This window comes from Alexandromys fortis, unplaced genomic scaffold (genome assembly GCF_014885135.2).
Source record: "Alexandromys fortis isolate MF-2015 unplaced genomic scaffold, M_Fortis_MF-2015_v1.1 scaffold_77, whole genome shotgun sequence".
Lineage (NCBI taxonomy): Eukaryota > Metazoa > Chordata > Mammalia > Rodentia > Cricetidae > Alexandromys > Alexandromys fortis.
Window position 1 is genome coordinate 2529040 of NW_026067967.1, and position 144179 is coordinate 2673218.

Consider the following 144179-nt stretch of genomic DNA (forward strand, 5'->3'; position numbering starts at 1 on the left):
CTTCACGATGTGTACTTCAGAAGAAACAACGGAAAGCTCTCAAGCTACCAGAGTGAAAAGCGTCACGGGGGCCCAGGGAGGAAGCTCAGTGGAGCGCTGGCTTTGCAGGCAGAGGTGAGTTCAGTGCCCGATACTGCCAAAAGCGTCATTCGGGAACTGCCCTTGCCTTCTGGAGGTATCATCCCTTCAACTTTAGAACTTCTAAAACACATCTACAATGTTTTTTTCTAACCACCCCCAATTCTCAGCAGTTTACACTGTAGTTTTGTTACGTGGCTCCTTTACAAACCGGTAAAGTCACCGGGTCGCTGAACTCACGGGTCAACGCCACCCATTCAATGCCTTGTTCGTTTGTGGTCCAAACCCTCTAGTCTGTCACTGTGTGGAAGGGTTAGCAGACGAGAAGATGACAGGCCTCTTGGGGATGTCATGGCCCAGTGAGAGGCTGGGCTGCCTTTGGTATTGTCTTTAGCAACAACAGCCAGCAGCACAAAATGCCCACAGGGCAAGCTACTGAAGTGGGTGTTTAAGCCACATTATTCTATTCCCACATTTAGGATAGGTCTGGGGTGGGGGGGATTGAAATCCACATGAACTTGGTGGATTTCACATACATTTCAGTTCTCAGAATAACACGTGCTTACATTCTGCCCCTCCAGATTTGGGGAATGGAGACCATACGGCATCGGCTTTAGCCCCTGGCTCAGAACTTACTTCCGTTAGCCCAGAAGTTAAAAAGCTTTGAAGACGTTAAGAAGGCACAGGCAGAGTTTGAAAACACACATCTCCGAGGCTGGCTAAGACTGGGAACCTCTGGCTACAGAACGTTTTTAGGTTCTAGTTTGCACTCCGTACCTCAAGGATTGGCTTTCCGTCACAGCTGAGATAACGGACCTTTAACAACCATTGGATTTTCTGTTCAAACTGTTCAGCTGTCTTTTTTTTTTTTTTTTTTTTTCCGAGACAGGGTTTCTCTGTGGCTTTGGAGCCTGTCCTGGAACTAGCTCTTGTAGACCAGGCTGTTCTTGAACTCACAGAGATTCGCCTGCCTCTGCCTCCCGAGTGCTGGGATTAAAGGCGTGTGCCACCACCGCCCGGCCTGTTCAGCTGTCTTGACAGTGTGTTCCTGCGGTGACACACAGACCAGCGGGGGCACAAGCTAGTCTCTGGTGACAATGGCTGTCCACACTGTTAGCAAGGGTGCCGTAGCGGGAGCCAATCAATCCACCATCACTGCCCTGGTGGACCTAAGAGGCTCCACTCTGGACCTGCTCACCTGGAAATGCTCCATCTTCGAACACTGCGGCAGTTCGGGGTACAGGGAAGCTAGAGTCTTTCCGGAGCAATAAAGGCCTACCTGTTCACAGTCTGCTGGTCCTACTGGGTTTCAGGAGAGCGCAACACAACGGCTCTCTGTATCTTTCTTGGAATAAACAGGCATTTGCATTAAAAGCAAGGAAGCCTGTCCTTAAGCAACAGAGACTTTCTAAATATTAGTGACTAACTGGATTAAATGCTTCCATTTCCCACTCCTATGCCGTGTAAGGCTCAAATTCCCAAAAAGTCTTTTTTTTTCTTACTGTGGCTTTTTCAGTTAGCTAAACTTTAGGTTATTGTGTTCTATGATATTAAAAGTGCTTTTAAAAAAATCAAGATACAAAAAAAAAAACCCACCTTCAAACAGAGGCGGTTTCAGATATTCTGAACACCAAGCAAGTTTTAGAGTAAGTGCAGATCCAGACATCTGCAGACTTGGTGTCCAGCTCCGTCAGCATTTCCCTCGTCCTGCAGTCAGCCTGCCGACCTCGCCTTGTGGGTCAGCGCTGTCTCTTTGTATAGTCTCAGCTATAAAAATGTGCTAGCCCTTGCAACATTTCCCTCCTAAGGGGAAAGGAAACCACCTAGGCTAGATCTCCCTCTGCAAGGCTGAGCCTCTCTCAAGACTCCCAAGTGGGGAGGGAGAGGGCCACAGACGCTTCTGAGCTCCTAGGGCAAATGGAGAATTAACTTGGTATCTACAATACTCCCCCAAAGTTAAACTTTTACACCAGGCATTTCCTCCTGGTCACTTTTTTAAAGTGTTAATTTTAATACTACTTGTATAAAAATGTCATGTGAAAGCGATGTAGATCTGATACTATCTGGTGAAAAGATACACATTTTTGATACATTGTCTACCATTCATCTGGCCTAAAACTGTTACTTGTTTACTTCCCTTTTAAGCTTCTATAATTTTTTTCACTAAAATGTTTTAATGCTAACACTAATATTTTATTTAGAAAGAAAATGGGAATTATAGAATGGGATATGGTTTGAAGACACTGATCAAAAAAACTTCACAAAGTGGACAATTATTTTGATACAAATGGTATGACTGACTAGCAGGAGCTAACTGCATTCAAGTCTACCCTATACCTTGTTTTAGCTGGGGAAAGCAGAGAGGAGGAGGGAGAGACAGGTACAGAGGGATTAAGGACCATGGAACAAAACACAAATAAAAATACATAGAGAACAATCCCGTGGGGAGCAGATCTCCATAGGACCAGCCAAGTTTCACATATGAGAAAAGCAACTCTATTCTGTTTGACTCATTGTTTTCTGGTGAAGACAACCAAAATAAATGCAAATATAGAGGCTAAAATGGTATCCAGAAAGGCCAGTTGCATAACGGAATGTGGTCCCAGTCACTTACTGAAGAGAAAAAAAAAAAACCCTCAAAGGCCTGAAGTACACATTAAAAGGTATTCTCCTTGAGAAAGCACCTCTGGGTAACCCAGACTGCCACCTTGCGCATATTGGATGTGCAGATCTGTTTTAATAGCTCGTTTTGTTCCCAATACTGGACATCACACCCAGGGCCTAGCGTATGCTACGGAGCTCTCTACCACTGAGCTTATCTCCAGCCCCAAAGTGTTATTTTTAGTTATTTTTATTCATCTATTTATTTTACATCCCGGCCTCAGCCTCACCCCCGTCACCCCCACCCCCAATCTCCACCACAAGTCTACTTGAAAGTTCACTAAGATACGCTATTAGGGTTGGCGCTAAACAGTAGAGCCCTTGCCTATCAGGTACGAGGCTCTGAGTTCCATTCCCAGCCCTGGAGATTTTAAAGACAACCCAAATGCTGCCTCAGGACCTCAGGGACTCAGGCTGCATGGGAGCAGTGCAATCAGGGGATCAGGGCTCTGCTTTGGAAGTGTTCACAGGACTATTGTTAATGGTGCAGAAGAGCTGAATGGACGTCCTGAAGTCTGCACTTGAAGATTCAAGAAACGCTAACATCAGCAAACATCAAGTATGCTTACGCAGGCACTTTGCCCTCGTTGACTTCATGATGCAATCCCGAGGTAGGGGCCACAACTAACCTCGTTCTGCAGAGGGAGAAAGGCTGAAGTTTAGCAACTTGCCTGAAGTTGCTTCCAGACTGACTCGAGACCCCATGCTATGCAGCATTCCTGCAAGAAACTTTATCATGTGCCAGGCTTCTACTTAGTAACTCATTAAAAACGCAGCACTCCTATGAGGAAGGCTCGGTTATGCATAATTTACAGACTAAGAAGCTGAGGTCTAAGGTCCTCAGTCTGAGGTTACTAGGTCCAAATGGACTTAATCTATTAGCAGTGCTGAGTCCACTGTAACCGGCACACCAAGAAGTTGGTTCTCTCAGGAGAGAGGTTCTCTGAAGTGCAAGAGAATGTTCTTTATGATGCAAGGATCTCTCCCAACTGTCCTGTAGGCTCGTCTTCCAGATTCTATTGGCTTTCCTTCCATACATCCCATCTCCTCTCCAGGCAACACTGTGCCTGTCTCCCCTTAGGTCTTGCAGCTTCTTGCCTTTGGACCAGCTCTCAACCTGAGATTTGTTCATTCCTCAGGCTGCCACAGTGGTCTCCTAACTGGCTTATCTATTTCTTCTTTTCTCTCTGTTTTCTAATCTCACTTCAGCGACCAATACTTTTAACAAAAATCTTACAGCAATTTCTAGTCCCCCCTCTCCCCCGCCCCAGTTCAGAAAAAAAAAAAAAAAAAAAAACAGAAAGAAACCCAAGCCTCTCAGCATGCATAAATCCTGGTCTATTCAGACCTCAGCATCTTCTGAGCTCCTCCAGCCTACTTAGGGTGCTCTGGCCTTCCTACTGACAACCTTGCTGCTCATCTGAGGAGTGGAGCACAAACCCCTTCAGGCGTCTGCTGCCTCCTGCTTGTGTGTGGGGGAGAACTGCTCCCCTCAACTCATTGTCTCCCGGGTGCTTGCCACCCCGCCCAAACTGCGCCGCGCTCAGCTGGTAGAGCAGTCGTTCACTGAGCGACTTCTCAAGCTCTCGTCGCTTCCTACGCTAACTACTGCACACAAAGCAAAACCCATTTTTTATCAATTTCTGAGATAGCTTTCCAGTTTCCACTGCCTCTTACAATGAATGAAGTAGAGTTCCCTCCTTGGAATAATAAAATTTAACAGGCAAAACAGAAACACAAAGAAGCGGATCATCTCAAACTCTATTAAGAGTTAGGGAATGGTTAACCTAAGCAGAATATCCCAGAACTGAGAGCTGATATCAAAGCTAAATATGGCCAAGATTAAACTTTTAATAAGCAGTATCTCACAGACCCATGGGGAGGGGGCTAAACCTAACCAAACACCTGAACCACTTTCTTAGGAAGCTACTACCTTCAGGAAAGAAATTATCAAGCAAAAATACTTTCGTTATTTGATTTTCATCTTTGTTCTTTGTGGGGTTGTTTCTTATTTTGTTTTGAAAGTGAGAGAAAGAACAAAGCTGGGTGCAAGATGGGTGGCTAAGTGTTGGGAGCAGTGAGACCGCAGATCCTGAATTTCTTGTAATCCCCTGATCTGAGTGCCTTACAGCTGCTCTGAGCACGAGACCTTCAGGAGTTCCTGATGGCAGAAGAGTGGTTTCTGGTGGGTTTGGCTGGGGCGTGGCTATCCCTATATAATCTGCCCCTGAACACAATTCTTGGGGAATTCAAGGATGACCCGTGTCTCTGTCTCTCTGTCTGTGTATTTTAACCTCCAGCCCCCTTGCCCAAAGCTCACAAACTGGGTAATAGCACACAAAGCACAGACATGGGGGTGCGGTGCGCAACAGCTAAGGAAATGGGAAGGATCTGGGAGGAGCTGAAGAAAGAGAAAATCATAACCAAAAAATTGTATGGGGCTGGAGAGATGGCTCAGCTGTTCAGAGCACTGGCTGCTCTTCCAGAAGCCCCACGTTCAATTCCCAGCACCCACATGGCAGCTCACAACTGTCTGTAATGCAGCTCAAAGTGATTTGACTCCCTCATACAGACATGTATGCAGGCAAAACACCAATGCACATAAAACAAAAATAAATCACTTAAAATTAATTGAAAACTGATTAAAAAACTTTTAAATTATGTGTATGTTTGTCTGTTGTCAGTAAGTATACATGAATGTTAAAAAAAAGAACACTATCTAAAAATATATGAGTAAGTAAAAAAAACTTGGTATCAAGAAAACAACTTAATTTAAAAACGGGGTACAGATCTAAACAGAATTCTCAAAAGAGTAAACTCAAATGGCTGAGAAACAAATGTTCAACGTCCTTAGCAATCAGGGAAATGCAAATCAAAACAAGTTTGAGAATCCATCTTACGCCTGCCAGAATGGCTAAGATTAATAACACAAGTTGACAGCTCCTGTTGGTGAGGATGTGGAGCAAGGAGAACACTCACCCACTGATAACTGGGAGTGCAATCTTGTACAACTACTATGGAAATCAGTGTGTGGTTCCTCAAGGAGATGGGAATCGATCTCCCTCATGATCCAGCTATACCACTCTTTGACATACAAAGGACGTCTCATCTTGTTACAGAGACACCTGCTCAACTATGTCCACCAATGTTCTATTCATAATAGTCAGAAATTGGAAACAGCGTAGATGTTTCTCAACAGAAGAATGGGCAAAGAAAAAGCAGTATTTACACAACGGAATACCACTCAGCTGTTAAGCAAAAATATATATAATAAAAATAAAAACCAAATCACGAAACTCTCAGGAAAATGGGTAGAACCAGAAAGAAAAATTATCTGAGTTGAGGTAAGAAAGACAAATATGGCATATAGTCATTTATGTGTGGATATTTGCTGTTAATGACTACCAAGCTGCAATCCACAGAAGCACAGAGGGTAGAGAGGGAGGTGGGGGGGGCACGAGGGTGTGGCAGATAGAGCTCTCTAGGAAAGGGAAATAAAGGTTATGGATGATGGGAAAGGCTGGAATGGGAGGATCAAGTAAAGGGGAGGAAAACGAGGGGCAAGAGAGGGAATATGGGGGAGAGACAACTAAAATTAAGGGTTTTCTAAGGGGTACTGAGGAAACCTAATACAGTAGAAGCCTCCTAAAATACATACACATAAAAAGGCAATCTAAATGAAGTCACCAAATAATGGGATATAGAGTCCCAACTGACCATCTCTTGTCACCAATGAAACTTACAGTACTGGGACTGGGTCACATCTAATTGAGTTGGCCAAAAGGGTCCCATAAGGACCCCTCAAACAATACAGAGCGCTGCCAAGACTTTAGCTTGCTTTCCACAACAGATGGCAAGGCCCCACTGCTAAAGACAACACCTACAAAGCTCACTGACATTGGAGAGGTCCAGTTGGTGCCTACATAGAGCCTTCACCCCACAATCTACTGTCCTTGTAGGGTAAAATAGGAAGGCATCTGCACACTGCCAAAGGAGAAGGGTAAACACCAACCCAGCCACAAACCTTTGGATCTACAACAGTGCCCTGCCTGCAAGATTTGCTAGGGCAATGGTGACACAAAGCTTATGGGAGTAACCGACCAATATCTGTTATTTAAGACCAAGAACCTGAGACCAGACATTCTGCTACATTCATACATCAATACCTTGTTCAGCCATGATCAGAGCTTATTCCTGCAGCACATGGAAACAAAAAGAGACCCACAGCCAGACACTAGCAGTGAGAGAGACCTTGGAACACTCAGTCCTAAAACTTGGTGTCTTTATTAAATCCCTCCCCTCAGGGGTTAGGGAACCCTGCAGAAAATGATGCAGTGTAAGACCCAGAGAGGACGGAGGACACCAAGATAGTCCCTCCCTCCAAAGCAACAGGCTCAACACTCATGAACTCCGAGAGACTGAGGCAGCATGCACAAGGCCTGAACACTCTTCTGCAGCAGGTGGGGCACTAGTGCTGAAGGACATGGACACGTGTCCCCATCTCGAACACAGAGGCAATCTCTAATTGATAATCACCTGCAGACGAAAGCGTAGTTTCCCCCCAGGGCATCTCGCTGCAGGAAGAGCAGATGGACAACAGAAAACTCATGGCATCTTTGGCTGTCTCATCTCACAATGCTGGGTCAGGGATTTTTCTGTTTATTTAACCTTACTGGTTTGTATTTTATTTTTTTATTTTTACCCCACAAGTCTGGGATTGCAGAAGAATATTTGAACAAGTTGATCTATTCTGTTACTTGTCCCTTCTCATGGACTCTTTCCCTTCTGTTTTTGTAATTCTGACGCTTGTTTTATGTTTTATTATTATACTATTATCTCTTAGAAGCCTGGTTGTTTTCTAAGGAGAAGCAGAAACAGAGTAGATCAGGTAGGAGGGGAGATGGGAGGAACTAGGGGTAAAGGGAAAACAAAATAAAGATTTATTATGGGGGGGATTACAACTATTTTCAATAAAAGGAAAAAATGAAAAAAATTAAAGATTAAAATGTGGATGATGAGTGAAGGTCTGCTTCTGCTGGTTGAATAATAAACTATTTTGCTTGCTTAAGGATGCTGGGCTGATGTGGGATTCCCCTCTGCAGGCTATGAAGATTTCATTGCCATTGGTTATCAAAGAAGCTGTTTTGGCCAATGGCTTAGTAAAGCCAGGCAAAAAATCCAAACAGAGATATAGAGAGAAAGTAGGTGGAGTCAAAGAGATGCTATGTAGCTGTGGAAGGAGAATGCCGACAGCCAGAACCTTACCAATAGGCCACAGCCTCGTGATGATTTACAGATTAATAGAAATGGGTTAATTTAAGATGTAAGAGTTAGGTAGAAACATGCCTAAGCTATTTGTCAGACAGCATTGTAGTTAATATAGTTTCGGGTCTGAGCGGGCAGGAAACGAATTAGCAGCCTCCATCAAAATAAGGATGTGTTACGGGGGTGGGGACACACACATACAAAAGAAAAAAATCTAAAAAAATGTGGGTGAATGAGTGGAGTGGAAGGTCTGCTTCTCTGTTGGTTAAATAATAAACAATCTTGCTTGCTTAAGGATGCTGGACCAGTGTTCTCATGTGTGGTGAAGACCAAACGTTCTTGAAGGGAAAACAAAGTATGTATTTCCTTCCCTTTGGTTGGTCTGGATAACAAGAAAATAACTCAGGTCTAGAATGGAAGCAGAACAACCTGCCACAACTTCCCACCATAGTCTCTATATGCTGGGCCACTTAACACACATAAGTGTACTATACATGAGGTCTTTAGAGACCATCTATAAGCCATAAACTGATATATCCTATGGTCATCCTATCCTCTAAAATAATACTTATGTGCTATAATATACAATGTAATTCAAAACAAGTCCCTACCCCAACTACTGCCTGTGGACTATTTCTTTTGAGTAAATTTCCAAAAGTGGAATTAGTATTCTTGAATTTTGTGACAACTCGAGCTGATGTTTATCCAAAATGGCGGTGGTAGCCTTGGGAGTCTGTGTGGGAGAGCTGTGAATTTCCTACCAACTAGGAAGGAGACAGAGCAGGATGTTCTAGCAAGAGGGCGGCCTTCTAAAAAGAAGGGTGTAACTGTGACAAATGAATGTGGTGTGTCTACATTAACTCTGTGGGAAAGGCGACAGCCCTGAGAAGATTTCTTGGCTCTTTCATAAGACCAAAAATGGTAAGGCATAATAAATAGCAGGTGTGTTCCTCTCTATACTTGTTTACTTAAGCTAACCGTAAACATCACCTCATTTGCTTGCGTTAATAAAAACAAGGGGCTGGAGAGATGGCCCAGAGGTTAAGAGCATCAGCTGCTTTTCCATAGGATTCTGGTTCGACTCTTGGCACCCACATGGCAGCACACAACTGTCCTTAACTACAATTCCAGGGGATCCGAAGCCTTCTTGTGGATTCTGCAGGCAATGCATACATACATACATACATACATACATACACACACACACACACACACACACACACACACACACACAAGGAAAACACCCATATGCATAAAATAATAAAAAATATGAAGGGGGCTGGAGAGATGACCCCACAGATAAGAATACAGCACTGGCTGTTCTTCCAGAAGACCTGGGTTCCATTCTTAACACCCACAGGGTGGCTCACAACCACCTGTAATCTCATTTCCTGGGGAACTGATGTCCTCTTTTGGCTTTTGTGGGCACCAGGTATGCATGTGGCAGATACACAGACTACTTGCAGGTAAAATAACCACACACACACAAAGAAGAAAGTACCCTAGGAGGAAGTTTCCAGTTTTTGACAATATGTTCATTCTTATACAGTACAAAAGCTATAGCTGTGTTCTATGAAGTTGAAGATTAGCAATATAATTTAAGGCCTAGATACAAAATCTCACAGTCAGTGGTTAAAAGGTGTCTTTCACACAATCAGAAGCATAAAGCAAATTTAGAAAATAATTTGGAACGGGTCTATCTGCCCTCCACAACGACTACCAACTTGCTAACTAGGCATTAAAATGTGTGAGGAATGCACAGATGTTAAAGTTGTTTAAATACTTGGCCCCCAATTGGTGGTAATGTTAGGCAAGAATTAGGATGTGTGACCTTGCTGGAGGTGCATCACTGAGGTTTCAAAACATGCTATTCCCAGTTAGGGCTCGCACTCTGCCTCCTGCTTGTGGGTCAAAATAGTTCTCGGCTACTTCTCCAGCATCATGCCTGCCTGTGGCCATGCTCCCCACCATGACAGTCTAGGCCTCTAACGCTCTGAACTCCCTTCGGGAAGTTGGCCTCACTGTGGTGTCTTATCACACACAAAAACGCAGCTAGGAGAGCCGACGTGCTTTCCTCCTTGTACTGTGATGAAAGCTGCATTCTCAGGTACAGGAGGCCAGAGCAGCCAAAAGTCTAGACCGAGGAATATGATTCCCATTTCAGTTTGGAATAATGACAGCAGCAAGCGAATGGACCGTGCTGCTAATTACTTGACTCTTCCACCTGCTAATTTAATACCCTGGGCATGTTAATTTTCTTATTTTCCATCCATAAAATGGACTGAATGTAATTTTTATGCAGCAGAGTCCAAAAATATTTCAACAATAGAATAGAGGTGGTTATAGTGCACACACATGCAGAAACACATTCAGACTAATGTCAGGAAAGAGCTAAGTCGCATTCCTAAAATACCAAAGTACCCAGAGAGAAATCAAAACTTACTATTTTAAGGACTCTAACTTAAAATACAATTTCCCAGTTTATATGGAAACATTTTAATAATAGTGAAATCTGAAAATCAGTCATTATTAATGAGGCACACTGGCTAAAGACTATGATTTTTGCAACCACAGAAAACCTTTGACAGTACAAAGCTTTTAATCTCTCTGATGAGCTCTGACTACTGGATATTACTCACTATGCTGAATAATACAAGCATCTTAGCATACATAATCTTAACTCGCCCTCCTGGAGGCATCAGATCAGAAAGGAAAGGGAACTTATAATAAGCAGTTGAGTTTCTAAGTGAGTCCAGATAGTAATAAGAATTCAAACATAATTCTTTTTGGATGTTTAAATAAAACAAACTTTACATTTTATTAAACCAGCAGATATAACCACTTAGATATAATTTTATTAGCAAAAAATGATGATATTGATAATAAAAAATGAAAGGAAAAAGGAGAATGCACCTCAAACCAGAATACCATAACATGTTTTGTGGAAGCTGCATTTTATTTGAAAATCCACCCATTTGCTAACATACATTTTAATATTGTAAACAAAAATAGAATCTGCAGAGACAATGCAACAAGTATGCTTAACTCATGTACAGAATTGCTTTCCTACAATGAACTGTCCTTCTTAAGGCCCCTCTCCACCCAAGCGTTAGGATGTATGTACAGAAAGCACCGATCAACAGTGCATTTTAATTCTTCATTAACTAAACTCTTGGCTAGACACTGAATTTAAAGATACTATCTCCCCTTATTTAAAAGGTACATGATCATAACATGGCACAAGCCAAATAAAAAGTTCAAGGATTTTTGTCCCCTCCCTTTCCCCATAACATCTCCTAAAGTTTACTGAAAAGAAGGAAAGTCTTGAAGTGAAAGCAATTCCTCACATTCATTTTGGAAAGGCCCTACTGTCCAATGGAATAGAATGACATGCCAAGCACGAAGCAGTATAGATCCTTCCCAATGCACTAATGCTGAATTTTAAATGTAGTGCTTTTCCTAGTCAGTGAACTGTTCCCTTGCAAAATCCTAGGCACAGAATTGACTATAAGGATTAATGCATTTATAATGCTTCCCTAAATCCCATAGAGACTGAGAATTCTTAAGAGATTCAGACCCATGGTTTTGCCTTAAAATATTTAGTGCTCTGTATGTCAGCTGAAAAGCATTCTGAATCAGATTCATTCTTGTGGACAAAAATCAAACATACTGTGAACGTCCATACTCATTTTTTTAAGGAGGTTTGATATAATATTAATGTTATGTAAAATTGATAATCATAAATAAATACAAATACTTAAGGAATGTCTACTGCAAACTGAATATAATTTTTTTTTAAAAAAAAGCTCACTTCAATTATGGTTTCTGTATTTGTGAGGACTGGAGGAAAGAAATATAATGCATAATTAAAAATTATGATTTTGATCCCCACTGAGTCCTGTTGAATTATGGTAAAGGACACAACTCTTTTCTCCAGGCAGCTTTTCCAAACACACACTCCACACTTTCCAAGTACGGGCTTTTCTTGGTTGGTTACTGATTATGGGTATTAATAGGAGTTGAAAGAACTGAAGTGTTAGTCACCAGAAAGACAGATCTTAGTCTTAAATCATGGCAATTCTTGGCTTTATAAACGATATTGACAAGGCTCTCCTAGAAACTAGTCCCATCCCTGCTGTGGGCCTTCATGGGTTACTGGAGCGCTCTAATGGAGGAAGAGTTTCAGAGACAGCAGTTTGGATTTTGCTGGAAGTAAGGAGTTGCCACCTCGAACTTGTGTTCATGGAATAATTCCATTCTCCTCCGTGTAGTTACATAAACTGTATCTGGAAAAAAAAAGCCATGGTCTAAGTTAATTCACTGTATTACAGGAAAAATCACAGATAAAAACACTTTCTGCCTTCACCATTCAACCAGCCTAAAAATGTTCTTAACATGCTCATCACAGACCCTGATGACACAGAAAGTCTCACCACCTTCCTGTGTCCCAGTACTCAATCCATGAACCATACTGTAGGGACTCCTAATTAACTATTTAAAAGCAGGAAGGAGTGGAGGCTAGGGGAGAAAACCAATGAACTATTTTTCCTTAAGTTAAAAATATTTATCCATAAGCACAAATGCCCTATGTAACTCATTTGGGAAAGCAAAATATAAAATACTTTTAAAATACATATAATTAGAGAATAAAAGGCAGTGTTGTTTGTACTGATTCAATTATTTACTAATATAACTAAGACCCTGAAGCATCTATAAAGAAACACGTTTCAGTCAGGAGTCACTATTCACCCATTCCTCTTCAACTGCCTATGCACAGCTAAGACTGAGGTAGATGTGCCAGCCAAATAAAACCATCAACTGCTAAAGACCTAGACAGGAAATGTGAACTGGGGCTAGAGCATCAGCAACAACAATTAACTGTCTTCTAGAAGATATAGGTGGGGGGATCATATACACAGATCCTTGTATTCAAAACCTAAGTATTCGTTTGCCCTTAAATAAAAAACAAGCTATAGCCGGGAGGCAGAAGCAGATGATCTCTGTGAGTTTGATGCCAGCGTGGTCTACAGAGTTCCAGGACAGTCAGCATTACACAGAGAGACTGTCTCAAAAAACCAAAACCAAAAAACCCAAACCAAACCCAAGGGGGAAAAAAAAATTGTATTTTTAGGTTACTATCAAGGAACACATAAAGTGAAACTCTCTGATGAAATTATACAAATGTATTTTTATCATTAGCCATAGCTGTTACACTGAAACTAAAGCTATTCCTCACCAAGACTTAATGCACTGTGTACAACTGGGGCATTCTCTACAATTCTCTTAGGATGGACTCAAACACATCTGTAAGGGTGATATGTGATTCCAGCCATCAGCTGTGAATAGTGGATGCTTCTTTGTTAAGATGTCCCTTGACCTCACACATCCAGTACGTCAAGCTATGTTCCAAAGGCAGTTTCTTTTGTCCTATCTCAAACTAGTTTTATTCTTCACTTAAAGAACAGAAGAGGAGGAGACAGTTGAGGCCCAGAGGGAATGCAGGCTCCTTTAAATAAACAAAGAAGAAGAAGGGTGCACTGTGTTCAGTGCTGGCAATCTTTGTTTCCACGCCCCCATCTCCCCCACACGCAGCAATACCTAAGTGACTTATAAGAAGTCCTCCAGAGAAAGCTCTGCAAAGGGGTCCTTTCCTGCAGCTCTGTGAGGACTGTGCCTGGAGGGGCTGGATGCTGCCGACAGCTGGGGGAAAGAAGACAGAGACAGGGGAGAAAAAGATCTCAGAATGACAGAACATGAGAGTAGAAAGTGTAATGAAGGAAGAGGTGGTTTTTGCTTTGTCACCTTTAATAAATTAAAGGCAGCCTTTGTAGAAAATGGGATTATTTAAAATGCTATTGCATGTCAAGTTAAAAGATATCCAATGGCATGTGTTTTCCAGAAAACAAATGTGCACCTCTGAAACATAAAATGAAAGTCTTTATCCATAAAAGCTGGTTATCAGTCAAGACTTCTAGTGTAGGGGGAGAAAGGGAGTGGGGAGTATAGGAGATAGGATGCATAATTGTGTTTAAAAAAATAGCCTTCCTATGTCCAGACATATGTCCACAGTGGTCCAAACTGACCTCAGTTCAGACTCCATGTTTCCAGATGCAATTATCATTTGCTGCCTTCTTCCCGCAGGTCTCTCTGTTCTTACACAAGGCTTACCTCCTGCTTTTCTATCTGGACACCCTGAAGCCGGTGTACACCCTGAGGGAACTAAGCCCAGACTCTCTGAATAGAGGGTCAGGAAGGTCTCTGCTTGTTTCCAGTCCAAGTTCATCTGATTTTCAGAATTTGCCCCATCTTTTAATTTGAAAATAAAGTTGACCACTGCACCAAGTATCTTTACTCCCAAAGAAAAGACAATTTTTCTGAGTAATTAAGAGGTTATTGTGTGTGTGTTTGTGCCCACCCATATGTGCACTCCCAAGAGTTTCACCAAGCTTATTTGTGAGTATTTAAAACCCAACAAAACTATTTTAGTTTGGAAGAAATTTCTGTTTCTCCTTTGCTACAGGATCACAGAGTCTGCATGCACAGGACCATTATGAGAAGAACTGGTTTTAGGGACATTAAGAATTAAAACTGATTAAGTAAAATAACTTCCATTCATATTTCCAACACTTAAATTATATAAAGAATTGTAAATCACACCAAAAAAACCTCTTTGCTGGTTTAAAAATTATTTCATCTCTTTTTAAGTTTTGCTTTTATGTTTGCTTCTTTGTTTTTGTCTTAAGGAAAAGCACCATAAAGAATGATTGGCCAATGAGTTTTAGGAAATAGTACCTCACCAGTATAAGCAATTTGACATTTAGGGCACTATAACCAGCTTACAAATTTGAAAATCATCTTTTGTTATTTTGATCATCAAGATTTTTCCAACCCATACACGACGTTAGAAATACACATTCAAAGGCAGAGAGAAGAGATGGTGGGAAGAATAATGGACTTGCCCGTGCTGCTACAGATGGGAGGACTGGGCAACAGGTTTGTCCCGACTAGAGCTCTCAATATCGGCCACTCCAACGGCAAAGTAAAGTGAACCCTAACCGGAAAGATGCCCCCATGAATGGATGCCTATCCAGAAGAAAATGATTTCAAATACCCATTAGTCACTGGGATGAAAGGGCAAACATTCATACTTACTTCCACTCTTAACTTCACCTAGATTTTCCTTTTCATTTCAAGTTAAAAACAACACACTCCACTGCACACTGAATCTAAATGCTAACTCTATGAGAGCCCCACACTAAAATGTCTCTTTACAACAGGTTTTCATGAAGGCAGCAGTTTGAAGACCTGATAGCACCAGGAGAAAATGTCCCTGAAGAATGTAAAAGAGACGCCACCATTCTCAACGTAAGCATGCTAGCAGGAATCAGAGTTTTACAGACAATGTTGAAAGAGTTCAGTTTACCTTGGGGAAAACACCCTCCAGGCTTTAAAAGTGTAAGACATGCACTGATAAGTCTTATGTATATACTTAGTAACATTAAATATTTGAGGCCACCAATGATTCAGTGTCTATTTCTACACACTAAGCTTCTTAGCACGCTCCCCCAGAAGCAGGCTAACCCACATCCTAGAGTGGTCTGGCTGCAACATCACTCCAGGGCCTTGGACATCCAAGTGGCCACAAGCGCCTACTCCTATCCCCATCACTAAAGAAAGCACAGATAAAGCCTTCACTGGCGGTAAAGTAGTCAGACACAGGGGGACAAGGAAGGACAAGAACAGGACATGCTGCCCACATTACTGCTCAGGAAAAGCAGAAAGAAGAAAAGGGATGGTGGGCAAGGACACTCCAGGGGGTTAAGACGCAGTAGGACTTTAAGTTTGAAGAAGTCGCCCATGATAGAGTGCTGACTCTTTTTTATTTATCATTCTTTGAGTAAATTAAATCTATTTTAAAGATGCCAAGGAAAACAAACTAGAATAAGAAGTTAATAAACTGGAGGAAAGGAATTATTAAAAACTCAACTTGTCAGAATTCACCACAAAATCCAATTTACAAGCTGGCATAAAATAATACCACTATGGAAATATATAACAAACAAAATTACAACAGAAAATGCCCTGGTGCATTTTTCCAAATAGCATTCTCTATCCTGGAGTCCCAGTGCTGAAGTTAGTACAGCCACAAGTCAATTCATATCCAAGTGCATCTATTTCATAACGAAAAGACATCTTACTGCTCCAACACAAGCATACTTAAGTCCTCTTTTCATTTATAAAAAAAAATTGAAGTATCGCAAAGAGCAGCATATAAAATAGAAATACTAAGATTTCCAAGTAAGTGATGATGATGACAACTGAGATCCCTCTACCGCTCTAACTAATCTTGAAAAATACATGGTGGTGAGATGGCTCAGTAGGTAAAACCATTGCTGCCGAGTCTGAGACCCATGTTTGTCCCCAGAATGCATATAAAGTGGAGAGAACCAATACCACAGGCTGTCTGTCCACAAGGTTATCCTCTGACCTCCATATACCTGACACCAGCACACACTCCATTCCTATGCACAAATACATACAATACATTTTAGTAAAAACATAAGCCAAAATGAAAAAACAATCTTAACAACTTGCTTTTACAGGCACTTGCTTCAGGGCTGGAGAGATGGCTCAGTGGTTAGGAGCATTGCCTGCTCTTCCAAAGGTCCTGAGTTCAATTCCCGGCAACCACACAGTAGCTCACAACCACCTGTAATGAGATCTGGTGCCCTCTTCTGGTGTGCCGGCATACACACAGACAGAATATTGTATACATAATAAATAAATATTTAAAAAAAAAACAAACACTTGCTTCAAAGTGGAGCTATTTGGCTTTCTTTCCTTTCTTGGTTATAGAATGCATAGTAGAGAAAGAGTAGTGAAATCATAAATCAACAAAAGACAAAGAAATATTTTAAAATATATTTCAAAGCCGGGCAATGGTGGCGCACGTCTTTAGTCCCAGCACTCGGGAGGCAGAGGCAGGCGGATCTCTGTGAGTTCGAGACCAGCCTGGTCTACAGAGCTAGTGCCAGGACAGGCTCCAAAGCCACAGAGAAACCCTGTCTCAAAAAACCAAATATATATATTTCAAAATATACTTTAAATATATACTTCAAGAAGCTGTTAGGATAAAAACGGCTGCTTCATCATGCTAATTTACTATCAAAGAAAAAACTGCAGGTTAGAATAACAATGTAACAGCAAGCTTGGAGAGCCAGGCTCCTAACAGACTTCTGAGAGGTTTGGGGGCTGAGGGGCTGGGCTGTAAACTCAGCTACTCACTCAGAGTCACACAAGGATCCTAATGTCCAGGCCAGTCTGGGACACACAGTGACAGAAAGAGAGCCTGGGTTCAACCTCCAGCACCACAGAAAGTTAATGAGAACAAAATATCTAAGAGATGAACAGCTTCATACCTAAAGTTCTTAGGGAAAATCTGGGCTCGGTGCCACTGACCTGTAATCAAAGGTAGAGGCAGGAAGATCAGAAGTTCAAAGGCCAAACATGGGTACAAAATGAACTCTAGGCCAGAGCAGGGCAGGCTACTGTGAGACACCCCTTCTCGAAAACAAACAAAAGCAAAAATAGATAGATATAACTAAGAAAACAACTTCCTCCCAGCTTTCCATTGAATTCTCCAGTCACTACAAAGACTGCATAGTGTCAATGAGATAGACCCACTCTGACTTTGCTATAAAACAAAGACAAGAACTTAAAAGAAAACTGGGTGTAGTTTCTTGGCTTTAAATGACTCACCAGAGATTTATAGAAAGATTAACTGAACTGAATTCTGGCTCATTCATAAAATGGGGTTCGGAATACCTAACCCCAATAACACTTTGCACAGATGTTTATGGTTATCATAAAGGTGTATACTGCCTGACATACATCAGTAATTCAAACATTGCTAGCACCTACATCAAACATTCACCTGCACTGATGCAAGGCTCCCATCAAGAGCCCTGTATCTGTATAGCTCTGGGCGCTCTGCTAAGTCTGCAGCACTTCTCTCGCTCAGAGAAGCTCACGCTATGACTCTTCATTAACTCACCTTTAGCTTCCTCAGAGAGGCAACATTATTTTAGCTCTCTTGTTTAGTGATTAGCAGTGACTTATATATTATGACCATTCTAAAATGTATTAAAATGTTGTCACTCTGTATAAGATGACCTCCAAATTCAGATAAAAGGAAATTAGAATTCTAATTTTAAAATTCACCAACTCAAATTTTTAATTTTAACATCTAATATGTTTACTAATATAGAAATATATTGATCCAACCTATAGAATTATGAAGGGTATGTGCTTGTTACTATTTGGATGTATGATACCTCTCTCACATATCACACACACACACCAAACAAATACAGAAAACAAACAAACAAAAAACCCCATGGGAATGTGAAGGGCAGAGACCATTAACATACCTAAGTCAAACCCATTCCTATAATAATAAACCCACTGTCGTATAACATCATTCGTCTAGCTCATAAAGTTGAAGCCTCCAAAACCTCTTAAAGAGTTCCACACTGTGATAATAACTACATCCATTCCCTCTGTCTCCTCATCCCTCCCTTCCTTTCATAGTGCCAGAGATAAAACCCAGGCAGAGCTTGTAAGTGCTAGGGAAGTGTCCCACTGAGCTGTATCCTTATATAATATAGCAATGGGTTCATTATTGTAGGAATGGGTTTGCCTTACGCTGTGTGTTCACAATCTCTACCCCTCCACTATGTTGCCAAAAAGTTCTAGCTATAGCTGGCACCTTGACAACTCAAACAGATTTCTATTCGCTGTATGCACATTATTCAACCTGTGTGTTCTGCTCAGTAACATTAATAAAACACATTCCCTTACAGTTGATAAGAATATTTAGAGACGACAGTACTACTCCAGGATTCCAGAGATACCAGCCTTGAAGCTTAGTCTCAGTAACAGTAAATTGTTTCAGGGTATTCAGAGCACACAGCCAGATCACTAACGGCATATCCAATCCATCTGAGTGGGGATATAAATATACAGTGTTGCACGCCATTAGTTTTCTACTAAAGATAACCCCACTTCTTGGTTGTTTCAATGAGCAACAAGTAGCAGGGAAAGGTTTTCCTCTAGAGGAAGCCATATGAGGACAGCTTCATTTCAGACTCCAGCCTCCGAAAGTGCTGCTGTCCTGAGCCGTGAAGCCTGCCATACTTCATTACGGCTGCCCTTGGAAGCTAACAGACTAATGCACATCTTGCAGGCTCCGAGGCTGCTACTTTTTCAGTTCTTAAATTTAAAATTCTATTTATGTCATCTCAAATCTATCAAGATACTTAACTTAGAGGAAGAACTTTAAACGAAAATACTGGAGCTGGAAGTGGTTCAATGGTTAAAAGCACTGGCTGCTCTCTTCCAGGACTAATATTTTATGACTAACTGGTATATAATAAGGGCTCTACAGAAGCAACTTTTCATTTATGGTACTAAATCTAATTCCCAAAACAATTTCTCTCATGGTCCTGCATAAGAGTAAAATGACAAAGATAAATGAACACAAAGTACTACTGGAAGTCCATATGGCTTTCTTCACAAAGATACAGCTGACCAAATCAGCTGAGAACCATTCAATATCCAAGATTAGTACATCAAGACACAAGTGAATGAATGAAAGAATGAATGATGCACAACGCCTAAAAGCAAAGTGTCATTGCTTCCTTTCAGACACTTAACTGATGTCAGACTTGTGTAGTAGACCATCTACTGCAAACGACAACAAGAACCCATAAACCATTTTACTCCTTTTTTTAGTCATATCCTCCCTTAAGCAAAACGAGCAGTACTCAAAAAAGCAGTCTTTATAAATAAAGTTATAAAACTTTAATAATATTGTTTTTAAAAGTTAAGTGCCCCTTCAATTTTGTGCCTAAACAAAGGTTGAGCCAACACAAGTTCCTCATAAAGAAGTGGTAAGAGAGCAAGCACAACAACCTTTGCCACCATCAAAAAGCTTCAACAACCTCTAAAACCATTATTATGCAAATACTCACTAAAGAGCTATTTCCTACCACAGCAACTACCACAGGTCTTCCTGCTTAAGTGACATAATACCTACACACAGCAAACAATTTACAAACTACTGGTCAGCTGTGAGCATTCTAATTTATATAAAACATCAGTAAAATGTATTTCAAGTACCAAAGGATATAATTAAAAGATTTAGGAACAAACATAGAGAAAAAAAATAAAACCATGAGGATTCAGCGTTTTCCACATAAACACCGGAAAAATGTAAATGTTAGCACAAAACAAAGATTGCCACACACCTCTTGAAGTACAGTGGTGATAACCTCTAAAAGGTACGGAATGATGAACATGAACCAAAGGAAGGGAGTGGAACTTGGCTGGGATGCAGCTCAGTAGCAGAGCTTATGTTCAGCATATGTGAGGACATGGATCAATGATTTTAATACCTAAAAGGGATTAAATATGAAATGGTCTCCTATCCATCACTGTCTATCAAATAGACTCGACACATCTTTATAACAATGTTGATCCTAATAAGTCTACTAATAAGTATGTGTATTAGAAAAGGAATACAAGCTAACTATCAAATACTCTGCTTTCAATAAGCTTCAAAATTACAGTTTACCAACCTTCTGACACTGGAAGCCATTTAGGAAATCAAAGAGTACATTAACAATTCTATGCAGTGAGCAGAGCCACACATAAGGATAAGCTACCCTTCACTTCATAAGGTACTTATCTCATAGCTTCGCAATAATAGAATCCAGACTGCTCTAATGTGTCCCCAACTCCTCCCCGAAAAGATAAAATTAAGAAGACACTTAGAGTAATCGTCAGGAACAGGGAGGGCATTAGAAGCATTTATAAATGCTTCTAAGTATCTCCTTTAAAGAGTCTAACTTAGCACAGCCTTGCCAGGGATTCTTCCCTACTTTTTTGGTTTGCTTTAGTGACAAAAAGTTACTTAGTGCAAAAAAAAAAAAAGTAACAGACAATTTTTCTGTAGGCTTTCTAAGAGTCTGCAAACATCCCAAGAGCAACACATACAGCAAATCCCAAGCCATCAACTATAGGCTGATATTCTGTGGCAATGGGTTTGAGGGTCTAAATGTCAAGAATCACAAAGAAACAAGCTTCCTCAGCTTTGGAAGCTTCATTCCAAGCATGAAGTTATAGGAAGTTCTCACCTACAATACTTGTAATTTACTCGCAACTTTCTTACAGTTAATCAATATTCTAAAAAGTTCTTGCATTAGGCAGCTATAAAGCAAGTAATATCCATGACAAAAGGGAAGGTCTGATTAGTGTTACAGAGCCCTTCCAAATCAACACACACAACAGTTATGCGCATCATTAATACCTGTGCTCCTGATACAGGGCCAAAGGGGTTTGGTGGTCTCATGACAGGCTGGCTGTATATTAAGGTTGGTTGTGTCATTACAGGCACACTTCCCATCTGAGGAGGCTGAAAAAATAGGATAATATTAAGTTAAGAAATGCTGGGTCACATATTCACTACTGTGGAAGAAGTAAACAAGAGGACTAGTTGGAATAAAAGATGAACGCTACCTCTCTGCTTTGACTGCATGCAAGGAAGACCGATATCTACAAATTTCTGAGCACTTTCATATAGCCTTAAAATATACCAAATAAAGCCTAACCTTTTCTATCCAATGGATTTGCCAAACTTAAGCTTTATTGTAATATAACAAAGAAATATTCTGACAGAAAAGACGAAACGAGAAGAGGAAGGGAGGAGATGGTTGAGGAAAAAGCTTCAAGTACCCAGATTTCTCTAGATCTATATACAGAGAAAACTGTAGGCTCTATATCTAAATATTAATATACTTCAGAGCATGCCGACTGCCTTTGCATATCAAATCAAGTTTTATGCCATATGCAAGTGATCATAAATAATGACTAACTTTCTGTGTGTGTGCATACGTGCAGGTGTGCGCACATGTTCATGTATGTATAGGTACAAGTACACACGTGGAGGCCAGAGGTTAACCTCATGTCACTAAGGGTAACAGAATATAGATTATGAGGATGGTAAATGATTCAAAGACTGGTTTTGTACCACAACAATCACTGTCAGTGCACACTAATCTACTGTATTAAGTGGTATCATTTCACTAATCATACCAAAATAGCTTAGAGTAAACACTAACATCTAAGTGAGTTTGCAATGAAAGGCAACATGCACAGCAAAGCTACAAGGTTGAAAATAAGTGGTCAATACTGGATACACTAATCAACAATACCTATTTTACAACAACCATTCTTAAAACATTCTTATGAATCGTTGTTAGGTTCTTGATCTAGTAGCATATACAGGGCACTTAAAAAACAACTAAGGTTGTAATAAACTACTATAAATAAACTAATGTTAGGGATAAATTACTCTATTGTCCAAAACTTTATTTAAAAACATACTTACAATCCCATATCCCATCATGCCTGTTGGTGTGGTAGCAGGATAGGCCATTACAGGGGGTGCCTGATATGGCAAAAGAGAAAGTAAATAAGGAAATGTTAGTTCCTGAATGTCACGAGTTTAAAGGATTGTCAGATTTCTATTTAAGACAAATTGCTAAGACAGCTATGATTATGTAACACTTGTGATTACTGGAACTTGTCAATTAATACTCAATGAGAAATAAAATCTCAAAATTAGCAGAAAAGTGGAACTATTAGGGAAAAAACCACTTAAACGTAGACTCAACAGTAGTCTAAGCTCACAGCATCCTTTCAAAGACCTTTCCACAGAGCACTTGCCTGCTCTGTTTGAGACCCTGGATTCTATCCCCAGCTTCATCAAGATAAGCAAACAAATGGAAAAGTCGCCAGGTATTTAAAAATATCCAGAATTTTAAGTCTATCATTCTTATAAAAATTGGGTTCCAGAACAGCTAGGGCTACATACCCTGTCTCAAAAAATAAAATAAACAAACAGTAACATTAAAATGTTTATCAAGAAAAAGATAATATGAATGGGTTTTTGGTGTATTTCTTTAGTACTGGAAGTAAAAAAATCATAAAGATTCCACATCAATTAGTATCTTGATGTTCAAAAAATTAGTTTCCAAGGATCTTGCTCATGGTTGTCAAAACCACAGGAAGATTTCAAAGTGCCTCTGAGTGACTCTCCCTAGAACCACAACTTTCATGTAGGTAGCTGTATGCTAGCTTTCCAATTTATCCTAAAACTTTCAATTACATAGAAGGAATTCAAGTTCTAAGTACGTATTAAATGAGATCTTCTTGTTCTACTTTAACTGATGATTTGTAAACATACAATCTAGAAACAAATTGTTTTAGATATGGCTGTCTTAACAATATTCCCTGCATACCTCTCTCATAAAAGACTAAAACTGAGCACAGGTGAAAGACCAATAACACGGTTAAAACATAAAATTATACAGCAATTTGAACATATGCATGAAGTTAAATGAAGCATAACTTTAAAAATAACACTAACAAGTGAAGTTTAGTATTTAGGTGAGCATGTAGGGTATATTGGTCTCTCCGCACTTCAAAACCAAAATCTATAAGAGCAGTAAGACAAACTGCCAAGTACAGCAGAAGCCTGTAAGATTACATGCAATTGTTATTTCAAACATTACACAATCAACATTTCCCTTCATTCAGAAGTCATCAAGTGCATGGTGGCAGCACAGACACACACAGACACCCAGCCATCTGGCAGCAAATGGCAGAATATTAAGCAAGAAAGAAAAATTGGTATTTCCCATGCCACCATCAGAATCAATTCTGCAACACACCCATGAAAAATCAGTAGATGCTAGGAAGAATTTCTGGCACACTGAAAATCTGATGTGAAAACAAGGACTAGCTGGAAGGTTATGAGAGTCTGCTGCAGCGGTGGTTAATAGCATGCCAATTTATTGCCAAAAAAAAAAGGGGGGGGGGGAAGAAGAAGAAGGGCTAGGTTTTGGTCACTTACGTATTGTGGAAAATGCATGCCATTCTGCTGTTCCCCAGGGAGAACAATTACATAATGCAATAACACTGGATTAGAGCAAGTACTTACACAACAAAATACACAGAGAGCATTTTAGTTTACATGTACAATCACTACCTAAAATTCCGGGTATCTATATATCTAAAAAGAACATCTATTATCAAACACTATCAAGGTTGACAAGGAAAACACATTTAGCTACCTCCCTATATAGACACAATGGTTCAGTACTTACAAATGTTATTAAAACATAAAATATATCAGTGATGCCTGAACAAAAAATTCAAGTGCATCCTCAAATAGGATGACGTCATTAATCTACCATCAGGGTGGGGGTTACCAATGAAAACAGCTTGCGGTATAACAAATATTTTAACAAAATAAGTGAATTTGCCTGAAATATTAAAAATTAAAAACCTTGACAGTGTTTAAAGAATTAATTAAAAGGTTAGAAATGTAAAGAAAAACCATAAGCAGCAGTTTACTCTTAGTGAATCACATCACAGGCCTCACATGTTAGCCATCAAAAAAAAAAAAAAAAAAACCAAACTATAAAATACACACAAATATCTTAAGAGATGACACACACTACAATATACGACACACTGCTATACTGTCAACTTACATACAAATGGCAGAGGGCTGGGTGTTTATTACATTCTGTAAGTCAATATTGGGTAAATGCTAGCCTAGCTTTCAGTATCTCATAAAGATTAATAATGACAACATTAAATACGCAAACAGTACTGTGCTTTGATATTAGCTGTTGTGCTCACAGCGCTGCACACACCCATCTGCAGCCATGAAGCCACTGAACTAACACTCCTACCAGTTCTAGTCACTGAGGCATGTTATAATGGAAAACGCTGGATTCACAATCAAGTTCAATTAAAATCAGCTTTAAGTGCTTTCCATTTGGAGATTTTAAAAAGCACAGACAACATTGTACTTCCAAGTGATATATGTACTCCAACTCTCTCTCGAGAGAACACTACACTCTTAGGATACACTTACTGTAAGTCATGTTCATATGCTTGTGTTTGTATGTAAAACCTAGACTATGAAGCAGACATGGTATTAGACACCTCTAACTCCAGCACTTGGAAAGCCGTGGAGAAGAATGGGGCATATGAAGCTGATCTGAACACTTAGTAAATTCAGAGACAGTCTGGGTTCTATAACAAAACTTTCCATACTCACACCTGCCTCCTTGAAAAACAACAAAATAAAATGAAGTTAAACTCAAATATTTTCATTTTATAAAGTCTAAAGCTATTAATGATTTAACCTAGCCTACAGTTTTAACACATAAGCAATCCAAGGTAAACAAGGCGATGTCCTACAAGGGACTTAATGACAAGAAAGCTGCTATATTAAGCACAATGGTTCTAACAGCAATTAGGGAGGCTATAAGATATAGCACCTAAGTAATCAAAACCCTGCCTTCATACCACTCAAAGAAAAACCGTATTTCAAATGTTTCAACAGAAAGGGAATGAATTTCTCAGGCAGAGGGAGAGGAGACGTGGTAGATTAAGATAAAACAGGCCAAACACAGGAAAATAGCCACAAGCTATTCTGGGCCTACTATGTCTTATAGTAATTAAAAACATCAATAGAGCCTCTTTTATACTAGGTGCTACATAACCAGCAAACACTGTTTTCTGTTAGCGAACTTTATAATATCCAAGTTCAATATTCACAGCACTTCCCAAGTTATTCATGCACATGTACAGAGGCATAAAATACTGAATTACACCACCGTTCATTCCCCAGTAATACGGAATAAACTAGATGTTCTGCTTCCAAGTGTTGGGATTATAGGCCATATACCAGTATGTCTGGCTTAGAATGAGGCTTTATATATGATGTGAAATTGGTTCAGTGTTCGTTCACTAATTCATTGATCAGGGTAAATTCAATCGAATATTAAATGGCTACAAATAATGACAATCAACTACATAAACTATATAAAACTAACAAAATCCAAGAAAACAATGTTTACCCACGGTGAGGTTCAAAGGATGTACGGACTTTAGACCCTAGACAATAAATAATAAATTTAGAGTGACAAAACAGTGTGTCCTGCCTGTAGCTTTGAGGCCACATGCTAAGAATGAATCCCATTACTTAAGAACTTTGTACTGCTGCTGTATGTTTTAGGAATTGTGCATATACTCTTGTCTATAACGTGTGAGAAAACACTAGCTCCTATCACAACCACACACTACTTATTAAAACAATGTCTAGCCTGGAATAATCTTTAAATACATGTTAGGTATTAAAATGTGCCCGACAAAGATAGTCAACCAGCCTTAAAGAAAAAAAAAATGAAGTAATAATCTTTCCATTTATGTCTATCAAATTAATTTTTGTTACACACTGTAGTTAAATATCCATGTATTAGGATCAGAAGCTTCTCCAACTCACCATTGTTGCAGCATTCCAAGCAGTTGTCGGTGCAACCTTTGGTTGCCAGTTAGATCCTCCTGTCAACTTCTTTTCACCTGGTTGACTCCAACTTACATCACTTTAAATAAACACAGACACACAATGTTTCTATATGGACACACTGAACATTAAAAGCACCAAACTGACATCTCTATACACACTTCTGAAGTGAAAAATCCTATCACCTTCTACATGGTATTTAAATAATATGAATAAGATACTCACTTCTTAGTGGTTCCATTTCCAATGCCAAGATCTGGGAGAAGAGAAAAGGATTTAAGAACTAGAATCATTTTACTAAACAAGCTCAAGGGTGAATGAAGAATAGAAGGACTACTTACTGCCCACAAGGTTGGCTAGAGATGAGTCCAAGTCATCAGACACTAACTTGTTTGGTGGAAGTTTGGCAATAGGAAGACTCTGGTTCTGAGAGGCCACTGTTGGTTTGAGGAGTCCACCTAGTTCATCAAAGCCTTAAAGTTACAAACAGACGAAATGGGACGTGTAAGGAACTTCACCAGCTGCAGCTTTCTAAGGACTTCTCTCCCCTTTCTGCTGGTTTACTCACGGCAAGTTTTCCCAGAACACGGGAAATGCCCTCACGTGGAGAGAGGAGAAATCTGCCATCTTCAAGCAAACTTTAACAGAAATAATTAGTGTAATCTAATGACAAAATTATATCGAGGTTAAAGGGAATGATTTTAAAAAACAGTTATAAAAGGGAGGGAGAAAGGATGTAAATCTCTCCCTATCCCAGCAAAAATTTTCTGAACACTCAAACCTAAAGTCCCTTTTATGTTGAGAAAGAATATTTTTAAGCGTCTTTTATACTGGAGCTGAAGAAATGGCTGAAAAGTTAGTAGTAAGGTTCAGAGCAAGTGCCCTTACCACTGGGCTATCTCATAGGCCCAAGAAGGCATATCTTAAAGAACTTTTCACTTCTCATACTTGGGAATATAAAAACCTAAATCAGGGACTGGGGGGATGGCTCAGTGATTAAGAACACTGGCTGCTCTTCCAGAGGACCTAGGCTTAATTCTCAGCACCTACGTGGTGGCGCTCATAACTGCCTGTAACTCCAGTTCTAAAGGATCAAATGCCCTCTTCTGGTCTCTAAGTGAGCCTTCAGGCACATGGTGCATACAGAGACAAGCAGGCAAAAAACCCTACAAATAAATAAAAATTATTAATTTTAAATAATTAAGAGACTCTAAACTATATCCAAGAAAACTATGTAATTATATAATTCACCTAAAAACAAAAATAAAACTCTATAAAGGTTCTTCACCAAGGGTTAAAAGGTAAAAAATCCAACAAAGTCAGCCCACTTCGGGACTCAGCAGCATGACTGATCCAGGAATACTAGAGCCTAAAAACAGGAAGTCACCAAGGATGGTGATTTCCAAAATAAAAAACTTATTAGTTTCCAATTTCCTTTTCCTAGACAAGCCAAATTCAAAAAAAGAGTCAAATGAACCCTCAAATACAGAGTTATAAGCCTAAATTAAAGGCACATGAAATAATTCCATACGCATATGCTTGCTTCATATTTTTATGGATAACTAATTATACATTATACAACTAAAAACACTTCAATATATTTTAAAGTTAAAATTTAGTTGTTAAGTGAAGTCAATGATTATGTTCTTGGAATAAAATTAGAACATTAAAGTTTTATAGGGAATGGTATAAACTTCACAATAATCTGAAGCATAAAGCACTGGCCACATCCTAGAGTCTTACAGTCTTGACGACAAATCAGCCCTGCAGTCACAACCTTTAACACACTCAGCTTTCTTACACATACGCTATCTAAACATGATAGGGTGAAGACACACTCGTCTTTAGTTTCAGAAACAATCTCATACTGTAATATGCTCATTGTTCATTTCAGTTAAATAAAAATTATGATAACTGAAAAGTTACAGCACTTGACACACCAGAAACTGTTTTCTCTAATTGTGCTGTGGGCCAAAAAAACAAAAACAACAACAACAAAAACAAAAAACAAAAAAACTTTCCCAAACTCTAAAACGCTACCAAGAAAATTATTCTTTGAAGTTCCCATCAAGTAAGTGTTTGGGGAAGAAGATCAATTTACTCCAATCTATAAATGCTAAAAGCAGTATGTTTCCTATGAAGACTATGCATTAACAACACTAGCATATTTGGAATCAGCAAAAATAAAACAAAAAAAATATTTTCCTTACCTCCAGAATCCACCGTAACATTTGTAGATTTATTTCCAAACACAGACTCAAAGTCAACATTAAGGCCAGTTGAAGGGTGTGGCTGTGCAACTGGAGAGGGGCTGAATCCTAAGAAAAAGCAAAATGCAAAACGCTCAGCTTTCTACCAACTATATTAATAGTTAAATACAGTAACCATATATTAATAATGGTAATAAAATGGGGAAAGCAATACATTCCTTAAACAAAAAAGCTAGTTTTTGAAGATAAATTTTTTTCTCCAATATATCACACTTTTGAGACTAGTACCACACTGTAGTCCAAGTGATTCTCCTGCCTCAGCCCCCAAGTATTAAGATTATAGGTGTGAGCCATCATACCCAGCTACATTTCCATCACCCACTAAGGAACAAAGAAGGAGCAACATGCATCGGATTATAGGTTTACTTCAGTCCAGAAGGGAAACCTTTGTTTGTCTTTTATATTAATTTTGCATCTGATAATATTTTTTCCGAGACAGAGTTTCTCTGCAGCTTTGGACCTTGTCCTGAAACTCTATAGATCAGGCTGGCCTTGAACTCACAGAGGATCTGCCTGTCTCTGCCTCCTGAGTGTTGGGATTAAAAGTGTGTCCCACCACTGCCCAGCTCTGATGATTTCTTAAAACCTAAATTCATCTAGAACACAAAGGTCCTGCCTATGACCTTCTGTATCCTGTATCTCTCTCACCTACCTTTTTTTCCTACTTTATCTCAAAAGTTACACTTTAAAAAAATTGTTATTACATGTATTTATTAGTGTCTGCCTGTGTGTGTGTGTGTGTGTGTGTGTGTGTGTGTGTGTGTGTGTGTGTATATGAATGTGGGCATGCATTGTCACAGTGTATGTGTGGAAGTCGAGACAACTTCTGAGAGTTAGTTCTTTCCTAACAGAAAAATATTCCAACTGGAATTAAAGGCTTTGTGCCACCAATGCCTGGCCCAAATATCTTTAAACACAGACCAGCAACATAGTTCAGTGAGTAAATGCATCAAGCTTTAGTTCAATTCCCAGGACCCACAGGGTAGAAGGAGAAAACCAACTGCAATGAGTTGTCCTCAGACTTCTACATTTGAGCTGTGCTGTGCTCGCACACAGATACATGTCCACACTCATACACACTCATTAGAGGACTAAAGTCCAGGGCCAACCACTCCTGGGTTGTAGGTATACTTTTAATGACAATTTAAATGAAGGGAATCAAGTAGTGTGCATAAACACACAAAATTAGCTGGACTCTCAAAGTAGTGCACTAGCCAAAAACACATTCGCTGGGCTGGAGGGATAATTGAGTAGTAGTCAAGAGTATTTGCAGCTCTTCCAAACAACCAGAGTTCCCAGCACCCATACCAAGTGGCTCACTGCTGCCTGTAACTCCAGCTCAAGGATATCCAATGACCTCTTCTGGCTTTCAAGGGCACTCATATATACACGACATACAGTTGTACACACAGATACATACACATGAATTAAAAAAAAAAAAAAAAAGACAGCCGGGCAGTATGGGTGCACTCCTTTAAACCCAACACTCAGGAGGCAGAAGCAGTCAAAGTTTGGGTCCAGTATGGGCTACAAATCAAGTATGAGGACAAGTTCCAAAGCTACACAGAGAAACCCTGTCTTGAAAAAGAAAGAGAGAGAGAGAGAACCAAAGGAAAACAGCTGCTTTACATTATACAAGTCAGTAATATAATAATAAACTCTCATGAAGATGTCGAAGTCATGAGTATAGACTAGAGCATAATAGGCATCTATTTACAAAATCATGATGTGCTTAAAAAAAGACGGGGAGGAACACATCCTCAAAAGCAAGCAAGGGCTGGGATATGGCTAAGTAGGAGAGCTTGCTGAGAGTGCCCAAGCTCCTAGTTTCATCTCTAGTATCAATGGGGGCAGGGGGCAGGGTGGGAAGTGGGTCTATTTATTCCTAACAGGTTTATAAAAATTCAGCCAGGTGTGGTAGGATATGCTTTTAATACCAGTACTAGGGAGGAAAGCAGATCTCTTTGAGTTCAAGGACAGTTTGGTCTATATATTGAGTTTTCCAGGACAGCCAGGGCTACACAGTGAGAGCCTGTCTTGTACATGGGGGGAAAAAATCCCTCCTGTACAAATAAATCAATAAAGTAAGTAAACGGTAACAGAAGGTTCGTGATGTATAAGTGTACTATTAGGTTCTGTCTGGGTTTCAAAATAAAAATCCTAATAAGGCACAAGAACAAGGGACTCAAGACGAAAGGGAAAGGAAGGAATGGGGATAGAGGTATTCAACTTAAAGCTTACTAAAATGCAATTTTTGAAAGAACACAAGGCTGAGTACTCCATTAAAAAGATTAACAAAAGCCAGTATATCAACTTAATAAAGAACAACAAAAAAAAAACCTCTTTCAACTCTTTTCAGCCAATTCTAACCTATCTTTGAATACCTAACTTTACAGATAAAGAAGAGGCCTACACAAAGATTCTAGCTATTTCTCCCCCCAGCAAATTTAGAATATGCTGTAAAACATTATTTTCTGTAACTCATGTAAAATTTTGACTTTTAATATTGCAATGGCAGGTTAGTTAAGTCGCTGTTTTCATTTATTAGCTAAAATGGAATACGTACTTTTCATTTTTCCCTTTGTCTTCAGACAAGTGATGAAGTAAAAGACTAATGAAGGGGACTGAGGAAATGAACAACTTAAGGCGACATGAACTTATAATATGCAACAGCTTTAATGATAAGAATGACAACGGGTCTCCTTCCAGTGTACAAAGATAAAAAACCTAAGTATACATGCAAATTTAGATGTTACTTTAAAATCAACTCTCTGAACTAGTAAACAGGATAGGACACAAGACACCAGTAGCTGGAGTGTCACACTACAGCCGACAATGAAACCAAGAACACTCAGAATTAAAGGGAATCTGTTTTCTGAAATCTGTATTAAATACACCGAGGAGTATTTCAGCAATCAATTTAAGAATCTTAACTACACACATTATCACTCCAGTATTTTAAAATTTGATGTTGAAATCCAAAGTAATTATTGTAGCACTATAAAAGTAATTAGCACATAAGTTAAAAACTTAGTATAAACATGAATTGGGAAGAAAAGGTTAAATGGTACTTTACCAACAAACATTTCATGAGTAGGTGTCCTAGTAGTAAAAGTGGATACATCTGAAGAAATGGGAAGGTGAACATCACCACTACTTTTTGTGAGGAAAGGATTTAAGCTTGGAATGGCATCATCAACAGCATCTAGAGTAGCAGAGAAAGGATCTGTGCGTCCAAGTGAATTACAGCAAAATGAAGAAAGGAAGCAAATAAATTAGTATTGTGATTAGTTGAAAGATGCAAAGTGAAAAGTAGTAGTTATATTATTATTAATTTTACTCACAAACACATTTCATCACTAACATGAAAGAATTGCATTTACCATACAGAAACCCTTAGGGGAACTGTCACCATTAACTACTGCAGCAGACCATTACAGTTAAACTTGCTTCTCCCACATTAGAAGCCAATAGTCATACAGTTAAATAAGAGACCAAGCACAAAATATTCCCATACCACTCACCTTACACCTGCTCTGGCTGAGTGTACTGGTTTTGATGGCACAACTACTCTGCTTACTCAAATCATTGAAATACATATTTGGTAAAGGTACAGCATGAGTAAATATGCAGAAGAAAAGTCATTTCAAATTAAGGTAAGAAACTGATTCTAATATTTGTAAAATTCCTGTTTAGGTTCAACAGCCCAGAACTATTAAAGCGAAGAAAAAATTTAAGGAGAGAGAGGGACCTGCTGACAGAGATGACTGTCCCGCTGTCTGGGAACAACTCTAAAAGTCCTGAAGTGGTTTCCTACAGGGTAACAAATGTTCCCACCATAAAACTAACAGGCTTTTTTCTCCTTCAGTTTTGTATCTAAAGTTACTCTTGAATTACATTTTTCCTGTTCTTATGCCTCACTCAAGTCAGCTGTTCTAGTGAGGAAAGCCCCTCAAGACTGAAAGGTTTAACTAAAGGAGAAAAGAAAAAAACATAAAGGATAGCAAACATACAGCATCATACTTTTATTTGTAATAACTAATATCAAGATGATTCTACACGTTTAATCACCAGCCTCTTCCAGTTTTACGACTACATAAATGAACAATAACCTAACAATAGCCAATACTCTAAGGACCAGCTAGCTCACACTGACAGGCACACTTCCTTTACTCAATCAATTCAAGGCAAACATTCAATAATCCTAAATGTAACTACTTAAAAACTGGAAAATCACAAGAAAATAACAAATTAATGGGTTTAATTAAAGCATCTTTAAAAAAATTTAATTCTTTATTGTAAGTAATGTCCTAGGAAGCAGAGAGACTTCAACCAGCAACTGATGGAAGCAGATGCAGTTCCACAGGCAAATATTAGGCAGATATTGTCATTGTTCAAGTTACTGTATATGATATACTCAAAAGGAATTTAATAGTTTCATTACTTTGCAATGCTGAATATACTAACCTATAATTTGAGTCTGTTTAGAAAAACAGCTTTCCAGCTTCTTTATTTAAAATAAAGAAGGGCTGGCAAGATGGCTCAGCACATAAAGGCACTCGCCATCAAGCCTGCCAACCTGGGATCTACATGATGGAAAAGAAAACTGACTCCCAAAAGTTAGCATCTGCCTTCTGCACTCATGCACGCGTGCGCGCATACACACACATATCAATCTCAATGAGCAAATACAATTGGTGGGGGGGGGTCCTTCTGTCTACCTGTTACCTTTATTGGTTAATGGATAAAGAAGCTGCCTTGGCCTATAGCATGGGAGGAGGAAGGCAGAGTTAGATAGATGCTATGGATCTGCCACCAGAGTCAGACAAGCCGAAACTTTGCCGGTAAGCCACTGCCACACAGCAATACACAGATTAATAGAAATGGGTTAAATTAATATGTAAGAGTCAGCCATTAAGAAGCTAGAGCTAATGGGCCAAGCAGAGATTTAATTAATACAGTTTCTGTGTGATTATTTTGGGTCTAAGCTAGCCAGGTGGCCAGGAACCAAACAAGCAACCTCCTTACTATATATAACATTAAAATAAAATTAAGAGAAAATTAACATCTCGCTGTAGGAGAGACTCTGTGCTTATATCTCTTTAGTTCTATGTGGAAATGGAATGTTATGGAAATGTCCCCTTCCTGCACCAGCTAGTCTGTTCTCTCTTTTCCCCTGGTCTTACCTTCCACTCATGGAAGCAGGACTTACAGGAAACGAGTAATTATTAAAAAAAGAAAAAAACAAGCCAGAAGGTGAAGGCACATGCCTTTAATCCCAGCACTGGGGAGGCAGAGGAGGCGGATCTCTGTAAGTTCGAGGTCAATCTGGTCTACAGAACAAGTTCCAGAACAGGCTCCAAAGTTATACAGAAGAAACCCTACCTAAAAAAATGGTAGAACAAAAAGGCTAATTAACCATTAAAACATTAAAAATAAAGAGAAGAATTCAAAATTATTTAATGGTCTTGCTAATAATGCTAACATTTTAAAAATATGCTTATTTTCTATTTTATATGTGTATATATACACTAGCTGCATGTAAGTATATATGTGCATGCCTGGTGCCAGTAGAGGCCAGAAAAGGCTATCAGATTTCTGGAAATGGAATTACAGTCATTTGTGAGATGACATATGAACCCCAGTAGAACAGCAAGTGGTTTTAACTCCGACCCATCTCTCCAGCACCTGAGAGTTAGGAGTGGTGAGGCGTGCTTTTAGCACAGGATTAGAGGGTGGTGGAGACAGGAGGTACCTATGAGCTTGAGACCAGCCTGATCTACTTTATTCCAGGATAGCCAGGACAAAATAGAGACCTTCCCCCCGCCCCACCCCAAGCCCCAAAAAGTACAACTGAGATTAAATAGAAAATACAAAAATGTATCAAAAAATTCATGGACTGTTAGGACACCTTGTACTCTATTTTTATTTTAGTTAAGATTTTAATGTGTTTATCCCTGTGACTGGGTATGTGCATGGGAGTATATAAGGAGGCTAGAGCTATGAGACCTCCACAAGTTGTGGTCTGCCCAACACGGTGCTGGGAATAGAACTAGGTCCTCTACAAGAACAATATACACTCTTAATCACTGAGCTATTTCCCCAGCACCAAGTAACTCGGTTCTTAACCTTTAATTTGCTGTCTTGTTTAATTCTAAAATAATTCTAATATATTTATTAAATTACCTTTCTTTAGAAATTACTCTCAAATCTCAAGATTTTGCTAAATTAAACTAACCTTAATGCTTACACAAAACTAGTCTATAACCAAATTTTCTACAACCTACACTGAAGAGAAAATGTCCCCTTATTCAACAGAGTGTTTCTTATACTAACTTATTTACATCTACGTATAACAAGACGTACTCGAGAAAATGTCCCCTTATTCAACAGAGTGTTTCTTATACTAACTTATTTACATCTACATATAACAAGATGTACTCGAGGGCTGGGTGTGGTGGTTTCATCCCTACTATCTTAACACTTGGAGGCTGAGGCAGAGGGATTGAGACCAGCCTGGGCTACAGCGTGAGATGTAAGCTGGACCAAGGTGGATGGAGATAACTACCTCCACCAAGTCATTCTCCCTCCTCCACATGTGCACTGTGGTACACATGCTACTGCCCCAAACAATCACCAATGCTCTCCTAGTTAATGGTAGATAACCCTCGCCTTCACAGAGTTTAGATTCTAATATATTAAACAGTGTCTTAGGGCTGTTGATATAGCTCAATGCCAGATCATCTGTCTAGTGTGGGCAAGCCCTAGGTTCAACATTCAGTCCTACACCACAAAAAGTGAGGGGGGGCAGGCATTGGAGGGGAAGTGGAGGAGAAGTAAGAATGGATTAAAAAGAAGCATAGAAACTGTATTTTTAATTCAAATGATTAAATATGAAAATCTTACATGCTGTAAAATTTAATACCTCCAAATGTTACATGAAAGCCAATACAAATTAATATTTTATAATTTTCTACTTAGCATCAGTCTTCCTAAAAAAATCTTTTTCTTTCTAATAATTTTGATGACTATTTATAGAATAATATGCATACAAACACACACACACACACACACATACAAGACCATCCCATGGAGATGACCTGCAAAGCAGGCACCTCACTGAGCTGTGAGACACAAATAGTCACCACTTTGCTTTCAAGATGATGGAACTAAAAACCTACTCAAGGGCAGCAAACATTGCTATTATTTTACAAGTCTAAGTTAAAGAAACATTTAAAACACAATTAATTAATTTAATTTAATATAATTAATTAGAAAGGACAAGAATTACCATGAGATACCTGGTCACAACATACTTCGCTGGCTGATAACACAATCTGAATTTATTAAAACTTTACCATCTAGATACACAAAAGGATTTTACCCACCACAAAATGTTTTTCTACACCAAAAGTAGTAATTACTGTATATTTAAAATTCACAATGAAGGGCTGATCTTATACTTTAAAAAGTGGTCATTCTTCTTATATTTTACTTCATCCTCCCTAAACCTTGTTTCATAATTAGCTATGAATTCTAATACTTCATACATAATAAACTGTCTTTAGGAGATAAAAATTAGTCTATTGCCATCTTAGTATTTCTCAAGTTCCCACATAGCAAGTACAATCAAAACCTCTGCTACTTAATGGAGAGGCAGAAGCCTACACAGCATTTACACAGACTGAAAGCTTACCTCCCCATGTGCTTGCTACCTGAGGAGCGGCTGACATGGCATGGACAGAGGGATGAAAGGTCGGCTGCTGCAGGTCAAGCAGGTCATTTGGCAGCTTAGATATGCTAGGAAAAATATTGTAGAAACTAGTTTTATTTCTATATGAACTCTGCTAAATTAGTTGGTCTTCTCTACTCCACCCCCATAAAAATTAAAAGTGAAAAGCTTCAATGCAAACCTCAGAAGAACAATAATTCTGTAAAGGTAACAGCTGCACGCTTCCATTTAACATAATTATACAGAGGTCCAGAAAAATACTTGAACATGATGTGTTAAGTTTCTATCGAATTTGAGTAACAATGCCTTTTCTGGAAAGACTCAATGACTTTCCTAAGAAAACACCCATTCCCTTGTAGCATATTCCAATTAAACATTAGTAATTTAGCCACATTCCATTTCCTAAACATGTAAATATATCCATGTCACTTTATATTTAGGCAGTATACCACTGCATTGCTATTACACCTTTCGTATTCATTTGTGATTACAATATCATAAAGCAAACTCACAGCATCTGGAAAGCATGCATTTGAAGACACTTAGACTGAGTATTCAGAGACAGCCTTTGTCCCCGTTGTACCTGTTAGAAGAACTAGGGGTAGAAAACATGTCGATGGCTGGTGCAGTCATTACACCCCCTGCTGAGGTGGACACCGGAGAGGCTGCAGTTGTTAGAGAGGTGTGCGGTTTCTTCGCAAGTTCTTTTAGACGCTGCTCCTGTTGAGAAAGCAACTTAGTATAAGGAACCTAAAACTAAACCTGCTGGTACAGAAGCTGAAAAACAACAACAACAAACCATTTCCTAATTCTGCTTTAACAGCTGCAGGGTACCCCTGACTTTTCACCAAGCATTCTATGTGACGAGAAATGAAACTGAGTTTCAGCCTGAAGGATTGCTACACAGGTAAAAACTTAGGTCTGGCTAGAGGTTTATTTACATAATGATCCCTCTACTTGTTCTTCACAAGAGAAAGCCCATACTTACCTTTAGTGCTTTTAAACGAGCCTGTTCTTCCTCTAGTGCTGCCTGCTTTTCCCTTTCATCCACTTTGGTCAGAGATAGGCCAGTGCTTGCCAAAGAAGAGACTGCATTGGAAAGTGTTGTAGCCCTGGGATAAGAGAATAAAAGTAAACAATTCATATCTAGAACATAAAACGAAGTGGCCCTGCTTTTGACAAACTAAAATAACAAGTTTATAGACTTAAAGCTAGTACTTCGGATGGAATCTTCTAACCAGCAACCTAGAAAATTCCAACCATTTTAACACTGTTCACTGATTTGCAAATTCACAGCTTCTAGAATTAAGTGCCCAACTCAAGAAAAAATTTACAACACGGGAACACATTGCCTCTCTGAAGATAAGAAAGCAATAGGAAAGAGACTTCACGTTCCTAGGAGTCCTCACAGAAAGACAGCATCAACGATGATTCAGTGTCCCCGAGACAGCTCCTACACTATCAAAACCCTGGCTTTCGACAGTTCTACAAGAAGAGCAGAGCTTGAGCACCAGAGTAAATCGTGCATGTCCAGGCCTGTTTCCCACAACAGCACTCCCAAAAGCGACTCCTGGGGCTGTCAGGTTCCTGAGAAGGAATACTAGGTTCAATTCAGTCATGAGTCTGTGTGGCACCTCCTTTCTATGTGCTTGCTGACCACACAGACCGCCAGGGTTTTCTTCTCAAACCTATTGCACATACACATTCATTACCTCTCACTAGCCATATCCTTTCCCCTTCATAGATCTATTCATACTAGATACCATGAACCAACATTAAATTCTAGGATAAAGAACTACACTTGGCCTCAATTACTCTTCCTTTTCCCACAATGCACATACTACTAATTGCTGTTGTAAAGCCATAAGGTGGCAAAAGCTAATCCAATTGATGTAAAGTCAGTATCGTACATGAGTTAATGAGAAGGCAATGGATGAGTCACATAATTATGACAAAAATAAGCCAATGATGTCATGATAAATATCTAAGAGAAACTGGTATACCTAAACCATGTGCGTAATTTTTTTATTTCTTCCCTATAACCAAATAGTCTCTAACATCTTGATGATTATAGTACTTCTAAAAGTCTACTATAAAAATCAAAATCTTGCACAAAATATTATTTAAAAAAATCACTAGTGGATTTTTCCCTTTGGAATTGGGGGGCTGATGGGGGCTGGAAGGGGAGGAGCATTTCAGGCTGACCTTACTCACCACAGAGAACAAGCTAAACTCACACTTGCCTTCTTCCTGCCTCAGCTTTCCAAGTTCTGGGATTATAGGTAAGAGGCACTGTACCTAACACTGCTTAAATTATTAATAAAAAGGGGAGAAATCAGCAAAATATAAACTAAAAACCAAAAAGAACCAAAGAAAAAGTCTCACTATATATTTTATATATTCTTTTAAATAAAAAGGTAAAATCTTCCTAAGAAAACGAGATAATTATTCAAGCAATTACTACACCTGACTAAAAAAAATCATTAGTAGATCATTATGAGATAATTTCTATTATTTTTAATTTACAAGGTAAACTGGGAAATTAGCTCAAGACTTGACTTGATTAAAATAGAACCTGACAACAATCAATTCAATCCCATCAAATGTATAAAAAATGAAATAAGATGTCAGACATCCCAGGCCTGAATCCTAGTATTACTACTGCATCTACAAGGGGGATAGTATAGGAGCTGAGCAAAATTAATACAAAATTATCTTTTGATTTTGAAGCATGATATTTATGGCGAGTTTTAATACTGAAACCACAATTCTGAACAAAGCCTCACTGTCATCACCTTCAAATATGTCAACACTCACTGACAGCAGGAAGTAAATACATTAACCCCTAGGGAGTCCTCTAATTAAACATAATCTTCTAGATAACCAAGTCAGGATAGAAAAACCATACAATGAGGACCTTGAGCTGGTTTCATCTATTCCTTCAAAAAAAAAAAAATGTACCTGCTTGCAGCTGTGGAATCTTTGATTTTCTTCCCTTCCAAAGAAGCTAAATGTTGCTCTAAAGCATCAAGAAGACTGCTGGGAGCCTGAAATTACACAAATATTAGGAATTCATAACTATTACAACATTTTATAAATTGATTTATCAAATGTCATCTAACATGAGAACAACAAAAATAAATATATACCTCATGTATTAATTACTGGTAGCATTTTTAGCTGCCAAAAATAAATTATAATCTTTTATTGTTGTTGTTATTATTATTACTATTGGAACATAAACTACTTGAAATTACTAATAAGCATCACCAAAAGTGTAAAATCAAAAGATAAACATCAAACCTAAGAATCGTGTAAGAACCCAAGATTTTTAAATATTTAATATATGTAAAATTTTAGCAAAAACAGTATTAAGAATGAAGCACACACGTATTTTAATATACATATAAAAGAATGAGTTCCAGGGCTGGAAGGTGATTCTTCAGCAGTGGGTAAAGACACTTGCTGCCAAGCCTGACAACCATAGCTCAACTTCTGGATTCACACAGTGGAAATATGAGAACAGACTTCTAAATGTAGTCCTTACTTCCACACATGTGTGTTGGCATGTTTGCCTACAGTCACAAATGCTACACACATAAAATTACACACACACTAGGTGGGGTGGGGGTGGTGGTCGGGGTCAGATAAGGCTCAGCAATTAAAAGCACTTGCTGCTCTTTCCAGAGGACCTTAAGTTAGTTTCCCAGCACTCATGCAGGATGGCTTACAATCAACTTTAACCTCAACTCCAGGGGATCCAATGCCCTTTTCTGGCCTCCCTGGGCACCTACACACACATGGCATACACTCACATAGACACATGAATAAAACAAAAAAAATTTAAAAAGAAAAAATAAAAATAGCAAATGACCCAGCTGGAAAACTCCTGGTCATTTATTCTAAGGGTTCTAAACCAACATACCAGAGATACTTGAACATTCTTAACTGCTCACAATAACTATGATATGGCACCAGACTAGATGCTGCTCATCAATGCATGAAGGGGTAAATAAAAATGTAGTGGAAATACACAGTGAATTTTTATTCACTGTAGTGAAATGACATCATAACACTGTCAGAAAAATGGATGGAAGCCAAACCACCAAGTTAAAGAAGCCAGACTCAGAAAAGACAATACTGTTTTCTGCCGTATGTGGAATCTAGATTACAAAAGTTTATGTATATTTAGAAATTGTGTATGTATGTCTTAAAAACTAAATAATTCCCTCCTGAAGGGAGAAGGGAATGTGAGAAGAGCCACAAGGCCCCTCCCTTGGGCAAAATGACTAGTGTAAGTGAATCTGCCTGCAGGCTGGGTAGGAAACGCCACAGGTGCAGTTTTCACGGGTCACCCATTACCCATGCTCGGGTGGGCGTTTCCACTGTGCAGCTGTTACAGTAAAGCAGTGGACAGACAGGTCCACCATAATAAGAAATGAGTTCATCATTCATTGCATGTGTAATAAGGTTAAAGAACTCTCCAGAAATACAGTAAAATGTTAAAAAGCGTAAGGAAAAACCATACTCCTCATGAGAGAAATGAACCCTTCTCTTGGCACTGCAGTGCACATGACAGTGGATTGATGTTTTAACAATCTACTCACCTGGGACAGATCTGGAATATCTCCTCTGTCAATTCCAACTTGCTGCAAGAAACAAAATGCTGTATTTAACACGTGGAATTATAGCAATATGAACATCACCTCTTCAACATGCCTTACAGAAGCACTGGGAGAAATGAGAATGACTATCAACAGTTCTCTGGGACATAAAAAAGAAGCACATCTAAAAACACCAACTTTCCTTAAATTTTCTTTTTTCATTAAAAAAAAATGCTTCACAGAAAATCCTTTCAGAACCTATTATTTGGGAGCCAGTGAGACGGCTAAGCAGAGAGGCACTTGTTGCAAAGCCGACAACCTGAGTCATCGCTGCAATCACATGGCAGAAGAACTGACTTCCACGAGTTGTCCTCTGACCTCAACACAAATGCCATGGCACTCAAGTGCCTACACACATAAATAAAATAGTTTTTAAAAGTCTGTTTATTGTGGTACTCAGATTTCTCATGAATGTCAAGTGATATTTAACCAGGACGTAACTCTCTCCACAAAACCTCACTGTATTTTCAAGGGGTTCAGGCATTAAATAATTACCAGCATAAACAACTGCAACAAAACAAAACAAAAAAACTTCCTTCCTATTTAGTTAGGACTCAAATTAGAAATCTGTATTTCTCCCCTGACTATGTCTTATTTTCTAATAATACTCTTTTTCTCAACTTTCAAGAGTCTCAGAATAAAATCACTAGAAAATCTAATCCAATCCTATTTAGATATTAATAGGTCATCACTCAGACTTGGACAACGGTTCCCTTGGAATGCATTCCAAGGGATTACTGTTGCCTTTAAGAACTGAAGTTTCCTAATGACACTGCAAGCCCAAAGACAGTCTCATGGCAACACTATGCAACAGAATCTCTCATCTTAGATCACACGTACAGACAATGCATTCCACTTGTGTCAACATGCAACTTGGACATAAGGAAGGGCTTTTTTTTTTTTTTAATGTATGGCAGTAACCGTAACTAGCAAAACAAAAATGCAAGAGACCAGAAAGGGAAGTCAACAAACTAAAACTGACTTGCAAACTTTACTGGAATCATAGCAAAAACCCTGCCTCTTCAGTTTAATATGCAGCTGGTACAAGGGACTAGGGGCAGAGGTCAGATTTCTCCCTGAAAGACCTGTCTGAATCAAAGTAAGTGCCTACAGGCATCATAAAAAAAAAGGTCACCTCATTTGTTAAAGAATAAAGTATCATGCCAGGCGGTGGTGGTAGCACACATCTTTAATTCCAGCACTAATGAAGCAGAGGCAGGTGGATCTCTGCTCTACAGAGAGAGTTCCAAGAGAGCCAGGGCTACAAAGAAACTCTGACTTTTGGAAGAAAAAAAGGAAAGAATAAAATATCACAAGGGTAATAGTGCCTAGAGCCACTAACTTGGTAATTAATGTAAGTAATCAAAATATTCTAAAGAAGGGGCATTTCTGGCAGTGATGGGTAAGAGGGTAAAAAGAGGGGGAAATCTTTATGCGTTGTCTCTGCTAGAATAAAAAAGGATGCCTGTAAACACTAGAACTGCCTTCTGTGTCAACTTCATAATAATTATTGAGAGAGTTATAAAATTAGATTATCATATAACCTTCTCATACTCAGTAATTAACTATTCAAAATTCACTTATGTAGGAGAACAAAAACACTGAATTACGTGACTCAATTGCAGGCCTGTGTGGAGGAAAAAGAACTTAGGCAGACACTGGGCATTTTCTACCACCTTAACACAGTAAGCCTTCAAAAATAAATGGTTACTTCTAAACACAGACATCACTGCCACAAGTGTATGTATTTGTAGAGATGTATACAATGTAAAAGTAGATTAACTTTTCAATATCCCACATAAATTAAATATACAGCATGTGCATTATTAAATATGTCACATTAATATTGTTCAACAGAATTCAAAAGTACATATTACTACTATTAGATATAGATAGAATAAACAAGAATATTTAAATATTTCTTTCATTTGGATGACAATTTCGTCAAAATCCATACATATAAATAAAAGACAGCTTACCTCTGCAACCTTCAGAAACTCTGAGATTCTTGTCATTCTAGTCAGGAACTTCTTATAGATGTCAAGACCTTCTTTGCACTGGTTCTTTTTCATATCAAAATATTTTTCTGCCCAAAGAAGTAACAAAAATACTCTTAGTTAAAGTTTACTTAAACAGGAAAAAGATTAGGCCGTGTCTCCAGAAAGATCCTAATACTCTCAAAGGACTTACCCTACAACAAATGTAGGGCTACATTACCTTGAGCAATGCACTAGGAGGGTTAGGACGTCAGCAATTGAGAACTGACTGGAGTGTACTCCCATGACTATTTGTTCACAGGACTGCTATGGGATATTTATGTGTAAACACATGTTATTCCACTTAAAACACTAAAATCTGTTTCAAAATACTTTACTAATAACATACCAATACTAACATTCTAGGATGGCAACTTCACCCAATGTCACTTCAAAAGCTCCCTTAAATTTCATCTGTACACAGCAGTAAGAGCTTCACATTTACCAATCATGAAGTCGATGACGATGACTTCCACAGCTTTGTATGAAAAATAAGTATAATTTACCTGTCCTCTTGGATTAAATCACCCCTCCTTATATTAATGTTGTCCTAGTCTATGGAAACCACATTTCAATAAACTTTCAAAGGGTCGGGGGCATACAAAATAAAAATACTTGGCATCTGATACTTAATACCTTCATTTTCTACTCCATTAAAACCTCAATTTAAAAAATAAAAGAGGGGCTGAAGAAGTAGTTCAGAGGTTAAAAGCATTTGCTGTCTCTTAACAGAATTCTGTCCCTGCCACCCACGTCAACCGGCTCACAACTAACTGTGTGCAACTCTAGCTCCAGGGGATCCATCTAGCCTCCACAAGCACCTGAACACACAGGTGTTGCACACACATAGAGATTAATAGACATTAACAATTAATAATGCATTGCTAATAATAATATATAGTGTTAATTATAAATAATAGTATTTAATTTTAATACCTGCATATTAATGGATTTTTATATTAATGGAAACAAAAGTATCGATTAACAAAAAATATTTAAAAGGTACCTTTCTATGCAAAATTAACTATTTCAAATACATCTCGCTATGTAAGAAAACATCATAAATTTCTAAAACACCCCAAAGTAAAAAGTAACCCATGTTGCCCGGCTTAAAAATAATTATTAATTTCAAATTTAAGTTTAGGGACTAGGGATACAACCCAGAAATAAAACATAATTTATTAACATCCAAGAAACCCTGGAATTAATCCCCAGTACACATGCATGTGCCTCAAATTTAGGATAAAATATATATACACATATTAGTTTTACAAGGTTCATTGTAGAATAAATATTAAGGCAATATACTTTTTCTGAAACAAAGAACTAAGAGGTGTTTCCATTTAAGTACACATAACATAAAATGTATTATCATGCCTAACCTAACTTTACAGATTTAAGTATTTCTAAAAATAAATGAAACAGTCCAAAAAATTACAACTATATTAAAAAAAGTTTAACTAATAGCTGAATATTCTGGTTATAAAAATGAGAATTTAGGTCTGGAGAGATGGCTCAGAAGCTAAGAACACTGATTGTTCTTCCAGAGGTACTGAGTTCAATTCCCAGCAACCACATGGTGGCTCACAACCATCTGTGATGAAATCTGGTACTCTCTTCTGGTGTGCAGGTATACATGCAGGCAGAATGCTGTATACATAATAAATAAATAAATAAATGAATGAATGAATGAATGAATGAATGAACAGATCTTAAAAAAAAAGAGAATTTACCTACTTGTGTGGCTATACATGTAAATGATTATGTTCAGGAATAAATCTTTTCTCCAAATACATATTTGACATGTGTCAAAATGGACTTCACAACAGCATAAGCAACTATAGTATTACTAGTTCACAAAGTTATCTAAGATATCGCAGTACTTACCCAATAAATTAATGATTCCTTCATTATATGCTGCAAAGAGTCTAATGGCATCTTTGAACAGGAGCATGAAGGCAGCATTTATTACCCCATTTGTGAGTTCATTACTATTAACCTAGGGGAAATGGAAAATAAGATCAGCTTATCTCATATTTTAAATGACACTAACAAAATGGATTTTTTATTACTAGTAAGACAATAAATTAAAACACGTCAGCTTATTAGAAAGAGTGTATTTTGCCTAGGATATACATTACACATAAGTTTTCCAACACATGATTGTGAGAAATCAGAATTATAGGCAAATATTGTAAAACTCTAAGAAAAAAATAAGAAAAAAAAACAAACAGCAAAGAGCAACTTCTGAACATTCATTGTAGTTTAGAATTTACTTAGAGTGAAAAGGCCATTTACCTCAACTCTTGAAATCACTCACCTACATCTCAAGCCTCTTATATAACTTTATTATAACACTAGAGGTTTACAAAGCGTGCACTAAAAACCTATGAGAAGAGCAAGTAAAATTTTCTATACAATAAAGTATAACACAGACTCTAAAACAAGTAAATAATTTCATAAAAACACCAAACTATGTACTAAGTGAAACATACGTGGTTGGACCTTCTGAGTCTCTATATAAACCAAAATAATGTTCTCTAAACAGCAGTTTCCTATGTCTTCGAGCAAGAGCTTTTCTTCCTTTTTATGAAAGGAAAGATTTTAGGCTCTGGGAATTATGTTCTCTTCTGCAACTAACCCAGCACTATAGAAAACCAGCAAAAGCAGTATGCAAACCAATCAAGAACCTGCCTATGGGTCACTAGTGCTATTGTGAACACTGAAATTTTAATTTCATAAAATTTTTAAATGTCACAAAACAAAACCTTTTCAAATATATAAAAATGATAAAATCATTCTCAAGTCACTAGTTAGTTATTATAGCGTGACACTTTCTAGTCTATGAAACAAACACATGAGTAGTTTGCTGAACATTTCCTTTAGTCAACACTCACTACCCAAATAACATCATTTAAAACTTACAGGGAACCTTGTCTCGAAAAAAAAAAAAAAACAAAAAAACAAAAAAACAGCCGGGCGGTGGTGGCGCACGCCTTTCATCTCAGCACTAGGGAGGCAGAGGCAGGCGGATCTCTGTGAGTTCGAGACCAGCCTGGTCTACAAGAGCGAGTTCCAGGACAGGCTCCAGAGCTACAGAGAAACCCTGTCTTGAAAAACAAAAACAAACAAACAAAAAAAAAACCAAAACCAAAAACAAAACAAAAAAAAACCTTATAGGGAATAAAATGCAAGTCATAGCAATCTATCATAAATGAAATTTGAATCTCCTCTTATTTCTAAGTAGCTGTCATGCTGTAAGTCCTACCAAACAAAAGGGAAATATTGAAAAGGTTGTGCACGTTTTTTAAATCTACAGTTCCTGTGAAGAATTTTAAGAAAGCACTTTACCCATCACTTGTTTTAATCTGTATGAACTAAAATTCTAGCACCAAAGAAAGCCCTAACCACTAGCCAAACATTATTACAACATAGTAAAAAATTATGAAGACTTGGGGATAAAGTTATGATTATCTAATTTTTAGTAATTTTGAATTACAAAAGCATATCAACTTACATTAAAATCAAGAAGTGCATCCATTTGGTTCTGGATGATTGGTACAGTTTTTAAGAGTTTTTCCGTGTTCATTGTTCTCATAACTCCATCAGCCCTATTAAGAAAATAAACCAAAATAATTCATCATTAAATCTCCCATTTGCCTCTATTTAAATAACAAAACTGTGATGAAATATCATATATTTTTAAGTTATTACTGAACTCTGTATCTCAAGTAAGGATTATATAAAAAGAAATGTAAAACCAACAGCCGGAAACTAGTGCTACCAGCTGTATATGTACAGAGATGGCTCAGTAGTTAAGTGCACAGGTTGATCTTCCAGGGGCCTAGGTTCTGTCCTTAGCACCCACATAGCAGCTCACAACCATACATAGTCCCAGATCTAGGTGATCCAAACCCCTTTTCTGGTCTCTGTGGGCATTAGAAAAAAAGAAAAAATATTGTACACACATACAAACAGGCAAAATATCCATTCAGATAAAATACTATTTTAAATGAAAGTGAAGGTTTACATTATACAGCCAGGTAGACTGTATAGTTATCACAAGAAATGGCAGGAACCTCAGTCATCATTACATGTAAAGGCAGATTTATACTTCTTTAAAAGCAAAAGAAAACTACTGCCAGAACCCACTAAACAATTAAGTGCTACAGAGTCATGAGTTAATTCTATCTAATTGATTCATAGCCAGGTTTGTAATGTCAGTTCATAAATAGACAGGACAGGAGTATCACAACCTCCAGGGCAGTCTGTTGCAGAAGAACTTCAAACCTCTGGCATCTGGCAGCTGGTGAAGTGAGTTTAAAGCACATTTCTAGATTTCTAATTCTCAGGACCCGAGTTCCAACCCTAGAGACTCGGGTGTAAGCCCAGGACCAACTCCTAACAGCTGTCTTCTGACCTCCACACACACCAGGGCACATATGTTTAACAGTATTCACACAACAGTGAGAATAGGTGAAATTATGGAGAAAGGATTCTGATCATGTAACTCAGCAGTAGACTGCTTGCCTAGCACGTACCAGCTCCTAAAGAGAATCCCCAATACCAGGGAGGGAAGGAGCATTGTTTAGGAGTCAAACATCAAAGTCTTTTCAAAGAAAATTACAAAGAAGTCAGTTCTACAAAAGTATTTTTTATCAAGTCACTCTAATCAAAGCCCTACTAGGAATAATGTCAACAACTTACAAAACGCAAAAGTTTAATGAAACAAACACTGGACTGCCTCAGCCAGCTGTTGATCAGTTTCATCCTGGTTAGTTTCACTAATGTACCTATCAAATGCTTGGTACTGTTTTCTCTTAGGTACCACACTGATTAGTAGCAGTTGCTGGAATCTGAGAGAACACAATTCCTGTTTGTAGGTTGTTCTTATAACTATCACACTCTTCCCAGAAACCGTAACTTTTATTTATTCCCTTCTTGCTGACGTCATCTTTTAACTTTCTGGACATTTCTCCATCACAGATACCTTAAATTTTGTCTCAGACTTCTTGGTTTAACATCTAAATGAACAACCAATACAACTCTTTATCTCAAAGTCTCTTTTACAGCAGCCTGCGGTACTCACATCATTCCAACCCCTGGCTCCCAAATGGAAAGGACTCAACTGATACTGCATTTTATGACACTAACTGGAACCTCACAACTCCTCTGACCAAACAGCACTACTGCAAACATTCTCTTGCTAATACTTCATTTTCTTCCACCTTTCTCCCTTGCAGTCAGTCACTCTGCAAATTCATGACCTTGGATGAACAAATAATTCATTACTATCCATACTTGAAGGCGGGGGATGGTGGCGCACGCCTTTAATCCCAGCACTTGGGAGGCAGAGGCAGGAGGATCTCTGGGAGTTCGAGACCAGCCTGGTCTACAAGAGCTAGTTCCAGGAAGTAACTATCCATACGTGACCACATAAGAAGCCACACAAGGGATGCAGTCGATGGCATGACAGCCTAGCGTGCATAATAAACTCATCAGTTTTTAAAAATCACACCACTGGCCAAGCTGGAAGACACATAAATTCATGATTATCAACTTCACAAAGATAGGAAAGATTTCCACCAATCCTTATAGTCTAATTAGAGAACTCCAAAGTATCTTCAAACTTCCCTCTACTTGTGTCTTAGCTACCACCTGAAACTCTCAGCTCATTAACTCTCAAAATGTCTCATTCAGGAACAGTCACATGGAAAACAGTTTATTGAACAGGGTGCAGGGAGTAAGAAATCAGACTCCTAGGAACCTTTTATTACAATCTTCTACAACGTGTCTAAACATGTAACATAAAAATCTGCACAAGTTAGAGTTTGGTAAAATAATCCACCTCTCGACTCAAACCGGTTATAAAAAAAAGACTTGATTTCACCATTTAATATCTTGCACATGCCTACATTTTTCTTAAGATTTCTACTTTAGGCCAGGTTGTGGTAGCACATACATTTAACGCAAGCACTTGGGAGGCAGAGGCAGGTGGATCTCCAAGTTCAAGGGCCAGCCTGGTCTACAGACTAAGTTCCAGGACAGCTAGAGCTACACAGAAAATCTGTATACAAAGTAAGTACAAAAACAAACAAAATTCTACTTTACTTAAATTGTCTATAATTTCAAGAACAAGCTGAAGCACACAGCAGCCATTCAGATCTCTCAGACGTGGAAACTGCAGGCATTTTAGCTGGGAAAGGATTCACCAGAAATTTCTGTGGGCATCACACTCACTGTTCCTTTAAATGCTCAATCACATTACAAGAACAGCTGCTCACTTATGTTCATAGCAGCATTATTTGTCATAGCCAGAATATGGAAACAACCTAGATGCTCCTCAATTGAAGAATGGATAAGAAAATGTGGTACATTTTCACAACGGAGTACTAGTTAGCTGTTAAAAACAATGACATCGGGGCTGGAGAGATGGCTCAGTGGTTAGGAGCATTGCCTGCTCTTCCAAAGGTCCTGAGTTTGATTTCCAGCAACCACATGGTGGCTCACAACCATCTGTAATGAGGTCTGGTGCCCTCTTCTGGCCTGCAGGCATACACACAGACAGAACATTGTATACATAATAAATAAATAAATAAATAAATAAATAAATAAATAAATAAATAAATAAATAAACAAACAAACAAAAACAATGACATCATGAAATTTGAAGGCAAATGGATAAACTAGAAAAAAAAATCATCCTGAGTGAGGTAACCCAGACCCAGAAAGACAAACATGGTACGTACTCACTCATAAGTGGATATTAGATATAAAGTAAATGATAGCCATGCTACAATCCACAGACCAGAGAGGCTAGATAACAAGAGGGCCCAAGGGGGTATGCGTGGATCTCCCAGGGAAGGTGAAATAGAAGCGATCTCGTGGGTGGTCTGGGTGGGGGCAGATAGAGATGAAAACATGAAAATCAGGTGGGGTGAATGGAGGGTAGGATATTGAAAGAGATGACCAGAAAAGGGGGGGGGGGATTTTCAGGGTCATATAGAAACCTGGAGCAAAGGAAACTCCCAGCAGTCTACAAGGATGACCCAGCTAAGACATCCTAATCTGGCCTTCTGTGACCAGGCAGTACTTCCAGTGGAGGGACTGGAACGCTGGCCTAGCCACACACCTTTGACCTACATTCTGTTTGCCTAAATAAGTGTGGAGGTGTTAAGCATGGCATGGAGATTGTGGGAGTAAGCAACCAATGACTGGTCCAGCCTCAGACCCATACCATGATAGTGACCCTACACCTGTCACGGCCTGGAGTGTCAGGACCCAGAGGCTGGATGACCCAGAGACCTAAGATAGAACTAAACATGATTGGAGGAGAAAAAAAGAAAAAAAAAGCAAAAGAAAAAGTCAACATAATGATGACTAAAGATACTCTACAATACTTTCAGATCGGTGACTACCCCAGCTGTCACCAGAGTCTTAATCCATCACCTAATGGAAACAGACAGAGATCCATAGTCATGCATTGGGCTGAACTCAGGAATCCTGCTGAAGACAGGGAGGAAGAATTGTACCAGCCAGGGTTGGTCAAGAACATCACAAGGGAACCCACAGAAACAACTAACCTGGCCTCTTAGGGGCTCAGAGACTAAACTGACAACCAGAGAGCCTGCATGAGAACAACATAGGCCTCCACATATGTGTGACAATTGTGTGGTTTGGTCTATTTATGGGACTCATAGCTGTGGGAGCAGGGACTGTCCCTAACGCTTTGGCTGGTTCTTGGAACTAGTCCTCATACGGGGTTGCCTTGGCCAGCCTTGATACAAGTGGACAAGCTTGTTAAGCCATGCTCTGTTGATACCCCTTCCTGAACAGAAGAAACTGAGGAGGAGTCGATTGGGGGAGGGATGGGGGGGTGAGAGGAGAAAAGGGAGGGGAAACTTCATTAGAATGTAAAATGAATAAATACATTTAAAAAAAAAAATCTACGGCGGCTCTTTCCTGAGCTCCCATGATACAGCCTAAGGGGAAAAGCTGCCTATATATAAAATACTACTAGACATCAAAGTACTGGTCACACTATTCATGTCATAGTTCTTATACTTAGATGATCAGTACTCAGAATGCAGAAAAATTAAACTCAACTTTTACATGCATGTTGTCTCAGAACATAAAAATTCAATCCTAAGCACACATGTAAGGGTAGAAAAAAGATCCAATTTCATAAAGTTATCTTCTGACCTCCACATATGTACCATGGCATACACGGCTCCCACCCCACCATGCACACATGATAAATAATTTTTGGGGAAAAAAAATGTAAGTGGACACGGTAAGTCCTGGCCTGAGAGCTGCAGTCACTCCCAAAGCTATCTTCCCCCAAGTGACTTATAGCAGCATGTTCCCAGCGGCAGGGCCTAGGATCCAAAGGGCCTGCAGTCCTCAGCCCTAGGATCCAGAAATGAGTTTTCCTGTGACACAAGGACCCTTGGCCTTCTGCCTAGCTTTGCCTAGATTTTGGTTTAAGACGCAGAGCTGAGCAATCCCAGCCCAAGTGCTTAAACTACATCAGGGAGTTTCATCATGAGTTGCCATGGGAGCACAGCAGCCAGGGTGCTCTTTACCACTTCTTCAGACCTAAGGGTCAAGAACTGATGAGCAGCTGGGTTATGCACCTTTGGAACATTTAAGACCATTGGAACAGTCATACAATGCAAATGGTATCTGCTGCATCCATCTAAATCCTTGTACTATGACAACGCTATTTCTCCCTCCCCCAAACACCCCCCAGTGCGGGTTAGGGATAGGGTTAGGGGTAAGAGTAAGGAAAACTGATTTCCCCGCCTCTCTCCTCAATCACTGGATTACAGGCATATGCTATCACAACCAGCTATATATGGTAAAGGAAAGAACAAACAGAAAGATACCCTATGTTTATTAGAAACTAAACATACTACAGGTGGTGAGACTGCCCAGACAGACCGGCACATTTAGTGACCCCTACTTCTAAAAGCCTGGCTGCAAGCAAGGCCAGGCAGGACACAGGAGGCAGAAGCAGACAGATTTCTTGAGAATTCAAAACCAGACAGGGAAACATGAGGCCCTATCTCTAACCAAAAGAACTAATTAAAATTCTTGACTGATTTTTTTTTATACCAAAACTGACGTACTAATCCTAAAATTCCCATGGAATCACAAGGCAACCAGAAAAACTGAACATAATCAATTGAGTGGGTGGGGAACAGGGATGGGGCTGGGGAAAGAAACTACAAGAAATAAAATCACACAGTAGGGTTATGGCAGATAATCTTGTAAACATACTAAAATTGGTTATAAAATTTAAAAGGATGAATTTTTAATCATGAGAACTCTAACTCAATAAAGTTGTTAAAAAGATAAATAGAACTTTAAAAAATCCTACTACAGAAAGTATATAGCATTCCTCCAAAGAAAAATAAAGTTTAGCTATAGACCTGGGCAAAGTTCTGTAATTCACATTGTATAATTCCTGTTTTATGGTATTTGATATTTGAATTAGAGATAAAAACATAACTCACCCTCTTTTCACTTTTGTGAAATCGAATGCAACTTGTCTGTATGAAACTGCCTTTTCATTTAGATACCTACTATACCGCCTAATAAATGTAGACATATCATAGCCTGCAAAACAAAGTTTTCGTGAATGATTAAAATCTAAAGTTTACTAAAACAACTTTATTATTCAACAGCACAATATGTTATCCTAACTATATTCAGTGATACAAATTAAGTAATACTAAGTTTCATACTAAATTCTTTAGAATTTTTAGACTCAGATGTATCATATAAGGATTTAAATTTTTTTCCTTTACAATTTCACTAAAAATATATCTATTTTGTTTCATTTGGCCCACACGCCTATTCTTTACTTTTCACGAGTTAGAAAAATGTTTTCTTTCACAATTTAAGAATCTCAGAACTCAAATTTAACACTTTTAACACTCAGCAGAACCATAATTCCATCCTTCAAATCAAATGAAGGTTCTGTTTTTATACTTGTGAAGTCTTTAGCTGTGTATTATTTAGGAAAAGTGTAACACACATGTACCAACCATGTAAGAAGTATGAGAAGCATTGTCCAATAAAAAGGACAGTTATATGTATGATGAAGGCGCAACCAGTTTTATGTATAGTTTCAAAAAAACCTTGCTAATTCATATAAATCACTCTAACACTGCTTCATCATAATCAGCAACATAAAGCTTTACCAGTATATTTTTTTAAGATACTAGAAACCTTGTATTTTAGCAACTGTCTAAGTCAAAGGTCTATAATTTTTGCTTCTCAATGAAAAATAGGTCAGTTTCTTTTAACTTGGCTTGTTCAGATTTAATTTGACTTGATATCTGCTTTACAAAAGACAATAATAACCACACACATATGATTTGATTTCGATGTGACACCTACCAATCTGCAAGTGTTTAGTGACTGCTTACTAAAAAGTCAGAACAAAACAGACAAGGAAGAAAAATGGAATTACTGCTGCCGCTTGCTCGGCTCAGACCTGCTAATATACTTTATAAAACATCTTGGGTTTTTGGTCCATGTTGCTCCGTTCCATCCCCTTACCTATTATTCTTCCTTATCTTGAGAGGGAAATACCTCTTGCTCTTCAAACCTCAACTGATCTTATTGCTAAAATCTTTATAGAATATATATTTGTTTGTTTTGGTTTGTCAAAACAGGATTTCTCTGTGTAGCCCTGGCTGTCCTGTAACTCACTCTGTAGATCGGGCTGTCCTCAAATTAAAGAAAATCACTTTTCTCTGCCTCTCAAGTGCTGGAATTAAAGGTGTGTGCCCGAACCACCTAGCTAGAATATAAGTCTTTAAAATATATATAAGTGTGTGTGTGTGCGTTTGCACGTGTTCTGGTCACTCCATGCATATGGAGGCCAAAAGACAACGTGCAGAACTCTGTTCATTCTTTCCACCATGTGGATCTGGGGATCAGGTTTGGCAACAAGCACCCTTACCTACTGGGCCATCTCACCAAGAATATAAACAACTAATCTACCTCCTCACAAAAAGAATAAACATCTAAAAATCTAACTTTACATAATTTCTGGACCTTGAGAGAAGCCTATATGGTTAAGAGGCCCAGTTGCTCTTCTAGAGAACCAAAGTTCAATTCCTAGCACCCACACAACAGCTGACAATCATCTATAATTCTAGATTCAAGGGATTCAATGCCCTTATCCAGCCTCTGCAGGCACTGCAAACATTGGCAGAGAGACATACATGCAGATAAAACACCCACACACATAAAATAAAAATACAAGCTAGAAATAGTAAAACGAAATAAATTTATTTCATTTTCATCTCAAGGAAATGAAAATTAGTAACTAATGAGACAAAAACCAACGGGATGTATGTATACTCTATAGTCGTTGCAGCTTTTTCCCTCCTACAGACTTAAAGTAAAAGTTAACTAAGAGCTAAGAAACATCAATAAAAAAAATCTCCAAGAAAAGCTGGATGTGGTGGGCTATATCTATAATCCCAGCACTTGAGAGGTTGAAGCAAAGGACTTCCAAGAAGTTCAGGTCAGCCTGAACTACTGAGACCCTGTCTCAAAACACAAACAAACAAACAAACAAACAAAAAAACAAAACAAAAGTGAAAACCAAAGCAACAAAAGTGAAGGGAGAAGACAGCAAACAAGCAGTTTCTATCTTCCCTGAAAGGGGTGCCCCATTTTACTACACCATCAGTCTGTTCTATCTTTTTTTATTTTTAAAAATATTTTTAATATTACAAAATGGGGGTATTGCTGATTACTCCCCCATGTCCCTCTTATTAAAACAAATTGAACGAGGGGCTGAAGAAATGGCTCAGAGGTTAGGATCTCTTGCTACTCCTACAGAAGCTCAGAGGGCAGCACTCACAATCACCTCCAACTCCAGTTCCATGGGATCTGATGCCCTCTGTCTTCTTTCAACTTCTGAGGGAACCCACATGTGTGTGCATATATACACATAACATAAATAATTTTCTTTTAAAATTAAATAATACTAATGAAATTCTGTTACCACTGGGTCTTATGCACTTAACTTATATTCCAGAATTACTGGATGCATATTCATTTTAAGCAATATTTCTTTCCATCCATGCTAAGTCATACTCCATTTAGCAAAAGGAAACAAGCATCAAACTAAATACACTAAATTTTTCTTATTTTGCACTGTAAGAACCATAGTCTAGGCTCTCATTAACTTGATACTAGGATGGAGCAATGCCTAGAACAGTCTCAATGGCTTAAAAAAAAAATTCAGTGTATTCTGATCCAGCTTGACCTTCGGCTGTTTCCTTGTAACATACTTGCTTCTCCCCTACAAAAATCCTTTCCTAGTTCTCTACTACATTATAAAATTTAAGCCCATCAAAGTCTTCTGTTTGGTTTTGGTTTGAATAGCTTCTTGAGGGCTGTTTACCACTACGCATGTTCTCTAAGGTGTCACGCATACTCATTTTTCCTATCAATCTTAAATATTTCACATCATCTGTACAAGTGTACTTAGATTAAGAAATCTCTTCCACTTCTCAAAGCCCTAAACAGGTCTCACATTCTCTGAAGATCATATTTCCCAGACTGAAACTCACTGTTAATATTCCCAAATAGGTTAGCAATCCTTTATGCGGCCTTCCCAGCTCTGGCAGTCTAGACTATGAATATCCAGTTCTAGACAACAGACCCCATTAAGACAGAATGGACAGAGGTGGCAATTTAAAGTGATCAGACTCCAAGAGAAGCAAAGGGAACTGTTAGAGACGAACAGGAGGCATCAGGTGGGAGTGTTCAACTCACACTCTGCACATGTGTAAAAGTGCTGTTACATAGCACAGTAACAAATATTTAAATATATACAATGAAAACCCTTTTAAAGATAAATAAAAAAGGAACAACCATGCTATCAATGTCAATTAACACTATATTCAATTTTGTCCCTATAATGTACAATGTCAACCATATTTCTTGTGATAAAACAAATCCAAAAAGCAGCAGTAACATTTAAGGTAACTAGTTAGTGTGCCTGGCATTATCCTAAGCACTTTAGGGTTGGTTATTAACTAGGCTTACTGAGCAGTGACTATCCTTATTTGTAATTTTATGGACAACAACACAGAGGTAAAGGAAACTTGGTCAAGTCCATGTACTCTAAGTGCTACAGCACAGGCAGTGCAGCTCCAGAGCCCATGTTTGCAACGCCCCCGCCCCGTGCTGCTCTCAGAGACTCAAGTGTTAACTATGACAACAACCTTAATACCAAATTAGAAGACATTCACTCAAGTGTGATCTGAAGCATCAATAAGTTAATATAGTTGACTGCTGCAATAATCATTATTTGGGGTTACTCGGGTTTCTAGAAAACAAAAAAAGTCTTTACCTTGCAATCCACTTTTATCCAAAAAATTGCTTAAGTTAAACAATGTGTTCCTTGAAGCCAAATACTGTATGAAACGCTGGAAAACAAACAATTATAAAAAATTATAGTGCTGCCATCTTACAAACTTTGAATTTGCAAGTAGAAGGAAAGAGATGGTTAATATATTAAGTGAGCTTATTTCAATTTCCCATCCTCACTCTCATTAGTTACCAAACATAAAAACATAATTTTCATTAGTACATTTATTACCAACCATCTAATGACCACAACTACAATACTAAAGACAAAATAATTGAATGAATTAAGTACTACAATCAATAATTCTGTCTTCGCTATAGCATAGTAGTACACAGATAAGTATAACCAGATCATATCTGTACTTTAACTCATTTATTCTGTTTTTGTATGACATGTCAAAGCACATATATGGAGGTCAGAGGACAACTTTTGTGGGTCAGTTTCATCCTCCATCATGCAAGTTCTAGAGAACAAAAACTTAGATACTTGCTTCACCTACTGAACTGTCTCACCAGCCCTCCTAAATATGTTTATTATTATCTCTCTCTCTTTTTTTAAGGCAGAGCCTCAGAAGTTATTTCACACAGTTTCATTGTAAGCATTGGATTCTGGGGATCCAAACTCAGGTCTCCAACTTTGCACAATAAACACTTCACTAACTGAGCTACCTCTCCAACTCCACTATCTAGATTTTTGGTTACCCCAATTTTTGTGATTTTTTAAAAAAGAAAATATTCTTAAACACACAAGAGAATGTTAAAGGTTACTTCTTATCCACTGACTAGGTTAAACACATTAAAATACTCATTTCAGAGCTTATGATACAATCACAACATCGCAGACTCCATTGAAAACAGCTCTATAATCTCATTTCCTCCTTCCCTCATTAAAAGTGACTACTCTGTTAAAGCAGGCATAGCTTCTGACAATTTCTGCATGCAAACACTGATGCAAGTTTGTACTCTCTCTGAGATTTACAGCTATGTGCACTGCACTCCTCAGACTCCTGAGCCTAAGGAAATAGGATGATGAATCTGAGACAAGCCCTGGCTACAACAGAAAAGTTCTATATCCTGCAATGTCAAATATCTACCCAAAACTTGAGTTATTTTTAAACAATTTCTCTTCCTCATTTGTTGTGTGTTCATGATAGTGTGGGGTGAGGTGGGAGGTAGGTGAGAATGCACAGTGCACATGTTGGAGGCTGCAGGAGGACGGTTTGCAGGGCAGGGTCCCTCCATCCAGCATGTGCATACCATGTACTGACTTAGACTGTCAAGCTTGAAACTTTCACCTGCTGAGCTACCTTACTAGCCCCATTCTTTATGTAAATATTAAAAAGCATGTTTACTCAATATGCAAACTTACTTTTTAATAAATGATAGTTTTATATAAAATTGTTTTAAAATATATTTCTTATTATCAGCAAATAGATTTATATACCTGATTTCTTTTACATTTTTTTATACTTTGTATGTGTGTACCCATACACAATCCAACCCTTGTAGGGGTAAGAAGACAACTTTGTGCAGTTATTCTCTCCTCCTAAAATGTGAGACCTGGGGATATAGTTCAGGTGCCAACCTTGGTAGCAAGTGCCTTTACCCACTAAGCCATTCTACAGACCCTGTTCACATATTTTATATACCCATATACCTGAGATGACATAAAACTCTCTTGGGCAAAAAGGAACCATGAGTGGAAGAGTTTAAGAAGCCTTTGCTAATTCTACTTATTTATTATGGTATTTCCAGAACACTAACAAGAAATGTAAAGTAGATAGAAATGACTTGTTCAAGCCATTTAGCTATTATATGGAAAAAAGGGATGGGAGGTCCTAGTAATCCCATGTCAAGACCCTATGACACAGAATCAACCTTTAAAGATCTTCTGAGAGTCTTGGTTTCTCCACTTCACACTAGTGGGAATTGGGACAGCTCATTCCTTGTTTCTATTTTAGCTGCTTGGTATGGAACAGCCATGACGTCTACCTACCAGCCAATAGTAGATCTCTTCTACTTGTAAACAAATGTTGAAACATTATATCCTTCCCTATTAAGAGCTACCATTCTACAGTATTCTAATCACCACAGCATAAAGGAATCCTACGTACACCTCACAGAATACAGAGTTGCCAGTAGATAAACCTGAGTTGAGAATAAAAGAAAGAGAGAAGGGGCAGAGGAGAGATTGGGGGAAGCAAAGCAAGGCAACTCCCTTAGCTGCTCTAGGGAAGTACAAAGTACAGCTATGTGCTATCTTTCTCCTGTCTGTTAGCCAACTGTTAGAAACAGCAGTCAACTTTCTATCTTGCTTTTAGCAACGTTAGTCTGCATACTACTGCCTCATCTGAAACTACACTCATAGAACATTACAACATCTGAATATACTACCATAAATTACTACATCTAAAACCTAACACATACTTTTCTGCCTCTTTCCTGGAATTATAGTTGGCTGTATTTGTAGCTCCTGAATTCTGCAGAATAAATACCTCTAAGCAAACACACATGTTAAAAGTAGAAACTATTATTGTAGTTGAGACTAAGATGTTTTGAGTTACATTTAAGTAGCATACCCAAACACTTCAACTGGATCTATGAACTGGCTGGAATGGGTTCAGAAGCAACTGGGTAACATATGCCCTTAACAGTTGCTGCGTTATTGACTAGTACACATTTTAGGCACCACCACAGAATGCCATTTTTAAAAACTACAAACAAATCTCCGTATGGTGCTATAATATGAATACCCCAAGAAAACTGAGGGAAAAAAGTTAATTTTACAGGCAGTGGTTGTGCACTCCTTTAATCCCAGCGCACTCAGGAGGCAAAGGGAGACAGGGCTCTTTGAGTTCAAAGCCGGCCTGGTCTTGAAAAAACCTGTTTCAAAAAAGGGGGGTGGGGTGGGATGGGGGATGGGCTGGCTAGAGAGATGGCTCAGTGGTTCTGTTCTTCCTAAGGATTCAGGTTCAATTTCCAGTACCCACATGGCAGCTCACGACTCTCTGTTACTATATAGTTCTAGGGGATTTGACACCCTCACACAGGCAAATCACCAATGCACATAACAGAAAGATAAATACATTATTAAAAAAATAAAAAAGTGAAATATAAAACTATTTGATGATGACAAACAATACGGAATATGGTGATACTTATAACAAGTAGAACACAGAAACAAGTCAAATACAGTTTTGTATCCAAAGTATGATTATTGCTATAAGAACCACGAGGGAATAAAAAAAACGTGCCAGGAGTTAAGATTTGTTGGAATAATGTAGCTGCACTGGTATCTGTCACAGAAGAGGAGAGTTTCTCCTGACCCAGAAGCCTAAGATGGTAGTAAAATGAGAGGTGACAGAAAACCGTGAGGCTCAGTAATCAAACAAGACAAAAACGTCTTTCTCATCCTTGAGAAGCATCTTTTCTTTCCAAATTACTCAGCAATATAGATCTATCTAGTTTAATTCAATCATTCCACAGCAGCTTAATTAAACACTACGTCACAATAAGTAGAACAGCTGAGAAGCCCAAACAAGGTTAAGAACCAAAGACTGATAGGCTATCATGGAAAACAAGACGATCCTTTCCAGACAGAAAGCCCATCAAGGTCTCTCTGCAGGTCTTACTGGTTTACCCTTCTGAGCAGCAAAGGCACCAGGAACTTCTAAGATGAAGACATTCTTTACCAGTCCCTCTCAGCAAAATGTCATGTTAGTAGTCAACAGCATAACCCTCCACTAAACAAAATATTCCCAAAGACAACCAAATGCAGTCAAACAGCAAATCAATGGATGATAATAATAATAAAAATCAAGCAGATATAGACATATAGTTTATAACTGAAGACTAGAAAGACCAGTGCTGTTTACAGAACGTAGTGCTCAGAATTACCTCTGCTTCTCCATTTCATTACTAAAGCCCTGTATGCTCTGACCTATGCTCTACTTTCTAGTTTATTTCATTACTGTTCTTTAAAATGCGGAATCTAACGTCTTTATTTTTGGCCATATGACTTGCTCTTTTTATCTACATTCAGCTGCAGTAGTCACCATCTAAGTTTTAATGAGCAAAGCAAGTTAAATAATCAGTAATCACATCAATATACATGGTTTTTGATATACTTATCAAGTTTTCCTGGGCTGGAGATGTCTCAGCATGTAACTGTAGATGCCCTGCAAGCCTGATGACTTGAGTCTGACCCTGGAGACCCAACCTCCACACAATAACACAGTACTTTTAAAAGTGGTTCTTACCTCGTTTCCATACACCATCAAATGATGAGTTGTAATGAGTGACTTGAAGACCACCACCCAACTACTGTTAGTAGTTCTTTCAAACAAACTGTCTGCCAACTGTGGGATGTTCACATTCATCTCATTTGTACACTGAATTAAATCTGTAATAATAATAAAAAAAAGGTTAATCTCTAGTTTTAATTTACAGATTTCCATAATAGTTTGGACAAACTGTTAAAATTCTTTCAGGAGAGTTGGCAAGATACCTCAGCAGGTAAGGTCATTTGTTACTAAGTCTGATGACACAAGTTCAAAACTCAGGACCCAAAGGGCATGAGGAAGCTGGAACAAACACATACATACACATACACACACACACACACACACACTCATTTTCATATGCATGCACACTTGCTCATATACACAATGTAAATTAATTGACAATAAATAAATGTAATTAAGTTAAAAACCTCCTCAGGCAGAGTTAGAGAGCAGTACTGGTTAGCTTTACATAAATGATCAGTGTCGGAGTATTAAGCCAGTTCCCCTGAGTTCTACTCAGTGCCAAGTGGTTTATTCATCTCAAAAGGAATTGCTTAGGAGCCCTAAGAAGTCGTAGCTACCTTACTATCTATAACTTTCAAAGTTAAATTCTGATTATATTTATCCCTTTGGAGTAAAATCTGTAAGCTTTCCTTTAAAAAAAAAAACTTTCAAAAGAAACCCTGTATAGACACTGAGCAGGAAGACGGCTGGTCATCTGTACAAGTGTCTGCTCTATGGTCCCCTCTGTTCTAGTAGGGAAGGAGCAGAGAGACAATGTCTGTGACAGAGCAAATCTTAGTTTATGCGAACTATGGCTCATTCTTGTTCCCTCAATCCTACTGAGTTAACTCAGACAGCCATTCTTATCAGCTAGCTAATTCTGACAAACGAAACTGAAAAGATTCAAGTTTCCAAATTAAAAAGGATTATTACTGCTAAAGTTCCAATTTTATTTTTACTTTATGTATTTACTTATTTGAGGCAGGACCTCTCTACCCATCTAATTATTTATTTATTTGTTTTTTGAGGCAGGGTCTCTATGTAGCCCTGGAATCCAGGAATTACGTAGATCAGGCCTGGCCTCCAGCTCACAGAGAACTCGCCTGCCTAGGTGCTGAGATCAGGCATGTGCTACCACATCTGGCCTAATCTGATTCACTTCAAGCACAAAGGCATTATTATAAAATAGTCTAGCACACAACTGCTTGATTACCAAAATAGAATTCTTACTAGACCTCAAAGTTTTACCTGCAGTCTGCTTTAAAATTTTTAGTGGCAAATTCAATATAGGAAATCCCAACTATGATCCATTCTATAGAATAGAAAGGTAGAGTCAGATATGATTTGTTTTACCTTTAAAATGTGTATCATATATGATGTACAAATATGTCAACTATTATAATAAGGTTGTTGTAACGATCCATGACTGGATTAGTAACCTGTTCACTTTAACTGTTCAGTTGAAAATGACTAAATGGGAATTCAGATGACCTAGCTTGGCCTTGGCTGCTTGCAAGAAATGACAATGTAACCAAGAGTTACTTGCCTGCAATTCTTTAAAATGCATGCTTTAGTAGATCCAATTAGTAACATTTGCTGAACAACTCAAGTAGCTACCCAAGCCAATACTGCTTGAAGAACAAAGTACCACACAGTGAAACAGAAGGCCTACAGAACAGCTGAATGACAAAATCTTTCACAACTCAGATCAACTGTAACAAAAACAAAGAGTAAATTCAACTAGGGTGTGTATGGTCTGGCTTCTGAGACTTAAAAAAAATATGAAGGAATCCAATCTACCTTCACTACTACTTTGCACTTGTTCTACAGCACTGCATGCCTTAATGCTTGCTTTATTCCAAAGTCAATCTGCTGGGCCAACTCTACCTAGGACTGTTTACTTCTTTGTTTAAAGACTAGGTCTCCCTATATAGCCAGTCTGGCTCTACTTCCTCCTGCTTCAGCCTCCCAAGTATTGAGATCCTAAGTATATAACACCTGACTCTGGTCTGACCTGCTGTTTAGTCCCCCTTCCTTCCATTTAGCTTTACAGCCTTAGCTTTTTTTCTTCTATATCCTTCCAGAAGTTACCTTGAGAAACTACTCAAGTTCTGAAATATAGTAAACTACTGCCTCAAAGTATCATTCATTTTTTTTTTTTTGGTTTGGTGTTATATGTGATTTGTGTATGTTTTCATGTGGATATGTGAGCAAGTGCGTGCAAAGTCCACGCGTGTGGGCATGAACATAGGCCAGAGATCAATGCCAGGTGTCTTATCTATTGCTTTCCACATTTTTGGGGGGCAGGGCCTCTCACTGAACCTGTTTCAGCTTGACATCTTGCTGCCTCTGTGTCCCCCACCGTTAGGGTAAAAGGTACCCGCCTCTATGTGCAGCTATTTACGTGAGCGCTGGGACTCCAAATGCAGCTCCTCATACTTGTACAGCAATCCCCTTACCAACTGAGCCATCTCCCCAACCCCTTAGGCATCTTTCTGTTTCCAAAGTTAAACCTGCCATCAAGCTCCTCAAAGGTGCTCTTCCTACCTCTTCTCTGTGCCATCTGTTAATAGAGATATTCATTCTACACATCAGTAAGCTAAGCTTTCTCATGCCATCTCCTAAACCTCCAAAAAGGCTATCTCTTTATCTCAGCATGAAGACTCTGAATCCTCAATCTGAAATTGGGAAGGAGGTTACCACCACATGTAATCAATGTTGCCAGCATGAATATCAAAGGGGTAGATAAACTATTCTGCAAAGCACAACCATTACACCCACCACAACTAAAACTGCCAACAATGAACTGGGCATGGTAGTACATGCTGCGATCCAAGAGATAAGACAGGAGAATTGGCACTTGGCACAGTGAATAAGGCCAGTCAGAGATACAAACTGAGACTCCTCAGAAAACCAAAAAGACTACCAAAAATAAGGAACACTGTTCAGACTGGCTTCCCTACTTTTGGTAATAGCTGATTTAGTATCTCACCTACCCCACAATGCTAATCATTTTCTAAATGATACACAATGCTCTACAAAGCAACACTATCATTATCTAACCTAAATAAATGTCTTTTCTTCCAGCATGGGACAAGGGAATGCACTTTGCTACTATCTTTCACCAGCAGAACGCCTTTCCAATGCTCTGTGGTGCATTTGCTACTTCATACCTGAATCTTTTCATTCAAGTTCATTATTCAGAATATTGTTTTAGTGAAGAATTTCCTTCCACAAACTAAAGTGCCTTCCAAAGTCACTGACACTGGTACATAGCAACTCTACACTACCCAACTCTTTTCTACACCTAACCGACTTCCAGTCATCTTGTTCTACTAATCACCTCAAAAGGAACCTCCATTTCTTTATTCATCCAAGGTAAATAGCTACGGCTAAATAAAGTCTAGTTTAGTAGGAACACATTTCGGGCTCAACTACAGTGACACACATACACACAGTGGGTGTGGCATAAACTGTCAGTTACATGGGCATGTCTATACTGCACAGTACAGAGTATATAGCACGGATGTGCACACACTGTGGACAATCATACTGTGCTCCCTTAGGATCTGCTTTCCTTCTGTACATATTTGTTTCAGTTACCCCGATATCCTTCTCTGCAATGCGTCACAAATGCCAAATACCTCGGATGTTTGGCACTGTTCTTCCTTCTACTTGGGATGTTCTTCCCCCAGATACTAGTTTTCTCACTTTCTCTTCCTATAGATCCTTGCTGAAATGTCACATTCATCAGAAAAATGTCTTTGAATATTAATTCATATTAACACATACTTAGGACATCTCTTTAACTCCCTATCATCATTACCTACTCCACTATACACTTGTTACTATTTAACTCATCTTACTTTGTTTAATGACTATCTCTAAACTATTAGTTTTTGGGTGGACAGAGTTGCTTGAGCTCCACTATTTCCCCAGAGGTCTGAAACAATGCCACAATATAATAGTCACTCATTTCTCAAATAAATACATTTATCTTGGTATATATTTGTACATGTTCTTTTCTGACGACATATCTATTTATTTGGTCCAGGCTCACCTGACATTCCCATGTAGATAAGACTGAACTCCAACTTCCTGCCTGTCTTGCAAGTACTGGGAAGTAAAGGCATACCCTGGATACATATGTACACTTTTAAGAAAGCATCCAAATGAGCATGGTAGTTTGCCTCAAAGTCAAAACTGACAAAATAGAGAAGTCAAGTCCAGCCTGAGCTAGTGTGAGCTCAAAAAAAAAAAAAACCAACCAAACAAACAAACAAACAAACAAAAAAGGAGTGAGAAGGGAAAAGAGGAAGGGTTAGGAGGAAGGAGGCAGGAAGAACCCATCCACCACACTGGCAGGTTACAGCTATTTGCTCTTGTTAAAAAGGTGAAAAACCAGCCCAAACGCATAATGTAAAATTTTCAAATTTCAAGTTAAAGGACATCTAAGAAGTTTTCACGATCACCCTTATGAACTCTGCTTGGCTTAGAAGCAATCACATGGAAAGAAGGAGAACTCAGAGGCTCTAAGGTAGGATTTCACATACAACAAAACAAAAAAAATGAAGTAAGAATTCATGGTAACTGCTGAGCGGTGGTGGCGCACGCCTTTAATCCCAGTACTCAGGAGGCAGAGGCAGGTGGATCTCTGTGAATTTGAGCCAGCCTGGTCTGCAAGAGCTTGTTCCAAGACAGGCTCCAAGGCTCCAAAGAAACCCTGGGGGGGGGGGGATAAGATTATATAACCAGAACAGACCAAATGCAAAACTAAAATTGTACAAATATTACTAGGGTGAGAAACTGTATAAACTCGGCTGTGTGTATTTCTACACAGCTCCTTAATTCAGCCAGTCACTCTCTCCAAGCAGGTATTCTTCCCCACCATAAAGGCAACTTAAATGTTTCTAATTCTGAAAGGAAAGTGCCTTTCTCACCTGTAACTAAAAAAGCAAACTTCCTAACAGAACTCTCATTTCTCAGAATTTCAATTACTTGTTCCACTCTGTATCTAGAACTCAGTGACTGGTTTTTGTTTTTGTTTTGTTTTTTTTTAATTTTCTTTTTTTTTTTTTTTTGTTTTTTGCTGTTATTGGTTGTTTTGTGCATACACGCATGCGTGCGTGCATATGTGTGTATGTGTGTTTAGAGAAGATCTTACAGTATATCCCTACCTAGTCTGGAACTTACTATGCAAATCAAGCTGACCTCCAACTCCCAGAAATTCACCTTCCTATAGTTCACAAGTATTGGAATTAAAGGTATCTGTCAACCATGCACAGACCCAGGAGACATATTTCTTTTTGGTTTTTCGAGACAGGGTTTCTCTATAACTTTGGTGCCTGTCTTGAAACTAGCTCTTGTAGACCAGGCTGGCCTCAAACTCACAGAGATTCGCCTGCCTCTGCCTCCCAAGTGCTGGGATTAAAGGTGTGTACCACCACCGCCCAGAAAGACATATTGCTTAAAAACAAAAACTCTGTAACAATTATCTAGAGAATATAAAAACTGAAGTCCACCAACATGTCTTTAGCAATTCTCGAACCCCACACTCAAAATATAAAAACAAAACAGCATGTAGGTTAAAATGAAAATTTCTAGAATTTAATGTCATAAAGAAAATTTGCAACAGTGAATAACCAACTTTCTTTTCCCATGGAAAGTTAATGGAACCATCAACTACCAAACACAATGTTCTTGCTTTTATTACTAATACATTCCCCCAACTTGTAACTAGAATTAGCATCTGAGAAACCAAATATTAGTTCTATTATATAGATCAGGCTCTTTGTAAAAGGTAAGTAGGTTACAGGACTCACTAAATAACAGATTTATGTCTAGAACTAAACTGTTGTAAATGATAAGGATATTTAAAAAATAATGTCCATGTACGTTAAGAGACAGGGAGGGACACACTATGTAGCCCAGGAGAACCTTAAATTCATAATCTGCCTACTTCAGCATCCCAAACACTGGGATTACAGGTCTATATCACTGTGCCCAGAAGCAATTACCCAATTTAAAGCAAATCCTAAATTTTAACTACCTAACAACAAAATAAGAAAAATAATACAAACACAAAACAACAATCCTGTATTTTTGAGAATATACAACAAAATTTGAACAGCTACCAAATGGTTTAATTTGTCTTATAATCAAACTCCCAGCCCAGGCTACCAGCCTAAGTAGACTTCCCTATGCTACCCAACGACTTTAGTGTTCACATCTACAGTAAGTCAGGCAGCTCAGAGAGCGGAATTCAAAATTGAAATGCAAAGGTCTTGAGTTCCCATGTAAAAATAGCCACTCAGTAGACAGTATCAAAACAACTCTGGCTAACAAATCATAATTCACAAATGTATGTGAGCCTGTCTAACATTTTTTAAGAGTGATATACAATAGTCATTAGGCAAATGTTATTATTACAGAAAAGTAATCTCTTTGCTCAAACTTCAGACTTTTGTCTGTTGCTAAGAGGAAAATTAAGTGGTCAATTAAATGTCACTTTATACCTCCAATCTTTGGAACTTTTTATGGATGTGAGTTAAATTAAACAACGCTCACCAAGAATAACAACTTGGGATAAGAAACAGTTTCTGGGGTTTTGCTATAGAAGTAGCAAAACATCACCTGCAAACACCTTTAATCCCACTACTTAGGAGACAAGAGGCAAGTAGAACTCTGAGTTTGAGGCCAGCCTGGTCTACAGAGCAAGTTCCAGGACAGGAATAGCTACACACACACACACACACACACACACACACACACACACCACACAAACCCTATCTCAAAAAAAAAGAAAGGAAAGAACATTTTATCATATAGCCAAAGTGTTAAAATACTTAGTAAATATGGAAGTTGCAACTAGACAAACCAAAGAGAATTACCTATGTCTAGGGACATCTGCCCTAGTCTTAAATGTCAAACGTTTGAAAATGTCCTAATAGCACTATTTCCTACCCTGTTTAGCTCTTCTGTATGGGATCCGGAAATGTAACTGCTAAAGCATTGTTTCAAGTTTGGAATTCCATACAAGAACACAGTGTGTATTTTTATATAACTTCCATTAGAATTCAAGTATCTACTTGCTAAGCCTGGCATGATGGCACATACCTATATTAAGCAGGATAACCAGAGCAAGAGGTTTATGAGTTGAGGCTATCCTGAGTTACAGTGAGATCAAGGTTCCCTAACTACATGTGAGAGACCCCTTCTCAAAAGCATAAACACTATTTATAATTGCCTTAAATTTTAAAATTTAAAATCGAAATAAAACCATTTTCTTCAAATCAGCTTAACTTACTCTCTTAAAATTATTCATTATTATTTCATTAGTCTCTTCATCTACTTATAAATACAGAAGGAAAATCTTACAACAAAAGCAAAAGGTTTGTTATGAAGATGCTTTATAGAAATACATATACTTTCAAAACATTAAGTATCCAGTGATTATAAACTCAAATTAGAGTCCCTGTCCTCACATTATCAAATGCTTCTGCTTACTATGTGAGTACTCTTTTTAAGATTTATTTAGTTTATGTAAATGAGTGCTGTACCTGCATGTGTCAGAAGACGGCATCAGATTCCATTACAGACGACTGGCTGCTGTGAACTGAACCCAGGACCTCTTGCTGAGCAGCCAGTGCTGTTGGTACACCTCCAGAGCGGCTGTGTTTTAGTGGACTCTGCATTCCTACCACTGGGTGGCAGACTGAGCAGGGAAACAACAGCCTGGCAAGCACAGTCCAGTCTCAGGAATAAGGCCTCCACTTTATATGTACTCTAAGGCAGTGAATTCCAAACCTACACTCCTGCCACAAATTACAAATAAGAACTACATAGAAACCTCATTTTTGGCAAGTACTGCTTCAAAAGCCTTCTATACCAATTTCCAGTTTATTAGAAAATGCAAGATCAAAACATTAGTAGAGTAAAAACCCATCGCCTAACATAAGAATTTAAAAATATTTATTTAAATTGAATGGGAAACCAAAATGGGGTAGAAAGGTAGAGGTGAATCTGAGGGAAGTTAGGGGGAAGAGGAGGCAAATATAACCCAAATACACCCTGGTGGTGTACACCTTTAATCCCAGCATTCGGGAGGCAGGCAGATCTCTATGAGTTCGAGGACAATCTAGTCTACAAGAGCTAGTTTCAGGACAGGCTCCAAAGCCAGAGAAACCCTGTCTCGAAAAACCAAAAAAAAAAAAAAAAAAAAGGTACTATAATAACCTCTACCAACGCTCTAAACCAGAATAGTACAGGGGTGGCATGTAGAAAACATAAATTTAAATTTAAGAATTCTCCTAAATACCAACAAGACCAATAAAAGGGAAGCAGAGTTTGAGAATCTCTGCAAACATGAGAGTATTATAAAAAGTGTAAAGGCACCTGAAGATGTAAGTGGAATTGGGTCAGTTTAGAGAAAACCATGTTCTAAAACGTGAATCACCAGGTGTCCTGGTTTCTACCCGTCTCTATGCCGTAGGCTCCCTTACAGCTGAACCAGTTTGGACAGAAATTATGTCACCCTCGTTATCATGTAACATAGTGAAAGTTCACAAGTAGCTAAGAAGCTAAGCAACCCACCCTGGGTACTTCTAGTTTTCTCTGCTAGAGTGCTGCATTTTGGATTTCTTCTAGCCTTCCTAAAACACTAACACGCGTCTTCTATTCTGCGCACTTTGTCCTCTCCCCACAACTACTACCGTATTTCACCTTAGTCGCTGATGCTTGTTAGTTTTTTAAAGCACTCTTGGAAAAATCATCTAATCTGCTAACAAAGTCTCAAGCAAATGATGTGTATGTTTCTTCTCAAAAATCAACATAAGCTCTTCTGGGAATTGGAAATACTAGAGTTTTTACATTTGTATCCAAAAATATTTTACACCTTAAAAAAAATGAGAACATAACCAAACCTGTTACAAGCCCAAGACTTGCGAGGCAGAGGTAAAGTTATTCAAGTCTCCAAGTTGGCCTGAACTATTCAGTAAAGCCCACAATAAAACAAGGCTGCTTCATTAATAATCCAGATGCATCCTTTTCTCCGTTAAATAAATCTCAGGAATCTATCTCCTATCTCACACATGTGAACACTGTACTTGGTCAATGTGCTCATATGATATAAGTAAGTACGGCTTCAGAGGTGACACCCATCTCCCCTCTTGTATGTTCCAGGAAGGAAGAGTGGAACCAATAAAGACTCTCACAGTGCCCAGATCACTGTTATTTTCTAATGGCCAAGCCCACAGAAGCAAGCAGTCACAGGATGTCCCACATGTAACAACTGAATCTGCCTATGCAGAAAGAGTACCGGATTAGTTAGTTCCCCTGTCGATATCCCTCACTCAGAAAGCACAAACACTAGTCCATGTCCCCAGTGAAACTAGGAAAATGAAAATGTGTGGTCTACCTTCCAGAAGCTTTGCAAACTTCAGAAGCCAACAGAAATCCGCTTATTCTAAAAACATCCACTTTACAGAATAACTGAGCATATAACTAAGGACAGGCTTAGTTGAGAACTGTGAAAGTGAAGGCAGGAACATCAGAAGTTAGAGACCAGCTTTGGTTACAAAGCAAGTTCAAAGTTAGCCTTGACTACAGGAGATCCTCAAACATTACCCTCCAAAAACCATTATGTGAGAAAGGGAGGATGAGATACTATTTGTAATACATACTAATACAATTTGAAAATAATGCTATTTACCAATTCACTGTTTAGAAAACAGCAATACAGCCAGACGTGCTGTATTGCTTTTATTGTGGTGGTGTGTGCCTTTAATTCCAGCACTAGGGAGGCAGAGGCAGGCAAGATCTCTCTTAGTTCCCTGAGGCCAGCCTGGTCTACCTTAGCGAGTTCCAGGAAAGGCACTAAAGCTACACAGAGAATCAGCTCGGAAAAACTACAACAACAAAACAAACAAACAAAAGACAAAACAAAACAAAACATCAATCCAGTATACTAGAGTAAGAAATTAAAGGACTCAGTATGCTTTTTAAAGTGGAACTAAATTTACCTTTTCTATTAAAATTAGAAAGATAGTAACATTTTGGATATTTGCTGGTATTATGGATTTATCAGCTTCAAGTACCACTAAATACAAGGCATCTTCATAACCATCCTTCTGATACTAAAATATATGAAAATAAGGCCAGGGAAGGAAATACACACCTTTAATTCCAGCATTTGGGAGACAGCAGGCAAGTATCTGTAATATCTGTATAGCCACTCTGATCTACATAGCAAGCACATGCTAGCCAGAATTACATAAGACTCTCTCTAGAAAGAAAGAGGGAAAGTGAGGGAAATTAAAAGAGGGAGAGAGAAGAGAAGTTGGGAGGGAGGGAGGCTCGCTGGCTGGCTAGCAATACATCATACTTAGTACTTCACTGGACTTTTTATTTGGCTCGTGTGTGTATCAACCACACAGTAACAACTGCAGTGATGCTAATAATAAAGACTTCAAAATTAAAAGCAGCTGCCTCGTCCATGTTGGTATCTGTAACCAAATAGATGTCACGTGTACAATTTCAAAAACTAAACACTGTCTGTGGATGACATTTGAAAAGTCTGTTAAATTTCTGGAAAAAAAATTATGCTTCTTGTTGTCATGAGGAAATAATGTCCTATGGAGTACAACCAGCCACCATGGTGGCGCACGCCTTTAATCCCAGCACTCGGGAGGCAGAGGCAGGCAGATCTCTTTGAGTTCGAGACCAGCCTGGTCTACAGAGCTAGTTCCAGGACAGGCTCCAAAGCCACAGAGAAACCCTGTCTCGAAAAAAAAAAAAAAAAAAGAAAAAAGAAAAAAAGAAAACTTAAACACCTTTCTATCGTCATTATGCACTAATTTAACTAACTTCCAGTATAATATTGTCAAATGAGCCTCAAATAAATCGTATGCTCAACTAATATGCCACGACAGGGAATACTACTTGTCCAGTTAGCCTTCCTTAAATTAGACAGACACTGCGTACGAGAACCAGCTTACTCTTTCACTGCTGCTGCCAGACACCTTTTGGAAGACTAGAACTGGCAAGTGAGAAGGGATCTATTTTTAGACCTTCCTATGACATCGTGCTTTAAAGTTCATCTGTCCCTGTTAGAAGTCTTTGGACTCTCACTTACTTAACAGTCTGGCCTAACTGCTGCTCCATCTCTGTTTCAAAAGTAACAAAGATATAATCTCACCATCCTTAAAGTTCTGCTCTACGTTCTCCTAGCTCTTCCAAGTGCATGCCATCTCCACGGGACACGACTTACTGTGTAACAGAACTGCAATGTACCAAAATGAGTGAAGGCTCTAGAATCAAATTATAAATTCACTCTTATCATTATTATGTCTTCAACTATCTCAGTCATTTAGTTTTTTCTTATTTGTTTTGAAATACGGTTGAATGCAACCAAAGCTAGCTTCAAACTAATTCAAACTAAACCTTGAGTTCCTGATCTTCCTCACCCTCAGAAGTACTAGGATTACAAGTGTGCTCTGTAGTTGCCTTAACCACTGAGTTTCAAAACCTGTATTTAAGAAATAAGAAATTAATATTTAATTTTCACAATATCCCTGCTTAATTACCAAGATCTATTTTGATTATTTCACAAGCTTTAATGCACCATTACAAATTAATATAGCTTTAATTTAGTTAGCATCTGTTTCTCCTAATTGGCATGTAATATTTTCAAATCCTTTCCTTGCAAAACCTTCTCTAAGGCCCAATTTTTTTTTCACCAACAAGGAAATGCTTAAGAGGGAAATGCTTGCAAAAGCAACACAATACGTATTCCCCATCTCCAAATAACTCAGAAACTCTTAAGACTTCACTTATAAGTAAGTTTAAGATAATAGTAAATATCAGAAGAAACTCAACTTTGCAGATGCTAAAAGAATGGATGTTTTATGGGACAGATAATGGATTTTTCTCAGGTTCAGATACTGCATCATCAGCTGCTCTAGACAGCTTTAAACTCTCTGCCAGCTGCAACTCCCAAGTAATTTCTTTATCAGCACCCACCCTTTATGACCACCCAGCTAGTTATGTCATGCATTGATTCTGGGACAGGCAACCAAACTATCCCAAAGTAATACCTTGGTTCACTACAAGTCTCTCCCCTCTCTCCTCCCCCACCCCTCTACCCCCCCCCACATCCCTAAACGTTTTGCAAAAACTGTGAGAACAAAATTAAATGGGAGACTGTGTATACAAAACCTAAAACACTGAAGTGAATTGAATACTTTACACATGTGCCAAATCAGCTAATGACGATTACATAGTGCCATAAAAGAAAGTTATGAAGGATGAGCTTAGTGGCACATGTCTGTAACCCCAGGATTTGGGAAGCAGAGGTAGGAGGATAGCCACAATGCCCAGGACAACCTAAACTAGAATGAATAGCAAGTTCCAGGCTTTCTAGGAATAAGACCATGTCTTAAAAAGCAAGCAAACAAAAAACTAATGTTGAGAAAGGAAAAACAAAATAAACAAGAAAACATTGCTTTCTAAACCATAACATTTTAGTCATCACACAGCAAGTCTTGGCTCCAAAGAAAAAGTATGGACAGGAAGGATAAAATGGACATGTCTTCCAATCCTGAAAGCTGATGGAAAAATGACTTCACAATAACAAGCCAAGTCAGGCATGGAGCATAAACCTGTAACCCCAGGGCTTAGATAGCTGGGTCGGGAGCAATGTCAAAGAATTGACAGTCACGTGGGTTATTACATAGTGAGTTCAATGTACCCTGTGGAGCAATGTCAAAGAGTTGGGTTATATAGTGAATCAAATGTACCCTGTGCTACATTAGAAGACCATGTCTCGCGTCCCAAACAAGCAAACCAGAACTACTTGAGATCAAGAAGAAAAGAATAATCTCCAACACAGCCATCGGCCATATAAATCAAAGTCCAAATTCCCCTAGGCAGTTCACCTGAAATAACATTAGCAACTATAATCTGAAATCAAGTTTCCTATTCTAACCTCGAAGAAATGCTACCAAAGTTCTTCCCTTCCAAAGATAACCTGAAAACAAACCAGGAACAAACAAATGCTAAAGGCAAATTTTCTAGGTATAACTACACACTCAACATAATTAAAGATTATAAACTATATTAGTAAGTTGTTTAATGTTCAGTCATCAGAGGACCAAAAACAAACAAACAAATACCAAGGAGAAGAGGAAACAAGCCAAATAAAAACTACCTGTGCTATCTGCCTCCCAACACCACTGACAGCAAGCACATCAGTCTGAACAGGCAGCAGGACACTCACTGCACAGAAACACAAACTCCTTCTCTGCTGCTAGCAGTTATCACAGGTACACAGATTTCAGTCAAAACCTCGGCAAGCAATTATATATTGTTTGGAAATGTCGCCCTGACCTACTGTAGAATTCTGGTATTAAAAAGAAAACATATGCATTTCTTGTTGCATAAGAGACACAAGTACACACAACACAGCAGCAGCAGTCCTCCCAGCAAGCAAAGGATTCTTAATGACACATCTTATAGCCCTAGAGTTATATTAAATAAAGCATAAAATAAGGTTTATAGCAACAATCTCTAATTCATCACTTAATTAAATCTAAGCCTTTACTTTCTTAAAAAACAGTACAGGGTGACAGATGGATTAATGATGCCTCTGGTATACTTTCAAGTCTTCTATTATGATAAAGCCAAAAGATACAGGACAATTAGTCATTGTAGATCATTTAGTCTATGAAAATAGTTTCAAGCATTGCTACTATCACCTTTTCTTAATACCAAAATCATATTTCTGGTATGAACTCACTGAACCGGTAAGTGAACCAACTTAAGATCAATATCATACTTAAATTTAACATTAATTGAAATATTAATTCTATTCATGAACAAAATTATCACTTAAAAACTATTGACTGAATAGTTCACTAGCTCAGCACACTAAACCCACTGTCTTCATCAAGACAGTTGTGGTGGAGCACTCCTATAATTCCAGCACTCAAGAGGTGGAGGTAAGAATATCAGGAATTCAATGTTAGCCTTAGCCACGTGAGAACCTCCCTCAAAAATAAAACACAAGCATAAAAGACAATAAATACTTACTAAAAATATTTTTAAACAGCAGAAGTAAATAAAACATTCAGAAGTAAATAAAACAGTCCCTATTTTCAGGAATAGGCGCTGTAGCACAAAAATAATTAAATACACACAGACACACACACCAGCAGAAAGGCATGGAGAGCAATTTTATTACAATTGCTACAGGGCACAGCTGGGCAGTTAGAATTTAAAAGTCCTGTCCTTCCCCAAACAAATGCATCCGACCTAATGCATGAAATGGACCCTTTGACAAGCCAGGTGACTGAACTGCGGTCTTAAAAAGTCAACATGAAGGGCTGGAGAGATGGCTCAGCAGTTAAGAGCTAAGAGCACTGACTACTCTTACAGAGGACCCGGGGTTCAATTCCCAGCACCCACATGGCAGTTCACAACTGTCTGAAAATGCAGTTCCATGAGAACTAACACCTTCACACCAATGCACATAAAATAAATAAGTCATAAAAAATTTAAAAAGGTTAAATTATAAAAAAGTAAACATGAGATGTGTTTGAAAAAGCTGACAGAAGACTTTTATCATCAAATATTTTCACTTGCATATTTTCAATGAGTATGAGAAATTTCACATTTTGTTAGCCATTTTTTTCCTAAAACAAAATCACATAAAAGAATACTACCCTCTCCCTGCCAATATTAGCAAGATATACAAGCTCTGTTTTTTAAGTAATAATATACTAGCAGATGGGACAGAACACTGATGGAAAATAAAGCAAGAGCTCATAGACAAATTGTCTCTGACAGTAGTTTCCAAAGCCTATGATGGTGGTTTCCAAAGCCAAGAACAAAAGAGCTACAGAAGCACAAATATCACATCACAGACTAGCAGAGGAAGCAGGCAATTTAGAAAATAAGCAAGCTGAGCAATGGATTTTCCTAAGGTCACACAAAGAGAAGGCTGGTACCCTACACTCCTTACTGTGAGTTCCCCTCTTGAAGTTGTTATTTGCAAATAGAAGCTTACATATTTATAGACATTTATTTCTCAAACAAGTCTCCTATTTGCCAGTCTTAAGTGTTCTGTGAGCTAAAGGATTTCTCCAGACTTACAGTCAAGGTTCTTTATTACCATCTAAAAGTTAAATATATTCTGACCAAAAAGAAAAAAAGTTAAGGCTAGGGACTTGTCATGGTAGTAGGAATGCTTGCTTAGTATGCCCTAAGGTTCTGGTTTCAATCCCCAGCACTGCAAGATAAATAAATTAAATGGATAAAATGTCAATGTTCGTCTGTCTGTCCGTCCTTCCTTTCTTCCTTCTTTCTAAGGAAGGAGGGGTTGGAGCAGGGTCTCACTATATAGCCCTCACTGGCCTGTTACTCTAGAATAGTCTGACCACAAACTCTTAGCAATTGTCTCCGTCTCCTGGGTGCTGGGATTAAAGACGTGCACCACCTTCATAAACTAGAACAAGACTATTAAGTACATTTTAATAGGGTTTTAAACCTATGCTGATACATATCAATGCTAAAAAAGAGAAAAGGCACGTCAAATCTTAGCTGTTCTCCCATAGTGTGTACACTGTACTGTATCTTAACTAAACTAACTTTACCCAATTTGTGTAATACTCAAGTTTCCTTAAGCTTTTAAGAAATGTTTACCTTGCCAGGAATGATGGTACATGCCTTTAAACCCAGTACTCAAACTGAGACCTGGTCTCAAAATGGAGAGAGAGGAAGGAGGGAGGGGAGGGGGCAGGGAGGAAGGAGGGAAATCTTTACATTAGGTCAAATTTAGTTATATATTAAGCCTTCCTTTGTTCTTCAATGATCCCCATCCTCAGTACTTGTCACTGTATTAATAACAAAGTAACATTAAAAAACTGAAACAAATGATAGTATCCAGTACAACAATACAATGTGGTGATACTAAGTACATACAGATGTTGGATCTAGACACTATTTCAAGTCTGGCCCAGAGTAGTGATTTGTTACCCTATCACTTGGAAGGCTGAGGAAGGAGAAATCCCGAATTTGAGATGAAGTTGGCAAACAGTGAAACCCTGTCTCTAATAGCCGAGCTTAGTGGGCCACCTATAACCCCAATACTCGGGAGACTGAGACAGAAAGACTGAATGAAGTGAGTTTGAGGACTGCCCAGGCTTAAATATAAGAATCAGCAAAACAAATAGAACTACACAGCACTGTCTCAAAGGAAAAAACAAACAAAAAACAAAGACTTGAGGCCATAATCTAGTAACTTAAGCTTCTAGTAAGCAAAAATAGATCAAATTCAGCTTCAAAGTAAGCAAAGCTGTCTTTTCCCATTTCTATGCTGGCAAAAGTAAATACACAGTGGTTCCAATAATGGTACAATTTCATCAAAGCTACCGAGCAATAACCTCTGACTAAAGATGCGTGGTTATAACTCAACTCCTACAATTACTCTACACTTTTGACCCTTCCAGCCACAAAGAAGTCCACTCTCACATAGAGCACGTGTTAATTCAGACCGCTGCAGTCTCCTACCCAAGCGTGTCTGTACGCTCTTTCCCTCTGCATGAACTTACTACTGTCCCTCTCTACTCACCACTGAAGACCCAGCTGCCCCATGGATCAAAGACAGTACCTGCCATTCTTTGATGCTCAATGGCATTAGATTGCTATCTATCTTACATTGCCTGGTAATACAAATACAGTTCCTATATATGTCATTTTCCCTACTAGATTAAGGACCCCAGTCAGCAATTTCGCTTTTAGATTTGAATAATCACCACACAATAACCTGGGCATATATTAAAAGAAGACGGTCAACATGTAATTATTATTAAGGAGTTTAATTTCTACCATACTATAAGTCTCATTTGGTAGATTCAGCTTTTAAAACACTCAGAACAACTGATCATTTAGAGACAAACACATCTAAATAGTTAAACTGAATAAATCAAAGAGAACACTCTAAAAATCTTTATTATTCACTATCATCTAATGAGTTTATGTCCATTCATAAATAAATATAGGGTTCACTTCAAAGACTAGATTACTGAACAAGCACACAATAAACAAAAGATGACAGTATAGCTGATTTCATTTATTAAGAAAGAAAGAGTTATGCATAACAACATTTAAAACACCTTCAGTCTTCTGTTCATGCTTCCCTGTCCTCTGCAGCCTACAAAGTTAGGAAAAAGCACTCCCCATCTTTATGGCACTGGCATTTAATAACAGCAAAGGGAGAGGGACTCCAAGACAAAGATCAGTGGAGTGAGGTTGAAGACAAAGTCTGTCCAGGTAACAAGACCTTTATTTAAGGACTCCCCAGCCTCATTCAGACTCTTCTCCAAACACTGCATTGCATCATCCAAGGTTTTTCCACAATATAAAGCTCTCTCTACCTCCCTCTCACTGTATATGCTAATTTAAAAATAACTCTTTATATACCTGCAAAAGCACTATACATTCTTTAAAATCTGGTCCCCTGCCTGTGAAGGCTTTGCTAACCTCCTTTAACATAATTCTTCCCTCTTACTTTGAAACTTCACACATGAACTATATACATATCTCAATGGATTTCAATTACTTGGTAGTTTTACACTTATCGTCCTTTTAGGGGAAAGACAAATTCACATCTTCATGCTCTTTCTGAACCTTAGCACCCCACTCACTGTATCTATCCAAGAATGGATTAGGCCCTGATCAGTATTAATTCAAAGCTAGGTATGGTAGTTCACACCTGGGATCCCAGGAGGTAAGAAAGACTGCTGCACTCCAAGGTAGCAGTAAGACTTTGTCTCAATAAATAAATAAATAAATAAATAAATAAATAAATAAATAAATGCCAACCACAAAGCAGCCTTCAATCCAGCAGAGACAGGCAAATCTGAGTTCAACATCAGCCTGGTCAACAGACAAGTTCCAGGACTGCAAGGGCTACACAGGGTTACCCTGTCTCAAACAAAACACACAAAACAAAACAACAACAACAAAAAACCTTTTTTCTTTCAATATTAAGTTTTCTAAAGACTGTCATTAAAATATCATTAAACAAGAGTCTTAGAAAAATGAGTCTCATGAAAAGACAAACCCATGAATCTCAGTAGGCCTTCTGAAACAGCACGGAAACAAGGAGGGAAAGGATACAGCTGAGGCAGGGCACAAAAACAACCATCACCACACACAGTAGTGTATTAAAGGTAAATCCTTCATTTTTTACTATTCCTATTTACATTTTAAATGTTTCTACCAGTATTATCTATCACAACACACACATATAAAAATTTGAGTCAGTTTGACACAAAAATATTTATTCCAGGGTCTACTTGTTGTTGGCATATTTGATTTTAAGCATAATTTTGTCAGTAAAATCTTTCCTTTAGCTTTTCTGCTTTCTAGGATTATGTGCTTATACAGTTCTTAAAAGTAAATTCCAGACAGCCTTAGTCTTAATACACACTGACCAGCACTACAGGTAAACATTTCTATTTCCACGTTACATGAAGGTAGTACAACTGAATTTCACTTTGCCTCCTATTTTGGTCTCCATTCTCTCTTAGACAGTCCAGCTGAAACTTACCTGCCGCTATGCAAAGCACTAAGAGGTATGCCTTTAAAATGGGATTAGGCCACAAGACCTAACCTTCATGAGTTGTTCATGTCATTATTGTGAGAGTGGGTTAGTTATCAAAGCAAAAGTTCTTGTGTTCTTTACCACGTGATAGCCTCCGCCATGTCAAGCTCTAGCAAGAAGGCCTTCACAGAGGCTGGAACACTGATACAGGACTTCCCAGGCTCGAGAACCATGAGAAAGAAATTTATTTACTTTCCAAATTATTCAATATGTGATATTCTTTAAAAGTAGCAGAAAACAGATTAAGACACATATTCACACCACATATCAGTTCAAAAGTGATCAATCAAGCCTATGTGTAAGAGCTAAAACTATAATCAAAGTGCTAGAGACAAGTGTAAGCTTGAATCAGCCAACGGTTTCTTAGATACGATAGCACTAACTACCAAAAGAAACAGATGTTCACCAATAATAAGTACTTCTGTCTATCAAAGGGCACTATCAAAATGTGCAAAGGCAGAGAGAGATGCCATAGTGGGTAAAAGTGGTTGCCATAAAAATCTGAGAATCTATTCAAGTGTGTATTGATGATTGAATAGAATTACTTGGCTCAAGTATTCTCTCCGGATAGACTACTTGATCACTATGTTTTTAGGTTCTGAGTTATGTGGTTATGTGTTGTTTTTAATTGTGTGAAGAGGTGAAGCATTAGTAGAAAATGTTTTTGTTCTTACAGAAATGTCTTGTACTTGCCTATAATGATACGTTTTATCTCTCAAAGGTGTTTTCTTGTAGGTCTTGTAATTTAATTGTTTATAGAAAGGATCCCCATATTTTCTCTTTTCCCCTGCCAAGTCCAGCATGGGACAAGTATGCAATCAAAGATGCTGGCTGGGTCAAGTAGGGGTGAGGTTTCCGTTGCTTTTCATAAAGTAGAATTGAATAGTGCTTTGGATCTTACGAGAGGAAAAGAAAGATGCTGGAGAGTAGTACTGTTTGCTGTGTCACTGCCTTGCCTGAACAGCTCTTCCAGACTCAAGTACGTTCTTACTCTGCTCTGACAGTGAAGGAATGATGGAAATTGGGGAATAAATATTTGGATTTAGTTCATATAAAAATTTGTGTCTGAGAATCTGCCCCCAGGGGTCTGGAAAGATGGCTCAGCAGTTGAGAGCACTGGCTGCTTTTCCAAAGAACCTGGGTTCAATTCCCAGCACCCACATGGCAGCTCACAACTGTCTGTAACTCCAGTGGATCTGACAACTTCATATAGACATACACGCAGGCAAAACACTGATGCATGTAAGCCAAAAATAAATGACATCTTTAAATAAAAAAAAACTTGAAAACAAGTTAAAAGAAACCATCAAAGACACAGACCTCAGTACACTTTTCACAAAAACTGGCTCAAAATGATTACAGAACCAAATGAAAATTACAAAACAAAGTTTCTCAAAGACAATATGAGGACTAATACAAATGATTTTGGATTTGGTGATTAGATTTCTTTTTCTTCTGGTTTTTTTGAGACAGGGTTTCTCTGTTGCTTTGGAGTCTGTCCTAGAACTTGCTCTGTAGACAACGCTAGCCTCAAACAGAGATCCACGTGCCTCTGCCTCCTGAGTCTGGAATTAAAGGCGTGCACCACCACTGTCCAGCCTTTAGGGTTGGCTTTTTAGCTACAGCACTAAAGGTGTAATCCAAGAGGAAGATGAACGGCATCTGATGCTCTGACCTTTAGTGCAGCTCCTTAGGTGGTGACCCCAACCATACAATTATTTTCGTTGCTACTTCATAACTTAATTTTGCTACTGTTGTGAATCATAATGTAAATATCTGATATGCAGGATATCTGACATGTGACCCCCTATCAAAGGGTCACTAGACCCCAGGGGTTGAGAACCACTCACTGGTCTAGACTATACTGTAACTAAATATTTCTGCTTTCTAAAAGATTCAAGGAAAAAGGAAAAAAAAGAACTAGCCACAGAGTATTTACAAAAGATGTTTGGCAAGTCAATTATCCAAAATACACACACACACACACACACACACACACACACACACAAATAAAAACAAAAGTCCCCTCTTAAAATTCAGTAAGAAAACAAAGATTCTGACTTTTAGGAAGAGTCAAATACTCTAACAGAAGAAACCCCTCAAAGACCTACAGATACCAACCAAGCACAGGACGAACTACGGTAAGGAATGATATGAACAGTATGAACCCTAGCACACACCTCCAAAGAATGGTCAGTAAAAACATCATCAAATGCATGACAAGATGCGAACTGGACTTCTCATTCATTGCTGACAGGAATAAAAAGGGACGAGGTGACTTTGGAAAATGGTTTAGCGGTTTCTCACAAAACATACTAAATGGAACATATACACAGAGAAATGCTGCTAAGAGCTTAAAATGTAATTGGCAAAACGTGGACATCCTTCAACAGAATGAACAAATAATCCATGGCACATACAAAGAATGTTATTCAGTGTTTGAAGGAAATGATCAGTGTTCCGCACGGAAAGACAGGGTCATTTGAAGTGTGTATACAGGCTGTAAAGTCCATGTGAAAAGGCTACTATTGTATGCAAGATCCCAATCACACAGCTTTCTGAAACAAGCCAGGAAGACGGTGAAAGATCAGAGACTTCAAGAGGTTTGGGAAACCACAAAGCATTTCAGGACAGCCAAATTAACCCTATATGACAATGTAATAGTGCATATACGCATATATTTGTCCAACCTACACTTACAAAAGCAAGAGTGAATCCTAATATGAACTGCTCAGTGGTGGTGGTGGTGTATTAAGACAGGTTCATCAATTATACAAATATACCACTTTAGTCAATATTTTTGACAATACAGATGTGGGAATATGATTACATGAGAAGCCTCTGACCCTTGCTATGAAGTGAGTAGCGCTCTAAGAAACATTCGTCTTGCTGAAACCTTAGCATACTCCAAAATTAGACTTGAGCTCAATGTCCAGTCCACCTCTTCCTGAATGTGACCTTGTAGAGAAACAGCCTCTCACGTAAAGTTACTAAAGGAACAAGTTAATAAATGCAAAGCATCTCACACATAATAACCCCAAAAGAATATTCATAAAAAAAAAAATCAATGGTGGCATGTGCCTATAATCCTAGCACCTGGGAAGCAGAGGCAAGAGTTCCAGGAGCTTAAGGTTATCACCAGTTACATAGTGAATTTGAGGCTAGTCTGGTCTATATGGGCCCCTGTTTCAAAAAATAATATTAATAAATAAAACTAGGCATAAGCCCAAAAGATATACACCAGCTTAACTACAAATATGAGAAATCCTCCCAAAATCCAGCAAATCAAAACTCTGAATGTAATTTTAATGCAAAACCTTAGGTTCATCAATATAACTTTTTAATGAATTCATTAGTCAAAATTAACAGAATAATTCTTCATGAAAAGAATATACACAATGAACAGAAAATTCAGAAAGGTCATAATTAAAATTCCAATTATCTAGAAAAATATATAAACCACTTCAACTAGGAACACATGAGAGAGAACACAAAGTAACGGAAATGCCACTTTAACCACCAAAAGAACAGGAAGAGCTAATACTAAACCTTTACTTTCAAAGTCTAGGGCTACCTCTTCAGGGTAGGACTCCAACCTCTTCCCAAGAAACCTTTATATTCTGCTTCTTACCGATTTGATTTTTTTTCTTAAAACAATAACATTAAACACTCTAAAACTAAAGAAAATAAACATGCAACTTTCTATGAATTGTGGTAAACTTTCATTGTAATATTCTAAATAATGATCCATGTAAACCCTCTTATTTAAACTAAAGCAAAACTTTGGGGCCTGGTGGCATAGGTCTATAATCACAATACACAGAAAGCTGAGGCAGAAGGATCATAACTTCAAGGGCTATAAAGAAACTCAAGGCTACCCTGTCTCAAGAACAAAAATAAGAAAAGGATTGTGTATACAGTTCAGTGGTAGAGCCCTTGCCTGGCATGTGTAAGGCCCTAGATTCAATCCCTATTATTGTAAATTAAATCGATTTTGATAACTAGAATTTTTAAAGAGTGTATTTTAAAATATCAATGTATTCCATGTAAATGCTTTGCAGGCAATCATGGACATGCATGCTTGTCATCAACCCCATCTCACAGGAGGCAGAGGCAAGAATCTGACTTCAAGATCAACCTGGGCTACATAGACTCCCAGGCCAATCTAAGCATGCAAAACACAATAGCCAAGTCACTATGAAGTGTTTGATTTCTCACTTGCACCTCTAAACTAAATGATACTTTAAAATTATCTACATAAACGAGATATATAGTAAACCTAAAACACAATTCTCCAATTATATATTAAACACTTCTTAAATACAATCACTTTTTAAAAATGTTTTAGAATTCATTTGGTAATTACAAACAGAATGTCAGCTCTCAAAAGTTTCTCTGGACAGTGGTAGCACACACCTTTAATCCCAGTACTGGTGTGGCAGAGATTGGCTGATCTCTTTGAGTTTGAGACTAGCCTGGTCTACAAAGCAAGTTCTTGGAAAGCCAGGGCTACACAGAAAAACGCTGTCTTGAAAAACCAAAATCCAAAAACCAAACCAAAACAAAACAAAATGGTGGTCTTGGGTTCCACAACATCAGATCCAAATCATTTGGTAGAAAACAAGCTGTGTCTGAACACACACATTTTTGTCATTACTCCATGCACAATACACAATACACTACAACTGTTGACACAGCATTTACATCGCAGCAGGTTTAGGGAATTACAGGAGGATGTGTAAGTTGTGTGCAAACACTGCACCTTACACAAAGGACTTGAACTGCTGTAGACTTGGGCGGGGAGACAGTTGTGTCTGAAAATTTAAGGTTGTGTCTTCTATCTTTATGACAATAGCCATTAGAAGTCTGAAACCATGATTATTTGTCAAGTTTAAAAACTCTTCGCTGTAGGAACATTAGTAAACACTTTTACGACCAATACCTAGAAACAAAAAAATTTCAATAAGCATATGAATTGACTCATAATTTACAGACAATAATCACTTCCTAATATGGAAAAATATTGACAAGGAAGTACACAAAAGCCACCTCTACATGCTCAAGGATTTATAGGGGCAGCAAATTACTAGGTATATTTTGGTTAAATGCTACCATTTTAAAAAATACAATTGTTTCCACTCAGTTCAAATAAGCAGATGTTGGTAGATGAAAACATTAAAAAGCCTAAGAGAACTAAGCTTTCAAAATTAAGAAAAATTCTTAAAGGGGCAAAAATTAATTGAACTAATTCATTTATTATATAGCCTGAAATTCTTGACACTGACACTGAAAATTGTCTGTGAATAACTTTTCAAAGCAGGCTGAAGTGGGAAGGGAGAGTTGTAATTAGTGAGATTTTACTAAAATATTAGTAACAGTTTTACAGTAAAGGGCAAACAGTGTCACTGTTTTAAACCTAAGAAGACAGGCATCTCATTACTAACACACTAGTATGAAAATATTAGCAATATGCTCAAGCTCTAAAACACGGAGTTTGGAAACACAGCTGTAGTAGAGGAAAAGTACAGATATAAGGTTAACCCTAAAGACCAACTAGTTCAAATCTACAGTAGTAACTATTACAAAAGCTCACTAACTTATTAAACCACAACCTTTGCTCCTACCCTCAAACAACCTATCTTCTAGCCATTCCAGCAACATTTTAGAATCATGGCTGCCACTGAAGATGCAGGCTTTACAAAGGCTCTATCTGTGGTCATAATCTATCATTCTGAGTGAAAGGGAACTATTTCCATATTCCCAAGCATCTTGTGCCCCTCCATACCAAAAAAAAACAAGAACAACTGAAAAACCAAAAACACAGTATTGAAACAAACAGGATTTTGCATCACAGAAACCAGCATTATAGCATAGGCCTGGACAGCTGAGGCAGAAGGATGCTCTCAAGTGCAAGCCCAGCTTGGGCTACACAGCCAATTTTGAGACAAGCCTGGAACCGGAAGCAGGGGTGTGAACAGAAACGTCTACTCCGATCAGTCTACATTTTTAAAAGCATTCACGATGTAGTCACACTGTCCTGAAGATGTTTACAGAAGTGTCACCATTCAAGTCCACTCTCTAAAGAGGGAAGACCTTTAACAGCAGCCAGTGTGAGCACCACCGCCAACAAAGACAAGAGTCATAAAACTTTTCCACAGCGAGGGAACAAATCACAATGAGTAATGGGTTTGTCTGTGGAAATCACTTGTTCACACAGCACTTAGAGAGCAATGGATCTGAGAAGAATTCACACGCTGGGTTTTGTTTTTTGGGTTTTTTTTGTTTGTTTGTTTGTTTTAAAGTGCAAACTTCACAACCACAGTCAAATGCGAAGCAAGGTTCCTTACAGCGAATTCCCTTTCGGGGCAAGCTCACTCTTGCTTCCCAGGGCAAAGCAACTTTCATGTAGGATCAAAGTCATTTCAGCTAACGTGTCCGGGAGTCATTTAAAAAGAGAATTTACTATCGTTCACTATGGCTCTTTTTTTTTTTTCCTGAAATGTTCCACTGACTCAAGGATGGAGTGATCCACTGAGCTTTGTACCCTGAGGCAAAGGAGCAACCAGAAAAAGGTGGTGGTTTTACAGGTGGCTCCTTCGTTAGAAAACAATTGGGAGGAGTCTGTTCTAGAAACGGTGCCTAAGTTAGAGCCGCTGCAGTAAAGGTTTGCGGCTGAAGCGAGCGCAGTTACCCAAAACACAACCACACAAACGAAACCGCTTCCAGACCTGAGTACTTGTACCTACATTTAATAATCCACTTCGATTCCCAGCACTTCACACTCGAGCTTCCAAATTCAAACCGCCAACGTTAACAGTTCCCGGAACGACACCAAAACCAGTAAAGCCCTTTTCCATGTCCCCGTGTGAATTGACAAAGGGAGAGGTCGGGCATTCACAACTCGCCCAACTTTACACTCCAGACAGTAGAGTGACGGCAAATAAAGGCAGTAACTCCCCACCGACGCTGTTCCCACACCACACCGAAGCCCTTTGTTTCTACTCCCCGCAAACGTAAATGGAACAGAAGCCGAGAAGCTCGGCGTAATACTGAAGGAAGGAGGTAACAAAAAGTCAAAGGAACTTAAAGGAAGCTACAGAGGCAGAGATAACCCGAAAGGTCGATAGAAAAGTAGGAAAGGCAACCCAAAAGGAATGGGAGGAAAATCTAGGGTGTTGGGAACCACTTCAAGGGCTGCCAAGTGACAGGAATCTGGGCCCACCAAGCCGAGTTAGGACGGAAATCCGAAAAAGAGCTAACGGGAGGGGGGAACAATGGGGCGGTGAGTCCCGGAGCTAGCGGGGCGACACCGAGCCGAGGGCGGCCAGGAGATCCGGGACGGGTGGGGAGGAAGGGCAAAGGGCTGCCCGGAGCTGGGAAAGGAGTTCGGGCGAGCACCCGGGTGGGTGGCAAGTTGGTGGAGCGCGATGGGGCACGGTGGCGCCTGGAGCCAGGAGGAGAGGGTCTCGGGGGATCTCCGGGTGGGGAATGGCTTGTCACGTTGCTTTCTCTTTGGAGAAGAGAGCGGAGGCCGCGGAAGGCAGGTGTGATGGAAGCGGCCAGGAACCCAGCTCGACGAGGCATCGGAGCCACGGCGCAGCTGAGACGCAGGGAGGGAAAAGGCAGCTCGAGAGGGAGAAGAAAAAGATGGAGAGGGAGCGGGAGGGGAGGCGGGGGGCTTCACTCACAGTCCAGGTGCTTCTTCTTGGGGCCCATGATCTCGTGGGTCGTGGCCTTGCATACCGTCTTGGAGACCGCGGAGCCGGTGACACTGTGCTGGGCCGCGGTGATTCGGTCCGTCAGGCTCTGGCCAGACATCTCTGCGGCTCGTCCGCCAACCCCCTTCCGCTCGGCAGCCGGCGGGGCCTGGGACCCCCAAGCGCCCGAGGGTCCCCACCCCCCACCGCACCCCCGACCCCCACCGGCTCCCGGCCCGCCCGCTCGCCTGCCGGCCTGGGGCGGGGCTCAGGGCCGCGCGCCGCCACCCGCCCGCAGAGCCCCCCGGCTCGCGTGTCCCCCCCCGCGGGCTCCTACACCCAGTCGGGGGTCACTCCCGAGCCCCGCGCCTCAGCCTCAGCCCACCCCCTGCCCGGGATCAGCTGGAGCCCGGTCGGGCCAGAGGGACAGGCAGCTGCAGGGAAAATGGCGGCGCCAGGCTCCTCCTCGGAGCTTTCCGGGCGGCCCCGGCGTCACGTGACTCGGGTCCCGCCCCCTGGCTCCCTTCCTCCCGCCCCTCGCTCCCTTCCCTTCCCGTTCCTCTCCGGCGCGCGCCCCCCCTTCCTCCTCCTTCTCCCTCCCTCGCTCGGGCGAGGGCAGAGCCGGGCGACGACGGCGGCGGCGGCGGCGGCGCCCGCGCGCGCGTGCGCGCGCCCGCGCGACGTGGTGGAACCCGCCCGGCGGGCGCAACAGGAGGCCGGGCCCGCGGGGGCCGGCGAGCGGCTCGCCGCGTCACGTGACGCGCCCCTGCCAACAGGTCGCCCCAGGCGGGACCCGCGTGTCACCGGGGCGGGGTGGGGGGAGGGGGCGTCCCGCTTCGCCCCCCGCGTCCCCTCCCAGGCCTGGACGTGACAAAGAGGTGAGGCCGCCGCCTGCGCGCAGCTTGTCCCCCGAGGTGGAGGTGTCTGGGCTCGCCGGGCTGCTCCGCGCTCAAGTTGGCGACGACCCCGTGGCCCTCCGCGGGTCGAAAAGGACACGGCCCCAGCCGGGCTCTTCGGAGCCTCCAGGCAGGCCTCTTGGCTGTGGGACTATTCCATTACACGTACACACCGGGTTTGGTTTGATTTATTTTATATTTTTTTAATATCAGAAAGGTCTTTTCGCACCCCTTCGTTTTCCTTGGGAGTGTTGGAAATGTCACCTAGTTTTGTTTATCTCGACTACTAAAAGGCGCCACAGACGTTCCTGCCTGTCTAAATTTAGATATCAGGCAGCCCGGTACTCATTTAACACGGTGTCCAATACGACAGGAAACACATAGCATCAGTGGAATTTGAAAAGGGAAGTAGTAGGGTGATGTCAACAGTGATTAACTTGACCCTACAAGGCTGACAACTCGGGACATGAAAGGTCCACACCATAGAAGGAAGTGAGCCTGGTCGGTAAATGGAGAAGTCCCATTCAGGGAGTCAGACATCTGTACCTGCGATCTCCCCTGGTATAGTCTTTCTTCCCTTTGGCCTCTTTTCTCCTCTTGTGTGAGCCAGATTTCCATGGAAAGATATTGATGCTGCCCGGTAGGCATTTTAGAACAGTTTGACATCCTGAGACTCCGATCTATGAAATCCAGACGATCTATTAACAAGGCCTTTTTAAATGGTACTAATGCTCTCTACGTTTAACTCAGGCTTAGGGATAAATTTTCAATTCTCTCTGAATGTTAAGTTACCATCATGGTTATATGTAATCTTGCTAGTTTCAAATGAAATGCTAGCGTAGTCGAAATCTGTGTACACCATCTGCCAACCAAATCTAGAACACTGTGCTTAAATCTGTTGACTCTCAAAAGATGAAAAAACTAATACATGTTTAAAATTGTATGTGTGGTATCAGGAATTCCATTCCCTTTTTTATTTTACACACACACACACACACACACACACACTGTGGCGCTATGGCTGGTTGAAATTCTGAAACACCAATGCTTTGCCAAGAACTCACAGTTCTTAAGCCTGCAGGTTTCATTGTCAGCAAACCAGCTTGAAATTTCACAAAACTGTAAAACTCCCTTCGGTGCATCTGCAGTCCATCTGTAGTTTGGTGCCCCGTGTTTATCAGGCAGTGGAATGGCCAGGTTTTATTTTATTTTTTGCATTTGTTTATCATGTGCATGCATGTATGCATGTTCACATGTTGATGCACATATGTGTGAGTACAAGATTTAATCCATCATAATCCCTTTATTCTCAAACTGTTCTAGTAATTTCTTAGCTAATTCCTCTATTGTTTAACCCTCCAGTTGACAGTTTCTGAACCTATAATGGGTTTATTTGTCTGGGCACTAAAATTGTCCACAAATTCTATGTAGATTGTATCTCCAAAATGTGCCCACTCATCCCCTTCCTCACACCACCAATCAATGTGTTGGGACTTAATCCTCAACTGTGTTAAGAGGTGTGGCCTAATGGGAAGTTTTTAAATCATAAATGGATTAATGCTAATTAATTATAAGAGCCTTGAAGTTCCAATCCTCCCTCTCTCCCACTTTCTCTTTGCTTTGTGCCCTAGAATAATTAAACTCTTGATTTTGGACCTCCTAGCTTCCAGAATGAATCTATATATGTTTATCAAAAATTACCCAGTCTTGCTAGGCAGTGGTGGTACATGCCCTTAATCTCAGCACTCAGAAGGCAGTGGCAGATGGATCTCTGTGAGCTCAAGGCCAGGCCAGTTTATTTATTCATAACCAATAAAAGCAACACATAGACAGAAGGACCTCCCACACCAGACTACTTTCTATTCTTGAAGAGAACCAGAGTTCAGTTCCCAGCAGCCATGTTGGTTGAATCATAACATCTCAAACTTCAGTTCCAGGAGATCCAATGCCCTCTTCTGGCCTCTGTAGACACATGCATATACACACAGAGTTCACAGGAGCCTATAAATAATTTATTTTTATTTTAATTTATTTTTAAAAAGAAAACCAACATTTTTTTTCAAAATACATACCAATACAAGTTCTCACTCCCTCCCCTCCTCCCATTTCCTCCACTTACCCCCCACACTCACTCCTCAAAGAAGGTAAGGTACATTGCTTTGGGGAAGGTCCAAGGCCCTCCCTACTATATCTAGGCTGAGTAAGGTATCCATCCAAAGAGAATAAGTTCCCAAAAAGCCAGTATATGCAGTAGGGATAAACCCTGGTGCCACTGTCAGTATAGGGGCTACTGGTAGTGTCACCTATAAATAATTTTAAAATAAATTTTAAATAATAAAAATTTAAAAGTAAACACCTGGTCCTCGCCTGATAGCACTGCTTTGGGAGGTAGTAGGGCCTGTGTGATGGAGGTAGGCCCTAGCAGGCAGGCCTTTGAAGGTTACCTGCTCCTTCTGGTCCTGCCACTGCTTTCTGGTCGATGCTTCATATTAGAAGCTCTGTCACATGTCCCCTCTAGCACAGCCCCGCTCCACATATCTCCCATTCCTAACAGATGGAATGAAACCCCCTGAAGCCAGGAACAGCAGTCTGTGCTTGCATAGCTCTGGTCAGGTGTTCATCGTAGCGAGGAGGAAAGTGACGGATACCTACCCTCAGACCACTGCTAGCAGCTGGTGTGAGCAGACCTCCAGCCTCATGACGGTGGACGGATGAATGGAGACACACGTACTTAGATAGACAATCGCTGCAAAGCTTCCATCTGATCAAATCTGCCCACTTTTTTACAAATATATCATCCATCCTATAATTATCTGTCGGAGGCATCATCCTTACTCGGTATTTTGTTAATTCCCTCTTTCAGAAAGTATGTACTGAACGTTGACTGTGTGTCAGGCACCAATTTAGACGCTGTGTTCTGTTCTAATGGGGAAGCCGTCAGTTCTATGGGAACTAACCTATTTTCTATTTCAGTCACCAACTTGAAGGCATGTTTGCTTTACAAATGAGCAGTCCCCAAACAGAAGGAAACAATGTGAAAGCACATGTTAGTTTCTTAGCTCTCTTAAATAAAAAAGTATTTTGGAGAACGTCCTGGAGTCAAGGAGGAAAGAGCAACAGGTTTTTTAAATTTTGGTTTTTTGTTTTTGTTTTTTTTTTTTTGTTTTTTTTTTGAATGGCTGCAATGTACTACAAACACAGCAAAACTTTTTCATGTAATTCTTCTTACAATAATTGCAAAAAGTATTTTGCTTACCTAATAAAGGAACCCAATAAAGTAACTGTCTAAATCCCACAGGTTCTAAGTGGAAGAAACAAGATCTAGGGACTTGTTCTCTATTATGATATGCAGACCATTTAGCCAATAATTGAAGCAACTGACAATAGAGATTAAATTCATTCAACACATAGATGTTGTCTATATTCAGTGTGCTGCTTGTTGAATGTTAGAATGTACAGACAAACATGGTCCCTGTTCTTAAACTTCATAGAGATTGTATTTGTAGGCTTTAGTATTTCTTCATTTATTTTGAGATAGGCTCTTAGTCTGTAGCCCAAAATGGTTTTAAATTTGCATTTTAGCCCAGGCTGACCACAAATCCATGTTCCTCTGACCTCAACTTTCTGAGTACTGAGATTACTCACATGTACCATCACCTTTGGCCTGTTCTTAAACTTTCAAAATCTTGAAGTAGGGTCCTGGAAAGATGGCTCAGCAGTTAAGGACATTGATTGCTTTCCCAAAGGACCCAGGTTCAAACCCTAGCACTCACTTCACAGCTAACGATGTCTGTAACTCAAAGATCGACGTGCTCACACAGACTTACCTGCAAGCAAAAAAACCAATGCACATAAAATAAAAGTAAATAAATTGTTTTAAAAAGACAAGAAAAGCTTCTTGAACTAGGACTTAAAATGCATGCCTGACCTGAAGATCCTGATAAGCCTATGACCTAAAAGTAAGAAAGCCAATCTGGCATGGTGGCACACACCTTTAATTCCAGGAAATGGGAATTAAAGAATTGGAGGCCAGTGATGTCTACATAGTAAGACCCTGTCTCAAAAGAATATGAAGAGAGTAACCAGAATTTCTATAGTTATTACTTCATTTAAACCTATTTTGAGGTCCAAAGAGAGCCTCCTCCTCTGTCCTCACTGTCCTCAGACATTACTGTTGTTTGACATTGTATTTACTAGGTTGATAAGAACGTCCAGCAGCTCACTTCTCTCTTATCTTTTGCTACTTACTTCTCTACTTAACGACGCAGCCAAGTGAGTAAAAGATCGCCTTATGTAACCCACTTTCCTTTGTAACAGAGAACTCAAGCAAGTACTCCGTTTCAATTGAGGAGACTAATTCCAGCTCTCAGCATACATACTTGCAATAATATTAGCATGCTAGCGTTGATTGCTTACTCTGTGCCAAGCATGGAACGTTCATTCCTCCTGCACTCTGAAACAGCTTCATGGCTTCAAGGAGCACAGACATCTGATGACCAAATGGTTTCTTTCTTCCACTAAGCATGCAGTTAGACTGTTTCCTGGCCATCTTTCTGATTAGTTGGGGCCAAATGCCTGATGTCTGTCCAAGAGAACATGGACTGAAAGTGATGCTGATTTGGGCCCTGAGCCCTGAAAACCTCTAACATGTGTTCAGCGTTCTTTATTCTCCTGCTCCCAGCTGAATAGAGACTTCAGAGAATTAAGAAGTTGAAACCACAACATGGAAGACATCTGGAGTTCACAGGCAAGTCACTGGAGAAGAGTTGACTAGGAGCACCTAGAGTAATGTATTTGTTCATTAAAGAATGACTGAAACATCTCAAACTGTTACCTGAAATGAATCTTCTTATTCCGTGGCCCTACGATACAATTCAAAGAGCAGGTGTTATTAATTGCTCTTTCTGCTAATGCCGCTATTTGGAGCTTTTGTGCTTTATATGAACTTTAGGATTGTTTTCTTTTTTCTTCCTTTCTTTTTTATTTTTTGCTTGCTTATTTTTTGAGACAGTTTCTCTGTAGAATAGACCTGGCTGTCCTGAAACTTGCTTTATAGACCAGGCTGGCCTTGAATTCACAGAGATCTGCCTACCTCTGCCTCCTGGGTGCTGGTATTAAAGGTGAATGCCACCACACCCATCTGGGATTTTTTCTTTTTCAAGTCCTGTGAATAATACGACTGGATTTTCGTAGAGACGTCATTGAATCAGTAGATCACTTTCAGTGATGTGGCTATTTTTGACAGTACCAACTCTGCCATTTCATGAATATAGGACATTTTCCTATCTTCTAGTGTCTTCAGTTTTGTTCATAATTGCTTTAAAGGTTTGTATTGTAGAGGTCTTCCTTGTTTAGGCTTTTTCCCAGTTGTGATACTTAATCTTGATTGTCAACTTGACAAGATTTAGAATCATCACTGTCTTAGTTAGGGATTCTATTACTACGAAGAGACACCATGACCTGGCAACTCTTATAAAGGAAAATATTTAATTGAGGTGGAGGCTTACAATTTCAGAGGTTCAGTTCTTTATCATCATGATAGGAAGCATGGTGCTGGCTACATCTTGATCTGAAAGCAAGAAATTGACTGAGACACTAGGTAGTATGCTGAAAGACGGTCCCCACGCTGACACTTCCTTCAGCAAGGTCATAGGTACTCCAACAAAGCCACACCTCCTAATAGTGCCACTCTGTGTGGGGGCCCAATTGCATTCAAACTACTACAACCACAATAACAATTCTCTTGACATGTCTGTGAGTATTTTCTAGAACAGGTTCATTGATGTGGGAAAGATTACCCTAAATTTGAGCCAGGTTCCATGCCCTGGGGTCTCTGACCGAATAAAAAAGAGAACATGAGCTGGGCAATGGTGGCGAACACCTTTAAACCTTACTCTTGGGAGGCAGAGAGTCAGGTAGATCTCTGTGAGTGTGAGGCCAGCCTGTTCTACAGAGTGAGTTCCAGGACAGCTAGGACTGTTACACCGAGAAACTCTGTCCAGAAAAATGAAGGGAAGAGGGGCATGTTCATCACTCTACTTCTGACTGTGGATACAATGTACCAGCAGCCTCAAGTTCCTGTTATCACACTCCTGCAAAAATAGACTGTATCCTTGAACTGCAACCCCAAATAAGCCCTTCTTCCCTTAATTTCCTTTTGTCAGCTATTTTACCAGAACAAGAAAAGGAGTAACTAATACATGTTAAGTATCTATAGGCAAGGGCTTTCTGAAGAGTGCTTCCATAGCCCCAAAGATAATAGCAAGATCAACAGTGGGATTACATCCAGTTAAAAATCTTCTGCATAGCAAATACATTGATTAATAGAGTAAAGAGATTTCTAAGAGAAAGGGGGAATCTCTGTCAACTATACATCAAATGTGGGATTAATGTCTGTACGACAGAAGGAATTAAAAAAGTTAAACACTAGCAAATCACAATAGGCAGATGAATTTAATACATGGTTCTCAAAAGAAGTACAAATTGCCAATAAATACGTTAACATCCTTAATCATCATGGAAGTGCAAACCCAAAGGTACAGTGCAGTTCCGTGTTCTCCCAGGCAAATGGCCATGTAGGAATTTTCTTGATAATTTTATACACAAGTGAAACATATTAAGATTATACCTAGCTTCCAACTCCTCGGTTCCCCACTCCAACCCCCCCCCCAACTAAACTTTGTTGATGTTTAGGTTCATCAAAAGTTTGAGTATAAAATGCTGGTTTCTTATGTGGGGGAAAGTGTCCCCAAACTTGCACACCCTCCCCCACTGTGACACCATAGGCTGCAGAGTTGCATTTTGACAAAGCATGTCACTGATACATCATTGTTACCTAACACACAGTTTACACTAGGCTCCACTCTAGATACTGCACATTCTATAGGTTCTGAGAGATACACGATAATCTGAGTCTTCTTACAGCACAAGAGAGTAACCCTGCTCTGCAAATCCTCTATGCTCAGCCTGGGTACCTGCTGCTGCGGCTAGTACAGCGTTTCACTGATACCAGAACATAGATGCGCACTAGAAATCCCCAGGCCTTCAGTGCCAGGCTGGGACTGCTGAGACAGCCAGGCTCATGGGCTGGCGGCTGGCTGTCAGATTCTCAGCCTCTCCAGTGTGAAGACAGCTAGGGCTGGACTACCCAGACTATACCATATAAGCCAATCTAATGATCTCCTTCTAATGTACATTCATTCTGTTGATTCCGCTTCTTCTGTTCAGACTCTCATTTGCTTTGCCCTCTGACTTCACTGTTTAACTGATCCAAAATGTCTTGTTGATGGTTTCATTTGTTCAACTTTTATTTATTTGGTGATTTTTTTTCATTTATTCAGCATTTGGCCTGTTACAATAAAGTAGTAAATTCTAAGATATGTATGTCCAAGCTGGAATGGAAATTGCAAGTCTTCGCATATTGATTTTCAGTTGCTCATGAGGCATTCAAATGGAGATAGCTCTCTAAAATACCCAAGGATCCTCATGTAGCCTCCAAGAAAGATACTAATGTGTCAGACGAGGCAAGCGCATGTGTGAGTAGGGAAGTCATGAAATTATGCAGGTTAACTGAGAACAAGCTAAAGGCAGAGTAGTCTTGGGAAATCCCTATCTTAAAGAGACAGCACACAACTCTGCACAGGCACTGAAGCTAACAGCTGCTCCAGAAACAACGAAGTCTTACCTGATACCTTCCCATTGCTCAGATAAATTTATCAAAGTTCATTACCTTTTACTCTTTTACACCTACACCTCCTACACCCCAATTAACTGAAGCAATTATATTATATAACCTGCTCGTCCTGGAGCTTTTTAAAAAGATGTAGACTTTTTACCAGTTGAATAAAGTGTCTCAGACTGGTCTGTGTGTGTGTGATGTGTAGGTGTCAAGGCCAGAGGTTGATGTGTTTCCTCTGTTACCACTTTGCACCTTATTTTTTGAGACAGGGTCTCTCGCTGATCCTGGAGTTTTACCTTTTGGCTATACTGGCTCTCCAGCAAGCCCCTGGGCTCAGGCTGTCCCCACCCCCCAGCACAGGGATTAAAGACACAGGCTGCCACACCTAGCTTTCACGTGAGTGCTTGGGATCTGAACTCAGGTTCTCATGCTCAGGCAACAAGCACCTAACACACTGAGCCACCTCCCCAGCCTCTCAGTGATCTCCCAGCTGTCTTTTAAATAAGGTTCTGTATGTTATTCAGTAAATCCGTTGTTTAAATATATCATTTTAAACAAGTACATTTGTATTCTAACTGATAATCAAGAAAAGGTCTTGAATACCAAATTCTAAACTTCCGAAAATAGAACTAAAATTTGAGATTCTAGAAGTTGCCAAGACACAGTAATATATCTTTACGCTACAGTAAAGGAGGGGCAGGAAGGACACATCTGCCAAACTTATAATTAAGTCTCTTTGTAACTGGTATGGCTTTAGTGTATATGGGAATGCTTGTAGGGATTTTTAACCAGATAAAAATAAGGTTGTTGTTTTCTCTATACCAATTAACATAGTTGACATTTAGCCAGATCTTCCCTGGTCACTGCAGGGGATGTACAGTTTGTCCTGATTCTGTGGGAATGAAAAATGAAGAGCTTGGCATGAGACAAAAATGTGAACCCAAAAAATATTGTCAAATATAGCAAGTCAAATTAAGTAGATTGACTTAGTAAAGGACAGCCTATGCTTTCGAGAGAACAAAACAGGAAGATGGTCTGGAATATGAACAACTGTAATAATAAGTGAGCATGAGTTTAACTGTTACAGTATGTTAGCAAAGAACATGTTTGGTTGAAGACATTCTGCTAGAATTCATGGTACAGCCTTTAACACACGTTTTAGAGAGGAGCTGAGAGTGACTCATATACAGTGTATGAGAACATGTTTAAAATTTTAACACAAAAGCACTACTTGAAATCATCCAGTCTCATTCTTTAGTCCCCAGTGACCATGGAGCTTACCAGTTTGGCTCGATTAGCTGGCCAGCAGACCCCAGAGCTGCTTCTGCCCGCATCTCTCCAGTGCTGAGATTCCTGTAGGCATACTCCATTGAACTCAGGACTACATGCTTGCATAGCAAGCCCTTCAACCACTGCACTGTCTCCCTGGCCCCTGAGACAAGTCCTTCATGTTGCCCCGGCTGGTTTCAGTGACTGGGATCAAACAGGTTTTCCTCAGTCTCCCAAGCACCCCAGACTACAAGCACACAGCAAAGTAGAACAGTTATAGCAATGTGTGGTGGTCACACTTGGTGCATCTCTGTCTTACGTTTGGACGGGGAAGAAACCAGCTCTCTCGAACTGGGGTGAATGGTTGCCGAGCTGAATCCGGTGTTACCTGATGATGACTGCAGTACCAACAGCTGAATCGGGTGTTACCTGATGATGACTGCAGTACCCACAGTGACCTTACAAATCTAGGTAAATGCTACAAACTGAGTGTGGCAAAGTCTGTGTCTTTGGTAAGAACTGTCACCCGACCCTAAACTACCATACTCAATCTATTTATATTAAAGAGAAATGAATTTACATCTTAAGACATGATTACTGGGGCTGGAGCGATAGTTCTATCAGTAAGCACAAGGACCTAAGAGTCCTGGGTTCACTGGCCAGCTAGACTAACATAGTAGTGAGCTCCAGGCCAATGACAGGCCCTGTCAAATAAAGAAGGTGAACTGCATCTGAGAAACACCACCAAGTTAGTCATCCATGGGTCTACACACACTCATGCACTTGCATGCACGTAAACATGCACACACAGAAACGAGATTTGTGGTTTTTCTCTCTTACTGTATACCTATTCCCAAGGGGCAGAAGGCTCCATTAGGATTTCCTTGGAATGTTCTCTGGGGTAAACTAAAGAGGAAGATCTAGCTGGGCAGTAGTGGCACACAAACCTCAAATGCTTGCCATTTTTAACCTTTTTAAGTTGATCTCATTATTCTAGTATTTTTATCATTCTTCAAGCAAAGTTCTTTCAATTATGAAGGGGTAAAGAAAAGCTGTAGTATGTGCGCTGGCTAGTTTTATGTCAGCATGACACAAGCTAGAGTCACCGGAGAGAAGAGATCCTCAGTTGAGGAAATTCCTTGGTAAGATCAGGCTGTATACAGCTCGTGAGCAGCACTCCATGGCCTCTGCATCAGCTCCTGCCTCCAGGCTCCTGCCCTGCCTTCCTTCAGTGATGAACAGTGGTGTGGAAATGAAAGCCAAACTAACCCTTTCACCCCCAAATTACTTCTGGTCATGGTGTTTCATCACAGCAGTAGTATCTTAACTAAGACAGTATGTGACAGATGGACAGATGTCCTGGTCTTCTAGTCCATAAGAGATTTACAAAGTCATCTGACTTCTGTTGATGTGTAGCAAAGTCCATCTAAACAGACTGGTAACAGATTCCTTGAGATGAAAGATACCGTTAAGAAACTACAGGAGGGCTGGAAAGATTGCTCAGTGGTTAAGAGCACTGGCTGCTCTTCCAGAGAACCTGGGTTCAGTTCTCAGCACCCACAGGGTAGCTCACAACTGCATTTCCATAACTCAAGTTCCAGAAGATCCAATACCTTTCTCTGGCCTCCTCAGGCATCAGGCACACATAAGGTGTACAGACATGCATGCAGGCAAAACACCTATACTTAAAAAAAAAAAAAGCTTTAGAGAAAAGAAACCACATGAAATACTTGGGCAGCTTTTATAGAGTAAAGAATTCTGTAAAAATACCGAAGGGGTAATTCTCCAATTTGTTCTCCACTAAGATGCTGCTGCAGGCTCTTCTGAAGTGCTTTCAGTAAGAATGACTCAGAAATGAAGCCACTCCTTACGATAAAGCAAGAATGCTATGCCATTTCTCAGTGACCCAGACAAGACAGATTGCTCAGGGAAGCTGGCTTCAGGATACATAGACCATATAATCAGAGTGTCAGAGCTCGAAGTGATGTCAGAAGACAACTACTCTGTTTTATAAGGGAAAAGATGAAGTCCAGAGAGATTGCAAGCTGCCTCAGATCAGCAACTGGTTAAATAAACATCAGCCGAGTACTAACTGTGTGTCAGGTTTTAGGCATCAGACCATGACCCAAGTCAAGCCTGACCCAAGTACAGTAGAAGACAAGACCCTGACTGCAGTGAGACTATTGCAAAACCAGGACTCTTAGTCGGTTCCGAGAGCCCAAGCCCGTGAATTGCTGGTCACCTCACAATGTCTCTTATAGTAAAAACGTTTGACAGCCAGGCAGCGGTGGTGCACGCCTTTAGCCCAGCACTCGGGAGGCAGAGGAAGGGTAGATCTTGTGAGTTCAAAGGGCCAGCCTGGTCTACAGAGCTAGTTTCAGGACAGTTAGGGCTGTTACACAGAAAAACCCTGTCTCGAAAAATAAAACAAAACCAGGAAGGAAAGAAGGAATAAAAAAAGTCTGAAAAGTTCATAGTGAGAATTCTTTCTCAGTATATCTTGAACATAATTGGGGTGTACAGGCACTTGTCCTGATTTCTTGAAAACCTCTGAGTAACAGAGGATTCTACTCTAACATTAAAAAATGTCCTTGTGAAGATTATTTAAAATCCTTTGAAAGACTTAGGACACTAAGAAATTATGAATTGAAAGTTCTACAAAGAAAAATAATGGGCACCATCTTTATCCTTAAGAAGCTACCACCCAGGTCAATCATAAAAATGCCCACCTAGCTTTTTGAATAGCTACTCTACCTGTATAGCCATTCATTGAGTTGTACAGTCTTTGGGGTTTGGGTGTAGTTAATTTTGGTGTGTGATCTTATTTGGTGTAGGGGCAGGGACGGGTGTGAGACAGGGTCTGTCTATATAATCATGGCTGTCCTGGAACTCACTCTATAGAATAAGATGGCCTCAGACTCACAGCAACCCATCTACCTCTGCCTTCCGAGCACTGGGAATTAAAGGCGTGTGTCACCATGTCCGGTGCATGATTTTCTTTTAAAATAAGGGTTAAGATAATTTGAAAAGTTTTTTTGAATTCCCACTACCTAAAGACATACTTTTCTTTTATAAAAATAAAGTATATTAGAAAAAAACTTGCAAATAAAATCAAACACCAAATTTAACCAGACCCAAACTCTTTATATCTCAATAAACTTCTATCCAGTTAGAGTAACCATTCAGAATGGAAGCTATAAACCTTCTCATTTGATTTTACACTTTCACCATCAAAAACATTTTATGCACCACAAAAAATGGAAGATGTGTGACAGAGTTAGACAAACAATTAGCTTTACATATTATTTCACGGCTTGTGCCCGGGCTTTCCTCATGTCCTTGCATTTAGCTTTCCTTGTTCTCTTTTCTACATGCTGTGCTGTATCCATATGTACATTGGTTTACAGATATGATTGACTAGATTCCATATATGAGGGATAACTTGCATTTTTTTCTCTCTGAGATTGTGTGACTTTGCTTAATATACATTCATATATATACACACACACGTATATATGCCAGTTTTCATTATCCATTCATCTGTTGGTTGATTCCAATTCTTTGCTATAGTGAATAAAGCAACAATAAACATGAGCAAACAAATATCTCTATGGTTTGGGTATGCAGTTCTCTGGTATATGTCAAGCAATGACATAGCTACATAGGTCATATGGTTGGTTCTATTTTAATGTTTTGAGAAGTCTCCCAACTGATTTCCACAATGGCTGTATTCATCTGTACCCCCACCCACAGGGATGGCAGGTTCCTTTTTCTCCATAGCTTCACCAGAATTTGTTGTCAGACTGGAACTGACTTAGGCAACAGCTTCCTGCGATTGCAGGGGAGCTGCCTGCACTTTCCATCACCCACATGGTGGCTCACAAACATCTGTAACTATAGTTCCAGGAGATCTGGTATCCTCTTCTGGCCTCCTGGGTACCAAACATGCACATGGTGCACATACATACATGCAGGCACACATAAAAATGACTATTCCAAGGAGAGACAGGAAGAATTTCAGGAAAGCGTAAACATGCATGAAAGTAACACAGCTTATGCATACAGTATCAGTCAAAGAGAGCCACACTTTTTGTTTCAAACCCTTGTGCACTTTCTGATTTTTCCAGAAGGAGAGAAAAATAAATTATATATTGTAAATGCAATTGATCATTATTAAGGCGCATTTAGTTACCCACATGGCTGGTAATTTCAGACCTTCCCAGAACACACTACAGATCAAGTGTTTTTTTTTTTTTTTTAAGCTAGAGTGTCAGATGAAGAGGAGTAGTGGCCAGTGAGGTCCTATAGTGCAGTTGTCCAGGAAATATTTTACTTATTGTATATATCAATTCAGCCAACACTCAAGTACTCTCTACGTCTAGGCTTTGGGGAGGTGGTGTTTGTTTGAGATAGAGTCTTGCTGTTATAGTGCAGGCTGACCTCAAACTCACAGAATTCCACCCGTTTGCGTCTCCAGGAATTAAAGGCATGTCCCATGATACCCAGTTTAACATGCTGTCTTATCCTAGGAACTCTATTATATGCCCGAGTAGAAGGTACCAGCTGCTAGGAAACAAAACCAATGCAAAGGCTTCACAGAAAGAAATACACAGTGATAGCCGAGCATGGTGGTGCACATCTGAACACTTTGATCTGAACACTCAGGAGGCGGAGGCAAGTGGATCTCTGAACTCAGTCAGCCTGCTCTACAGAGTGAGTTCCAGGACAGCCATGGTTACACAGAGAAACCAGCCCCACCCAAAAAAGAAAAAGAAAAAGAAAAAGTACATGATGGTATACCTAGACACTAAACAGTGTCTCCTGTCTGAATAAACTAACTGCACTGGATAAATCTGTGGTGAACAGTGTTTTGGGTTGCACCGCCATGAGACCAGCATAAGGATAAAATAGAAAGTCATAGGCAGTTTGGAAACAACTCATCAGTGTCATAACTGTGGCCCAGGAACCAAGTACTTCCTGGCTCTAAGTTTGTTTGTGTGTTTGTGTTTGTTTGTTTGTTTGTTGAGACAAGGTATCACTCTGTAGCCCAGGCTATCTGGAACTCACTGTGTAACCCAGGCTACCCTCAACCCTGTGGTGGTCCTCCTGCCTCAGCCTCTTCACTGCTGGGATCAGAGGCCTCACGAGCCACCACACCTGACTCGGTTAGCTCTTCTAAACAGAAAGGTAAACTACCCATCACCCACTATTGCCACATTTCCAGCTGACCACAGGGCTTAGAGGCAAAGCCAAAAACAAGTGAACTCAAAGTTAGCTGTGTGCCGGCCACTGAAACAGTCGAGGCTTCCTCGTAGGAGCTGGGTAAATGTCTCATGGTAAGCAATCATTCCTCTGAGAAGAGCAACTGGTGTCACACTGATCTGTCTAGCCCTTCTTACACTCTCTTCTTTTCCTCCTTCCAAGTCCCCACCACACACTCTGTACAAAGTAAGTTACCATCATTCACACTGTCGTCTTCAAATGAAACATCAAATACATGTCTGGACACCTGAAAAACACGAAGATAACTGAGAACATAAAATATAACCTAAAACATCTGTTAACTCCATCTGAGAAGAGAAGTAACAATTTGAATTCAAGCAAGAATGTTTTTTTCCCACAACCCCAGAGAACCTAGACAACAATGAGGACACTAAGAGAGGCTTACATAGATCTAATCTACATGGGAAGTAGAAAAAGACAAGATCTCCTGAGAAAATTGGGAGCATGGGGACCTTGGGGGAGGGTTGAAGGGGGGAGGGGAGAGGCAGGGAGGGGAGCAGAGAAAAGTGTAGAACTCAATAAAAATCAATAAAAAAAATCATGCTGTAAAAAAGAATGTTTTGTGCTGTTTTTATTCATAATATTCAAAATTTGTTTTCATAAAGCTTAGAAAAATTCTCTAGCAGTATACTAAAATGCAGCGTGCTAGTTAACACACAAGCCAGGTCTTGTAGTTGTATACCACGATTACTGTAATTATTATGGCTAATAATTATTATAATAAACATGTATGTAGCACTGTATATTACTAAAGTGTTTTACAACATTTACCCTTATTCTACTGATACTAAACTAGTTAAGCTCCAAAAGCATTCTTATTCACTAATTAGAATTAAGTTTGACTTTTTTTTTATAAATAAAACCTACAGAAAAAAACAGTATATATTTCAGTTAAAATATTCGACTGGTGTCTTGGTTAGGCTTCTGTCACTGTGATAAAGACCATGAACAAAAGCAACTCAGGAAGGAAGAGGTCTGTTTTGCTTTACAGTTTACAGACCCTCAGGAAGAGAAGCAGGGACAGAAACTCAGACAGGACAGGAACCTTGAGGCAGGAACTGAAGCAGAGGTCCCAGAGGAAAGCCACATTCTAAGAGAGGTACTTTCACAATTAAGGTTCCTTCTTCCCAGGCAACCATGGCTTGTCTTAAACTGACAAAAAAAACTAGCCAGCACAACTGATTTGACTCAGAGTGTACTGAACTTATGCATATTAAAATTAAATTATGAAAATAAGACATGCCATTTGAGTTTACCTACAGAATGCAGCAGCACTGATGTTCTGTATTGCGTTCTCACAACTTTGGGATTACATAAATCACAAGGAATGTTTATCAAAAATCAACTTCCTTCAACCCCTAGGTCACATGTCTGAGGCAAAGCCAGAAGAACACTTTTTAAACAGTGATACATGAAACTCTTTTCAGCCCAGCAGTTTAATCCCAGCACTCGGGAGGCAGAGGCAGGTGCATCTCTGAGTTCAAGGCCAGCCTGGTCTACAGAGAGAGTTCCATAACAACCAGGACTACACAAAGACAAGAAAAAAAAACTTAAAAAAAAATAGTTTTCAATTCCTAGACACTGAAAACATGCAACATGACATTTTTGCCTGAACACTCCTGCCATGACGATTATGGATTAAACCTTTGAAACTGTAAGCTGCCGCCCCAATTACATGTTTTCTTAATAAGAGTTGCCATGGTTATGGTATCTCTTCACAGCAACAGAAACCCTAAGACAATCTCTTTTGTCTCTATGCAGAGATGCTACTTGCGGAACAAGATCAGCAAGCCCCACATTGTTCTATAGAAGTGACAAACCTCCATGGCACTGTGAGAGGAGCCTGGTCTCAACATCAGAGCTCCAAAAGCCGTTCTAACTGGCTGCTATGGATGATAGTTACACTTCATCCAGGGGCACTGCCACCACCATGGGCATCTCCATTAAGGTCACCTCTGGGGCCAACTCCAAGACCTCCAGCTACCCAATCTCTGACCTATGGAAAGAGGTTTGTTCACCAAATCTCCCTATCAGGAACTCACAGACCATCTTGTTAAATCTGCACCAGGATCTCCACCGTACAGAAGAGGCAGGCGTCAGCTGCGGCTACCACAGGGGTTTTTATACAAGAAAAATAAAGTGAGGCCAGTGTGGTGGCACAGGCCTTTGATCCCAGCACTCCGGAGGCAGAGACAGGCAGATCTCTGTGAGTTTGAGGCCAGCCTTGACTACACGGTGACTTCAAGACCAGCCAAGGATAAATAGTGAGACCTTGCCTCAAAAAATAACATAAATCTAATTAAGCCTGTTTTCAAAATAGAAAGGAAAAAATTAACAGAGAATAAATCGGACACACAGTTTGACTATAGCCAGCGAATTACTTCTTCAAAGTTCCAATCCAAACTCTAAGGGATTGTTTTTTCCTTACAACTATTTTTTTTTCTCTTTTTCCTTTTTATTTGTTTTGAGACAGTATCACTATGTAGCAATGGCTAACCTGGAACCCATTTTGTAGACTAGGCTAGCCTAGAAGAATTTATAGAGACCTACCTGCCTCTGCCTGTGAGTTCTGGGATTAAAGGCACATACCACCATGCCTGATGCTATTGAGCACTGGTCTTACTATTTAATGCAGACTGACCTTGTATTTGCTATGTACTCCAGGCTAGCCTAGAACCCATGGTTTTCCTGCCTCAGCTTCCTGAGTGCTGAGATTACGGGCATGAGCCACCACACCCAGCTTCAAGCCTCATATTTTATTTAATCCTCTATGAAATTTAGGCTTTAGTTTCCTTGTTCACACAGACAGGTCTCACTATGTATCTGATGTTAGCCGAGAGTGGCCTAGTTCAGGGTAAATGCAAACTCTCGATTCTCCTCCCTTCACTTTTAGAATTCTGCATTATAGACATGTACTACTGTGCCAAGTTTCTAATACTTTAATTACAAATTTTAAATTAATATTTAATAATTCTTTTATGAGTACACTTTCCGTCACGTCCTTCTGTCGAATGTTTTGTAGTCTAAATGTCCTGGTCACACTAATATGAAAAGTTATTTTACATATATCAAAATTTGTTTTAATGAATTTCATTTATATTTAAATTTTTTTAATTATAGTTTTTTTTTAACTGAAAATAGCTTTTGAGGAACCAAATACATAAAGTAAGAATGCTGGAGATGAGAAGGGAATGCCATTTTTTCAAGCAGAAACCCTCTTCGCCACACATGCTATAATTTTATGCATTTGCAGTCTTGTTGAATCAATTTTTTAAAAAGATATTCTCCACCCAAAGGCTAGAAATTCATGTATTCGTATCTGAAATGTGTCTATATCTGAGAATCATTTTTTTAAAGATATATTTATTTATTATGTATACAACTTTCTGCCTCCATGTATACCCAAACGCCAGAGGAGGGCGCCAGATCTCATTATAGATGGTTTGGAGCCACCATGTGGTTGCTGGGAATTGAACTCAGGACCTTTGGAAGAGCAGACGGCGCTCTTAACCACTGAGCCACCTCTCCATCCCCCTGAGAATCATTTTTGACCTAGATTTTCAGCTTTGCAAATTATGCCACATTCTGTCTGTATGCCAAGTGGAACTACAGACAGAAATAGGTAGTTGGAAGTATTTTGTAGACAAATGTTAACTGTTCTGAGAAATAACTTCCTCTGTAAGCCACAAGTGTCTAGACACATCGTAATGTGTAATATAGATGTCCAGGGAATGTCTGCCATCGTCTTCTAAGTCAAGGAGTTAGCTCTCTGGAAACATCACACATGATTACAAAGGCATCTCTGTTGGCAAACATGTCTGCTTCCTTTCCTGACAGACCCTTAATTTAGCCCACAACTGAGCTGTAAGCATGAGAGAGAACAGAAGTGTCCTGAAATAGACAGGAACTGGACTTGTTACATGTCCTCACATGGGCATCTCATGAGTTTATTATGATTACCATGACTACAGTAGGTACCAGCCCCCTTAAACAAGACTTAATCCTGCCTTTCCTAGTTTAGTAAACGAAGCCACTTACCCACAGACATTCTCATTAAAACATACTGCTCATTCTGGCTTCCTGTTTGCTTGGTTCCCCGAACCCAAGGGACCATCAGCCCCTCCAAAACAAATCCCGAATTTCACCATCATCACCATCACAGTCTCCAAAGCCATTGTCACTCACATGGACCTCAGCAAAAACCAGTTTTCATACGCTTCCATGCTCCATACAAAAGATGTCCTTTTTTTTTTTTTTTTTTTTGCATTTGTTGACAATCATGGTGACACACACCTTTAATCCTAGCAGTCAGAAGGCAGAGACAGACAAATCTCTGTGAGTTTAAGGCTAGCCTGGCCTACAGAGCAAGACCCAGTATCGCCTCCTGCAAACTACAATTATTCACTTAGTTGTGTTTGTGGGGGCGGGCATTACATGTGCCACACTGTGGTTCCCAGAGAATGAGCTCAGGTCATCCGGCTTGGTGGGAAGCACCTGTACCAACTCTGAGTCAGCTTGCCAGCTCAGCCATCATCTTCTGAAGACGTAAATGGGGGTCTGAAAAGATGGCAAAGTGCTTGTCGTGCAAGCGTAAGGACCCAAGTTCAGTGCCCAGCACCTCTAAAAGCTGAGTGCAGCACGTGTCTATAATCTCCAGAGCTTGGAGAGCAGAGACCAGCAGTCCCTGGGACTGTCTAGGCAGCCAAGCCTAGCCTGATTGGGGAGCTCCAGCTCCCACTAAGAGACCTAGTCTCAGGAATACAAAGAAGGTAGCTTCTGAGGCTGACTTCTGGTCTACACACACCTGCCCTCACACAAGCACGAACATGCACACATCTCTGGACAAGAGCACGCACACACCAAGTCCGTATCTCTTCCTTGCTTAATCCAACTCTGACCATAGACTGTAACTGGAACCAGCGTTGCCATACACAGTGAAACGACACGACCTGTTTCCGTCTGTCCCTTTGGCCTCACTTCCTGTCTCACGTCTTTACTCAGCTGGGCTCAAGCACATTGTACTCTTTTCCTGCCCAGGCTCCTTTGCCCCAGGACCTTTGGACTGCTGCTCCCTCTGCCCGATACGATTGTCCTCGGCTTCCCAGGGCTGTCGCCCACGTTCACATCACAGGAACTTCTCAGGGGAGCCTTCCTCTCCTTTCCCTGCTCATTAGACTTCCAAAATATTAGATGTGGATTTTATTTGCAAGTTAAGATAAATAAATAAATATAAAAATAACCCAAATACTCTCTCTAGTCACTATTATGAAGCTTTGTTTTCTCTCCTGAAGCCATCATCTGAATTTCTTTTCCTTGTGTACATGTCTGTTTATTGTATTTCACAGCACAGTGTAAGCCATGGGAGAATGAGGGTTTGTTCCAGTGACCCTAGGACTGCCTTGCTGAACCAGTGCCTCCCAGCGTGTACAAGGCCTTGTAAACTGTAGATTTTCAATACGTATTTGTTGAATGAATAGATTTCAATCATCTAAGAGACAAACAGTGCCCCTTTGACTGATGGCGCTCGCATGCAAAAACTTGAAATATATTTTAACTACATCTTTTGCTCAATTTAGGTTTTGTTTGTCTATGCAGCAACTGTCACCAGTACCTGAGCAGGCGATTCAGATGAGAAACTGTCAACGTTTGTACAGAGACTGCAACAGTGGAAAATAGATTAGCATCCTTACTCATTCCAGCATGCCAATGCTGAGCTCGTAGCATTCATAGCAAAGTGAACGCCGGAAGGCAAAATCAATGTGGCTGTCAGTGTGAAGGCCAACGCGCGGCTCTGCTTTCCAGGCAGCAGGGAAACTGCGGGGTGCTGCGGTGCGGCTGAGCTAGAGCTTGAGAATGCGCCAAGATGGCTTGCAGCGCAGCAAGGTGGGAATTAAGAGGGGAAAACGACAACGTGGCCCGGGTTGCCGCCAAAGGTCGCATGGATACCTTGGGTCTGGGCTGCCGCCCGTGGGTCTGGGGCCATGATGGTGTTCGAGGGCCATGTCTCCACCAGAGCCATGCAGATCTGGGTAGCCTATGCTGCCCTACTGCAGCCAGGGCCTGTGCTGATGTCCATGGTTCCTGTTAACATGGAAGGCTGTGTGGATGCCCAGGGTATGGGCCACCACTGAGGCCATATTGGTTCCTGAGGGCAACTCTTGCTAGGACCGTGCAAATCTGAGTAGCCTGGCTGCCAACTGGAACCATGGTGACACCCTGGCCTGGGATGCTCTTGGGGACCATGGCATGAGAAAGTTAACCCCACTAGTGTGGGCATAGGAGAGCTGGCTTTGCCCTTAGCCCAAGGAGGTATGGTCCTAGTGCGGGCCTGGACTGACCAACTCAGCTACCACCCACATCCGGTGCTTTGAGTTGGCCCATTCTACCCCATCTATGACCTGCTGGAGCGCATCAAGGGACTGGTCCTGTGGAACCAAAGCCAAAGGACCTCCATGGCTGGGGTAACAGCAGGGTATCCAAGAAGAGTTTTGGGAAGGGTCTAGTAATGATGGTGTCCCAGAAGCCAGAAGCCTTGAACCAGAACACCAACTCACGGCAATGAACATTTGCAAGCAAAGCTGTTTGGACTAAAGGGCCTACTGTGTGCTACACCACAGCTCCCAGCAGCGCAGGTGAATAAGGAGGTGGCGGAGAGGCGGGGAAGATGGTGGACTGATGTGGGTTTGTTTTGCTTTGTTTTTAATTAATATCTTCATTTTTAAATATTCTTTTGGATGGGACACCGCAAGCGTGAAGGGTTAATATGGAGGGACTGGGAAAAGAGTGGAATTGTGGTGCATTATGGGAAATGTCCAAGGAGTCAATAAAAAATGATGTTTAAAAAAGAGGAAAGGACAAAGCCAGCTCGAGGCACGTGGTTAGGTTAAAATGAGATTTTGGTTTTGACTTAGAACTTCTACCTCTCTTTGGATGGAGTGGCCTCTGTTGTCTTTAATTCTTACAGAAATCCCAATGGATTTCTGTATTACCCTACTTCACAATAAGTAAAATGAAAACTAGGGCTTTAAAAACTTACCAAAGCCATATAGCTATGCTTCAAAGTGAGCCAACGGTGCAAGCTGGAGGTTTTTTTTTTTGTTTTTTTTACATCCCAAAGCAGGCCTTTTCCCATGCTGCCTTCTTTTACAGTGGCACAGCACATTCATCAATTTCTTTGGCTCTGGGCACCAATTACAGAGCTTGGCATTGAACCCTGATAGAAGCCCGCCAAGCCGAACAGCAAATGCTTCTGCTGCTATTGAAGGGCAACTAAGGGGAATGCCCGAGCCAAGCGGAGTCTAGCGTTTGCTGACTAAGCGGGTCTGAACTCATGCTCACGTCTCTTCTTCCCCTCTCACCATCCACTGAGCGCTCAGCTAGGCTCAGGTATCCCAGTGACCACCGCGGCAGGCATCTCCCAGATGTTAGCCAGAGCTTTACCGTGACGTAAAGGAAAGCAGCAGCTGGCAAAACCCCGCTGAGAGCCGGGGCTCACCAGGCAGCGTGGTCTAAAGCGCAGAAAAAGAAGGGCCAAACGCTAGACCAAAGACGGAGAGAAGCAGAGGAGGAAAATCTTACTGCCAGAGACGAGTTAGTGGCAGGACTCACTCCTCAAGGGAAGGGACTGCTCCAGTTCCTGAGTGGAGACTATTTGATGGAAGACAAGTGTGTGAGAGAGGCGTCGGAGGGCAGAGGTAGCAATGATAAATCCATGATTTCTCCTCCTGAGTTTTATGAAGATCAAAAAAGCATTTTTAAATGAGGGGAGAAATAAAATTAAAGGAAGAGAGCCGACCACAATGATAAAGAACAAGGCATTTGGCCCTCGTGGTGAGTGAGGAAAATGGCTTCTTCCGATTGGGGAGCGCACAGCTAACTAGCTCAGACGCTTGAATTCAGAGTTCAGGCTTCCCAGTTACCATTTGTATGTACATCAGCAAATCACTTATCCCCTTAAAGCAACAAAATGAGACCAGTACTCTACCTCATTAGGTCATTTCTTACTATAAAATATAAATAACTTCATTGCAGATGGTCTTGCGATGTTAAGATAAGTCATAGAAAGAAGAGAATCTAGTGGTTAGTGGGCACCCAGTAATAACAATAGTTATTATTGAGCTTTGGCTTTCTGGAGAAGGCACCGTGGTTGGATCACTACCAAGGTTACATCATGGTCAGTTCTTCCCTGTAAATGGTGTCCCCCTCTGTTTAATGACTTGAGTCAATAGCCCATGTCATCTACACTGTCTTGGCTTCAGTCTTCCAGGAGAGATGAAGCCAAATGTGATAGGTGTCACCTCTAAGCCCAAACGAGCTTGCCAGACAACAGCTCAACCCATTCGTTACTCTGACTCATTCTGAAGATAAAGCCGTCTCCCCACAGAGGAGGGCGCTGAGCGCAGGAGATAACGTTAACACTGAACATTTAGTTAGTCTTCTACAGTTTACAAAACAGCCTTGCCTGAGAAAGGTTACTACCTTCATTTTATGTACAAATGAACAAATAGAGAAGAAGCAACTCAAAATGACATTAGTGATTGGTCGGTCTGTGGAGCCGGAGCCTCCCAGGCGCCTCCAACTCTAAAGCTGGGTTGGTTTGGTTTGTCTGTTTGTTGCTGTTTGTTTTGTTTTGTTTGTTTTTGTCCATGCTGAGGGTTAAAAGCAAGGACTCCTGAATGCCAGGCAAGTGGGCTTTTCCTAAGCCATGTCCCAAGTCACTGTAAGGCTCTGCCATGCATCAGATACCGTGGGTGACATGAACAGGCTGAAAATCCTTACGGTCACTTCAACAGATGTTTAGAACATAAGATTTACTTACGAAAGAAAAAGGAAGTTTATAAAAACCTGTTTGAGATCAACTGCCTTGGGCTGGGGGTGTAGCTTAGGGGCAGTGTGCTTACACAGCCTGTGCACTGTGTCCCTTGCCCAGCACTGAAAAAAGTTAGAACACCTGCCTCCCATCTCCAAAAAGTGTCAAGAGGCCCGGGGAGGCTAGGTAACTTACCTGCATCTCCTAACCACCGAGAAGCAGAGCTAAGTCCTGCATTCAGTCTTTAATCATCTACATATTTGATAAGCATGTCATACATGGCCTCATTCCCCAAGCATTTTCCTTTGAGAACCTCAGGCAAGCCATGGGGGAGAAACTGGCTCTTAATGTTAGCCTCTCCTGGTGACTCAGAAGATGATCGCCAGTCAACATGTCTCCGAGTTCTCGGCTTTTCTAGGCTCAGGAGGTCTAGACAGCTCTCGGTGAGCAGAGTCTGCTGTGCCGGGTGTAGGAGAAGTTGTGAGGGTGCCGGGGGTTCTGCCAGGAAAGGAGACACGCGTGATAAATCCAGTGTCTTACTGTTTACAGACGCCTGCCAGGAGTGTCACTGCCCCAGAGCTGATACCAGTCACATAGCATCCTCATTAATCTGCCATTCCTCATCCCGAGGGCGAGGAGGTTTGTAGCCGCCATGGCCACTACGTGTTTATAAGACAGCTTCAGAACTTCCTGTCACCTGGCTTTCTGCAGAGACCAGGACGTCTCACTGCCTGCTGGGGGGGGGGGGGGGGGGTAGTGGATTTAGACTGACCACTCTTTATTTGACACAAAGGCAGCTATCTCTCAGAGAGTTCTAGAGCCAGGCTGGATCACAGGCCTTGTGGGCGGGTTGGTGTATTTGGAAAGTTCCCGCCCACCTGTCAGTTTCGGAATCACTAGAAGAGTCGGTCACAGAATCCCAGGCCGATTTGCTTGAGATCTTGGTCAAGCTGTTCTGCAAACTCCAGCATTCTTGCTTGTACATTTTCTACCTCAGAGAAGTGGCAAGGATCAGAAGAGTGAGCCCAAGGAGACCTGAACTCGCTACTGACTGAAGAGCTCACTGTTTTAGAGAACGTCTCAAACATTACAATTATTTAAATGCGTCTTTCAGCCAAACCCTTTCTTTTAATATTTTAGAAATACCATGTGAAAAGATCAGCTATTTGAAGCGAGATAGTATATTATCTTATATTATGCTTTTCTCTATAAAAGTAAAATGCAGCCTTAAGCAAGACAGATGAAACTAGAGGTTCAGTTACCTCCTTGCTTAGCATTGTCAAAGAACAGTGAAGACATATTTCCAACTAAAAGCATTTCATTTCAAAATAAAACCAAAAGGTCTTTGCCAAAATTACACTCTAAGTACCACAAATTTCTTTCTATTTCTTTATTTACTTTGAAACAAGGTCTCATTCTGGAGCCCAGGCTGCCTGAAACTCACGATGTAGCTAGCCTATGCAGGCCTCTACTCCTTCACAGCACTCCCCCTGCCTCAGCTACGGAACGTTTGGATTACAGATGCGAACCAGGCGTCTGCCACACTTCCAACTGCCTCACCGGCAGGGGTTTCTCAATGCACTCATGATGATGCTTCCAAAAGTCTGGGCCTCATTTTCATTACACAGACAACCCAGCCGCAGAAGCCAGGCAGTATTTTAAGACTGCAGTATTTACTAATGGACGTCTGGCTGGAAGCCGTGTTGGCAGGATCCTGGCAGAGGCGCTGCCTCTCTCTAATGATACGGAACCGGGCTGCATAACTATGTCCACTTGGATCAGGCCTCCTCCAGACTGCCACGTGTCGCAGTGGAGCCAGAAACGAGCACCCGCCCCGTGCCACGGCGTTGGGATCGTCCTGCAATGACACCAGAACATCAGAACTTGTTCAGACATTCCCGAAATCTTCGCCCAGCCGTTCGTTTCATTCTGGACCTTTACACAACTGGCTTCACATAGTACGATAGGCATCATTTTGTTTTATAGACTGCTTTGTTCTAAGATAGTGTATACCTTATGTATGAACCCAGGTCAGAAAAAAACACCTTGGGAAAAGCACTGTGTATTCTTGAATATATACTAACGTATTCCTAATATAGAAGGACGTGCAATCGACCACCTATCTCCAGCCCCAGAAAAGCGATTGCCTGTTATGTGTTATCCATTTCTCTAGCGGTTCCTGAGACTATGAGCATCTGTAGTTACTTACCTCTAAGGAAGAAAGACAAAGGCCAGGCAGTGGCTCTGTGAAGTACTTGCCACATGAGGGTGAGGACCTGCACTTGATCACTTCCCTGTCCAGTGACCACCCAAAAAGTTGGGTACAGACAGCCTCAAGTGCCTACAATCCTGTCGCTGAGGAGGTGGAGGCAGGAGGTATGGCTGAATAACTGGGCTTCAGGACCAGTGGCTCCTCAGATTATAATTATGTTTCCAGTAGAGATTGGACTCAGAAGCACCTGAAGTTAAATACTTGCGCCTGAGCAGTTATAGTCCTTCCGCAGTTCCTGTAATGGTGTGTCTGTCTCCCTTTCAAAATAATGGTGTGTCTCCCTTTCAAAATAAATGATCGCAGCTCTCTGGTGGGTGAGGGGTAAACACCAATTAGAGAAGACACCAGACATCAACTTCTGCTCCCCACATATGTGTGCACCTGCCCACACACATGCATGCACACACACACAGAGACACACACAGATATGCAGACACATCAACAAACACAAAAAAGGGGAGGGGATAATAACAATCATTTGGCTGCCTGAATATTGTTACTGAATTGTTAGCTATTTTATGTCAACATTAGCATAAGCTGTAATCATTCTGGAAGAGGGAGCCTCAACTGAGGAAATAGTCCTGCCAAATTGTCTTGTGGGCAAGCCTCTGGTGCATTTTTTTGACTGATGGTTGCTACGGGGAGTCCAGCCCAGTGTGGGTGGTACTGTTCCTAGGCTTGCAATCCTGGATACTGTAAGAACTCAGGCTAAGCAAGCCGTGAGAGCAAACTAGTAAGCAGCACTCTTCCCTGGCCTCCCCTTTGGTTCCTGTCTCCAGTTCCGTGCCTTTAATTCCTGCTCTGTGACCTGAGAGCTATAGGCTGGAACAAACCCTTTCCTCCCCAAGCTGCTTTTGGTCATGGTATTTTATCCCAGCAATGGAAACCCTAACTAAGGCCCTGTATCAGACTTCTGGGAAAATGTGTTTTTGCCTATTAAAGAGTTAGATTCCAAGCTTAGATGGGGGGGAAAAAGCATGTGCTTTTATTTGAATTCAAGTCATGCATGTAGCCTCAAGAAATGAAAATTAGTAAGGCATTAGGCCAGGGAAGTGGATAACAGCAAGCCTTTAAAATGGAAACACTTAGGAGAAAGAAATACCTGTTATTATATTAATTTATTAAGGAGTGAAGACGTCAAGACCGCATTATCAGATTTCATACCCACTGGTTTCTAGACCTCTGCAGAGCTTTCAGTCCATTTGAGAAATAAAATGGTGCCTCAAAGACTTGAAACATGAACCATGAAGTGAACACACTAAAGAATTAACTTTCGCAGATTGCTATTAAATATATTTGTCCTATATTAACTTAATGACAATACTTACCAGACATTTTAAAGATATGACTATTTTGGAACTATTCATGATCTAAACCCAAATATTATGACTATTTCAAGTGAACTGGAAAAACTTCCTCTCTCTCTCCCTCGTCTGAGAGAGGGAGATGCCGCCTAGGCTAGCCTCAAACTCCTCCTACCTCTACCATTGAGAGTACTAGGATTTCAGGCATTTAACATGATACGTGCCTTCCTCTACTGACTTAGAGGTAACTGGAGATTACCCCTGCTGAACACCAGGGCTCACTGATGCAATCGAAGTTCGGCAGAACAACGAAGTTGAAGCCAGCTTGAACCCTGCCTCCCAAAAAGAAAGGCCATCCCTTTAATCGTTAACACTGTCTAAGTTAATAATATCCTTTCCTTTCCAACATGGTCAGTGTTTACATAAACCTTTTAATTTTTAACACCACCAAAGTTAATATAACCCCACGAGTGCGTCGCAGCTGGTCAAACACAGGAATGATCACTATGAACCGGTTGTAGCGGGAGGTTTTCCGGTCAGCGGCCGGTACATCAGGGGATGGGGCACAGTGATGACTCCGCTGAGTGACAAAGCCTCTTTTGGCACACACACTGCATCCTCTCGTACACTGTACCCAAGACTCTCTGTGGACTGCTTACTGCTCAGGACCCCAGTTTCACTCCCGACTTCTTCTGACACCTACGATCTGTTACCATGCTCTCTCCTCTGGGCGTATCCCATCTGCTACCTAGAGTCTTACACACGGGCTAACGTGTGTAACGTTTCCTAAGTGTGTTATTCCCTATGGCGATCATAACAAACCACCAGAGAGCCTGTGGCTCGCCAAAGTTGTTTTCTCAGCTCTTTAGAATGGAAGTCCAAATTCCAGATACCAGCCGGTTGTTCCTTTGGAGGGAGGGGAGAGATGGAAGGATTCTTGCTAGCCCTACCTCCTCAGTGTGTAGATGGCTTTGTTCTTAACGTTTCCTTCCCTCTACACCCGACTTTTCCTTCCTACAAGGATCACTTCCTCTTCTCCATATAAGGTCATTGTGAAGGTCGATCCTTTCCATGTGATGGGGTTTAGAGTTAACATGGAAACAAACCTCTGGGCACATCTGTCACGAGCATCTAGATCGTGTCCTTGGGGTAGGCAGATCCGTGCCCAGGCTGCCTGGACTTCCTCGTCCTGGACTGCGAACCAAAATAAACCTTTCCTTCTTTAAGTTAATTTCATCAGACCTGTTGTCCCAGCAACAAGCCAAGTAACTAATGCAGTCACATCCTGGTCCCAGGTTAAGACTGGAGGCGATACGTAAGAGACACACACAGAAGAGAGAAACCTCAGAGAAAATGTTCCATGCTACCGTAATGGAATCTAGTGACCATACCTAGTACAGGGCCTGACCGTCTCCCTGCTTCTGGTTTGTCCTGTTACCATTTTGAGACAGCTCATCTCTCTTTACGGGCAGAAATTTAGCAGTGCACCACTTTCTCTGTGTGGTGATAAATTATGAAATTTGACGAGGTCCAGGGTACCCAGGTAACTGGACATGGTGTTTCTGCAAGGGTGTTTCTGGATGAGATTAGTCAGTAGGCCAGTCTTAGCAGCAGATGCTTCTGCCACTCAGTGTATCTGTATTTCTCCCTATCGCTCTGTCTCTTTGCCTCGTTATTTCTCCGTGTGTCTCTGTCTCTCTGTGTGTCTCTCGCTGTCCTGGGCTCTCTGTCTCTGTCTCTCCCTTCTCTGTGTCTCTGTCTCTGTGTGTGTCTCTCTGTTTCTGTCTCACTCCGTGTCTCTCCCTGTGTTTGTGTGTGTGTGTGTGTCTGGGTGCATATGTGTGTGTGTGTGTCTGATTTTCTCTCCCCCACCATCTCTCTCACACACACTGAAGAAAACTCCCAACCTATCAGCCTTTCAGAACCAGATTTTCATCGTGCTAAACACAGTCTTCAATTTTCCTAATCTGAAAGCCCTCCATCTGGGTTATTCCTCTAGGTTTTAATAATCTTGAGGCCTAAGATATGCCCAAAATTATTCTGACAGAATAAATAAGAGCCTTCCAAAGTCACTTCTGGCTGCCAATATTAGTGCACCCGTGAATTAAGAAATACAGAGGTCCAAATTCAGAACACTCCAATTTTATGTACAATACTTCTCATGTATTCTTTACATATGTCCCGGATCATTGGGAAACTCAATTCCTTTATTTTTTTAAAAGTTATTCTGAGGAACTCAGATTCTTGTTATCTTATTTACTTAGAGTTTTATAAGTGACTAGAAAACAGGCTTTACCAACTGGGTTTTGACAGATTTGTAAAGTGGCCTTGACTAATTAAGATGGAACACAAACCCTCCCAGTGTTTTAACACAGCAGAAACAACTAAATCAGTCTTGAGTATCTCCACGTTAGAAAGGCCGCCCCACTTCCCCGACTTTCCTCTCCACCTGGAGTACTGTCTAGAGTCTCGGTGCCACTTTGTCACCCACCCACCACTCTTCCGAAGCTGTGTGGCTCTCCTTTGTGAAACCTTCAGCATGGACGAACGTGTTTTCCCTTGACAAACCTCCCTGGTATTTTTCAAGAACAGCTTTTACTAAACATGAGGGAAAACAGAACAGAAATAATTACAGAAAACATACAGAGTCTAAAAATAGCCCTGTTCCCAACTGCAGGCCTTTGCTTCTACAAATCACGCTGGAGACAGGAAAGTTGTGTTGGGCACGAAGCACTTTCAGCCTTAGCGAACCACGTCCCTCCGTCCCTCCGTTCCCCCTGGTCCTGCTGGGAAGCGGCCTCCCACTGGTACCTTGGCCATCTCTGAACCTCACCATCTTAAGCAACTAGCTTAAATTATTGAACCCATATCTCAAAGAAAAAAAATTAAAAAAAAAAAACACAAGTACTAATACAGGACTGTCCTCATACAGGACTGTCCTAATACAGGGCTATGCTAACACAGGCCTCACAGCGAATCTCCAAAATGCTGTCTTATAATACACTTGGAAGTTTTGTCACTTAAAAGCCATTAAGTTTTAGGCATCAGCCCCTCTAAACACCAGCATAAACTATACAGTGTGCTCTAGGAATTATTCCCAGAAGAACCGAGTTACTATACAGCGGTAGGTAGGGTTATGTATTTGAATTAATTTTAGGATTATCTGTGTGAAGATAATTTGTGCAATTTTCTCCACCATATAATTTTTGAAGGCTCTGCATGGACGCGACAAGTCTTCACTGAGCACAGTGTGGTTGGTATGAGGAAAGTCAGCGAAGGTGAACAAGATAGCTGGAATGTCAGTCAGCGCTGGCCTCGCAGAATTCCTACTAGGTGAGATTAGTGCGGAAAACTGTGCATTTCAAACACTGATAAGGACTGGGAAGCCTGCAAGCGGTGATGTTGCCAAGATTAACTGGAAGCAGTGAAGTCCAAATATCTGGCAAGACAAAGTTTGGCATGTTGGAGAAAGAGAAAGAAACCTGAGACCTGGCACTGCCTAACTAGGGAGGAAAGTACGAAAGATGAGATTTGGTCTCAGAGAAGAGAGTAAACTGCAGGGGGGAGCTACTTGGAAAGTTGTGAGCCTTCACAAAACAGTATTTGAAAAAGAAAATTCTCGCCTGGCGATGGCGGCGCGCACCTTTAATTCCAGCACTAGGAAGGCAGAAACAAGCGGATCTCTGAATTTAAGGACAGCCTGATCTACAGAGTGAGTTCCAAGACAGCTAGGACTACACAGAGTAACCCTGCCTTGAAAAGGAGAAGACATTCTCCTCAGTTGATCTGTGGAGAAGGGAATTTAGGGGCCAAGGCTGTAAATGACAGTGGTGTTGCAGTAAGTAATTGTCTGAGAGGTGATGACAGGTGTGTCTGTAGACGGCTCAGGTGGGTACCGGAGGAGTAGAGGCAGAAGGGGTTCCTGAGTAATGTGGGAACAGAGAGGGGGCGACGATGATGGCTTCTCACTATGGTAGCGACATTGACTAGGACAGATTGGGGAGGCAAAGGCTTAAGGGTGAAGTGAATCAAGATACTACCTTGTTATTTCAGTTCAAGATAACTACACATAGAAGAGGTACTTAAGGAATGAGATAGTCAAGATGGAGGAAGGACAGATATGAGAGCAAGGAAAGAGAGATCTTAATTGACGGAGCCATTATGGGGTTAGCAATAAACCTGGCCCTAGAAAAATTCCCAGGAATCCACAAGGATGACCCCAGCTAAGACCCTAAGCAATAGAGGAGAGGGTGCCTGACTAGTGGCCTTGCCCTGTAATCATAGTGATGATTATCTTAAATATTACCATAGAACCTTCATCTAACAACAGATGAAAACACAGGCAGAGACCCACATCGGAGCACTGGACTGAGCTCCCAAGGTCCAGTTGAAGAGTGGAAGGAGGGAGAGTATGAGCAAGGAGGTCAAGACCATGAGGGGTTCGTCCACTGAGACAGTTTGCCTGAGCTAATGGGAGCTCACCAGCTCCTCCTGAACTGGGAGTGAACAAGCATGGGATCAAACTAGTTCCTCTGGATGTGATTGATAGTTGGGGCAGACTGAGGGGCCACGGACAGTGGCACTGGGGTTTGTCTCTATTGCATGCACTGGCTTTTCGGGATCCTGTTTTCTTTGGATGTATACCTTGCTCAACCTAGATGCAGTAGGGAGGGCCTTGGATTTGCCACAGAGGGTGCCTTGTCCTTTCTTAGGACTAGAGGGGGGAAAAGGGGGGAGGGTGTGGGAATTTGGATTGGTAATTTTTTAAAGTAATAAAACAATAAAAAAGTTTAAAAAAGGAAGAGGTACTATGGAGAAAGAGAGGGAGAGAGAGAGAGAGGAGATTCCTAAGTTGCCTGAGACCCCAGTAACTTCCTAATATCAGATGGGTTTTCCCTTTCAGTAATTCCTTGAGGTGTGTGTGTGTGTGTGTGTGTGTGTGTGTGTGTGTGTATCCATTTACAGGCTTCTGAGTGGTTTCTATTCCTTACAGGCAAACAGCTCCTCAGTAGAAATTTTTTTTGGTATGTGTGGGGGGGGATGAAATGATAAAAACTCCTGAGAATAATGAAAGGTGTACTGGTATAGCATGCATTGGGGAGCCACACCTACATGCCAGCATCCCAAAAAAGTTCCACACTTCACAGAAAAAAAGTAAAGGTCATCTATTTCCTTAGCAGCAGATGGGCTTTTGTGGGAGCATTTCTCTACTGGGGAGACTGCTTCAATTCCCTTAGAACGCTGGTTCTCAACCATCCAAACACTAGGACCCTTTAATACAGTTCCTCATGCTGTAGTGACCATCAATCGTAAAATTATTTCAGTGATACTTTGTAACTGTAGTGAACACAATAGAATCTTTCTTGATTCTTGAAGGCTATGCCATGATTTATAATTACAATGTTGAACTTCATTCAAGTTATTCAGCTGCTGAGACACGCACACAGAAGGTATAACACTTCGTTGGAATGTGTTGCACTTAGGAAATCTTCTAAAAGTCTGTATTGCTTGTTTTGAATTGAAATTCTTGTTAATAGTTTCTCTGTGGTTCACATTTTCCAAATAGTATGAACATTAAATGCATAGTGAAAGACAATGGAAAATATTCAGTGGTTGAACAAACTTTTTAAGGCTAACTCTGTAGAGGCACTTTAGACAGAAAGAATTACAAAGACTAGTTTGCTGCAGGACAAGGAGGGGCATGCCTGTAATCCCAACACTTGGGAGGTTTAGACAGAATAATGGCCATGATTTCAAAATCATCTTAGGCTATGTAGAGGTCTCTAGGCCTGCCTGGGGTACAGAATGGGGATCTTCCCTTAATAATACAACCAGCAACAAAAAGAGGTGTTTATGCTCACTTCTGAGTAAGGTGGTGGATTAGCAGCCATGGTTGGTACAACTGGATGAAAAGTGGGTTTAAAAAGTAATAATAAGCCATTAAAGGCTACACGAGACACTGTCCTTCATTTTTTTTCTTTTTCTTTTCTTTTTTTTTAAATATAATTTTTTATTGAAAAAAAAATTTTTCCGCCTCCTCCCTGCCTCCCATTTCCCTCCCCGGCTCCCTTTTCCCCCCACCACCCACTCCTCTCCCCCTCCCCCCACACCACACCCCCACCCTCTCCAGACTGAGGGGCAGTCAGGGTTCCCTGCCCTGTGGAAAGTCCAAAGTCCTCCCCGCTCCATCCTGGTCTAGGAAGGTGGACATCCAAACTGGCTAGGCTCCCACAAAGCCAGAACATGAAGTTGGATCAAAACCCAGTGGCATTGCCCTTGGCTTCTCAGCAGCCCTCATTGTCCGCCATATTCAGAGAGTCCGGTTTTATCCCATGCTTTTTCAGTCGCAGTCCAGCTGGCCTTGGTGAGCTCACAATAGATCAGCCCCACTGTCTCCGTGGGTGGGTGCACCCCTCGTGGTCCTGACTTCTTTGCTCATATTTTCCCTCCTTCTGCTCCTCCTTGGGACATTGGGAGCTCAGATAGAGACAGAGACCAACACTGTCCTTCATTTTTAAAGGACCTGTTCACATAGAGAAAGGGCTAGAGAAGCAGGGATGAGTCTGAGTAGGAGTTTCTCAGCAAAGCAGCAGCCAAGCTGCCTGCACCACGCTGTATTGTGCTGCTGTGCCGGCCAATGTTAGCGGTAACTGAGAGGCAAATGCCCTGGGGAGGGAAAGAGGAGGTCCCCTGTGTACAAATGCAACCAGAGGCTGGGCCTGTGGGCCCAACGAGACATCTGAAGCAGAAGTGTAGTGCAGGAGCCTGAAGTTGAAACGAGAAGACTTCTGCTAGAGAGGACACCACACACGTGCACACATACACATGCAGACACACACTTGCACATGCACACACATGCACACACAAACACATGCACGCAGACACACACATGCACGTATGCACACACATGCACACATGCATGAACACACATACATGCACACACATACATACATGTACGCGCATGCACACAAGCGTAAACATTATCTTGGCGAGTTACATGGGATCGTGGAAAGTGTGCTGCCAAACTTGGCTCAGTAACCTGGATTGATAAAGGCAAACACAGGCCTGCATGCCTTCCACACCCCTTAGAGCCTCAGTCCCAGAAAGTCCTTGGTGTGGAAAGAATGATCCCCCAAATACCAGAGATGAGGTTGTCATTTGCAGGCAGAGAGCCACAGACTGGAGGATTCTGGCAGAATCCTTCTGATCTGGCAGGACACGCTGACTGTGTTATCTGGATCCTCCCGCGACCTGTGAAGGATGTTACAAAAGGCCATCCAGGGAGAAACACCCCAATGAGGAAGAATTTCTGACTGACTTAATAATCACGTGTTTGATTTTATTGCCTAATTTAATTGTACGTATATCTCGACACTTTTCTACTTGCTGGTTGTTGAGCTCCTGTGTCTCCCCAGAAAGGGCTTTTACAGCTCTTCTCTCTGCGCCTACAGCACACTGCTAGGATGTCTCGCGCCTCTAACGCAGCTGGTATCATTCTTTTCCTTTCCCCATCCCCATTCCCTCTTCACTTAACTACTTAAATATCAATACCTTTACTCTAAGAAGAACTATACACTGCTTTCCCATCCCCTCCCCCAAGCAATTCCCTTTGCTGCAGTCACTGAATCTCACTGGGGACACAAGTGACATCTACAGGGTCTCCGGCAAGTTAATACAGGGCCTGCTGTCACGTCATTGGATCTGGAACATATCCAAAAAAAGATGAGTCGGCAGAGGGACTCACATATGATAAAATAAGTGAAAGGGGGGCATAGTTTGGTCCAGGGCTCACTAGGGCACCTAAAACGGAGTGTGAAAACGGGGGGTGGGGGGGGGGAGGGGGGAGGATTCCCGGAGAACACATCCATCTCAACAGATGTGCAAGACAACTTCAAAACAACTCACTAGGGCATAGCCTCAAGTTCACAACTGTATAGTCCTGCAAACCCAAAGGAATGAGATAGCCGAAATTCCAGACCCGAGTTCAATACCAGGGACCCACATAAACTTAGAAGGAGAACTGACACACGAAAGTCATCCTCTGACATCCGCTTGGTGCCGGTACACACACACACACACACACACACACACACACACACACACACACAGCAGGCATGGGGATCAGTAATAGCCAGGACAAAGCAATGCAGAGCGAATTTCAGGGATGGGTGACAAGATCAAGACATGCATGTAGATAAAGCAAGAGAAAAGCTTCAAAAAGCGCATGGGGAGAGGAAACCTGAGTTTATCTGTGATCATTAAAGCTGGTACCAGAAATTCAGTTTGAACATTTGTAGTTTGTTTTTGTGAGTTTTCCGTTTTTGTTTTATTTTTTATTTTTTTTTAATTTTGGGTCAGACTCTCACTACGTAGCCCAGGCTACCCTTGACCTCATGATAACCCTCCTACCTTACCCTGCCAAGTGCTGGTATTACAGATGTGTGCCGCCACGTTCAACTGCATTCCTAGGTTCTGATAACATGTACTGAACATCCAGATACCTGCGTGTTTCTTAGGCATCTGTAGTGATGAGAAACTGATCTGTTTGTCATACAGTCTTTTGTAAGCTACTTTACAGTTGTGGGCTGTCAATCAAAGAGAGTTACAGAAGCAGCGTAGATCCATCTGGTGGACATCAGACATACCCAAAGTGACCATCAGCGCTACCGAGATCTGTTCTCCTTTCTAGAAAAACTTCAGGGATCTGGGACATGTCTCGAGTCAGGAGTGTGGAAGAGGGAGAGAAACAGGCTCCCCTGACTTGCTCTTCGCGTGGGTCGCCTCCCCTTGTTTGTCATATCAGCCTTCTATCCATTTCTATCACACTGGAAACAAGACCATTTCCATCTCAGAGGGAAAGAAGCATTTGACCAAATAGTCAACGGGTTTATAAATTCCCTCCCTCTGAATGTGGAAAGTGTGAGCAAGGGGAGGGTCTCGGTAGCACCCTAGTGTTTAGGACGTAACTCGGCCAGCTTTGCTGAAGCCAACATTCCCAGCAGAGGTGAAAAGATACACGAGGGTGACTCGGGCTCCACACTGCAGCATCTGGGCAGTGCCGTGTTGACGGTTGCTATGATTATACCTTCGCAGACATTTCTAAGGACTGATCGTGTGAGGTCACAGACCCTGTAGCCTCTTTTATAACTCCCAGAAATCAGGCCATGGCCCTCCCCTGTAGTCTGTCCGTTAGGACAAAGAACTGGCAGGTGCAATGGTGTGACTGTCAGTAGTACTCAGGACTTGGTAGAGATGCTACTCCTAAGATTTCTCACCCTGCTACCTAGGACAAAGGCAACTTTGAACTATGGTCCCACCCAGTGCTTGCCTCCACGCCTCTGGCTAGGAGATGGAATATGAAGCTCTCCTACCTCCCGAAAACTCTAAGAGGGGCTAGAGACATGGCTCAGGGGCTAAGAGCATTGCTGCTCTCGTAGATGACCTAGGTTCTGCCTGATGGCCTTCTCTGACGTTCAAGGGCACAGGGTATGCATGAAGCTCACACACAGATTGATGCTGATATGGAGAGACCAATGTTACCAAACACGCCGGGAGACAAACCGATAACCTTTCTGAGACCCGTGGCAAGAAAGCAGACTACACCAAGGAATGTGGTGGTTTGGGTGTCAGAGGCGTGGCTGTTGCACGTGCGACACCTAGCAGGGCAGATGGTCAGCACTTCATGCCTAGCCAAAGCCCTCTCCCTAGGCTTTCCTTTTGGCTGCTGTTTCCCACACCTGTCTTCTTGGTTCCTGCCCTTCCTGAACTTTCATTAGTAATCCAAACTCTTCCTGGTTTCATGAAAAATCTATTTCCTAACATGGCTCTAGGTTAGAGTAGAAGTGAAAGAGAATTTAGGGGGTCATGTAATTCACCTCACTGGTCACTGAGACAAGGAAAAGGACTCAGAGAGAAAGAGGGCAAGAACTGTGGCTGTGGATGGACAGAGATAAAGCGAATGGTGTGGTGGTGGGGTCGTGAGGTCAGTTATGCCGTGTTTTGTAGCTTGGCAGAGTGCTCTCATACAAAGCTGTGACATGGATGCTGAAGCCGTGACGTTGGCAGTGTTACACATCCGTGTTTCCAAACTCAGTCTGAGGCCCAAAGAAACCTGCTGTAAACCGGGCACACCTGCTCTCTCACCAAGGAGCAACCTGTGGCAAAGCCGGGGGCTCTGAGGTGCTGACCCATTATGGAGAGTGATATGTACCAAGCCTGATAAGACACAACTTTCTTAAGGACACAAACAAGGCCCCACAGGGATGTGAAAACCTTAGAAGGACTGAATACCCCACAGTCCTCTGACTCTCCTAAACACAGCTGCCTGCAGACTTTGGGAAGGGCCACCTGTTCTGCAGAGAGACCACATTTTAATCTGCACAAACTGAGCATCTCTGAGATCTGAAAAGTGAGCAAGTTAAAGCTGGCTCAAGGGTAGGAGTTTAATTTAGAATGGGGGTTTGATGGAGATGAACCTGGGGTTTCATCTTTGGACTTCTCTTTGCTCTCTCTCCGTCTGTCTGTCTCTCTCGCTCTCTAAGTAGTATTCACTTTGGTGACCCTACTTTTTCCAGCATGATTCTTAATAGCATTTCTTAGAAATTCTCATTACTTAGAAAAGCTCACTATTGAACTACCATGGTGATTTCGTGCCAAATGGAGGTAAAAGTCCTGGTCCAAACTTTGCAAGTGTATGCAGGGTCATGACTTTACATAGAGTTCGGTGACCAAGGCCATGATATAAGTAAGGTCAGAACCTGACGTGACACTGTGACTGTCCTCAAAGGAATGCCAATATTCTAAAGGAACGTGTGTGTGTGTGTGTGTGACTCTCCCTTTGGCTATCAAGCTTCTGAAACAATAGTCCCCAAGAAACTGGAATTTCCCTGGAAGTCTCATGGGGGGGGGGGGGGGAAAGGCTGAGGTCCTGGCAGCAGCCAGAGGAAGAACTGGTCTCCAGTTAAGACTTGTCAGGGGGTCCTGCGTGGTAGATTGGAGCTGAGAGGGTGGTGATGGTAGAAGCCACACTTAACAGCCCATACCTCCTGCTTCCTATGTAAACCTAACCCGTGTATTAGTGCCCCAAAGGCAGACCTGTTCTTCCCAGAGTGGTCACGCTGAATGAATCTCCTTACTCTGCTTTCCTTCCCACTTGTTTACTGAATTGCTTTATTGAGGATGGGTGCCCTAAACCTGGCTCCTTAGGGTACTATAAAGGCTGGGGCTCTAACGCCAGTAATTCCAGTAATAATATCATATACTTTGATTAACCTATCATCCTGGACCGAGAATATCACAAATGAGACCCTGGGTTAGGTCCCCAGCGCGGGAAGGAAACCAATCTCCTTCCATTGCTTCTTCTCCAAACTGCGTGGCCTTTCTCCACGCCTGTCTTTGTGAAGAAGTGGGCAGTCTTCTCGCAATTGAAACTCATGTGATATAAGGCACAGAGGTGGTCTGGAAATATCTGGGAAGTCTTCCTGTGCTGAAGCCAAGATCTGCTTTCATTCACTGGGTGACGTTTTGCTTTCTGGACTCTGCTGTTCACTTTTCTACTCTCTCCCCGCATGCCGGGTTTCTACCACTGCCCGCTGATTCTCCTGAACTCCGTGCACTCGGTGTAGTAGATACGACACCTTGCTTCAGAGTCTGCCTTTTCTGTTTCTGTTTCTTTGTGTTGGAAGATAAGGTCTGACCGTGCACTCTGGCTAGCTAGCCATCCTCCTGCCTCTGCCTCCTGAGTGCTGGGATTTCAGGTGTGTGCCGCCATATCTGACTCCCTTTCCCTTTTAAATGAAGATAGTGCAGTATAGTGTGCAATAAAACATTACAATCAAGCCGGGTGGTGGTGGCACATGCCTTTAATTCCAGCACTGCGGGGGAGGGGAGTAGGCAGATCTCTGGGAGTTTGAGGCCAGCCTGGTCTACAGAGAAAGTTCGAGGACAGCTAGAGTTGTTACACAGAGAAAATAAAATTATCGTCAGATTAGTCTGATGTTCAGCTCCTCAATTGGAGCCCCGGTTTTCATTATCTGCTACAGGAAGATAGTACCTGTTAGTTTACAGACCTAACCGCAGGCTTCATCTCCCAGAAACCTCACACCCTCCCACACCCTCTCCAGGCAGAGCTGATAAGAACCCCTACTTTCCCCCTAACGACTGAATAAGTTTCTGGTTCTAACCAGTGCCCGCTGCCTCGTCGTGCTGGCTAGGCCGGGCTGGGTCACGTGGTGTGCAACACCCCTGACTCCTTGAAAACCTTTGTGCCAGAAACTTCCATCCTAGGGAACTGAAGGATCTCTGTCCCTTCAAGTCCACTAGACCTCCTCTGTGTGATGCTATTTCTCTTAGTATTCTGGGAACCCAAGGCTCTGTCTTCCTTCCGGTCCCTACTGCACCATCTACAGTGCAATGCCCTAACTCTCTCCTAAAGATTTCTTGCTTCAGGTCTCATCATGGCTGGCGATGGCCATGAGCCTGTAATTCCCCTAATAACATTCTTCTGCAGGGTAATGCCGTGTCAGCTTCTTCCTACGAACATGAGAAAGGTCTAACAGCATCACCTCTCCTCCTCGCCCGTTTATTCTCCTGTCAGCAAGGACCATGTGTTTGTTATTCTTCCTTTTATCTCGTAGGCTGATTCAAAGCATGGCAACAGATCTGGCCTCTGCCTCCTCCATTAGACACAGTCATCAGATGTGGCCTGTGCCTCCTCCATTAGACACAGTCATCAGATGTGGCGTGTGCCTCCTCCATTAGACAAAGCCGTCTATGTATCGTGAAATGGGGAGCTTTTGTGTTAAGAGGAAATCAAAGGCCTGTCAAGTACTGTGGCAGGACCCACTCTCTGCTTCTCCCCTGAAATAACAGAAACGGCATCTTCCCTCTCGAGGACCTTTCCTGAACTGAGCTTCGCGGTTCTCATCAGAGCTCTCTGGCAAGCCACTGACATTAGACTGGAGACCAAAAAGTGTCTACCCAACACTCTGGTGTGAGCTTCTGTTCAGTGTGGGATGGTTTGGCTGTAGTGTGGCCTCAATGTAAGTCAGGGAGCTGCTGTATGGATCTGCCCGCTCTTGGTCTCTTGCTCTATTACCTGCTCGAGTTCTAACAAGTTACAAAGCCTTTGAGCCAAGGAGTAAGCACCAGGGAAATCTTTGGTGAGCACAGAGGAAGGGTCTTATTGTAGTGGCTGTTTGGGGTAAGTATAGACCAAAGGACTTCCGGTTCATGCGGCTGTCTCTAGAGCAGTTTAGAAGGAAGACCAATTTACTCTCTATACTCTTACTGAAATGCTCTTTCAGAGAATGGTGAAAGATGCCAGGGATGAAGAGGATAAAATAAAGGTTCTGTTTTAGGGCTTTTTCACCCACAAGCTGACTGGGGTGTGGGGTGCAGTAAGTAAGCTAACAGATAAGCTTGGATCCCTGCAAGAGCACATGAAGACTCATTGCCCAGGGAAGTGGTAGAGGGCCTAACTTCTCTTCTTCCTGGGCTGATTCTCCAGAGAGGAGCCATAGCTCCTCCAGGCAATAGAGGCCAGAGGCATGTAGGAACACAGAGCAGCAAACATAGGATCTAGCAAACAAGCACAGGGAGGACTGTGAAAGGGGGCAATGTCAGGAGAGGAACTAGAAGAGAAGCAAAGGCAAGGGAGGGGGCAGCGTTGGGGCAGGGACCGGAAAACAGGCAAAGGCAAGAGAGGGGGCAGCATCCGGAGACAGACTGGAGGAAGACCAGCAAAGCAGCTTGCTTTGAAGGAGTCTACGAAGGCTGATCATAACATGATGGGAGGATGGAACAATCTTCAGAGGATCAAAGGAAGTGCAGGGAACCTCAGAAAAGGGAACCGTGACTTCCCACTAGGATAGGGAATCACACCAGTGACATCAGGCTAGTTGCAGTTGGTCCTCCTCTTACTGTTGGAATTTAAGTAGACTTCAAAAGATCTGCAGTGTAACTACCTTCCTGGCCATGCTCTCCTTGAGTTATAAATATAACTCATTAGAGCTGCCGCCAAAACCCTACCATGCTCCCCAGGGTGACACCCATTCCTATAATACAATATATCCCGGATTCTTCTCCACTCTGTCCGCTGCCGGTGCCTAAAATAGAACTTGACATCTAGTAGGTGATGGCTAAGTACTTGTTGAATCTGTCTCGTAAGCCATGAAATCTGTTTGTTATACACCTGAATTTCTAACTTAGGAAGTATGGTCACGGAACACACAGATGTAGCCCAGGCAGACTTCAGGCTCATTTTCAGAAACGGCCCCTCCCCGTGTCAGCTAGAGTGCTCAGGTGGAGGGGGCAAAGGGATGGGGTTAGGGAGACTATACCATTCCTGGGAGGGTGGCCTCAGCCCCTCCCTTCTGCGTGGTTGGCCGCCCATGAGCTCTTAGACCTGGCCAGCTATTCTGTCTTGTTCTCTGCCCACTGAAGAGGCTTTGAGACTCGTGAGCGAAAGCAGAAAGCATTAGCATTTTGGAAAGGATGTAGCCGGAGCACTTGTGGCCTCACTTGGCCCTTCCAGAGCTCCATTTTGTAAAGAGGAAAGACCATCCTGCGTACAGACTTAGCAACCTGCAGACAATGCTCAGAAGGTAACATTTAACATGCTTGATTAGCATCTTCAACGGGAGCCTCAGCGAACACCGTTACCAACCCTGGGTGTCTCTTTTTTTTTTTTTTTTTTTTTTTTTTTTAATGATTCTAGTTCTGTTCAATTTTAGGTTCAGGTGTGAAAATTTTGGGCATACCCAGATTTTATTGTGAACTAAAGAAGAGGCTTCTCTTACATTCTGAGTTTTCACAATGCATTTTTATTGCTCCTTGAACGGTTTGAAACCCTTCTGTATTTAGAAAACAATAGAGAAAGCAGTCCCTCTTAGTGGCTATGCCTCCCCCACACCCCAATGAAATCTGACTTTTCCCCTCCACTTCTCATGCCACTCCACTCCTGAGGCATCTCCCGTCCACCCCAAAATTATTCTCACATGCGGCGCTGTCTCTTCTTGTCCCAGACACAGACAAGACTCTCAGGACGGGTGTTCTATTCGTCTCTAATCGAACCTCCCTGACCTCAGAATGCCTTTATCAAGCCAGTCTGTCTACTGAACTCCCTAAAATACAGCATGGGCCAGGGCTGAGGCTATAGGCAGTTTCTTATCTCATCACATAGAGAATAACCTACAAAATGCCCAGTCATTATTTTGAACTGGAAAATGAGTAGAAGAGGGAGAGAGGAGTGGGGGGAGGGGGAGGGAAATGGGAGGCTGGGAGGAGGTGGAAATTTTTTTTCAATAAAAAAAAGAATAAAAAAAATGAGTAGAAGAAAAACATTTATAAAATAAACCAAATATATAAATATAAATGTGAAAATTATTGTCCAAAAAAAAAAAACTACCACGAAAAGAATCTGCCTGGGGGTCTGGCTTGGCGGTAAAGCAGTTGCCTAGTTCTATGAAGGCCCTAGTTCAATCTCTCATACTCCATGTCCAGTGCATATGTGTTTGTGGTGCCTCTGCATGTAGAGAGATGCCACAATATAATCAGAGGTGGCTAGGTCATTAGGTTTTCAGACAAACTATTCAGTGTATACTTTGTGAATACACCACAGGATGCGTAGAGTTTAAAAATGTTCTATAATGCCAGTAAACAAAATAGGAAAACTATTAAAACTAAAATAAATTTAAAGTAATATACTTCCCATCCTGCCCCTGGAGGTGGTCTAATAAGCAGAGAATCCCATCTGCCCCCTAGCTGACACCTGCTACATGCTTACAACGTACCAGGACCAGTTCTAAAAGCTTGCTAAATATCACCTTGATCTTATAACTTTGTAAAAATAGACATTACCTCCCCATTTTGCAGGAAATTGCGCACGAGGAAGCTAACTGACTTTCCCATAGTTGTACAGCAATGCTAAATGCAGGATTGGAGGGGGCTTGGTTCTTGAAGTTCTTGTTGTCAATGAAAACCTGGTATTAGCTGGAAAATTATTGGGAAGAGTCAAGACTAATGACTAACCCGCTAAGGCTGCCAAGACAAGAGTGGACGAGCAGGGAAGCAGGGTAGTTGGACAGTTTGGCTGTAGGACAAAGACGTCAAGCTGGGATGACCTGAAAACTATCTCCTTGCTAACTAGATTTCACAGTGCCTGAGAAGGGTACCGTGCAGGCTGCAGAGGACAGAAAAGGTGCCAGTGGTATCCCCGCAGCCAACCCTACATGCTAAAATACAGATCTGCCAGGCAAGCTGTGCCCACGGCTGCATTGGTGGTATGAAGGTGTGTGTGTGTGTGGGGGGGTAACAGCCAACTGCTCTTGGATTGACTTTGAGGTCTGATCCACAGGGAGGAATTCAGGGCTGCTGTTGGAATTATAGATGGATGGTGAGCCACATCGTAGGCACAGGGAGACAAATACAGATCTTCTGGAAGAGCAGCCAGTGCTCTTGCTAACTACTGAGCCATCTCTCCGGTCCCATTGGCTCATTTTTGAAAGGGGTCATTTGCTAGCATGTTTTTAAGGGTTACAGCATTTCCGTAGAGTAAAAAAAAAGGAAAACATTCTACTTCAAAGAGAGGCATGCTGGACAAAGAGACTCAGATAGATATCTGCAGTCCGTCTTGGGGAGTCACAAAGGGAGCCTCGGGCTAAGCAACAGAAGGGAAGTCACTCTGTTTCAGTTTGTCAGATAGGGGAAAAAAATCAAAACAACACTTTAGCAATGGAGGAGTTCGCAAAATTGTGGGAGGTGTGACAAGATTTAAACACAGGATGTTTTAGAAACATCTTTAGTCTCTCTTTTCTTTGAATTATCTCCCATTGGAAGAATAAGGTTGTGAGTGAAGCTGTGCTCTCCTGGCGCTGTCTTGGCATTGATATAAATTCCCAGACATGTGTATGTGTGTGTGTGTGTGTTTAAAAAAAAAAGAAGAAGAAGAAGAAGAAAGAAAGAGCCGGAATACCCAACCTTGTCCAAACCTAGGCTCTGCCACTCTCCAGATGTGGGCTTTAGTCAAACCTCAACCCTGTAAGCATCAGCTCCATGACTATTTAAAGAGAGGAAATACAGCGTCCTAAGTCTTAGGTTGTTATGGGTCTGAGAGTGCCTCACCAAACGAGCAGTCATTTGCCAAAGATCCAGAGGGATTAGTGGTTGAGGGGCATTTGGTGGTGGTGGGGAGGTGGGGATAGAAAATTAGTCCAGTGAAAACTTCCTGGACCCTACAAGGGTGGCCCTATCGAGGACTCCTAGTGATGGAGGATATGGAGCCTGGACCAGTCATCTTCCTGAATCAGGCTACCTCCCAGTGGGACTCAGACTCAGTCACCCATCCAGCCACAAAACCTTTGATCTACAACCTGTCCTGTCTGCAAGATGTGCTGGGGCAATGGTGGCTCAGAGTTTGTGGGAGTGGCCAACCAATGGCTTGCCTATTGAGGCCCACTCCGTGAAAGGGAGCCCATCCGTGCCCGACACTGCCTGGAGGCCCAGAAACCAAAACTGGATGGCCTAGAGATACAGGGTAGAAGCAAACATGGCTGACCAAAAGAAAAATAAATAAATACACATTTTAAAGAGAGTGAAATGATTTTTTTAATGATGTTGCACTATACTCATAGATCAGTGCCTAGCCCAATTGTCCTCAGAACTGATGGGAACAGATGCAGAGACTCATAGCCAAACATTAGGTGAAGCTCAGGGAACCTCATGGAGGATGAGGAGGAAGGACTGTAGGAGCCAGAGGAGTTGAGGGCCCCAGGAGAACACAGCCCACAGAGTCAGCAGGGCTCAAAGGGGCCCACAGAGCCTGTCTGAGTCTGCACTAGGTCCCGTGCATTCTTGGTGTGGTTATTTAGCTTGGGGATTTTGTGAGATTAGGGGTATCTCTGAGGCTTTTGCCTGCTTTTAGAACCCTTTTTCCCCTACTGGGTTGCCTCATCCAGTCTTGATATGAGGTTTTGTGTTTAGTCTTACTGCATCTTGTCAAGCCATGTTCAGTTGGTACCCCTGGGAGACCAGATATTTTCCGAAGGGAAACAGAGGAGCAATGTGGGGGAGGGGAGAGTGGAGGGGAGAGGAGGTTGGGCATGGTTGCTGGGTGGGGGCTTGGGGTCAGGGCGGGGCGGGGCGGGGCGGGGCGGGGCGCTGGGAGTAGTGGAGGGAGGTAGGCTGCGGTCAGGATGTGTTGTATGAAAGAAGAGTAAGTAAGTAATAAAAACATGAGGGATTGTGAGATTATAAGTAATCATCCACTCTACTTCTCTGTATTTCTCAGATTTTCTACCACAAAGCTTTGCTGCCTTTTGTATCTAGAAACAAACAAATGAACAAAAGCGATAGAATGTATTCTTAGAAAGGAAAGACAAAAGGTTCCCATTATCCGTTTGCCCTCCCTCCTTTGCCTCCTCGTGTCTTGGCTGTTGTGCTATTAAGTGCGGCTCTTTTCCCTGCAGTGGCCTTCAGAAGCCATCACGAGATGGCAATTACTCTCCATCCTCCAAGAGGTTGCACCTGAGGTCAGCTCTACACCAGGCCTGCAGCCTTCCATCAGCCTGAGCTGAGTGAGAGCTCAGAGCCCACTGGGAGGTCTGTTCTATTGCTCTTGGATTCCAGGCCTGCTGTTCCCTCTCTGTGCCACACAGCAGCCTGTGCTCCTAGCCACCCCGGGTCCTCAGAAGGCTCTGCTCCCCCCTCTTTTAGTTTCTTTTATTCATATCAAGGACTGGAGGCTGACATGGGAGCAGAGCCTGCAGTTGGTCTTTGGGAACCAGTGAGAGTGAGGGCGAGTTACATTAACTGAAGGAAAGTTCTGGCAGGAATCAGCTTCTAATCTTGAAGCTCCCCCTGGTTCTTTTCTTTTCCTTTATAATTCTATGTTTGTGGGTCCCTGATCCCCTTTTGCCTTTCCGGAGTTACTTTAGCAATAACAGGAGGGAAAAAGTAGATGCCAAGACTTAGAACCGAGTTACTCTAGCACCAGGGCGCGCACACATGGAGGCTCCGTCACGTTTGAAGCTATCTGGTTTGCCCACTGCTCTAGAGCTCTGGACCTGTGCTCAGAGACATGAAGACACGGGGTGAACCGAAGGGCCGGGGTCTTCTGGGTGTGTGGGCTGTCAGAGCGCACACGATGTTCACCAGTTTCTTCTCCAGCCAACTCCTTCGGGCTGGTTCCCATCTCATGAAAGGTTGCTGCCTTGACCCAGCTACTGATGCCAGAGATCTGGAGTTAGCCCTAACCATTTTCCCTTTCCATCCCACACCCAGCGGCCCGTGCCACCCTTCTTCCCTCTTCTTTGGAGATTCTTTCTACTTCCACTCATACCAATTAGTTCGGACAATCACGCCTACAGTCTTCGTCAGGTTATTTGGTTGGTTAGCATGTGTGTGTGTGTGTTTGAGTATATATTCACAAGTGTGTGCAAGCGTGCATGCCCACGTATGCGTGTTCATGTGGAGGCCAGAGCCAATGTTAGTTATCTTTCTTAATCAATCCCTATCTCAATTTGTTTTGTTTTTGAAATAGGGTCTTACTCTGCATCCCAGGCTGGCCTTGAACTCATGAAAGTCCTGCCATAGCCTCTTGAGTGCTGGGATTGAAGGTATATGTCAGATGTTTGGCTTCAACTGTATTCTCATCTCTATAACTGGCGGCCTCCATTAAAACAGTTATTTGAATGTCAGCCAGCTCCAAATGACAGCTAGCGAAGTGAAGGAGCATGGGAAGGCCACACACAGTGTCTGTTCTTTGGACGTACAGAACAAGACTCTCTTGTGGTCTGGAAGAGCACAGGCTTTGCAAAGATGCTTATGTCTCTCATCATTATCTGAGCATTTCTGCTAAATCCTGCTTGCCTCCTTGAGCTGTACCCCCCACTTACCCTATGGAAGTTAGAAAAGAACCTTCACATAAACAAGATTACGTCCCTGATTCTCTCATACTAGAGACAGGTACCATGTGATTGCAGAGCCACACTTCCGACCTTCACAGCAATTCAATGTGCACGTAACTCTGGGCAGTTTTGAAACAAGGAGACCAATGTTACTATTCACAAACTGGAGCTGATTATATTGCTCTTTCGGGCTGATTGCATGAAAAGAGACAATGGGTGTTGTTAAAACACCTCCACAAGCCTTGACTGAATGCCAGTCATGTCCTGGATGCTGTTCTGGATTCCTGGTGGAACATCATCCTGAAAAAGGTAGAAAAAAAGTCTCCACTCTTATGAGTCATATCATCTACAGCTTGAATATGAGCAGCATTCTAAGGGCTGTATAGCTTGAACAGAAGCCAAGGAGTGCCCTAGAAGCAAGTCTCTGCGACTTAAGGTAGACATTCAGAAGTGATACCTACTATTATATTTATTATGATAGAGGAAGATGGAGCCATATGAATGTCACTGAAGCCTTTAGGTGTTGTAGTTTCCTTATGAGAATCATGCTTTCAGAAAAAGATCAAAGTCTCCATTGCTATTTCTGGGGCATAATAGCCATTACATCAACCATTGTTTGAAGTTGTCTTGGAAACTCTTTCTTTCCCATAAATCAAGTTCCGTGGTAATTGGGTTCGCTTCCACAGTATGATTGATTGCTCAGATCTGAATCGCTGTCTTGACTTGGCGAGCAGAATGTGAGATTCTAGCACAGTGAGCAGCATCATTGAGGGAAAAATGCTATTGCGTTTACAGGAACAGCACCAAGCCCCCTTCTCCTGACTGCTAGAAACACTGCCCAATGCTGGCTTCGGCCATCCTCTTGCTCAGGATGCTGTAGAAACAGAACTGGCTTCTAACACCAAGGATGCTTTCAGCTTCCTTATCACCTGACATCACAGCGTTCTCATTTCTTGGTCAAGTAATGGAGGTTATTTACTGTAAATTATGTAATCTTCTTTCTGGGTTAAAACCACCATTCTTCCTGTTTCTCTGCTAGTGTTGGATAAGCCATACTCCTGGGTGGGGAGCGTATGAAACCACCACGTAGCATTCGGCTAGGGGAGGGAAGTGACCACAGGATGTCACCATCTGTGTCAGAAGTGTGCAAGTATTTAACAGGAAGCACCCTACATTTTCCAGTAAACAGAGTTGCACATCTAGGACGGTGTCCCGGATGGCCAGCATGCTGGGATGAGAGTCAAGGTCACTTTCAAAGGTCACCTCCTGACCCACTTTCAAAATCATGGACCGACTCACCCTGTATGCCGACAAGATTTCTTAACACTGTCTACATTTTTGTGTGTTGACCTTAATGGTATTTCCTTATTCTTTTAAATTTGTTTTGATTTATATGTGAGTGTATGTCTGTACATGTTCGTTATTCATTACTATGTTCCTCCCCACAGAGCAGAGCACCACTGGATCAATAAATAGTTTTTAAGTAAAAATGTACAGCATAAATTCAAGCCCGAGCACTTTCCAAATCAAAATAAAAAACAAACACCCATTTATGCAAAACAGAATATAATAGTATAACTTGGATGTCTGGACCCTTGTACAAAATTACAGAAAGGGCTTCCCCTATCCCCTTTAAAAATCTATCTGTCTGTCTGTCTACACTCAATACAAAGTGCAGGTGGAGAACAGAGGACAGCTTTTGGGAGTCAGTTCTCCCCATCATGTGGACTTGGGGATTGACCAAAGGTCAGCAAGCACCTTTACCCAGTGAGCCCCAAGCCCAAGGCCTTCTTTTTTAAGATGACTAAGGAATCACATCAATGTATGTAATCAGCATGCTGCTAGCCCTTTTCAAGGTGGTTAGAGATCACACATCCTCCTGTCCAAAGCCGGGAAGAACAGAACCCTTCCATTGTCAGTCTGCCTCTCGGAAGACATGCAGTTCATATGTGGGTAGAAAACCATGTTGATCTGCAGTTCACACATAGGAAAGCACCCCTAGAAGTTCAGGAAGCGGTGCACGTTACTAAGCAAGGGATGTTCCAAAAAGCTCTCCCCTATATCCAAAGGGGGCTTCCCTTGGAGCAGATGCAGAAGGGCGGGGTTCCCTCCCAACTGTTCCAACTCGCCCTCCTGACTCTTGAAAGTAGCTCTCCAGCTGGGACGGAAGACGCATCTAAGAAATGGCTGGCCAGGGATCAGCAAGCCAAGTAGAAGGCAGATGACGTGCTAACAAGGACCCACAGTACTGAGGGCTTCCTGTGCACCAGACACACTCGTGTTCTTTGTTTTAATCCTTGCATGAGTCTGAGGACTAGGTGTATTTTACATGCAGCAATGAAGTTTGAAGAAGTTGAGTAACTTGCTCAGTTTCTCCCAGTTGGTAGCTGTAGAGCCGACTGCATCTGAGCTACAACTCAGATCTAGCTGACTCCAGCCCAAAACTCTCAGCCATTAATGCTAATTTTTAACTACACTTAATGAACCATGTTACTTGTTCCGTGGTGAGCAAGGACTGGGGGCTGGTTACTAACATATCATTAGACATTATCGATTGTCATTACTTACAATTATGTAGAGGAGAGGTGCCATTCACGTTACAGAGTTTATTGTTTTGTTACTAACCCAAGTGCTGGGGTGGTAGCCTCTGCTAGGTAACATACGTGGGCATCTGGGCTAACAGCCCCAAACTGACAAGTTTGCTCAAGAAACAGCTGGGAGCTGACACACCAGATAAGTAGCAATTGTTGACTGGGCCTGGCAAGAACCACCACTTGTCTCGTATAACTTATAGAGCAGATTTTGGTCTGCAAGGCATAGACAAAATAATTATAGAATATTGTCTCTCATACAGGGAAGGAGATTTATACCAAATTATGAAATTAGTGAATGGTAAAACCAGGACCTGACACTTGGGAATCCAAATCCAAATGAACTGACTTCCAGCTCTGTAAGCAGGTAGGACCTATGCTCGATTTGATCCTGTTGGAGCTTCAGGTTTTCCATCTGTCAAAACGAGAATAAGAACTGGGGCATCACGGGGTTGCAGGGTTAACCCAGCAGCACAGGAAATGACAATGAAGTCGTGGACAGGATAGACACAGCGCCTGTCCTCTTAGGGATCATGCTCTGACTGAAGGAGGGAGTGAAAGCATTCGGCCGAGGGTTACACTCAGCTGTCAAATTCCAGTACTAGAGAGGGAAGGAAAGAGCCCGAGAAATGACTCAGCAGTTAATAGAGCATACTGCTCCTACAGGCTCAGTTCCCAGCGCCCACATGAGGCAGCTCACACGCCTGACACTTCTGGAAAGCCAGTTTTCCCGTTCTTGCAGTTGGACAAATGAGCAGACGTTTATTAAGCATGAACTATGTACCCAGCACCATGTTGGCCCCGTGTTTTAGGAATTTACAGTATAGTGAGGAATAGGCCATGAGTCTAAACCAGCCAAAACACTAGGATCTGCACTGGAGAAGAAGCAAGAATGGAGTGGCGGAGCTAAGACTTGGAGAAAGGGTTCCCGGAATTTGTTAGACACGATGTGTGCTCAGGAGATACATGATGGGAAGATTAAAGTGTGAGCGGGTGGAGGATAAGGGGCAATGGAGTGGGCAGAGTAAGAGGAACAGTGAACACATTAGGCCACAGATAAGGAAATAATTTATAGTGATCTCTTGAGATTATTTAATCAACAGTAAACTGCATGGGCTGGAAAGAAAAGATTATAGCCCAGGAGGCGAGGAACCCCAGGGTGGTAAGCCTGGCCCAAACGGAGGAAAAAAAGCATTCTTTTCTCAGCAGCAGCGGAGACTACGGAGACTACGCTGCATTTCCTCAGCGCTAGACTGCACTGGCCAGCACCGTGTCTGGCCCGTGAGCATGGCTCCATGGCACAACGCCTGTTCTCCCTCACAAGGTGGCGAGCACAGGATCTGGTGTTGTGCGCTGAAAGCTGTGCACACCTGACAAACGTTGATTTCTGAGCCAAGGTGGTAGGGAGTGGGGCGCAGAGAGAGAGAGAGAAATCATGGCTGGCAATGGTGGAGTCAAGGACTTGCCATTACCTTAATGTTTTCACAAGTATACATTTCTGTATTTGTTTCGATTTGATAACCTTTAAAGACAAGAAAGTCACTAAGGATCACAGCACTGCTTTGAATAGTGAAAGGCTTTAAATACCTAAATATCCATCAAGAGAAGAACAGCAGAATTGAATAAAAGTCAAGACATTGAGGTGTGGTCACGGATGAGATGAAGTTAGTAATTTACAATTCTGCTCCGAAGCAAGTAGATACTAATTATCATGTTCTCAATCATCCCATCGACGTTAAAAAAATGCATGAAAATTTTGAGATGATTTTATATGATGCTCATACTTGTTTTTGTTGTCAGTAGGAATATGGTTGCTCTTTCTCTTCCTTTCTGACCTCTGACCCCAGATACCCTTTGTGTACTTTTCTAATCCCCAGATTTTCTCTTGTAAAACCATGATTTTTAAACTGCTGTTGTTAAACAAGAGGTAAACGAAGTGAAAGACGAAGAGACAAAGGTAACTGGAAGAAATAGGTGGCGATGAACGGAAGAAGAGAGAGAGAGAAAGAGAGAGAGAGAGAAAATGTAAGGAAAAGATTTGTTTGGGGGATTGAAAAAAAAAAAGGTCATATTTTCCAGAAAGTTAAGAAGGAAAAAATTTTTGTTCTCAGAGTTTTTAGTGTGCTTTCTAAGCCATGGCATTCCTAAATATAATCAAGGATGATGGTTATAGAAGCCAGCCAACGTAAACACAGCAGATGATTATACTCCAACATTAACAACGTGACATCGGAGCTGCAGAGGAGCTTTTAAGTTGGATATATTTTATTTTCCTTAAAATGTTCCATTTCGAGTACTCCTGTACCATCCACCCTTCCCCCTCATCAGGATCACGAGGTGTCAAGGAAAGGCAGGAATGGGAAGGAAGGGGCAAGAAAGGACGACGACAGAAGACTCGCCATTTCTGGGCGGTGGGAAGAGGGAAGAAGTTTCCTCAGTCTTACCTTACAGCAGAGCTACTCAAATTTCATTGTGCTCTGGTTTGCCAAGTGCTCATTAAAATGCTGTCTTTGGTGAGATCCTAGGTAACGCTTGTGCAAGCATCCAGCCTTGAGGAATTTAGGAATTTTCCAGCCCAGCCTTATCACACACTGGAAACCTCCAGTTGCAATGACCTCTTAACTTACTGAATAGTTTTGTTCTGTTTGTTTTTGTTTGGGGTTAAAACACCAAATAGCGAAACTCCTCAGAAAATCAGTTTGTCAAGAATAAGTTATAGTTCAAGAGCCTGTATGAAAGTGAGATTAAAAAAAAATAGGACAGGGAATGGGTAAAAGGCCCTGCCATACTGCCGTACAAAGTCACAAGCGGCCAGCGAGGAGTTGTGGGGCAGGGGTGGGGTGGGGGAGAAGCCCTAAAGCATTATTTGAGGACTTAGTTTCGATCCAAGAAACACAGTCTAACTTTGTGCTCTTGAGCTTCAGTTTTGTGTGTAGTTCAGTTTTGTTTCCTATCAGAATTGATAGGAAATCAGAATTGATCTCCACTGCTTCTAAAATCTTTTCAGCTCTGAAGCTTCAGGAGTCTGTAGAGGAGAAATCCTTTATTGACGTCAAGGAAGATAAAGAAGGCCGCATATCGCCAGGGATCCTGAGCATCTGATATTATAATGCTGGAAATTCCCTCTTGTCTGCCTAAATGCAGAAATGTTATTGGGATGACAGCCTGGGAAGCTTGCCTGGTCTGAAACCCTAGTGCCCTGTCTTCTTGGTTTTGGCAGCTTGGTCTCAGGACTGGTCTCAAGCCCTGCGACGTTCAGTAGATGTTAGAGTCAGGCCTTCTAAGGGTAAATGTCGCACCTCAACATTCACGGTTTTCAGTCCTCAATTCTAAGGTCATCCTTTGTTGCCTGGCCCCTTCCTCCAAACTGGCCAACAGGCCAAGTCTGCACCCTCTTGCCTAAGGCTCAAATCAATTATGCCAGGGACTCAGACCCTTGGCGACAGCACCTTACTAGACTGAATCTCCCAGAAACTGAAGATTCCATTCAGCCCGATGTCAGGCAAGCCTCCACGATGTGGACGTCTTGGGAGGGGACACAACCTTCCCTGTGTTTAAGATAGTACCCTGCGCAAAGGGAGAAACAGTCCCTCCTATGATAAGCTCGGGGTGAGAGAGGGACCTGCCGGCATGAGATTACCCAGAAGACTCTAGTGTGCCATGCCGTTCTACCTCCTGCCTCAGAGGCTTGGCCTCCTTGACCTGACTGAAGCTACTGGACTGTCCTGCTCCCCAACTCACCAGTCTCTGTAAGCATGCCAGCTACAGGCAGCTGTGTAGGGTTTCCTGAAGGCTCTGGGAAGGGCTACCCATTCCAATCTACATTCCTGAGGTCTTCTCCCCCGGCTGAACCACCTCCTGAGTTGCCTACTGGGGATGCCTGCGGAGACCAGGCCCACGACCGGAGTTGTTATTTTTACTTCCCCAGCGGAGACCAGCCTGAATCATGTGGCTGGCTGGTACAAAGGGCGCTTTTTATAATGTTCCTCACTGGAAATTTTTTTGGTGTCTGGAGGGGACCTCCTTTCCTCCCACGGTTAGTTAACAACATCACACCGTTTCCTTTTCCTCCACACAAAGTCCCGAGGCCAGGGAGAGAGGGTCGCAGGTGTGGCTAAACACTCCCTTGAGGTTAACCTCAAACTTGAGCTTTAGGGCCACAGTTTGGCCAGAAGGAGTTCGAAGCGCAGGGTCGCTTCCATTCTGGATCGGGTTGGCAAGTGGGCACACGCCCAGGGCAAGCCAAGGACTTGTTTTTTAGTGCCCCAGTCAAGTGAGGGATGAGAGAAGAGGGTGGGGAACCAATGTGTGTTTGGCACATTTGTAAATTGTTTCTCCAACAAAGCCGGCTAAAAAAAACCCAACAGAGTGAAGCTTTATATGCGTGAATGAGAGGCGCACAAAAGAATGCATTGTCCTGAGACTTGCATGAGTAATGGTGGATGACTTCAGTCTTCCCGTTGAAACGTTGTTAGGATGATTGTGGGCATTCCAGCATTTTCAATGGGGGGGGGGGGCGGGGGGGGGGAAGGAGTTCTGAGGAAGGCTGGTTGCGCTCTAGTAAAACAGATTGGGAAGGGGGGGGGCCTGAGGCACTCTGCTGGGTCCCAGTTTTTTTGTTTTGTTTTGGGGTTTGTTTGTTTTTTTTTTTTAAACTTCGATTTAATTGAAGCTCTTCCTCCTACTTCCTGCCTCCGCCTCCCCACTCCTCACTTCTCTTCACATTTATCTCCTGACATTCCACTGTTTACTGAACTATGTTACAGTCAGCCACGGAATAGTGAGTGCTGTCCCCAAATCCACACTTGGCCAGATGTGTTACGCCGGGCAAGCTAGCGATCCTTTCTCAGCCTCATCTACACAAGAAGAATAACACCTACTTCTAGGGCTGTTGAGGGGTTAAATGTGTTCATACATGTAAGATCTAACATAACACCTGAAACATCGTATGCCCTCAATAAAAGCAGGATTATTTGTGACCCTACTTGTTAGACCATGTCTCACAGATAAGTGGTTTCCATCATGTGTGTCAAACTTGCTTAAGGAGCTTGAAAAGGGCAAGGACCAAGGCTCCATGACTTTAGGAGTGGACGTAGCTAATGGGATTTTGAAGTTTCCCTGCACAGTTATAGTAGACAGACAGGTTGAGAATCAGGTACCTCGTGACTGTTCAGTGAGCACATGAATAAACCAAGTGGGACCAGGAAGAGCAAACCCAGGGTGTCCATCTTTATGGACATCAGACATGAGCCTGTCTCTTCTCTGAACTAACAGTGACCCAGAAGCTCACAGGAGACATCAGAAAGTGTGTCATTGTCTCCTGTCTTGTCTACACAGACTTATTGATCAGGGTTTGGAAGAACTCCAGCCAGAAGCTGAACTTTGAACTTTCCTCCAGTTTTCCTTTGGAATTGCAACCTGACTATTTTTTTTCACCCAATATTGAATTTAGTGGGCATAATAAAAAACCTTAAAGACCTCAAATAAAATATTAGCCCTACTCTAACATATAATCATGCACAGATAATGGCTTAATGGTAATTAACTGTGCTACCTAGTTGGCCCACAGTGTACATTCCTGATGCCTGCAGAGGTCAGAAGAGGTCATCAAAGCCCATGTGAGCCTCTGTGTGGGTGCTGGGAACAAAACCCAAGGTCTCTAGGTAAGAGGGACCAGTGCTCTTAACCACTGAGCCATCTTTACCCCTCAACAAAGAAAATAAGTCTGAGTTTTGAGCTGTGTACTCTGCTGGACACAGTGGTATTCCAATAAGACAGCAAAACACAGGCATTTTCTAATCTGCAAGGATTCAAAACATTTGCCTCCTGTGCACTTTCTCGTAAGAATGGTTTCCCTTCCAGTTTTAGTACACGTGCTGCTGAAGCCAGCACGCCCTAAGGAAGATACTGGACACATGGAACAGTGGTCAGGAGAGAAGCTTGTGGATGCACAGTTGTTGATTAGTTCTTAATGCCCAATATGAAAAAAAAAAGTAACAACCTATATCAATTTCAAGTGAGGAAAACACAGACAGTGTTGGGGAGGAAGAATCTGGTAAAAATATGGACTGAGAAATTCATACTGTATGAAAAGTAATTTCTTTAAAATACTTAAGCCTGGGGGTGGGGGACTTGGCTTCAATGACGAACAATTAAAAATTACAGATGACCAGAAGAGGTGGATCAGAGGGTAGGGGTGCATGCTGTGCAAGCCTGACAGCTGAGTTCAATCCACAGTACACACATAAAGACAGAGAGAACCAACACCATGAAGCTATCTTCCAACCTCCTGCAAGGGCAGGTATGTCTGCACACAGACAAAATAAACAGTAAATATAGTAAAGACCTCATGACCGCAGGTATGAACCACGCTCTTGGATGAAGTTCAGTTCTCCTTGAATTGATCTTTAAACCCAATAAGATCTCAATTAAAAACTGGAATTTTGAGTGGGTGGGCAGCGCGGGGGGGACTTGGTGAGCTGATTCCTATAGCCAATCTGAAAGAGACAGGCGGGCAAGGCTTCCACTGAGCTCAAGTTTCAGTGAGGCAATAGCACAGGCTCAGTAAGTTCAGTGGGACTCTTGATTTCCCCTCCTACTCCTTGCCCCTAGCCTGATCATCATCATCATCAGCAGCAGCAGCAGCAGCAGCAGCAGCAGCAGCAGTGCAGAGCTAGACTGGGCCTCTGGTAGCCATCCTGCTGAGGCCAGCACCTAGCACACACACAACATGGTAAGCCCAGGCCCTGAATGGAACGGCTGAGAGCTGAGAGGAAGAGGAGAATGAGACCGCAGATGAGAAAAGAGTTTGCTGGAAAACCAGGGTGTGGGTGGGAGGGGCTATTAAGTGGAAAAGAGAAGTTGGAGCGAGCAGGGCTCACAGAATGTCTCATGGCCAGTAAAGGAAGTGGGAGAGGGGTAAGAACTAAATGTACAAAAAGTCTGAGTCTTAACTGTGAGGAATATATGCATAT

The 144179-nt window shown here is 41.3% G+C and overlaps 1 protein-coding gene across 17 annotated transcripts; it reads right to left on the bottom strand.

Annotated features, from left to right (window-relative positions):
• Nucleotides 1-10839: 10839 nt before the first annotated feature.
• On the bottom strand, nucleotides 10840-87662 carry Picalm (phosphatidylinositol binding clathrin assembly protein). Of its 17 annotated transcripts, none has more exons than XR_007593995.1 (22): nucleotides 87191-87661; nucleotides 60815-60957; nucleotides 56539-56614; nucleotides 52670-52772; nucleotides 46669-46762; nucleotides 45039-45150; nucleotides 43095-43201; nucleotides 41059-41100; nucleotides 39413-39498; nucleotides 37440-37563; nucleotides 37035-37171; nucleotides 36416-36519; nucleotides 31796-31945; nucleotides 28660-28767; nucleotides 26791-26922; nucleotides 26675-26705; nucleotides 26429-26528; nucleotides 23981-24007; nucleotides 22454-22513; nucleotides 21374-21478; nucleotides 20313-20459; nucleotides 10840-12290 (listed from the first exon to the last, which is right to left on the bottom strand). XR_007593995.1 is itself a non-coding variant. In XM_050154369.1 (22 exons), exons 1-21 carry the CDS (start codon nucleotides 87318-87320, stop codon nucleotides 13612-13614), a joined length of 2043 nt encoding a protein of 680 aa, XP_050010326.1. In that variant the 5' UTR covers nucleotides 87321-87662; the 3' UTR covers nucleotides 10840-12290; nucleotides 13603-13611. The 17 variants fall into 17 exon arrangements, 16 of the variants coding, with proteins under 16 accessions (XP_050010326.1, XP_050010321.1, XP_050010323.1 ...); XM_050154369.1 differs by lacking the exon at nucleotides 20313-20459 and adding an exon at nucleotides 13603-13704 and having other exon boundaries at nucleotides 31796-31924; nucleotides 87191-87662; XM_050154364.1 differs by lacking the exon at nucleotides 20313-20459 and adding an exon at nucleotides 13603-13704 and having other exon boundaries at nucleotides 87191-87662.
• Between the last annotated feature and the right edge of the window lie 56517 nt (nucleotides 87663-144179).

Bases quoted from the DNA above. Each gene is read 5' to 3' on its own strand.
- Picalm (XM_050154364.1), bottom strand. From the start codon at position 87,320: ATGTCTGGCCAGAGCCTGACGGACCGAATCACCGCGGCCCAGCACAGT. The intron at 37,564-39,412 runs GTACATTTTTTT...CTCTTATCCCAG, and splicing joins GATTCCACAGCTGCAAGCAG to GGCTACAACACTTTCCAATG. The intron at 28,768-31,795 runs GTAAAGTACCAT...GCTTTTTCTTAG, and splicing joins TACTCATGAAATGTTTGTTG to GATTCAGCCCCTCTCCAGTT.